General features: G+C 37.9%; 14 protein-coding genes and 2 long non-coding RNA genes across 30 annotated transcripts in view; 6 read left to right on the plus strand and 10 right to left on the minus strand.

Annotated features, from left to right (window-relative positions):
• Positions 1–1,346: 1,346 nt before the first annotated feature.
• Positions 1,347–11,254, minus strand: LOC123875196 (WD repeat-containing protein 20). The gene is made up of 4 exons (XM_045920883.1): positions 10,659–11,254; positions 6,721–6,903; positions 5,726–5,937; positions 1,347–5,125 (listed from the first exon to the last, which is right to left on the minus strand). Exons 1-4 carry the CDS (start codon positions 10,938–10,940, stop codon positions 4,045–4,047), a joined length of 1,758 nt encoding a protein of 585 aa, XP_045776839.1. The 5' UTR covers positions 10,941–11,254; the 3' UTR covers positions 1,347–4,044.
• Positions 11,255–11,564: 310 nt separating this feature from the next.
• On the minus strand, positions 11,565–13,411 carry LOC123874842 (HIV Tat-specific factor 1 homolog). Its single transcript, XM_045920365.1, has one exon. The coding sequence runs from the start codon at positions 13,243–13,245 to the stop codon at positions 11,620–11,622; it is 1,626 nt and encodes a 541-aa protein (XP_045776321.1). The 5' UTR covers positions 13,246–13,411; the 3' UTR covers positions 11,565–11,619.
• A 330-nt stretch (positions 13,412–13,741) lies between these two features.
• Positions 13,742–17,416, plus strand: LOC123874879 (uridine diphosphate glucose pyrophosphatase NUDT14-like). Its single transcript, XM_045920424.1, has 4 exons — positions 13,742–14,181; positions 14,386–14,596; positions 15,217–15,293; positions 17,123–17,416. Exons 1-4 carry the CDS (start codon positions 13,992–13,994, stop codon positions 17,278–17,280), a joined length of 636 nt encoding a protein of 211 aa, XP_045776380.1. The 5' UTR covers positions 13,742–13,991; the 3' UTR covers positions 17,281–17,416.
• Positions 17,417–21,886: 4,470 nt separating this feature from the next.
• LOC123874728 (DNA damage-binding protein 1) lies at positions 21,887–36,033 on the minus strand. Its single transcript, XM_045920210.1, has 23 exons — positions 35,834–36,033; positions 35,055–35,203; positions 33,674–33,939; positions 33,200–33,299; positions 32,049–32,154; positions 31,787–31,869; positions 31,537–31,690; positions 30,873–31,094; positions 30,206–30,368; positions 29,687–29,795; positions 28,739–28,914; positions 28,218–28,369; positions 27,640–27,811; positions 27,151–27,294; positions 26,697–26,820; positions 26,104–26,302; positions 25,513–25,646; positions 25,053–25,178; positions 24,770–24,919; positions 24,311–24,441; positions 23,379–23,545; positions 22,558–22,784; positions 21,887–22,018 (listed from the first exon to the last, which is right to left on the minus strand). Exons 1-23 carry the CDS (start codon positions 35,892–35,894, stop codon positions 21,935–21,937), a joined length of 3,399 nt encoding a protein of 1,132 aa, XP_045776166.1. The 5' UTR covers positions 35,895–36,033; the 3' UTR covers positions 21,887–21,934.
• A 215-nt stretch (positions 36,034–36,248) lies between these two features.
• On the plus strand, positions 36,249–37,561 carry LOC123874731. Its single transcript, XR_006797996.1, has 3 exons — positions 36,249–36,289; positions 36,562–36,570; positions 37,431–37,561. It is a non-coding gene; the product is annotated as an uncharacterized LOC123874731 (long non-coding RNA).
• A 3,477-nt stretch (positions 37,562–41,038) lies between these two features.
• LOC123874730 (3-hydroxyisobutyryl-CoA hydrolase, mitochondrial-like) lies at positions 41,039–45,418 on the plus strand. Of its 2 annotated transcripts, none has more exons than XM_045920215.1 (5): positions 41,039–41,165; positions 41,459–41,990; positions 43,169–43,443; positions 43,950–44,091; positions 45,215–45,418. In XM_045920215.1, the coding sequence occupies exons 1-5, from the start codon at positions 41,157–41,159 to the stop codon at positions 45,370–45,372; spliced, it is 1,116 nt and encodes a 371-aa protein (XP_045776171.1). In that variant the 5' UTR covers positions 41,039–41,156; the 3' UTR covers positions 45,373–45,418. The 2 variants fall into 2 exon arrangements, with proteins under 2 accessions (XP_045776171.1, XP_045776172.1); XM_045920216.1 differs by having other exon boundaries at positions 41,064–41,149.
• A 503-nt stretch (positions 45,419–45,921) lies between these two features.
• Positions 45,922–68,496, minus strand: LOC123874729 (b(0,+)-type amino acid transporter 1-like). Of its 3 annotated transcripts, XM_045920214.1 has the most exons (14): positions 68,251–68,496; positions 54,826–55,078; positions 53,732–54,024; positions 52,768–53,075; positions 51,934–52,117; positions 51,214–51,312; positions 51,015–51,018; positions 49,713–49,838; positions 49,092–49,236; positions 48,717–48,944; positions 48,225–48,321; positions 47,706–47,845; positions 46,944–47,125; positions 45,922–46,095 (listed from the first exon to the last, which is right to left on the minus strand). In XM_045920214.1, exons 2-14 carry the CDS (start codon positions 55,064–55,066, stop codon positions 46,031–46,033), a joined length of 2,112 nt encoding a protein of 703 aa, XP_045776170.1. In that variant the 5' UTR covers positions 55,067–55,078; positions 68,251–68,496; the 3' UTR covers positions 45,922–46,030. The 3 variants fall into 3 exon arrangements, with proteins under 3 accessions (XP_045776170.1, XP_045776167.1, XP_045776169.1); XM_045920211.1 differs by lacking the exons at positions 51,015–51,018; positions 51,214–51,312; positions 51,934–52,117; positions 52,768–53,075 and having other exon boundaries at positions 53,746–54,024; positions 68,251–68,298; positions 68,379–68,491; XM_045920213.1 differs by lacking the exons at positions 51,015–51,018; positions 51,214–51,312; positions 51,934–52,117; positions 52,768–53,075 and having other exon boundaries at positions 53,746–54,024; positions 68,379–68,491.
• Positions 68,497–71,156: 2,660 nt separating this feature from the next.
• On the plus strand, positions 71,157–78,797 carry LOC123875270 (protein arginine N-methyltransferase 1). Of its 2 annotated transcripts, XM_045921014.1 has the most exons (9): positions 71,163–71,232; positions 71,456–71,525; positions 71,632–71,792; positions 73,427–73,591; positions 74,371–74,519; positions 75,822–75,969; positions 76,275–76,364; positions 76,901–77,050; positions 77,906–78,797. In XM_045921014.1, the coding sequence occupies exons 2-9, from the start codon at positions 71,462–71,464 to the stop codon at positions 78,047–78,049; spliced, it is 1,071 nt and encodes a 356-aa protein (XP_045776970.1). In that variant the 5' UTR covers positions 71,163–71,232; positions 71,456–71,461; the 3' UTR covers positions 78,050–78,797. The 2 variants fall into 2 exon arrangements, with proteins under 2 accessions (XP_045776969.1, XP_045776970.1); XM_045921013.1 differs by having other exon boundaries at positions 71,157–71,525.
• A 2,350-nt stretch (positions 78,798–81,147) lies between these two features.
• Positions 81,148–86,617, minus strand: LOC123875272. 2 transcript variants are annotated; one of them, XM_045921019.1, is made up of 4 exons: positions 86,454–86,617; positions 86,011–86,055; positions 83,351–83,557; positions 81,148–82,415 (listed from the first exon to the last, which is right to left on the minus strand). In XM_045921019.1, exons 1-4 carry the CDS (start codon positions 86,506–86,508, stop codon positions 82,264–82,266), a joined length of 459 nt encoding a protein of 152 aa, XP_045776975.1. In that variant the 5' UTR covers positions 86,509–86,617; the 3' UTR covers positions 81,148–82,263. The 2 variants fall into 2 exon arrangements, with proteins under 2 accessions (XP_045776975.1, XP_045776976.1); XM_045921020.1 differs by lacking the exon at positions 86,011–86,055 and having other exon boundaries at positions 83,351–83,593.
• Positions 86,618–93,254: 6,637 nt separating this feature from the next.
• LOC123875273 (fatty acid-binding protein-like) lies at positions 93,255–95,274 on the minus strand. The gene is made up of 3 exons (XM_045921021.1): positions 95,183–95,274; positions 94,245–94,395; positions 93,255–93,592 (listed from the first exon to the last, which is right to left on the minus strand). The coding sequence occupies exons 1-3, from the start codon at positions 95,183–95,185 to the stop codon at positions 93,390–93,392; spliced, it is 357 nt and encodes a 118-aa protein (XP_045776977.1). The 5' UTR covers positions 95,186–95,274; the 3' UTR covers positions 93,255–93,389.
• Positions 95,275–96,479: 1,205 nt separating this feature from the next.
• LOC123875274 lies at positions 96,480–97,658 on the minus strand. The gene is made up of 3 exons (XR_006798121.1): positions 97,571–97,658; positions 97,141–97,316; positions 96,480–96,888 (listed from the first exon to the last, which is right to left on the minus strand). It is a non-coding gene; the product is annotated as an uncharacterized LOC123875274 (long non-coding RNA).
• Positions 97,659–98,538: 880 nt separating this feature from the next.
• LOC123875271 (uncharacterized protein C14orf119) lies at positions 98,539–103,775 on the plus strand. Of its 3 annotated transcripts, none has more exons than XM_045921017.1 (3): positions 98,539–98,752; positions 99,324–99,547; positions 100,395–103,775. In XM_045921017.1, exons 2-3 carry the CDS (start codon positions 99,353–99,355, stop codon positions 100,650–100,652), a joined length of 453 nt encoding a protein of 150 aa, XP_045776973.1. In that variant the 5' UTR covers positions 98,539–98,752; positions 99,324–99,352; the 3' UTR covers positions 100,653–103,775. The 3 variants fall into 3 exon arrangements, with proteins under 3 accessions (XP_045776973.1, XP_045776972.1, XP_045776971.1); XM_045921016.1 differs by having other exon boundaries at positions 98,539–98,748; XM_045921015.1 differs by lacking the exon at positions 98,539–98,752 and adding an exon at positions 98,961–99,070.
• Positions 103,776–104,816: 1,041 nt separating this feature from the next.
• LOC123875269 (CLIP domain-containing serine protease 2-like) lies at positions 104,817–124,794 on the minus strand. Of its 3 annotated transcripts, none has more exons than XR_006798120.1 (8): positions 124,491–124,794; positions 120,012–120,154; positions 118,967–119,153; positions 117,437–117,542; positions 116,331–116,521; positions 115,541–115,642; positions 113,561–114,561; positions 104,817–104,826 (listed from the first exon to the last, which is right to left on the minus strand). XR_006798120.1 is itself a non-coding variant. In XM_045921012.1 (7 exons), the coding sequence occupies exons 1-7, from the start codon at positions 124,549–124,551 to the stop codon at positions 114,254–114,256; spliced, it is 1,098 nt and encodes a 365-aa protein (XP_045776968.1). In that variant the 5' UTR covers positions 124,552–124,794; the 3' UTR covers positions 113,489–114,253. The 3 variants fall into 3 exon arrangements, 1 of the variants encoding a protein (XP_045776968.1); XR_006798119.1 differs by lacking the exon at positions 104,817–104,826 and adding an exon at positions 105,463–105,473; XM_045921012.1 differs by lacking the exon at positions 104,817–104,826 and having other exon boundaries at positions 113,489–114,561.
• Positions 105,521–111,513, plus strand: LOC123875268 (CLIP domain-containing serine protease 2-like). The gene is made up of 7 exons (XM_045921011.1): positions 105,521–105,682; positions 106,471–106,610; positions 107,075–107,270; positions 107,903–108,008; positions 109,122–109,309; positions 109,903–110,004; positions 110,743–111,513. Exons 1-7 carry the CDS (start codon positions 105,607–105,609, stop codon positions 111,048–111,050), a joined length of 1,116 nt encoding a protein of 371 aa, XP_045776967.1. The 5' UTR covers positions 105,521–105,606; the 3' UTR covers positions 111,051–111,513.
• A 3,274-nt stretch (positions 124,795–128,068) lies between the features above and the next one.
• LOC123874848 lies at positions 128,069–129,579 on the minus strand. Of its 5 annotated transcripts, none has more exons than XM_045920373.1 (3): positions 129,490–129,579; positions 128,896–129,146; positions 128,069–128,275 (listed from the first exon to the last, which is right to left on the minus strand). In XM_045920373.1, the coding sequence occupies exons 2-3, from the start codon at positions 129,088–129,090 to the stop codon at positions 128,093–128,095; spliced, it is 378 nt and encodes a 125-aa protein (XP_045776329.1). In that variant the 5' UTR covers positions 129,091–129,146; positions 129,490–129,579; the 3' UTR covers positions 128,069–128,092. The 5 variants fall into 5 exon arrangements, with proteins under 5 accessions (XP_045776329.1, XP_045776331.1, XP_045776332.1 ...); XM_045920375.1 differs by having other exon boundaries at positions 128,896–129,125; positions 129,490–129,575; XM_045920376.1 differs by lacking the exon at positions 129,490–129,579 and adding an exon at positions 129,266–129,329 and having other exon boundaries at positions 128,947–129,149.
• Positions 129,580–129,901: 322 nt separating this feature from the next.
• The window catches only part of LOC123874847 (phenoloxidase-activating factor 3-like), a 12,371-nt gene continuing 1,732 nt past the window's right edge, over positions 129,902–140,540 (minus strand). Inside the window, exons 2-8 of one of the 2 annotated variants that reach the window (XM_045920370.1) lie at positions 135,801–135,970; positions 135,245–135,556; positions 134,388–134,622; positions 133,580–133,770; positions 132,061–132,166; positions 131,387–131,564; positions 129,902–130,776 (exon numbers count right to left, since the gene is read on the minus strand). In XM_045920370.1, the coding sequence (XP_045776326.1) occupies positions 130,536–130,776; positions 131,387–131,564; positions 132,061–132,166; positions 133,580–133,770; positions 134,388–134,622; positions 135,245–135,556; positions 135,801–135,970 (1,433 nt within the window). In that variant the 3' untranslated portion in view covers positions 129,902–130,535. Of the gene's footprint in view, positions 130,777–131,386; positions 131,565–132,060; positions 132,167–133,579; positions 133,771–134,387; positions 134,628–135,244; positions 135,557–135,800; positions 135,971–140,540 lie in introns of both variants that reach the window. The other variant, XM_045920369.1, reaches the window with a different exon arrangement.

A 140,540-nucleotide genomic window follows, 5' to 3' on the forward strand; every position in this document is an offset into this window, starting at 1 on the left:
AAGTTTTTAGTTACTTTTACGTTTGGTTCTACGTTTAAATATTTATGAGAAACATTCGTTTTTAAAAATTCCCTCGTTTTTGACGATAACTCAAAAATATTGTTTGAACTTAATGGCTGTTCAGTTAAAGCAGAACTGTTGTCTATTCTGCAGCGATGCTTTAAATCACATCTAGGTGCAAGCACCTACGATCGTTTCTGAACTATATGATAGTTAATCTATGACGGCATGAATTTACGAGGATATAATATAATACTAATATAACTAATCCACTATATACATAAATAAAACAAAATTTTGGGACAGACTGGGAAATACTTGAACCAAGGAAAATTCAATAATCTGACTGGACCTTTGCTCTTTCTTTAATACGAATTAACAGACATTTGTTTTAGTTTTGTTAATTTTTTTAATGACCAAGCATTGATTAAATCTTTCTTTCTGCTAGATTTTTTGACATGACCCTTACATGAATTTGAATCCAATTACCAAGATTTCTTTTTAATTTATTTAAGAAAATAAATACTTCCTAAAAATATTTTTCTCAAATAAAGTGCAAAGATCACCAAAATAAACATGTACATAGGCCTAAGAAAGTACATTATGCATTTTTTAACCATCCAAAACATCGCTTCGTATAATAATATTTTATATTACTCAAGAATGCATAATTTCTACATAGGTAGGAAATTGGTAGCAAATATGAAAATCCATCAAAATATATAATGAAAATTAGTACCTATAGAAATTAACTAGGTACATTTTATATCGTCATATTATGTACCATTGATTTTATAACCAAAGATATACAGATAGGTACGTAATTTAACTTCTTATCGCGGAATTATACTCGGTTGTAAGACTATACTCGATTTGTGGTAAAAAGTTGGTATTGCCTCTCTGTTACGCAATCCCACAACTGATCTAAGCCCCCGTCCACACACTGCTCTACTCGCGCAATTAATCGCGACGCCCGCCGCACTAGGTCGCTTGCCTTTGCATCACGATGGACGTCGAAACTGTGGCAGCGTGCGCGCTATTGCATACTTACCGACAAAATAGGGAGCGATGGGCATGAACGAGGAACACGCGAGTAACGCGGCCACACTACGTCTCGACCTCCGTTCCTCGCTCCTCCCCATGCCACACGGGCAGTGTGTGGATGGGGGGTAAGGAAAAAATCTCAGTGGGCGTTAACCCTTTTGAGTCACCAACCAATCACAAGTGTGTTTTCAAAAAACATTCGAAATTCAATTAAAAAAAACCTAGTTTCGTTTGTGATTGGTTGGGGATGAGTATTCCAAACCCTGACCATGCATATTATGATTTCTAATTTCTTCAAATTGTTTATAAAAGGCGACGAGGGTAGTCCATAGATAAGATAAATGACAGCTAAAATGATAAATCAACAATAAAGTCATTTAAGTATAATATAATTACAAAAATCGACAACAATAAAGTCTCAGAGACGAGTCAGTTCGATTCAACGTTTCGAATCGAATAAAATGTAAAAATAAATAAAGTTCGACACCGAAAAGGCCCACGTTGTTTATTTTATTCTGCTTTTACGTCACTTATTTTTTTCTAAACACACCCTAGGGTTTTAGGGAGGATAAACGGAATAGGCCCAATTTTCGTGCTAAAGAGCTTCCTGCTTAAAATGTCAATATGTTTTTAGTAGTCATAAGTAGTATCGTATTTTTTTTAAGTGACGTAAAAGCAAGCAATCTGTGATTGCCATTAAACCTACACCTATATTTACATGTGAGCCGGAAAGAAACGCGTTACAGTTACAATATACACTTGTCTATACAGTTTACAGTACAATCTCGACGCTATTGCTATATAAACCCAACCATTATTCTCTTAACCGAGGCTTTGCTGGACTTCTGAATCTAGACTATATATTTCTCCTAGATCATCTCTTAGGTAAAGTTGTATACCTAGGCAATATTAATGTTACTACTACTGTTTGCTTTCCTAATTCCATAAATTGAAGTTAAATAAAAGACTAGAACCCAAAACTGTAAAGCCAATCACGAAAAAAATTCGCAATCGATATTTCTATGGAATATTATTCGATTATTTATTTATCTTTCGATTCTTCTTTTTTTATATTATAGTCTCATGTTACAGTCCTAATTTTTATGAAAAAAAAGGCATTAGGATGATATTAAGATCTAGTTGTTAACCTATCTGTAAAAAATCATCTAACTTACACGCTATTAGGATTTCAGAGTCAAGCAGAGTAAATACAAGTAGATGTACTCTGATAAATAAATACCTAATTTATAAAATGTGTCGTAGAAATCGATTAATTAATTAAATACCATTGATTTACTGAATCGCTTAAATGATCGAATACAATCGATAAAAAAGGATTTTTTATTATTTTTGTAATATAATCAATACATTGATAAACCCATTAAGCAGCAACGCACTGCCATCCTATAACTGCAAAAAATACATATATATTAAAAACTTGTTTTTATAAAAGAATGGTACGTAGGACCTAACTAAAAACCTTGGTTCTACATAACATTCCTTTTTAGAAGTATTACTTTTGGAAAATTCCGACGTTTTTTGTCAATAACTCAACAAATATTTTTTGTAAACAAACAGCTTTTTAGTCCTATAGCTAAAAAGCCATATTGATTGTAAAAAATATTTTTTAATTATCTCCAAAAAACGTGTGAATTTTCAAAACTAATACCTACTACATAGGACCCGAGTGAAGTTAGTTTTTTGTTTGGAACTAAGTAGTAAACTTTTTAGAAACATTTTTTTTCTAAATTTTGCAGTTAACGAATTTTCAGATATAGGACGGCAGACAGTTCATCGATTTCAAAAATCTTCGATTCGCGTAATTATCTTATAAAGAGACTGGGGAACCTCAGAAGTACAGCAAAACTCCAGCGCACACTCAACCCAATCAGCCTAAATGGAATAATAATAATGTTACATAAAACCTCACAACTCTTTCAAAAGACACCATAGTACCACAAACTTCTATAGATAAAATCTATTTTTTTTATTGGTACAAGACAGAAATTTTTTGAGGATATTTTTGTTTAATCTTCAAAGTCAAATAACTAAGGAATAAATTTTATATTTTGGCAGTTTTGGCAAGTTTCACTATGAAAACCAACTTGCACCTTGCACCAAACTGCTCATACAGGTTTAATCAAATTTTGTAAAGAAATTTTTTTTTTTTTTGACTTAATTCCAGTATTGACTTAAAATAAACTTGGATCTAACAATGTTACTACAAGACGTTGTTTCACGTAATGGTTTAAATATGTTTTCGTCACCTTTTCTTTCATATAGTAAAAGAGGGACAGAGACAGATTTAAATATTGTCTTATACCAAACAACATGTCATAGTGACACCCTAAAACAGTCTTGAAAACAGTGGTCAAAATGAAAATGAAAGAAGCTATAAAAAATTGCTTTAAATATAAGTTAAATTAATGATTTCATTCCATACGTAGAATATTGTATGCCATATATTCACAAAGTACATAATATTTGCATTATCAACAAACAAATAATAACGTTATTATAACACGCTGTACATAATAGTATAATAAAGTGATCTTACGTTATAGTAATTATTTTACCTAGTTATGACTGCACGGGGATCAGTACTATGTATATTATTATTTTATTCGTTACTAATTAAATTAAGTCCCGTTATAATAAAACTTTCGTATTATACAGATTCGTATGTTCCAGTTTTGTATAATTTAAAAGTAAGCGAATTTGTCTGTTAAAAGAAAAACTTAGACTGTTATCTCTCTCACGTGTGGTATATATTTCACATGAACTGTTTTCTATTAGATCTGGAGAGTATAGTTACATCACTTTCATTATACACAATTGAAAAGTGATTTTGACCAACCAAATAAATCGATCATTTCATAGCTCAAGTTGTTTAGAAATCGTATTGTACTTTAAATACGAAAACCATCTGTAAAATACGAAAGCACTATTACGTAACGGGTTACATGAATCACTCAAAACTATCACAATAAGGCGCTAGGCCTAATCGACGAGATCGATCCTGTCCGCGCGCCGCGGCCGCGACTCCCCGTTCTGTGCCTTTGCCGGCCGAGCCCACGTGTTCACGCAGCCATCCGCGCACGCCGTTATCAGGTATTCCGCGCGGAACAATAACGCTGTCAACCTCTCGTGAGCAATCTTCTTACAAACCAGAGGTTCTAGCACAGGGCACTCGTCGAACCTCGGACACGACGGCGTCCCGATCAGTTTCAACGGGTCAAAACTATCCGAAGTCACCGCTTTCCCCCTTAAAGCTACAGTATTCGTCGCGGATTTCTCCGCAGGTTTGGTCAAGCTGAAGTTTCGCCTGTGGTCCGAGCGGCGTTCCCCAAACGAAAACCCAGCGAGACGCTGAGTGAAATTAACTCCCAAAGACCCGGACGTTTCTTCCTTAGCCTTTCCAACGCTGATGTTTAGGGTGGAAACGTTGTTCGACTTCGTTTTCGTCGCAGGTTTCGCCCCAGACGGTTCGCCGGATGCAGTACCACTTAATTCTGCGTGTTTATGCCCGATTTTATTCGTCTTCGCGCATTTAACGGGAATTTTAGTCCCTGGGATGCCGTTTGGGGAGAAATTTTGACTATTCGGGGATAAATGAGCGGACGCACGCGCTCTTACCGGCGGCCTCAGAACATCTTCCGTGAGATCCCATAAACATAACTGCGTGTCCTGAGAAACACTTCCTAGTCTATAGCACTGAGCACTTTCACTTTTCTTGTCCTCTTCCTCGTGTTCTGGTTCAGTAAAGCTGACCACGTAAGGGTCGAACGCTACTACAGAAACCCACGACCTATGCCCCTGTCCCCTAGCTACCACTCGTCTTTCACTAAACGACCACACCGTCACTAAGTCATCCTCCCCCCCAACAACCACATATTTCCCGTCAGGGGACCAACAAACACACAAAAATCCACCGAAATACGATCTCGCTCGTCCTATCAACTCCATGGTATCGTAATGGAACACTCGTAGGAAGCCGTCCTGAGAGACGACGGCGAGGTTCGTCCCGCACGGCGAGAACGCGAATTCATTTATACAGCTGCCTTCCGCGCCTATCACCCACCTGAAAGTTCACGCATTTCTTGTCAAAAATACTGTAACAAATCAATAAAAAACCGGCCAAGTGCGAGTCAGACTCGCGCACCGAGGGTTCCGTACTCGGGGTAATTTTTCCGACATTTTGCACGATAAATCAAAAACTATTATGCGTAAAAATAAATAAAAATCTGTTTTAGAATATACAGGTAAAGCCCTTTCATATGATACCCCACTTGGTATAGTTATCTATCTAACTTTGAAAATTGAAATACATTTTAATTATTTTTTAGTAATGTTCACGGTTTTCGGATTTATTCCTTTACTTGTGCTATAAGAACTATCTACCTGCCAAATTTCATGATTCTAGGTCAAAGGGAAGTACCCTATAGGTTTTCTTGACAGACACGACGGGATGGACGGACGGACAGACGGACGGACGGACGGACAGACAGACAGACAACAAAGTGATCCTATAAGGGTTCCGTTTTTCCTTTTGAGGTACGGAACTCTAAACCATTGTCGCAAATAAAGTCAGTGGGGATGCCAAGCAGGCCACTATGCAATCTCACAATATAATGAACTACCATATTCTTCAATGACCAGCTAAGCTAGACCTATGTCTCACCTATAGAGCGGGTTTCTAGTTGACTTAGTGCGACACGTGTGTATGGAGTATCCATCCCCCTGCTTGAACAGCTGGTAGTGAGGCGGCGCGGCCCCGCACGTCAGCTCCTCATTATACACGTACAGTTGCCCCGACGCGTGCGCGCTAATAAAAAGGTTACTGGATCCCGGAACCCATTTGATACACGTCACTCTCGTTTTGTCTATCATTCTCTGAAAAAAAAAAAAAAAATTACTCAGTCGCGCTAAGTATGCACCTCGCTGGAATGCGGCGCCTTTCCCACTTTCCTGCTCACCTCTCCGCGGTCGTCTTGTCGCGTCAGTACGGTTCGCATACCAAGCGCAGTGTGACGTCATCGACGCGAGGTGCAAACTTAGCTTGACCGAGTCGTGAGAATCTTTACATTATACTAGATGATGCCCGCGAAGATGCCTGTGATAAAGATCATCATCATTATGATCAACACATCGCTGGCCCACTACTGAGCACAGGTCTCCTCTCAAAATGAGAAAAAATAGACAGCACAGATTGGCAGACTTCGTACACCTTTAAGTACATTACGGAGAACTCTCAGACATACAGGTTTTCTCACGACATTTTTCTTCACTGTCAAAGCAAGTTATTGTTTAACACACACAACTCTGAAAAGTTAGAAGTACTTTTAGCTTTACCTCCTCTCCTTAACCCTCGACCTTACGAATAGGAGGCAGACATTTTAACCACTCGGCAGATATTTTAACCACTCGGCTCACGCACAACAGACGGAAACGTTTGAGTACGGAAACCAGCCCAGAGAGAAGAAGAAGAAGAACCACTCGGCTTTCTCAGCAGGATAAAGATAGCCTATGTCTATAACCAGAATGCAAGCTATGACAATTCCATCAAAATCGGTTTAATAGATGGGCTGTGTGGAACAGACAGACACACTTTCGCATTAATTATATCAGTAAGGCTTTCAACTTGGCAAAAAGAGATAAAAGATCAGTAGAACTCACCTCCTCGTTGTACAGTTTACTCAGCTCTTTCTTGATGGGGTCTATGAGTTGTATTTGCCCCGTGGAGAACCCTATGATGAGGGACACACTCTCCGGGGTGATAGTGACAGTGTTGAAGTCGTGGCACGTGGGGTTGGTACCCTTGTACATCTTCTTGTCCACTGGCTTTGTGAGATCAGCCGCCTGGAACAATAACATTTTATATTTATATTTTTAAAAAAACACAAAACCGTTGAAAGAGAGCGATATACGCCACATACACAGTAACGCACATGCGTTAGCATCTGTGTGACGTGTTTATAGAAAAGGGTCATAAGTGCAAATGGTTTTTGATGCAATAACTTTGCGGAATTGCTTCTTGAATTCTGAGGCCGACCACACAGGTCAAGCCCTTTCATATGACACCCTACTTGGTATAGTTATCTTACTTTGAAAATTGAAAATACTGACTATTTATTCATGAACACATTTAAATTATTTTTTGGGATGTAACCACAAATTCACGTTTTTCGGATTTTTCCTTTACTCATGCTATAACACCTACATACCTGTCTTTCATGATTCTAAGTCAACGGGAAGTACCCTATAGGTTTTCTTGACAGACACAACAGGTGGACAGACAGACAGACATACAGAAAGACAATAAAGTGATCTTATAAGGTACAGAACCCAAAAATTTACTAATTATTATTTATCAGTCAAAGTTTATCATTTATATTGCATCATTTCCGGCCAAAATTTTAAAATATTCAACCATAACCATTTTAAGTTGTTTAAAACATCCTCTGTAATCAATACTAGAGTTTTATCAGTAAAGGCTCTCCAGTTACAGATAATATGAGACTGTTATTCCATACGAATATAAAACTGTACTAAGTAAAAACTGAAAAACTGTTTGTATGTTTATCTGTGTGCGACTATATTAAAAATTAAAATTATCTCAAGAAAATAATCACCATCATCATCATCAACAACCCATAGACGTCCACTTCTGGACAGGGGTCTCTTGAAGGGACTTCCACCCTTCACAAATCCACCTTCCATCCTCCTCCTCCCTCCACTCCTCCTCTCAGAATGAGAAGGGCTTAGATTGGTAGACCTCACATATTATATTTGAGAACATTATGGAGTACACTCTGGCATGCAGGTTTCCTCACGATGTTTTACTTCATTGTTTAATCAAGTGATATTTAATTTTTAAAATGCACTTAGCTCTGAAATTTTGGAGGTACATGCCCAGGCTAGAATCCCGGACCCCTGAATAGGTGGCCTACATCATAACTACTAGGCCAGACTATAACCGCATGTATGGCGACTATTTATTCCTAACAAATTATAATTAATTGCATATTAATTGCTTTGACTGAAACTCAAAATCAGTTAAGTACAAACCTAATTTGACCCCAATTTTACACATATAAAGTTGAGGACCAAAAACTGTATGTAAGGAAATAATTTATTTTTTACTTTATTGTAAACTGATAACTTGCTAGCTTGATAACTATTTGATCAGTGTCATTCAAATGAAAATTTTATCTTACTTATTTATGATTTTGCCCTTCAATATACACCAATATCATAGAATATTTGATGCATCGAAAGCAGTGATAGCCTAGTGGTCTAAATATCCCCCTCCAATAAGAGGGTCCAGGTTCGATCCCTGAAGATTCTCCACGTTCTCACAGGTGTGTGAAATCTGCCAATTCATACTTACTTAAAGCCTTTTTATTCTGGAAGAAGACCCATCCATTGTTGTGTGATCAAGATGATGATAATGACGATGAAGTGAAAGTATTACATTGATAAGTCGATATATACTTTACAAACTTTCAGGTCGAATCTTACTAAGTAATATTATGATAAATGTGAAAGTTTTTGGATTGGATTAAGCTTAGATATAAGGTACTTTTATCCCTGGAAAATCAAAGAATTCCCATGGGATTAATGGCCGATTCACACCAATAGCGTATGCAGCCCGTACACGTGACACGTGCGTAGTCACGCACGTGAACCCATAGACAAAACTGCATTCATAATGTCCCCGTGAACGTTCACGCCACGCAAGTACAGCCATACATTACAACGCAATGGTACGCGCTACGTCTACGCTTACGCGACGCATACGCGGCCTGTGTGAACGAGCTCTTATTGAAAACATATATCTACGTAGATATAGTCGTGGGCATCATCCTCATACATATGAAACTTTTTTCTATTGGTGTGATACTAAAAGTTTCAAAAATATGTGCTATCAAAAAAACTTAGGGTGAGATCTATAGAGCGCGCTCTGCCTTTGCTTAGACTTAAGACAGAGTTAAAACGAGACAGAGCTATATCTATCACATAAATCTGTCTCGTTTTAACTCAATCTTAAGTCAGAGCAAAGTCAAAGTGCGCTTTATAGATTTCAGCCTTAGAGAAAACTTGTAGTGAATGGAGTCACACCAGGACATTATTAAGATACACTCATACATAATATTATCTTGATTGTATAAGAAATTTCTTAAAACACTTTCTACTTGATTATGTGTAGCAGCAAGTTATGTAATAAATATATTAGTGTCATTGTACTACTCCGCTGATTGGGTATACGTGCTTCACTTATGCAATGTATTTACTTCACCGAGAAATCTCTTTAGTAGCTGAAGAGTGAAGACTTATGCGACTTTGGGAAGTAATTTGAGCTACATTTAACCAAAGAAAAGCCTAACAAGAATAATTAAAGCTAACAGAACATTGTTTGGTTTTAAAATAATAACATCAAATTATAGGTATTTCAATTAATACATATTTTCTAAGTAATGTGACACTGGTGAAATAATTTGATCTCAAATTGAAATGAAAACTAAGCATAATAATTAATAAGTAAATAGAATAAATATATCTAATTATCTAGGATTCAATAATAATTTATTATTTACTAATGCCGCGACTTTTTTTGCTTGGACTACACATTTCAATAGACACAATTCAATTAAATAAAAATGTCAAACCCCTATTTTATCATCTTAGGGGGTGAATTTTCAAAAATCCTCTGTTAACAGATTTTTAAAATTTTAATAGCCTATCTGCATGCCAAACAGCTTGATCCATCCAGTAGTTTGAGCTGTGCATTGATAGATCAGTATGTCACCCCGTCAGTCAGTCAGCTTTTACTCTTAAATATATTTATATAGATATAGACAGCAGCTTCCGAGGGGCATGTGGCCTAGTTGTTACAATGCATATTAATCAATTGTGATTGTTAAGTAAGTTGGTAACTGGATTGACTTTGAAGGTCTGAATTGGGCCTTTTTATGCCCCCTGTGCCTCAGAGAGCATGTTAACCCATCAGTCTGTTATTATCATTAGCATCTGATAATAACTGTAAAAACAAAAGTCACTATAAAAAAGTAACTGTAAAGTCAAAACTTCATTCTCTTAGTTAAGTTCTATGTGGAAGAATTTGGAAAACCACATTATTATCCTACTAAGAAAACTCCTGCCACTGTAATTAATAAAAAGGAGTCATGGCTCTCAGCAAATGGGAATATTATACAAATAGATGCAGCATTTGCTGGTGCCTGCCAATATCATTGCTTTGATTTTATTGTTTGATTGTCCAATGTTCTTAAATTGATTTATTGAGCTTGACATCACTATATCTTTGGGCAATATGCTCAGAACTTTGCTACAAGCATGTTTACTATCAAACATTATATTGTAAAATATAATAAGGTCAATGTGTAAAGGATAAAGACTAGAATATTATAGAATGTTGTTAAACAGAGAAACATTGTCCTATGTAGACCATTAGGCAACATTGAATACCTATACCTACTGATTACTGATAAGTCCAGACCTGACCTATGTTGAACTCAATTTTTTTATCCTCTGTATGCTATCAAAACACTAATATTTTATACTGCAATATGTAAACATAGTAAGTATAGCCATACCTTCTTAACACCGCGGTACACGTAAACATAGAGCTCTTTCCCGTGATTAAAGCAGATTCTGTCGTCGGAGCCCTGTCCGTCGGAGCCGGGCGCTCCGCCCGCCGGCCCCGGGGGCAGGGAAACCAATGACACGCGCACATGCGTCGAGCCTGACCCACTGCTATAGCCAACACGGTTAGGCCGAGAGTACTCCGACAGTGTCATCAAACGATACGTCCCTTCCCGGGTCACGAACTGGGTCTTCACGTCGTCCTTCCCGCCAGAGTCCGATTGCACGGCCATGTTATCATATCCTGTTATTATTCATCGAGACCGCCTGAGAATCCCCTTCGGTGTCCACTTAGCCCGCACGCGAGTTTGACCGCTTACAGGCTATTCTCATCGCTCAGAAGTACTTAGTTCGATCAGCACATTAGCTGGTTGATTGTAGAATTGTTTATTGTATGTTTTGACTAAGAACTTAAAGATTGTAGAATCAAATTAGATTTCTTGTGTGTATGCAACTCGAAGTCAGGTGTCATGTCAGACAACATGACGGCTCGTTGTTTATGACTCGATTGTTTTTTTTTTCTGCACTGGAATCCTGTGTTTTGGATATTTTAAGTAGGCATATCATAGATAATATTTTTGATTTTCTTTCGTTTTAGGGTGCGTGCATATCATGAACAGTGGGTGTATTCGCAACCTTTATTTTTTGTTGAATTCAAAATTAATTGAAATAGGTTTAGGTACCTATTATCTTACATACTTGTTAAAAACTACCTAGACCTAGAGGTACATATTTCTTCTTTATACTTTTCAGGAATATGAAATACCTACCTACTTTACAAACCTGTAAATCACCTACCTCAGGTAAGAAAATTATAACAATATACTAATTATGTTTATTTGAATAAAACAAATTCATAAAAGCGAAAACAAAATAGTTTTATTTAATATAAAATATAATACAGTGGATAACTTATGTACTAGTTTCATTTACAACTTCATTATCTTTTGTTTCTGTTAGTGTCTCGCTGATTTCTTCCACATCTTGCTTCATTTCTGTATCTTCAGATTTATTAGAGCCGTCTGATGGCACCTCAATAGTTTTGTTTGAATCATCTGCAGGTGTAGCTGCTTCAGTTTTGCCTTCTTCACCCCCTTCTAAGAACTTATCCCACTTATTTATTCTCTGATTCAATGCTGCATCTGTTTCCGCTATCCTATACTTTGTTCTGCCATCGAAAGTTTCAGCTGTGATCTGTCTTTTGCCAAACCACCTACCGTTTATAAGTTTTATGACTGCATCAGCTTGCTCTGGTTCTTTCATTGTAATCTGAGCCACTCCCTCAGGATGTCTGTCATACAGTACAACCTTCCGCACCTCTCCGCATTTACTGCATTCTTCTCTCAAATCCTGTTGGTAATCAAGAATTAACTGTACATCATTATCAAAGTCTGATGGACTGAATAGGTTTTTAACGATTACAATTCTCTCATGCTTTGATCGTTCTCCTATAAACTTCTCTGGTCGCCAATCAAAGAGTTGTTGCTGCATTTTCTTTATTTTTTCTAATTCCTTCTTCTTTTTCTTTTTAGGTTTAAGTGCTGGGTTGTAGTCTCCTTTCATTTGGAATTGTGCTCTTTCAACAGATACTTTGTTGCCTTTCAAATCGCTGCCATCAAGAAGTTTTAATGCCAATTCAACAGACTCAATTTTTATATAAGTACAGAGAGCATCACCTTTGAAACAATTCTGATCTTTATCCATATACATTTTGATTTTCATCTTTTGTGTTGACGGATCTCGTTCAACAAGTCCACACTTCTGCATAAAGTTAACAAATTCTTCTTCAGTTAAATCTAACGGTAGGTTTGACACATAGACCTTTGTGTTCTTTTCTTCAGATGGTTGGAACCATTGCGGTTCACTCTTTCTCTTGACTCCCACTTCAGATTTTTTCTTGTCCTCTTTTTCTGGTTTTGGTTCTGCTGGTGCGTTATCAACAAATCCATAAGACATTTGGTAGAAAGCTAAGAACTCATCATCGACTTTGGGTATCCATGCTTTTTTCTCTTCGTCCCAAAAGCATTTTGATCCATCAGCTTCTGTGTATACATGAGTATCATTCTCATAACTGTATGTTCGACCTGGGACTTCAGTTTTGGCGTCCCAAGAGTTGGTCTCCTTGTTCCAGGTATATTGTTGGTGAGATGTAGGGTCTGTATAGATCGCTTCCTCTTCCTCATAGGTTATGTATGGGGCGTAATCACCCCACTTAGATTCTGAAGTGTCATCTGATTTTTCTTCATTTGTTTCTGTTAACTTCTCACTGTCAGTTTGATTTGGAGGTATTTTCGTTGTACTTGTTAAATTATTATCACTTGTAGCAGGAGCTTCACTAGTGTCTATAGGTTTTTTAGGTTGTTGTTCACTGACATTTTTTTCGATGACATCCTGTTCTAAAACCTTTTTTGATGCCTCTTTACTGTTCTCTTCTTTACTAAGCTTCCTTTTTTCTTCTTCTTCAGCTAATTTTTGAACAGTACCGCTGGATAGTTTGATCACAAATCCAGTCTTGGTAGCCTTTTCATTTTTCGACATGTTGTCTTAGTACAATGATTGCTAGTCATGCATGACAAAATGCTGGTCCTATTTTATGATAAATGTATAATTTCGCCTCCACCAGAAACTTATTTTGAGATTTTTTAGCAAACACAAAATTTTCCAGAATGTCATAAACATTGACATTTGACATGAATGAAATGACATGACATCTCTCTCTAGTCTATTATGTGTATACTATGCTCTAATTTATGGACTGTGTTTATGGACGTGCCCAAACATACCACGGCTTCCGTACGTTCAACTACGCATGCTTGCTTGGTTCCGATTGTCAAACTATTTGCTTGCCAATGCAACGCATGCAACATGCAACGCTTGGGAACGCGATCGAATCGAACGACAAGCGCTCCCAAACATTGGAAAACATACGCAAACATCTGTCGCTGCCAGCCGTGCCAGTGGTCAGCCTTTGGTGCCAACTGCCAGCTGATCCTTGTCACTGTCTGTCAAAAGTGACAACTGACTTGCAACTGACAACTGACAAGGACAATAATTTTATCATATTGTTTTGCGGTTTAGTGGTTAGTTTCAGAAATCCTATTGCATTCACGAGAAAACGTATCGTAATTCGTAATTTAATAAAATTTATGAAATTCAGCAGTTCGTAGAATCACTTGGTGCCAGTTTATGTTAATTTCTTACAATATAAAGGCAGGAAAATTACTTTCATTGTGTGGCTGATATTACACAGTTTCGTCCAAGTTAAATAGAATATTAAATAAATAATGGAAGATCTAACGAACGTGTACCTCTCTCCTCTGCCGGATTCTCCGTACGTGAAGCCCTTTCGGTTTAATTACACGCAGAATGGCATGGAAAAGACTTGGGACCTCCTGGAGGTTCATGACAGTGTAGCAATTATAGTTTTCAATGTATCCAGGAATGTTATGGTGTTCGTGAAGCAATTTCGACCTGGTAAATTAATTTTATTGAGTTTCAAATTATTGACCATTTGAGCTAAACAAAAGCACTTGAATAAATTTAAGCAGCCTAGTAAAGGAGCATACCCGCTACAAACTGAAAGCCCCTAAATTAAATTTAGATTAGAAAATTAAATTGTGAAAAAGAAATTAATTTACAAAAAAAAGTTATGTTATGCATAAATTTTTTTGTTAACAGCAATTTACTACAACCGCATCCTTCCTCAAGACAGACTACAGAAACTGATAGACACGACTAAATACCCCGCAGCACTGGGAATAGCTCTAGAGATGTGCGCAGGCATCATAGACAAGGACAAGCCGGTAGAGGAAATAGCTAAAGAAGAGGTGCTGGAGGAGTGTGGGTATGATGTACCTCTGGAGAAATTACAGAGGATTACATCTTATAGGTGAGATTTTTAGGATTCTGTATCTAAAGAGATAAAAAGGAACTCTTATAGAATCACTTTGTTGTCTGTCAAGAGAATCAAAACTTATAGGATACTTCCTGTTAAGCTAGAATTATGGAAATTGGTAGGTAGTATAGCACATCTAAAAACCGTGAATTTGTAGTTACATCACAAAAAAATTACAAACATTATTTCTTGTATGATAGAACCCTTCATGTGTGAGTTTGACTCTGACCCAGTTTTTTAAGAAAGTGAGTAAATGTATTTATCAGGGTGTTTAGAGGTAAAATTTGTTAGTTGGTATGTAAAGGGTAATCTCTGAAACTAATAATATGATTTTGAAAATTATATTACCAATTTTTTTCTAAGTATAGTCTGCAATCAATTTAAGGGCTTTTAGCAATTTAGTTTTTAGTGTAGATTGTTAAAAGTAACCAGACTATATTATATACTAATTATAGACTATATATTGGAATCCTTTTAGTTTTAAGTTTACATAATTAATTATCACCTCTATATCATCTTTCAAATCTAACAAATCTGACAAACAAATGGTGTACAATTAGTACCTACTTTGAATAAATGATTTTGACTTTGACTATAGCTTTGGTTAACTGCAGGGCTGGAGTGGGGGTACAAGGTGCCTTACAGACACTGTTCTACTGTGAAGTAACTGATGACATGCTAACTGAGCAAGGTAATATTTTCACTTCATCATCATCATCTCAACCAATACTCAGCAAGGGTCCCCTGTCAGAATGAGAAGGGCTTAGGCCATAGTCCACTAAGTGCAGATTAGGAGACTTAGTCTTCACACACCTTTGAGAACATTATGGAGAACTCTCAGGCATGCAGGCCACATGATGTTTTTTTACCAATAAACCAAGTGACACATAATTGTTTAAAATGTACATAACTCCAAAAAGTAACAGGTGCATGCCCAGAATCGAACCCTGGACCACCTTAATAGGAATTCGAAGTCTTTACTTGCTATTACCATTTTCTTTTAAATTCATTTGTCATACTAAATCGCACCTATAGTACGCGACAGGTCGAGATGGCAATCGGGGTATGAGGCGGGGGGACGTCCCCGCACGTCACCCGCGCTATCTCATACGGAGTTAGCTTGGGGTCCCCACACCGATTGTTATCTCGACCTGACGCATACTATAAGTCATTATGCATAATATGTATATGTCCTTAGTTTGGTAAAGCCAAGCTTAAGCCAAAATGGTACTTGAAAATAATCTAAAATTGAATGTTAAAAAGTATTAGATATTATATTGCACTCAATGAGTTGATTATACTAATTTGCGCTAATGAATTAGTGTATGGTGAGTGATAAATATTGTGCTAGTTAATTTGCTATTAAGTTTCTTATCAGTATTATACTAATTACCTGCGAGTATGTAGAACTATGTAACATACCGCAATTAAACGTTAAAGTTGATGTATAATTGCTTTGTTCATCTTGAATGCAATCTCATATAATGACTGATGAATAAGTAGTTACTGTGCAATACGTGAAAATATATTTCCGATAGGCACTTCTAAGGGCAGCCGTTTCAGCATCCATAAACTTAAGTACCTTTAAGGCAAATAGGCATCTTGTAACTCCTTCTCTATCCACAGAGAGAAGTTAGTACAGTGTGCCTAGTGGGAGATTTTTAACCTATTCGATCGCGTAAAAGTTAACTGCGTTTTGTATGGAATTGAAACAGCGCCATCTTCTTGTCACTAAATGGCGCTGTTTCAATTCCATACAAAACGCAGTTAACTTTTACGCGATCGAATAGGTTAAAAATCTCCCACTAGGCACACAGGGCTCAGTAGTTAAACGCCAGGGGCAAAGGAGGCGCCAATATGCGCGCTAGCTCGTGCCCTAAATGAGGACATAACCACACACAAGGCGTCGGCATCCCATAGGGATGTCCAGTAATGCGGCGGTATCGTTGAGACGGCACAGTGGTATGCAAACTGCCTTATTACGGGTATTCTGGTTGCCAGCGAGTCCCACATACCCCCCCGGAAGCAGCGTGGTATCTACTCTGCTTCCGGGAGGGATGCGTAAAAGCATTTCCCAGCGATTAAAAAAAAAAGGGCTCTCTCTGGTATGTGTCAAGCAATCCCATACAAATTGCAAAGACAAAAAACTCAGTGAGCGTTAACCATTTTGAGTTACCAACCAATCACAAAACCTATGTTTTCAAATTGAATTTTGCATCATCACTTAAATTGTATCTGAATTAAAAACAAATGTAAATTAAAAAATTGTAACACCCCCGACAAGTGAAGGTTACAGTAATAACTAGGAAGGAGCTAATAACTTTCAAACGAGACCGATTTTCTTGGATTATAGCTAAGAACACTCTCGATCAAGCCACCTTTCAAACAGAAAAAATTAAATTAAAATCGGTTCATTAGTTTAGTAGCTACGATGCTAGACAGATACACAGAAACATACGTCAAACTTATAACACCCCTTTTTGGGTCGGGGGTTGAAAAATAGTAATTTTTTTATTCCAGGTGGCGGCGTAGACGACGAAATAATAGAGGTGGTAGAGAAATCGATTCCCGAAGTGGAGGAGATGGTGAGCTCTAGCGGCCCCATCCCTAGTCCGCCCAGCTGTCTGTTCGCGCTCATGTGGTTCCTGCACTACAAGGCCGACAAGTTCCGGAAGTAAACACTATACCTATAAAAAAATCTTCGATCAATAATGCACTATATAATGTACCTATGTCTCTATCCACGGAGAGAAGTTAGTATTACGTACGTTACGTATAGTCTGTTCACTAACATAGTTTCGCTATAAAAGATAACTAGAACAACAACCTGTGACAACAACAACAACGTCCATCCAGGACTTCGTCTGCGATGGCGTTTGCTGGCGCGCGTGCTGTGCTTGTTTGGAGTGTTTTTTTTTGTTAAGAGTGGTTGGTTTTTGTGTTAGTTGGTGTTTTTTGGTGGTGGAACTGACTGGGAAGCGCTCTAAAGGGGCGCCGCGCGTATGTCGGCGGGCGCCGGCGCAGACGGAGTCCATACTTGTATAAATTCAATAACTTGAAAATATCACAAACTTGACATTGGCTAATCAGAGTAAAGCCAGATTTAAAGAAAGAAAAAAAAAAAAAAAGATAACTATAGGGGTAACTTGCTATTAGGCATCATATTATCTGGTACAATGTTGATTGAAGTATAAAATTGGATTGGACGGTAGTCAGATAATATTATATGAATTGAAGAAGATTTTGTTATATAGCATAATATTTATTTAATATATCGCACCATTAGAATTTCCTAGAAACCTAATTCAAAATTTAAGGACTTCGAGTGTGAATGATAAAATGACTTTGGTTTCCATTTCCATCTACTTGTATAAGATATAGCGTATAAAAGACAAATTTTAGTCTTTCTATGCTACAAGGGGTCTCTATTTAATCATGAGTCAATAGTCATTCAAAGTCATTTTATCACTCAAATTCGAAATCCATTTTGGAATAGGTCTTTACAATTCTAAAGGTACGATATGTAGCTCATTTTATCTGTAAATAATAATTTTAATTAATTAAGTAGAAAATTTCTACTAATATGTACGTTTCTGGAACAATAAGCGGTTATCATTGTATAATAAGTGGTTTATACTTTCTCTTCTTATCTTATAATGGCTCATTGTTATATAAGTATTTTATTATAATAGTTTGTAATGTTATAGCGGAAACTGACGATACGAGAAGTTGTTTTATCATTATATTTATTTATTATATTTATTATTATTATATATTATACAAGCTGATGCCCGCGACTTCGTCTGCGTGGATTTACATTTTTCAAAATCCCGCGGGAACTATTTGATTTTCCGGGATAAAAAGTAGCCTGTGTTAATCCAGGGCATATTTTTTTTTTCTTTTATAAAAAGAATATTAGTCATTCTAATCATGACTAACATTCCCCTTTCCCCTCCAACTAAGCGTTAAGCTTGTGCTAGGAGAGGGTACGACAATAGTGCAACAGGTAGGGTTTCAACCTCCGACCTTTCGGTTTTCAGTCCGCTCCTAAAACCGTTGAGCTATTGAGGCTTAAATAATCTATCTCCATTCCAATTTCCATCCAAATCCGTTTAGCCGTTTTTGCGTGATTGAGTAACAAACATCCACACTTTGACATTTATAATATTACTAGCTGATTAGAATTATTTAATTCTATTGTCCTTATGTAATGGTATTCACGCATTTATTCTAAGCTAGCTTTTGCCTATGGCTACGCGCGTGTAAAAGGTTTATTTTTTACCCGACTGCGGCGAAGCCCAAACGGGGGTTGCGTGTTTGACTTGTATGTATGTCCATTCCTATGTCCGCTTGTAACTACTCAACGGCTCGACGGATTTTGATAAATGATACGTTATTAGATTCGTCTTGTTGGCGCGTGTATCACCGATGAGTACCATAAAATTCTTAAAAAAAAAGAAAATGGTGGATTTTATGCGTTTTAATTTGTGGGCTGAAAAAGGTTTTTTTGAAAACTTTTTAAATTACTTGTTTACTACTTCTAAAGGTTAGTTAAGAGTTAAGATTTAAGATGGCTTCTAGTTAAATTTGAATAAATAAATAAAAAGTACTATTAAAATCAAACATAGCTAATTTAGCCTACAATTGGTACTGATTCTGAGCACAACTAAATTTTAGAGTATTTGCATCCTCTTCATACTAATGTAATATGAAAAGGACAGATACAGTTTGACCGTTTTTAATTTAATTTAGAGCTGTCAAATCGCGTGACTATAGCTGTCAGTCTAAAAATTTAGTCTTTTAATGAAAAATTCATGTTCCGCCCTTTTTTAGCAATATTAAAAAGAAAAAGATGCAAATACTCTAAATTTAGTTTGGAGAAAGACAACAGAATCGGCGCCATTGTATGATAGAAGAGATCACTGCCTTTACTACCCATGTGAATACTTTACTAGCAAATGTATGAACTGTGTAGTGATTATTTTAGCAATGAATTAAAATTAATTATTTTATTACAATAATTGATTTTGGTATTTTGAGTTGGTTACGAACTACTGTTCATGGTGCAGGGTTGTATATTGTAAACACAACGTGGCTAAAGCTACGGTTTCTTAGCAAAGCGTTTTTATTCTCACAAAATCTACTCTCCATTTGTGTATCATTTTGCACCGCTATTGAAAAAAAACTTGCTAAAACTTTCAGCATTATAAAGCAGACACTCATGCAAATGGCGGCCGCTATTTGACGTTACCGGTGGAACACCGTATGTCACGTTGAGCATTCTACTCACGACTGCGGCAGGGCCGATTTAGGGTGAAAATAAAAGTGTAAATTAAATATTTATAACACCCCCGACAAGTGAAGGTTACAGTAACTAGAAAAGAGCTGATAACTTTCAAACGGATGAACCGATTTTCTTGGATTATAGCTAAGAACACTCTCGATCAAGCCACCTTTCAAACAAAAAAAACCAAATTAAAATCGGTTCATTAGTTTAGGAGCTACGATGCCACAGACAGATACACAGACACACAGATACACACGTCAAACTCATAACGCCCCTCTTTTTGGGTCGGGGGCTTAAAAAGTGGGGAGCATCCTAGATTGCCTCCTAAGCATATCGTGTGTAGCATCATAGTAGGTCGGATTCGGATCCTAGATCGGCCGACAGGAGCAGACATGAATCCGATATGATACTGAGTGGCAGATCCATGAGCACCAATCTAGATTGCTCCAAACTAGCTGCCTCCTGCCTGTCTAAATCAGCCCTGCCGCAGTGTCGTGAGTAGAATGCTTCAGTTTACTTAAAAAGTAGCTTTGGATTGCTTATGCACTATAATATAATAAGTATATATTGAGGTTCTGTCGATAGATTTCTATTTAATACGAACTGTGATTTTTGCCTTGTTTATTAAAGCACGGGAAGTAATTTTTAGTTTTTTTTTCCTAACTCCTCTTTTCTAGATACCTTCAACCGTTGTCTAGATGTTCCCGGTACGTAACTTAGAACGAGAATAATATTCACAGCCAATAGGCTACAAGTTCTTTTTTTTTTTTTTTTTGTTGACGCTGGGGAATGCATTTACGCATCCCCCCCCGGAGGGAGGGTATGTGGGACTCACCGGCCGAAGGGCCTGCGAAGACAAGGTACTACTGTCCGCGGAGGGCAAAAGCTACAGAATAGAATAGAATAAAAAAAACTTTATTGCACACAAAAACCATGAAAAGGGACACAACACAATATAACTAAACAGCTATGTAATTAAAGTTTAAAATTCTTTCACACTGAGAGTGCTCGCGGCGTTGCTGCCGTTCCGGTGTGTATCGGCCTTTATGTGATACAGTTGAATGTTCATCAATCTTTGTCTTCCGCGGCTAATAGTCCGTCGGCTCCGCACAGATGTTCTAGTTCACGAAGACCGTTTGCCTACGTTTGTGTGCGTGGCGCTCAGTTCGCCCGCAACGCGGTTTACGTTACGCACACAAATGCATTAACAGGGCTCTCTCCGTCACTTACTTCATACAATCGTAGCGCCAATTTCATTTGAATATTAAGCAACCAAAGTCTATGAAATTTTGCAGACGTATTCTAGAAACTAATATCTGTGCTTGTGGTGTTTTAGATTTTTCTAAAAATATGTAGTTTTAAAATTACAGGGGTTCAAAGATTTGTATGCGAATTTTTAAGACCGCGTAACTTTGAAACCGGATATTTTAACGGAAATCTGGAAAACCACAGGCATAGTTAGTTCCCGAAACGTTTCTACAAAATTCCATTGAGTATGATTGGTTAGTATTCCAATGAGAGACGAACTACGTTTGTGTGGAGCGAGTGACGGAGAGAGCCCTCGCTTATCGGTACACTCACTGCTACAACCAAGGCTGAGCGCTCATCGCGAAATAGAACATCTATAACAGGATGAGGGTGACAGCGGCATTCAGACCACGTTGAATAGAATGATCTTGACTGCTACCTGCTACCCTCCCGCAAACCGCGCCCTACCTCACGAGCCCTCTCAGTGAAACCGTATACCCATAGTACGCGACAGGTCGACATGGCAATCGGGGTGGGGACGCCCCGCCTCATACCTCGATTGCCATGTCGACCTGTCGTGAACTATGTATGTGCTATCTATAGAATAGAATAGATTTTTATTCAAATATACTTTTATAAGTGCTTTTGAATCGTCAAATAATAATTTACCACTGGTTTGGAATGCCGTTCCTACCGAGAAGATCCAGCAGTATTACTATAAAAGTAGTCTTATGAGAAAATTAAAACAGTTTTTTGGAGGAAATATATTTATTTATCATTAAAATTAAAACAAACAACTAGTGTATCCTCGTGAGGTCTTCTACGATCTTCGCCAAGTCTTCCACCGTCGCGTCTCGCTTCATGCCTTCGCCGTCGTCGATCTGATAACAATATTTTTAGACATTAGAATCTTATGCATGAGAATTATGATCGATAATAATCGTGTGTTAAGTATTTTTTAATGTCCCGGCCTTATTGACGGCCATCAACGTGATGTTCAAGGGCGTTTCCCGTTAAACGTAGATGTAGCCACGGTCAACGTACAACGGCTTTCACAACGCCGTTTGGCGTTAGACGATTTTAACCCCAATTCAATTGACATAAGACGGCCACTCAATTTAACGCGTTGATTATCGCGATAATTATGGCGTTGTTGGGCATTGACGTTAACCTTAATGTAGCCGCACATAACAGATCACAGCAAGTGTGTTGAATATTTTAAATCAGATCATGAAGGGAACAACAAGTGGTTAACTGTTTTTAACAAGTGTGTTGTGACTGGCTAAAAAACCAGGCCTGCTGGCAAGTGATGATGCAGCCTAAGATGGAGCGCGCTTGCCTAGAAGATGATTCACTCTTGACTTAAATGTACCCATTATTATCAAAAGTGGAGAGGAAAACGGATGTAATGGAATCTCACCTGTAGCCCCTGCACAGTTTCCTGTTGCATTTCTCGGGAGAGGTCCAGAAAGCTCTCGATGAGGTCTCCGTCGATAAAGCCTTCCGCTGGCTCCGTCTTCACATCAGTGTTGAAGGAACGCCAGAAGGAGTGCGGTATCTTGCCCACAGACTTGATTGTGTGTGTTAGCCTCTCCTCCAGTTGGTGCAGGAAGTCGAATAGTTCGGGTGTCAGTTGGACGACTAGACCTGAGAAATATAGAATAGAATAGATCTTTATTCAAGTAAACTTTTACAAGTGCTTTAATAAATAATCTACCACTGGTTCGGAATGACGTTCCTACCGAGAAGAACCAGCAAGATACTCGGCGGTTGCCCTTTATAATCAGCATTAATTACACTTTAAGTTCAATCTCCACATGTCAAGCATGTCTCTAAGCTGCTTTACGTTGCTTTGTAGTGCCAGCACAGTTAACTCAGAAACGTCAATCCTTCGTACTAAGTAGAACAAATCTGTCACTCCAATGCGTGGCAGCATACGCTCGTGGGCTATGTCTGCCTCAACTGCCCTGCCCTGCAAAACCTGTGCTGCTCTGTGCTATGCCATTTGCGTCGCTGCATACTCTTAGGTTGAAGCGCACTTTGACTTTGCTTAAGTTTAAGTTAAAATGAGACAGATTTATGCCAGCGGTACAACGCTGTCTCGTTTTAACAGTGTTCTTAGTCTGAGCAAAGTCAAAGTGCGTTCTATAGATCTCAGCCTTAGTCTTATAGTAACTATTAGTCCCAGGTCAGATCAAAAAAGTAACAGGTTTTTCTAACTTTAAGGAGGAGCATACTCACAGATGGCGCCAGTGACGGTGGCCAGTAGCACGGGCCTGGCGACGGGCGCGGCGGTGTCCGCCAGCTGCGCGACGAGCGCGCCGCGCCGCATCACGTTCACCATGTCCCCCACGTGGAACTGACCCATGTATCCCATTTGTTGTCGCTCCTCGTCCGTCGTCGCCGCACTGACGGACAAACATTAACATTAGAATAGAATAGATTTTATTCAAATGAACTTTTATAAGTGCTTTTCAATCGTCAAAATAATTTACCACTGGTTCGGAATGCCATTCCTACCGAGAAGAACCAGCAAAAAACTCTGCGGTTGCTCTTTTCAATTGTTCAATTTACATTAATATTCCATACTATACAAGCAATTGCAGCGCGGGGCATTGCTGGAACCAGTCAAATCCATGCTTCTTTACTATTAACCACATCTTCTAAAGGACAGGTGAAAAGTTTTTGGGGATATTAGATCTCCTTGCCTTACACCTCTACATATAGGAATCGGATTCGTTTGTTGGTCTTGGACTTGGCATATACATTATCTTAAATATATAAAAGGAAAAGGTGACCGACTGATCTATCCACGCACAGCTCAAACTACTGGACGGATTGGGCTGAAATTTACCATGCAGGTAGCTACTATGACGTAGACATCCGCTCAGAAAGGTTTTTGAAAAATCAACCCCTAAGGGAGTAAAATAGGGGTTCGAATTTGTGTAGCTCACGCGGACGAAGTCGCGGGCATAAGCTATTTAATATATAACCCAATATTTCTCTTCATTCAGAATATTTATGTCCTTTAATCTATTACACTCTACTTTACATGGTATAATAACAATACAATTCGTTTCAGAGTACCACAACATTATCTCAGACAAAGGATATCAATTTGCGGACCATAAAATGACTGATGGATATATTGAAATACTAATTTTATTGCTTACCTGTCCTTCTGACAAACGAATAAATTAAAGCTATTCTCGGCGCCGAGGAAAGTGTCGTCGTCTAGAATTTCGACAGCTGTCATCCAGTTAGGACTGTAGTCCCGCGCTATTTCTTCGAAACTACCCTCCATCTGCCAAATTATTGACGATTAAAATTAAGTTTTGATTAGTAAGCCAAAGGAAAATCAGTAAGGGAATAAATAATACAACCAAAGTCGATTTTTTTGTACAAGATACCTCTATACTAATTTATGACTGCGAAATTTTGATGAAGTTTGGCAGTTAGATAGCCTGCATCTCCCAGACGGCCAAAATGTTCCCAGGAAATCAAAGAATTTTCACGGAATTAAAAAAAATATAAATCCAACCATACGAAGTCGTGGGTATCGGCTGGTATTAACAGTAAATAAAACCTATGCACGGCGAAGCACATAGTCCTTCGAACCGGACAGTTCTCACCTGTTTGTATTGCAATAGTGACAGAGACCTCATGAGATCGCCGACTAGAATGAAGTCACCCTTCACTTTGAGGTATAGAGCTACAATGTTGTTAAAATGACTACATTCTAACCGCAACTCTTTTTCTGACGTCCATTCGAATAATCTTACCTGTCAAAGAAAGTTTTTGTTTTAATATTTCACAAAATAAGCTAGGTATTTTATAATTTTAAATTCGGTATACCCAAAACAATTATAACGGATAATGAAACACAATTCACGTCAAGTTAAACCCAAAACTTACAGTACTGTTTATAGATGCTAGCAGCTTGCCATTGAATTCAACGAGCGTGTAACAACCACCTTTTATTTCTTTTTCTGCTACCGGCGTTAACTTGCCTTCTGACCAGTGGAACAAGAGGATTCTGCCCTGCAAAAACATTTTCATTACTAGAAAGTTTTGATTATACATAGTTTTAACCTAAAAAAATATTGGAGGCGTAGCAATCTGTCGGTCAAATTCAGCTGAAATAACATATGATCGTTACTTCTGTGCCGAAAAGATCTAAGCGCTTTCAAGCAAACTGTCAAGTCATATCTAAAGAAGTTTTACTTCAGTAATTTTTTCAAAGAAAAAGAACTAACTTCAAACATGTCCAGCAGTGGGATTAATTTAATTTAAAACGGGACGGCGTCCACTATATTCGTGGACCTCGCGGACCGCACATATCAGACTATTCAAGTTAGTGTAGTTTCAACTTTACCTGCTTGGGCTCAGACTCTTCAGGGTTAATGATGGCAGTTCCAACCGCGTAATAGTGGTTGGGGTCTTCAGCCAGTCGACATGACACTAACGCCATCGCGAACTCGCAGGGTTGTAGCTGATGCGCGTGGAGAACTGAAATAACAAATTTAAGATGTTGAGTATGACATCATGGTGATCAACCCATCGTCGGCTCACTACAGAGCACGAGTCTTCTCTTAGAACGAGAAGGGTTTTGGTGGAGGTCTACCACGCTGGCTTAGTGCGGATTGCAAACTTCGCACACCTTTGAGAATATTATGGAGAACTGTCAGGCATGCAGGTGTATAGTCTGCCAAACCACACTAGGAAAACGTGTTAGACTGAGCCTTCCATTCTGAGAGGATATGCACACTCAGAAGTGAGCTAGCGATGGGTTGGTTATGGTGATGATGACCATACTTTCACTATGAAAGTATGGTGTCATGTCGTGAACACCATTAATGGTATCAAAATGCATTAATCATTGTATGGCAAAGACTATTCGAAACCGATATATTTGCTATCCAGGACCAGGAATCTTAAGTATTATCACGACAGATGAGGATGCTACCTTCGAACGTGTGCTGGTCTATGATGAGCAGGTTATGCACCTCCAGGTCGGCGGCTGGCGGCGCGTGTTTGGTGCTGGTGGGCGCGGTGCCACTGGAGCTGGCTGCGGATGTAGAGGCGCTGGGTCTGACCGCCAATGCTGTACTGCCTCCAGGGGTTACGTCTAATTTGTCTACTCGCATGGTTATCACACCAAATGTCTGTAATGGGAGATATTGAAACAGTTAAAATGATCTGCGAAATTATCTCGATTGCATGTATTTAATTTTTTTTTAAGTGGATTCAAGAGGTTTTAATAAGTCATAGGCCTTTTTACTGGCAGATCAATGATAAGTAAGCACTGAGCTATTTCAACTGGGGTAAGCAGTGCTTTTATGACTCTATGACCTGCACGCAACTGCTCACAGCGGCCTCGCAGTCTCAACCGCGACGCACTGCATGAGCTGAGTCCGCATGAAAAAGGACCCCGGATTGGTTCAAAACTAGTCCGGCTTAACTGAATACATGAATATAGCTGTAACAACCTATACTTATAAAATACAAATTGACCAGAAAAAATGCTGAAATGTGAAAAAAAAAGTAAAGTTACAGTACCTGTGAGGCCTCCTGGTACGCTATCCTGCGCGGCGACTCCCCCAGGTGCACCGTGCGAATGTGTAGCTTCTGAATCTCGTCGATGGTGCCGATGGTCACCGTGTTGACCGTAGCCAGCGCTAAACTGGGAAAAAGGACAACTTTATTGGTTTGAATTTATACACACGGTGTTAGGTATAGGAAAGACATTCTGAACCAGTGGTAGATGCTTTTGACAATTCAAAAGTACATTAAGGTGCATGAGACGGGTCTGCCCGCGAAATTCAAATTTAATTTGGTTTTTCGCAATTTGTACAACTAATATTGATGATTTTAGATTCTAGACTTTATTCACAACAGTATAAGCAAGGCAAAAGGGCCGACAGGAGAGCACTGACATTAGGTTTGACATTGACAGTTATGACTACAGATAATTAATACTATGTAACAAAAAAAAAGTCAAATAAAAACTCACCTGTCCGGGTAAGCCTGCGCGTTGAGTGAGCACATGTGTGTGACCTCCTTAAGGTTGACGTTAGAGAACACAAGCTTGTGGTTGGACGAGAAGATCACCGTGGGCCGGTCCGAGCACGCGAATATGTTCGTCGTCGACAGCGATCTGACAAAGGATTTTTTTTATTTTACAGCGAAGTTAATATTCAATGTATGTGTAATCTTTCGATAAGTTATGAAGCAACGTCGTTATTTGTCAAACAACCTGTGAAATGCGAGTCAGACTTGCAAACGGAGAGTTCTGTACCATCATACAAAAAATAACACTTTTTTGGTTGCTCTGTCTGACAGACAGACAGATGGATAGATGGACGGACGGACAGCGAAGGCTTAGTAATAGGAAACACTCCTTGATCACATAGAGGAACTCCAAGCATAGCTCTCTTCATCGCCTGCTGAGTGCCTGCAGATAATCCTGAAATAAAGAAGCAACCCTCAAAACTCTACTCACCTGAAACTCCTCAACACTGTGGGCTGTGTGCCGAGCGTCACCTTCTTCTTATTGCTCAGCACCCCGGTCTCCTGGTCTACCGTGAAGTAGAACATGGACCCGTCTCCAAGCGCACACAGCAAATAGCAAACTCCCTCCAATACACAGATTAGCAGAGATCGGGGGATGATTTCTGAGAACAATAATTACTGGTATTATTGGTATTGTATTCAAAACAAAAAAAAAAGTAACCTATACAATTTACCTGGATAAATATATTCATATTCAGAAAGCTAGCTATCTCCTGTACCTTTGTCAGAATCGGTTAAAGAGGTGGACCTTTAAAAATCACGTTGGAACTCTTCTATTTTCCGAGATAATGCCTATGCCCGTCCTCGGGGTGCAAACCATTTCTGTGCCTCATCAAAATAGGTTTAACGGATTGGCCGTGAAAGCTAGCAGTCTAATTTTTAAAAAGTGGGCGCAATTTTAAAATTCCTTGCTATTGCACCAAATCGATATCTGGGGTTTCCCCTGGTCCAAGCAGGCTATTCCCTCCTCCATGCTCCTCACTGGTGACGATCAGTACACTAACTCACCACCGCACAGCTTCTCGGTGTGCAAGGGTCTGAGGTCTGGCAGCCGCAGCACCCGCAGCGAAATGTCGTTCCATAGTCCTACGCCCAAGAGCGCGTCTTCGTCCCCTGGCCCAAGGTCCAAGCAAGCCACTTCTTCCTCCATACACACCTCACTGTGAGGATAAGAAAGTTCCACATTATCCGACCCAGGAAACAGATGACCATTTTTGAACATTTTCCTCCATTATGAAAGTGCATAGAGCTCCAAGATCATTGGTCAAGAAAAATACGAAACGTCATAAATGTGGAACTGGAGTACCTCAAAGGCCCTCAAAAGTAATAGAGGCATACTCTCGAAACTTAAAATGTTCAAACTTTGGGCGGTTTGGTAAGGTTTTGTATAATAGGATAGGTTTGTAGGTTAAATAGAATTGTATATAGATACAATTGTAAGATAAGACAGGCTGACATACAGAAATATAAAAGCTTGTAAATGAAAGATTAAACAAAAAAGCTAAGGAGTCAAGTCACAATACACTCACGCCAGCAGCGTGAGCTCGCGGCGGCCGATGGCCACGAGGTAGATGCGCGGGCCGGCCGCGGCCACGGCGCGCGTGGCCGAGCACGCCACGACGGACACGCCGCTCATGGCCCACGTGGCCGCCAGCTCCCACGCGCCGCCGTCGCGCGCTATCAGCCGGATACCCTCATCTGTCACCTGCAATTATACGTCAACCGTGACAATGGATGCATACTTCCGAACCGTTTTGTAACGCTAAGACAACGTCATCATCTATGAAACAGAAAACCATTAAGCTAGTTTTACAGCTGATCGCGATCAGCGATCGGGCGATCCGTACGGGAGATCCGTACGGATCGCCCGTAGTACGGAAGACCCGTACGGGTAGCGCCCGCAGAGCTCTGAAACGAGTGTAGAATACGGTACGTTGTACGGACTCTACCCGGAACGTGTCCCGTACTGAATCCGCGTCGCTGTGAGCCCGTACGGAAGGCCCGCACGGGTCTCCCGGACAGCTATGAAACCAGCCTTAGTTCCGCATGCCTGGACTACGGTGACTGCCAGCCACGAAGCTCTGCAGGAACCTTCGGGAGATGATCTGGAGCCATCTCCCAACCTACAAGATGTCACACTATATGTATATGTACGATATGTACTACAATTTTTTTTTATTTGCATGGCGGCCATTTCAAATTTTTATTTTTTGTTGTAGCAGCAATAGACATTCTGTGACAACTCTCTAGTCTCTACCTTCAGTTCACGAAATACAGCCCGCTGATAGACGAACGGACGGACGGATTGGCGCTCTTCGAGTTCGGCCGAAGTCAGAACCCATACTTGGTACAGATAGCTTGCATCCCGAAGCCTTTGTTTTAGTGCCGAAAAACAAATAGTTCCGATGGGATTTCTAAAAACCAAATCCACGCAAAGTCGCGGGCATCGTCTATTATTTTATAAACATATCACTTACTTGTATTAACTGATCATGGCAGACATTTCCCGTGAAGAACGTCTGTCGATCTGAAACGAACCCTCGGATGTCCGTTTCTTCCACTTCTTCCCCGTTCAGGGTTAATACTCTGGTGAAGAAATACTGATATTTTAAATTCTGAATACCATCATCATCATCATCAGCTCAACCCAACCGGGCTACTTAAAGAACACGAGTCTCCTCTCAAAATTGCCGAATTTCTTGCTGGTACTTCTCAGTAGGAAAGGCATTCCGAACCAGTAGCCTATATACATAAAAGGAAAAGCTGACTGACTGACTGATCTATGAACGCACAGCTCAAACTACCGAAGATTTCTGGTCTATTCTATTCTTACGAGAAGAGTTTACGCAATAATCCACTACACTCCCCCGCACCGGGTAAGCGCGGGGGCTGTGCGGGTGTGCGGGGGGTCCCCACCCGGTTGCTATCACGACCTGTCGCATACTATACATAGTTTCAAGTTTCAACTTGTCAACCATTCGTTGGAAAATCCTCACCTCGTTTGCCCGACGAAGGCTAGCACAAGCGTGTCGTGGTACTGCGAGTCGGGCGCCAGGGTGAGAGCCCACATGCCCTTGATCCCGGGCAGGTCGATCAGCGCTTGTTCCTGGATGCCAATTCCATTGCGGATGATCCGGAGGGAACCCATTTTGAAGGCACCTGCATGAAATTCACGGAAGTTACACACGATATTCTAAAACATGTAGATTTAAAACACTATTAAAAATCGGTCAATGCAAAGCGTGTAAAACTCAAGCCCACCTACGACACGGCATTGATCCCAGAGCATCTATCTACGCAACGTTCGTTGACCTCTATCGTCAGTCATGTTTTCTTTGCAATACATCGCGTACTTTAAAAAAAGAACAGGATTGTTTTTTAGTTTTTTGTGTTCTGATAAGACATCAGTAAGAATCAGTAATGTCACCTGTATTAGTTCTTGTTAGCGTAATTACACCCTGTATATCTAGCAGCGCATTGTGGAACGACCTCCAATCCGCTGGACTGACGACCTTAAGATGTAGCAGGAAGTGGGTGAATGAGGAAGATGGAAGATTGTGTGTGGTGACACGCTCTTGGGAAGGCCTAGGCCCAGCAGTGGACACAAACAGGCTGATTGATTGATATCCAGCAGTGGACTAACACACTTTTGTACCCACTGACCTGAGCAAGTGATAAGCTGATTCTGTCCTTGTCGCTCCAAATCCACAACGCACATATCCAAAATTGGCGCTAGGCTGGTGAAGGTCTCCATAGGCTGCACGTACTGGCACGCCTCGTCCCTGGTCGCTGACAGTCGTACCAAGGCCGAATCCCCCAGCCGCGACCCGATGAACACTACGCCGTTGTCGAGGTACGTCATGCACTCTGGTATTGGGATGTCACCTGAAAACATTCAATAAAGGTCAATAATTTTTTTAATTGAAAATGTTATAATAGAACTTAAAGGTAGCCCGCGTGGAATGGAGCCAATAATACTGGCTGCATGCCCGCACTGGACAGCCAGGCTGATCCTTTGCGCAAAAAATGAGGCTTTTAAGGAACACCCCTGGACAGTTCCTCATTGATATGGGTGTCGTATTCGCTATTTATTGGGGTGCTGATTAAGAATTTTGGTTATTTATTGGGGTGCTGATATGAATTTTTTTTGAAAAAAAATTTAATGCATCAATTTTTAGAACTCACTCGTCATATTTGCTGTGTCAACTGTCATGTCAAAAGTAGGATTTACCCTTAGATTAAGCACTAAAATCGTACTTCTGACATGACACTTGACAGATAGACCAAAAATTGCGAACGAGTTCTCAAAATGTATGCATTGTCTTACCAAGGAATTCCACCTTAAGGTCCTTGACAGCCTGAGTGCCGTCCATTTTCTCCTGCAACTCTAGCAGCAACATAAATAGTCGCCCGGCTATATCGCCCAGCAAGTATCGTAGCCCGCGCCCATCCACTCGGCAATAGCAGCTTATTGGAGTCAACTGAACCAAAATAATTTCCATTGTGTACAATTAGCATGATGATATAAGTTATCTCTTATGATGATGATATAAGTTTTAGGCAGTTTATAATTTTACCTTTATCTGTGGAGGCGCAACTGCCACATAGCTTTGCCCGTCGTGATACACTATTGACTCTTGGCCGATCACAATTGCACCACCTAAAAACATTAGTAAACTTTGTACTTTAGACTGCATCATCACTTACCAGTAAGTTTGCAGTCAAGGGTTAACTTGTATCTGAATAATAAAAAATAATAAATACTAACAGTTTCATCGAACTGAGGTTGAAATCTATAGTTAAAAATACTAGGCAAAGAGGTTAAAAGAAATGTCTTACCTAAAGGACTGGGCACAGGGATCAGTATAGACGCCTCTGTTTCCACATTGTCCTGTTTCCATGGTATCTTTATAAATTCTTTATCTCTTAAATTTATTTCATGTGTCTGAAAGAGAAAAATGTTTTATGGGAATTTTCCACACACCCTTCTCAAGAGTGGCAAAGTGGCCAGCAAAATGTAGGGTAGTAGGCCCAACTAGGCAGGAAAACACTAAGTCAAAGAAGATGTTCCACATGCCCATATTTTGCATTTGGGGGGATTTGGTCACCATATTGTTCAATCCAGGGGATAAGGGCTCTATATGCAATTATGGCCTTTTTAATATAAGTATTATATTTTTCAACCCAAGTATTTGCTTTAACCTTTAGTCAAAGTCAAACCATTTATTCAACATAGGTACTATTGTACTCTCTTTGATAAATAATCAGTTGTTGGATTTGTAGGACAATACAGTGTGATTAATTACATAAACTTGAAATTGTAGTGGTTTGCCACATTCACAAGCAGATGTCGTTTCTAAACTCAATCAATCAACAACGCTCGATACACAAACCCCAGCCTGATAACTCACGACCCACGGCCTAGATGGCAGCACGGGTAGCTTAGTTGGAAACTCAAGGAGAAACACGCAACTTTCAATCGCATTGACAGAGCGTTTATCAAATTGCACTATATATAGAAGAGTCAACGTAACCGTCGGCCCAGCTGGCGCTACCGAGCACAACACCGCTCGGTGGGAAATTTCCCTATTGGTACGGTTGAGCACACTGACACACAGCTCCCGTACAAACTAAAGCAACAATTTTTTTTAATTAACAAGTTGGGTGTTTTCATCATCATCGTCAACCGATAGACGCCCACAGCTGGACATAGGTCTCTCGTAGGGACTTCCACATGCCCTGCTCTTACGCCGCCTAGATTTAGCGGCTCTCTGCAATTCATTTTGTCGTCTGTACCCCTAGTAGGAGGTATTTCAATGCTGCTGTACCCAGTGTGAGGTCCAGCACCTTGGTATATTGGCCTCCATATATTTCTTTAGACCCCCATAAATACCTCTGTCAACACGAATATTGCAAGGTCATAACAATCCTGTGACTTCAGTCAAAATTTGATGGACTCGTTAGTCATCAATCTGGCCTAACTTACTTACCTTTATATGTCTTCCATTGAGATCTTGATGAATTAAAATTAATGTGGGATTCGAACAGCCGTGCAGAAATTCCAAATCATAAACATTTAATTCTTCCAACCTACAAGGAATAAAAAAAAATGTTTATTAGTTTCAAGTAACACATGTTATAATATGTAAAAGGAGAAACTGACTGACTGATATCAACATACAGCTGAATTTGCCCCTCCCTCTATTTTATAAACACTGAGAAATAATTTACTTTTGACATAAGCAAATACAATATTGTATTTACTTGGAACAGTATTTACTTTAGGAGCTAGTCTCGAGCATAGTATTTAAAATTGTAGAGTAGCACTTTTAGGTTGTTAATTTAAAATTCATTTTCCATTGTTATTTAGCAAACATTAAACAGAAAACGATGCAGATAGTCTAAACTTAGTTTAGGTAAAGACATAAGAATCGACACCAATGTTTTATTTTTGAAATATTCACCTTAAACTTGCAGCTTTAAGCTCCGTAGAATCCTTATCCAAGGGTATAATTTTGAACAGCCCATCATACAACCTCAAGCCAATAACCCTCGCCTGTGGGTCGATCACAGCCAGTATACCATTCTCTGAGGGCTTGCCGATCCTGTCTGCTACGTTGCCATGGGCTCGGGTGACCACCTCCAGCTCCCCGTTTGTGCCTGTCCTCCATTCTAGTATCATTGCGTTGTAGCGGGCAGTCAGTATGAACACTAAATCTTTTTTCTCATACTGAAATATATTTGTAGTATATTAGTGTTTTTAAACAATTTTCTATCTATAATGATAAACTAATAACTTAATAAGCCAATGAAACTTACAAATAAAAAAAAAACAGAAATAGATTCTTTTTTCAAATAAACTTTTAAAAAATACACTTTTACAATAAATAATAATGAAGGAAAATTGCTACAAACAAGGAGAAATCAAATGCAAAGAAAACTAAAAGTTAAAACAAAAACAATATGAAATCAATATTATAAAATCATACAAATAATTTGAGTAATATTATTGGTGGTGACCTATGGAGCTGAAACGTGGACACTGACAGTTGGCCTCGTCCACAAACTAAACTTCACTCAGCGTGCTATGGAGCGAGCTATGTTCTGTATTACTCTCAGGGATAAAATCCGCAATGAGGAAATTCACAGAAGAACAAAAGCAACCGACATAGCTCAAAGGATTAGCAAGCTGAAGTGGCAATGGGCAGGCCATGTCTGTCGCAGAACCGATGGCTGTTGGTGCAGACGTGTTTTGAGAGGAGACCGCGTAACGGTAAGCACAGTGTGGGACGACCTCCAGTCCACTGGACCGGTGACCTGAAGAAAGTGGCAGGGAGCAGGTGGATGAGGAAGGCGGAGGACCATGTTTAGTGGCGCGCTCTTGGAAAGGCCTATGTCCAGCAGTGGACGCTTACAGGCTGATGGAATGGAAAAATATTATTGGTAGTAACTTGGTTGTATACAACAATAGGTAGCTAGTAATTTCAAATTCAAAACATGCCAAACTGTCTATGGATGGTGCTTGTAACAAATTTTTTTTCTTTGCATTAAAAATACCACATAATGTAACATTCAGAAACACAGTTCGTCCTGTGTTTATTATTATAGTAATTAGTGACCCATTGGAATTTTCATTTAGCATTTTCCTTGCTTGTGTGTTTTGCACAGCTGCAACATTAATTGTGATCATGTCTTTGAATTCTTCGCTATGCCTAAGATTCTATTTTTAAACCACTCACTTTGGTGGTTCAAACTTAAAATATTTCAGAATCCAATACAAACACTAGCACCAAATAACACTTTGCAGCCTTGCATAACAAATAACTATTACTTTTTGAAACTTACTGGAGGCCTAAATAGTTTCATCTTAGCCACTCTGCCATACAGCCCCACCTCCTTCATAGGTCGGAGTCCCTCTGGAGTCACCAGGTACATCTCCAGGCGAGACACCTTTGCAACCAGAAGGTTCAGGTCGGTTGGTGATGTGAAATTCCCTGTTGATTATAACCATCACCATATATAAAATATACAAGGCTCCAACAATACATGTCCACATGCTATTATTTTCTTATTAAAAGACATGAAATAACTTGAAACTTTATCAATAGTTTGGGCAACTCCTATTTTTTTCTTTTAAGCCACCATATTATTTTGTTTAGTGAGTTATATTTTTTTCTATCTTATGAAAATTGTATTTTAAAGAATTTGAAAAAAGAAAAGTTTTAGCACATGATAGTGCCCATATCTAAGGGGGTTTTTAGGCGCTGAAAGGAAGCGGCTTTGTAAAGTGGGTGTGCAAATTGCCGCATTTTAGATTTTTTATAATTAAAAAAAGGCGCCGACCGTGGCCAGCGCCTCTACTCATAAACCTACGCGAAGAATGTAACAGGATTGTGTCTAATATAATTATATAAGCCTAAACTGCATTGCACTGTATTGCAATGGATAACCTCTTAAAGCTAAATTAATCTTAACTATCATAAATCGTAACAAGCCCATGAAAAAAGGCCTCAAATGAGTTTTCAGTCGAGTGAGCTTACAGCAAACTCGATACATATACAAGCGGGTAAAACTTTAAAAGCCTTTTTCGATAAATAACAATGGATTTCTAATTCTATATTTACCTGTTATACATGCTGTAACTGCAGTCGGTTTTTGTGCCGTAACAACGTAATGAAAAGCCATGCTGAGAACCTATTTTAATAACACAAAATATAATACAATAAAATGATGCTTTATAATTATGAAGTGTATTTATAATAATAATAATTAAAATAAAATAAGTATGATCCAGGATCCACCAGCTTTTTTTGTTTAATTTTCACCACAGATTATCAGTTTTTTAATTTTTTAATTCACATTCCACAGATAAAAATTATAATCTTTGGTGGTTTAAAGTGTTGTAAGTAAGAAAATTAGCTCGTCCCTAAAAAAATTGTAAATTAATTATCAACCAATCATAGTTAATTTTGTATATTAATTATGGATTTTGTAATAATATTAGTTTAAAGAATTACTGCTTGTACTAAGCAAGTTATCTTGGGATGAATTATCGAGATCATTCTCAAAAACACTAAAGTGTACCAGTCTTATTCATAAAAATCCCTTATTATGGGTTTAAAACGTTCGTTAGCTAAAATGCTCATTAGGCCTATTAAATGTTTCATAACTTTCTTTATTCATAAAGGTTCAATAAACCTCTCACAACTAAATTCTCGCTATAGGCTAGTTTCGCTTTGTTAAGTTGTCGTTCTGATGAATTCATAGACAAAATTGCAAAAAAACTGGGTTCTACACAGAAAAGTGACGCAGGTGTGACATTTGTTTTCGGTCAATTGTCTGAGTTCTGTAGGATAGTTAGGTATTCGTTCGGAGTTTTGTTCCGATTTATTTAATTAAAAATGGAAACAGGATGGAATTTAGAAATTAGCGTTTGATTTTATTATACTATTTAAAAAAAAACATTTATTAGGTAAAAGTATGTATTAGATACAGTACCTGGACATTCATGGAATAAAATCCTTTTTTTTTTAATTGAAAATATTACAATAAAACTTAAAGCTAGCCTTATCTAATAACTATATATATAACGAATCATGCCCGTGTGGAATGGTGCCAAGAATACTGGCTGCATTTCCACGCTGGACAGCCAGGCTGATCCGTTGCGCAAAAAATGAGCCAGCCCTTTTTGTACCCAAATCCTTCTCGGTTTATGTAGTTAGGTAGGTACTGCAGAGCTGCATCACCGCGCCGCCATATTTCTTACGTTAGAAGAAATCACATATCTATGTAAAGGAATGATTACATGAAAAGAAACTTCGAAAAACTTTTAGGTACCTACTTCACGACGTCCCTAGCATCTTATGGCAGTTAAAACTTGCAACTCTGGTCAATTACCATTTACCACAGCCTCTCGAATCCAGAATAAATAACGTACAAATAATAATTACAATGCAATGACACTAGAATCAACCAAAACAAAATAACCTCACTTCAATCTTGCATATCAAACAAATTATCAGCTGTTACGACAAGACGGCAGCCATGTTGTTCTTTAATAAGGGTTTATAGTAGGGTTCAGCCTGTTATAAGTTATGGAGCCGTTATTGAACTCTTTTAGCACTATTGAACGTTTATGAATAATGTTTCAATTGAGAACTTTGCTTATAACAAGCTAATAAAGCTTCTACAAATTTTTATGAATAAGACCACTATTAGTAGTCTATAGTGATTTTATTCTCTTTGCGGTAGTCGTTGTCTTTCTTATGATAACAAGCGTTTGGAGCCTTTCGGTCAAGTACAAGAATAAAACGTAAAGATTTCCTACCCTCAGTAGTCTTCAACCAGATTATTAAAGCTCTAACGCCTTGGATTAATATTAGCGAATTTGAATCTACGAGTGGTTTGTTACTATTAAGTTTACTAGTGAATCCGAAAACCGTGTAACTGAGCTTTACAAAGATCTTACTGCTGCACTAAATGTGGAACTTATTATAAATTGGTCACATTATAGTCAGTGACAAAAGCCATAGAGTAAATGTCAAAGATTTTTTTTTATAAAATATTATAGCCCTGAGTTCTAACAAAATAGTTTGGAAGTTTCTATCTATGGTTTATATAAACCGGTGTGTTATGGCGGGTAACTTTAACTAAATACAATAATATCATTAGTATGAGTCCGACAAGGCTCTCTTGGCACTTGATTAACATTGACGGGGGCGCGCAATTGTAGCATAAAGACTGCCAGCAAATTAAATCTTCTCAAGTTTAGGGAATATCTCAGAGAATAATTTAATTGAATTTATAATTCAATATTTGATTTTGGGTCAACGTTCTACACCAAATACCATAATTTCAGGTTTTAGATCATTTGGTGTACGAGCCCTGTGACACGCAGACAGACAGACGGACGGACAGACAGACAGCAGAGTGACATCAATAAGGAACCCTAAAAACGACTTCAATCATCTCTCGTCTACACAATCTAAATGTGTCTCTACTAATTGTATAAAATTGCATTTATAATATTATAGGCCTACCTACCTATCTAACAACTTTGAATGTAATAGAATAATAAAGATAATAATAAATCGTACAAACTGAAAAGATATCAGGTACCATAAAAATATTTTATTACAATCATTAAAATGTACAAAATTATTTTAATGTTATTACTCAGATGTGAACCGCCATCCAGTAGAAAATTGTTGACGACTAGCTGATGCCCGCGACTACGTTAGAGGTTTTTTAAAAATCCTGTGGGAACTCATTGATTTTTTGGGATAAAAAGTAGCCTATGTGTAAAAGGTACTGCTGAAAGTAGATGTAAAGAATGCCTTTAATTCTTTGGACAGGGCAACTTTGCTGACCGAAGTCTCAACGCAACTTCCTGAAATTTATCCATATGTCTGGCAATGTTACAGCTCAGCTTCAAAATTATTTTTTGGAGATAGCGATATTAAGTCTTCTGTAGGCGTTCAGCAGGGGGATCCTTTAGGTCCGGCCCTGTTCAGCTTAGGGATCCATAACCATATTTCAAATTTAACATCTAAATTTAACATATGGTATCTTGATGATGGAACCATTGGGGGCAACGTGGATGACGTTCTAAAAGATCTTAACCATATTAAGCAACAGTTTGGCAAAATTGGTTTAGAACTAAATTTTTCGAAATGCGAATTGTTTTTCACAGAAAAACTGTCGCAAGATAGAATACGATTGGCCTCTGATTTATTTAACGAAATTACCCCTAGCATTAAGATACTCGATAAACATTCACTTTGCCTCCTTGGTGCTCCTCTTTATAATGAATCCATACAACCACTTTTGGATCAAAAAATTAGAACATTTTCGGCTAATACCGACAAATTGGGCGCTCTAAATTCTCACATTGCATTTTCGATCCTAAAATATTGCCTTTTCGTACCTAAATTAATTTATATCCTTCGCGCGAGCCCAATTTGGAAATTTCCTGGACTACTCGATAATATGGATGCCACCCTTAAAAGTACACTAGAACAAATTCTAAATTTAACTTTTGATGAGCACTCCTGGAACCAAGCTACTTTACCGGTCAAGTACGGTGGCATCGGCGTGAGGAAAATTTCCAGTGTAGCTCTTCCAGCTTTTCTGTCCTCTGTGCATAGTATAAGAGAGCTTAGCTCTCAAATTCTCAAATCAAATTCAATATCATTGACCTATGCCACAGAGGCCCTAGAGAGTTGGAAGGTCAGATGTCCCAATGTCGATATTCCAAAGGAACGTTCTACACAAAAACTTTGGGATTTGCCATTGGTTCAGCTGACACATTCAAATTTGCTGCAAAATCTTACAAGTGACAGAGATCAAGCCAGGCTCCTAGCATTATCGGAAAAGGAATCTGGGTATTGGCTTCATGCCTTGCCATCCAAAAATCTCGGCACCCTTTTAGATAATGAAAGTTTTCGTGTGGCTCTAGGTCTCAGATTGGGAACACCGCTGTGCCATCAGCACAGATGTCCGTGTGGAAAAGAGGTTGATAAATTTGGAATTCACGGACTCTCTTGCCAAAGGAGCGCTGGTAGGCTATTTAGGCATGGCTCTCTTAACGACACGATCAAAAGGGCTCTTGCCACCATAGACGTTCCTGCGCTCATTGAGCCGGCAGGGATTAGTCGGGATGATGGCAAGAGACCTGATGGATTGACGCTGGTTCCCTGGGAACGGGGACGGGCGCTAATGTGGGACGCAACGTGCGTTGACACATTGGCCCCGTGTCATATCAGGGAGACAGTATCAAGACCGGGAGCCGCAGCAGAAATGGCTGAAAACGGCAAGCGGCGCAAGTATGCCTCTCTTATTGAGAGTTACATTTTTGTTCCGTTTGCCGTGGAGACCCTGGGGCCATGGAGTCTTAGTGCAAAGAAATTTTTACGAGACATTTCACCGCGTTTAATAGCCTCATCGGGTGACAGAAGGGCTGGCTCATTTTTTGCGCAACGGATCAGCCTGGCTGTCCAACGCGGAAATGCAGCCAGTATTCTTGGCACCATTCCACGCGGGCATGATTTGTACAGTAATTAGATAAGGCTAGCTTTAAGTTTTATTGTAATATTTTCAATTAAAAAAAAAAAAAAAAAAAAAAAAAAAAAAAAAAAAAAAAAAAAAAAAAAAAAAGCCTATGTGTTGATTCAGGGTATAATCTATCTTCATTTCAAATCGATCCAGTAATTTTTTGCGGGAAAGAGTAACAAACATACACACACACACACATATATACACACATGAATACACACCGCCTTTATAGTATTATTTAGTGTGAAGTGTGATAGTGTGAAGTGTGATGGTGTGAAGTGTGATGGTGTGAAGTGTGTCTGACGTGTCTTCATCTCCGTGTAAAATAATTTTTTTTTGTAAGCACTACTCAAAGCACTGTTATTATAATAACTGATCTATTTTTAGACATTGATGTAGGTACAGCTGTTCGCGACAGGTTGACATGGCAATCGGGGTATGAGGCGTGGGGACGCACCGCACACCCACACGTGCCCACACGTTACCCGTGCTATCCCGCACCAGGTTAGCACGGGTGCTATGCGGGTGTGCGGGGTGTCCCCAACCCTATTGCCATGTCGACCTGTCGCAAACTATAAGTAGGTACCTATGTGTAATGTGTACCTATAATTGATTGAAAACTGTTAAAACACACATACTTCTATATATACGAGTAAGTAATATACTAAGTGCATCTAATTTTTAGTACCTATTGATAGCACTTCTTCGAAAGATTGATAAGAAAAATAAGTATAAATAACGTCTTCAACTCCACGAATTTTTTTGTCTATCAAATAACATTATATCTATTCGTTGTAAATATTTTCTAATTTTATGTTTTTTTTTTAAATACTTTTTTTTCTCATGTAGAGGCAAAGTGCAGAGGTACCATACCTACATTTTTTAAGGTTCAAAATGGTTCCAGTGAGTTTTTTTTTAATTTTTAACTATTTTTCAGATTAAAAAAAAAATCAGCATTCAAATGTTTCTGAACAGTTTTTACATTACGTTACCTTACCTACGTTTACATTACCTACGTTTTATTATGTAATAGCACTGATAGGTAGCTATTTTTGGTGCAAGCGACCAGGGTTCCAAACGCCCCCTGATCAGAGAAGACACTGCGTTTTATTTAGTAGTAGCTAGGTGTAGCTAGGGTAGACAAGGCTAGGTAGACACCTATGTGTTTAATTATAGTGAAAAATAACTAATTTCAGGTGCAATCAAGGATATTTCCTCTAATAAGCTTTTTATCAAAACGCACGATGTCTACCGGACCAGACGTTCTATTTCAAACTACCCACAATGCTGAAATCATCACGCTGAACCGATCAAAAGCGTTGAATGCGCTCAATACCTCCATGGTAGATAAACTTCTATCACAGCTCCGGAAAATGGAGAATAAAAGAAGTCTAGTTATTATCAAAGGAGATGGCACGAGTAAAGCATTCTGCGCAGGAGCAGATATCAAAGTGGTTTTCGATACAGTTGAATGTTACAGTTTTGTAAGCAAACTGTACAATATATGCTACCTTCTTGGAAATTATAAAATTCCATGCGTATCTCTTTTAAATGGAATCGCAATGGGCGGTGGATTGTGCATGTCAGTTCATGGAAGGTACAGCGTGGCGACAGAAAATTCTATAGTTGCAATGCCCGAGACAAAAATTGGGTACTTCCCAGATAGTGGCGGATCTTACTTCTTGCCGAGGCTGCCGTTAAATCTAGGGTTTTATATGGGTTTAACTGGTAATGTATTCATTTGTAGGAATAGCCAACATTGTTCGGTCATATACCTACCTATATTTTTTTAATTTATAAACGCTTGGCAGGAATCAGACCTGCTGGCAAGTGATGCAGCCTAAGATAGAGCGCGCTAGCTTAGAAGTTGCCTCTTCATTAGAATTATGCTATCATATTCTCATGGATCAAATTAGAAACGCGGAGGCAAATCGCTTCGTAGGTACCTTCGTGTCCGTTCGACTACGTAGCACGGGTGGAAAGCTATGACGTCGATGCCTTGCGGTACGACAATATAAAGGTGAACGAGGAATCACGTCAAAAATTTCTTGGGCATAGTCACTGAAATAATATAATATCCTGTAGAATGCCGATGGACAGGCAACTTTACGCCAATTTTTTTCCTTTAATATAGGTAACTGCAATCAGCAGCGGACAAATTCAAAATATTTTTATTCAATTAGACTTTTACAAGTACTTTTGAATCATCAAAAGCATCTACCGAAACAGTGTTCGGAATGCCTTTCCTACCGAGAAGAACCAGCAAGAAACTCGGCGGTTGCTATTTTCAAAGATTTGATATAGGTACAATAAATATTACGCCATGTATAAAAGTAATTAAAGTCCCGCGCATTGCTGGACCGGGCGACAAGCTAGGTACCTATACAGCGTGTTTCACCCTGTATTAAGCATGTTTGTTGAATTTTCTGTGGCTGTCAGACTGAAGAGCCATTCTCCTAGCACTTTCGCCAGCAATCGCTTTAAATAGTGGCTGTATGCCAATCAAATGAGATGTCTTAGCAGGCACTCCTGATGTTTATTAGTTTCTTTACAGTTGGCATTGTTAGATATCGGTGTATTTCCTTGGTAAATCGTATGAACCAAAGGGCCTTTAGCATACCTACTGTGCAGTTCTAGGCTCGTTGTAAGTATGGCCTGCATGTGTAATTTGCATGCAGTGCCCCAAATCTTAGAATGGAACATACCTACCAAAACGTTGTCGTTCAGAAATAACCAATACTGTCTGTCCAAGAGCAACTTCAAAAGTGTAGGTTTCAAAAACTACTCAGTAATCAGTACCTGCTTTATGGATATTGCTTGGTGTGATTCTGATTAACTGAATTTATTTTTAACCGACTTCAAAAAAGGAGGAGGTTCTCAATTCGTCGGAATCTTTTTTTTTATAGGAGCCACATTAAAAGGCAAGGATGCTGTTAAAGCTGGCATCGCCACTCATTTCGTACCTAGCAAGCGGCTGCATGAATTGGAGGAACTGCTAACAAGATGCACCAATGATTTGGAAGTACAGAATTTATTAAATAAATTCAACGAGCCAATCGACGAGTACTCTTTTGCCCCAAACATTAAATACATCAGCGATTGCTTTGCCGCTTCCACCGTTGAAGAAATCATTGAAAGACTGAAGAAAGTTCAGAATGAGAGTTCGATTAAAACTCTAGAGGTAAGTTATACGTCTCAGTAAGTACTAACAAGTACCTACTTTTGGTATCTACAATATTTCATCCTATTCTTTAGTTTGACCATTAAAAAACCGGCCAAGTGCGAGTCAGACTCGCGCACCGAGGGTTTTGTATTCGGGTTTTTATTTCGACATTTTGTACGATAAGTCAAAAACTATTATGCATAAAAATAAATAAAAATCAGTTTTAGAATATACAAGTAAAAGCCCTTTCATAATATGATACCCCACTTGGTATAGTTATCTTACTTTGCCTTTCATGATTCTAGGTTTTCTTGACAAACACGACGGACGGACGGACAGACAGACAACAAAGTGATCCTATAAGAGTCCCGTTTTCCCTTTTGAGGTACGGAACCCTAAAAATTACATGTCGTTTGAAATACAGCTGAAAACTACAACTCATCGATGTATTTGAATTTTGACAGATTTAGTTGAGCTTGCTAAATGATTAAAAACTTTACGTAATAATTGTTACCTACTTGCAGACCCTGCATCTAATGTCACCCACAGCCCTGAAGGTAACGTTAAATACGTTACAGCGTGGAGCGCAGTTGGACCTCCCAGAGTGCCTCAAGATGGAGTACCGAGTTGCTTGCCGAAGTTTCATATCACATGACGCTTCAGAAGGTGAACTATATACCCTACATCGATGATAATATTCATTACAGCCATTACAAGGCGTATGGGTTATGATAACTACAATACTCCTTCCAGCTTAGCCCGCTTCCATCTTAGACTGCAAAGTCAAAGTCAAAGTCAAAATCATTTATTCAAAGTAGGTACAATTGTACTCCTTTTGATGGTCGAAATTGTTAAATTTGTACGATATAGTGATGATAATTAAATACGTAACTTAAAACTAAAGCTACGAGGGTTCTAAAAGCGCCCAAGCCCTGCATCATCACTTACCACCAGGCAACCTCACCTGGTCTGGTGGGAGGCTTCGGCCGTGGCGAGTTATCACCCTAGTAGCAAAGCCGTACCGTTACGCGATTTAGCGTTCCGGTACGATGCCGTGTAGAAAGCAAAGGAGTACGGGTTTAATAAAACCTGCCATACCCCTTCCAGGTTACCCCCGCTTCCAACTCAGACTGCATCATCACTTACCACCAGGTGAGATTGCAGTCTAGGGCTAGCTTGTATCTGAATAAAATAACTACACTTTTTAGAGTTCCGTACCTCAAAAGGAAAAACGGAAGCCTTATAGGATCACTTTGTTGTCTGTCTGTCTGGCCGTCCGTCCGTCCGTCGTGTCTGTCAGGAAAACCTATAGGGTACTTCCCGTTGACCTAAAATCATGAAATTTGGCAGGTACAACACTAAAAAAAAAAATGTTTCAATTTTCAAAGTAAGATAACTATACCAAATGGGGTATCATATGAAAGGACTTTACCTGTATATTCTAAAACATTTATTTTTATTTTTGTGCATTTTTGTTCTTGATTTATCGTGCAAAATGTCGGAAAAATTACCCGAGTACGGAACCCTCGGTGCGCGAGTGTGACTCGCACTTGGCCGGTTTTTTGAGTATATTTTGGCAAGGACAGAACAGTTACCACACAGCATACGAGCGCAGCGAGCGTGCTTTGACAGAACAGAATAATTTTAGGTTTTCAAGATTTTTAGTAGTTTTATCTGTACCTATGTTGATAGATCAGTCAGTCAGCTTTTCCTGTTATATTTTTTAGGTACTTTTTCTTGGCTGTACCTACGAGTATTTTATTCTTTTAAATTATTTTTAATATTGCAGGAGTGAGAGCTTTACTTGTCGACAAGGATAACAAACCACAATGGGAACCAAAGACCCTGGCTGAAGTGGATAATGATACCGTAGAGAGCTACTTTAAGACACTTCCACAGGAGAAAGAACTTAAATTCTTTGATGAGTTCCTTGACGCTAAGCTTTAAATCAAATCCCCAAAATAAATATGTATGTTTTTTGCAATCAAAGAATATTTTTATTGATCCCTAGATCCCTCCTATTGATCCCTATTTTTTAAGGATTTGTTCAGTTTTTTTTTCAAATAGTTGCAGTATTCTTCTGATCGGGCTGACGCGGACGAGTATAATACTTAGGTATATATAAAGAGTATTTAATTACTACGTTTTATACTTACTTGATTAATGACTTTGACTGATGATCGATGAATCGAATAATGTGGCTGAAAGTGGGTGAACCACAAAGACATAGGCTTTTAATAATATTATGTAGATTATTGACAATGAAGGTGGAGGACTAGGTAGGTATAGAACGCGACAGGTTGAGATGGCAATCGAGATGGGGACGCGCCCCGTATACCCGCACAACTCCCGCTTCGACAGCTATAAATTATAGATCTGAATCAGTACCATTTTGACTCAATAGACAGTTACAATTTTTGTACCACCCGCCCCTTGATTGTATCATCTGCCTTTAGAGATATTTAGGATAAAATTTAAAAAAACCTGTAGCATAGCTTTAAATAATACAAATATATTTTTATGTCACTTAATTGTAGGTATAATTAGTTACTTATACACTAGTTCTTATGTACAAAGTTTACGTCTAATTAGTATAATCGTAAAATCAGTCTTCACGGTTGCTAGGAGGCACGCTTTCGAATAGCACTTGAGTAAGGAATGTGAATTTTCCTGAAAATATAAAAAACACGAGTTATTTTCATATTTGTTTTTTTTTTTTAATTTAAGTAAAAAGTACTGAAGAGATTTAATTTTTTTTTTATTGCAGTGGAATCAAAAATATTTTCGAATTGGTATGGTTTACTGTAAATTCTATCAAAACTGGTTCAGGTATTTACAAGAATTATAACTATATATACAGTACTAGTATTTTTATAAGTTACACCGATGTACCTGCGCAAAATCTTATTTGGAATAGCGCGAAAATATCTTAGCCAATCAAAGCGTGCGTCCGTCCGCCATTGGTTGTTATTGGCGCCATGTTTTGTACTCAAGAATTATGAGCGAGATAGAACGAGTCTCTGTTGTTCTTGTGTTACGTCTCTATTTCATTGACGTACATTCGGTTTAATAGCTCGTTCACACAGGCTGCGTAAGCGTAGACGTAGCGTGTACCATTGCGTTGTAATGTATGAAACTGTATGAAACACGGCACACCGCTTGCGGAAAGCGTGGACGTATTCGTAACCCGGTGTGTTAGGGGTTTACGCGCGTCACTACGCACGTGTCACGTGTACGTGCTTGGCGTGAATCGGCCTTTAGTCGGCGTTAGATTTCGCAAACTTGCCGATGTGACTTGTAAAAAGTGGTAACACTGTACATACTTATTTCTCAGCTTCCTATTATAGCTATTTATGACTAATACTCCCCTTTCCCGTCCAATTAAGCGTGAAGCTTGTGCCATGAGTGGGTACGACAATAGTGCAACGGGTGGGGTTTGAACCGCCGACTTTACGAATACAGTCCGCTCCTTAACCATTGAGCTATCGAGGCTCTAAATACCTTACTTTAATACTTACTTAATAATCTAGTAGGAGTCTTCCTATAATACACGAAGACGGTATACACGGCGACGCCCATGAAGATGAAGCCGATCGCGATCACGTACTTCATGGACGGGTCGTGCACCACCGGGAACACGGACAGGAATATCGATACCAGCAGCACGAAACATGGCACGATCGTGGGCACTCGATATGGCCTTAAAAATGAGAGATAATAATAAAATTGGTGCGAAAACATCTTTTTTTATGCAATGTCCTCGAAGACGTTTTTTTGAAAGGGTATGCTTCCCAGGTGGTCCCATATAAAGGTGAAGATCTGATGAATATCTTTGGAGATGGAGAATTGCTCGCGATCAGTGTAATAGCATAGTAAACAGTAGGTTTTATCTAGGCATAGCACATTTTAATACAGTGGAGCCACCTAAAATTGCGAAAATATAAAAAAAACCAAAAAAAAAAACGACTTTAATAACCACAAACACTAAAAAGTAAAAAATAATTTAATTTATTACTGAATATATTATGTATACAAGAAATAATGTTGGTAGTTGTATAATAACATTTTTTGGTTCGGTGCCAATGTACTCCACATTGGCACCGACTCCAAAAATGTTATATAAATCACAACAATATGATGAGTGAAGGGTTCGTGCGACTAATGTGGTGTTTGTGGTTGTTGAAATAGTTTTTTTTTATTGTTTGTGGTTATTGAAGTCGGTTTTTTTTTAATGAACCACATTTCATACATTTCGATGAAGAAATAGGAAAAATACATACCTTGGTGTATCTTTTTGTGTTTTCCTCAACACAAGTAAGGCGACCATCGCAAGGCCGTAGAAAAACCACAGGAACCAACTGGCGAAGTCTATTAACGTCTTAATGTTGCCCACTAGTATGAACACCGAGGTTAGTATTGCCTGAAACAAAAACATTGCGTATAAGTGGAAGAAGTGAAACTTTTACTATCTAAGTTTATGGTAAATGTTAAGATTTCTTAAAAAAAGGCACGTCAGCCATCTTGAATATGAAAGTGGACGTCATTTTTGTAATAAGCTTCCCGGCTTTTCTTTTTCTCTCGTCAAACAGCTTTTCTTGCGGTGCGGAGTCGATAGCTCCAACGTTTAAGTTAAGGCTCCACGCACAGCGGACGGAAACGTTTAAGTGCGGAAAACAGCTCAAAAAGAAGAAAGAAAGAAGAAGAGGCTCCAAAGTCTATCACTGCCCATTGCCATTTCAGCTTCGCAACCCGTTGAGCAATGTCGGTTACTCTGGTTCTACATTGAAATATATAATTACCTGAAAAGCTACGGCTGGCGCAGGCGTCATCTGTTTCATGTTGACGTATGAAAACACTTCCAACATATGGCCGCCGCGCGCTGCTGTGTAGCACACCCTGCGAACATGTTCAAACGATTTTATTTGGCACTAGCGGATATCCGGTGTGTGCTAACACGGTATAAAACCATCTGCGCATTATTGCCTTTCTAATTAAAAAAGTTTGGGACACATCGGGCTAATTTATAACGGACATAAATAGGTAGGTACAATTTTGTGTTTCATATATTAAGCACTTGCCTGCAACTTGCTTGCGTAGACTACACTAATTTCAACCATTACCCCCTTTCGGGTTAAATTTTCAGAAATCTTCCTTAGCGGATGTCTACGTCATAGCTATCTGCATGCCAGATTTTAGCCCGATCAGTTCAGGAGTTGTGCGTTGATAGATCAGTCCGTCAGTCAGCTTTTCCTTTAATATATACAGATTTGTGGGTTTTGATGTTTTGTCACCTGGTAACACCGAACTGCACGCTCATGGCGCAGCCGAAGGTCGCGATGGCCACCCCCAGCGGGATGAGGAAGCTGGCCGGGCCCAGCACGCGCGCGCCGAACGTCACCGCCACGGCCGGCACGGAGACCATCTCGGCGTAGCTCAGCACCGTCATGTACGCCACGTTCATGAACACGTACAGACCCGTTATGAGCGGCACGGCCACCGATATGCTCAGCGGCACGTTACTGGAACAACGATCAATAGATGCATTTTTTCCCAACTACGGCAAAGCCAAAAGGGTTATGATTTTAGTAGTCTATGTAGTATGTAGGTTTGTATTTATATGTGTTCTATTATATTCTATTCTATAAAAAGAATGCTCTGTTACTCACACGCCAGGGTTGATGATCTCCTCGGTAACCACGGTAACACTGTTCCAGCCATCATAAGCCCACAGCCCCGAGTACAAGGCAAGCGCGATGCCTCCTGGGCTCGTTGTGCTACCTTCGAAGCCTTTGTTCAAGTTCTCAGTGTTGCCTGTATAAATAAATAAATAATAAATATGTTGAAAATGTCAATGTTGAAAACCGAGTAAGTTTCATCTAATTTTAACTGAATGAGAAATCGGGAAAGCCATCCCTGTTTCCACGGCGAGAAAGAATAAAAAAAATTAACAGACCATGGACTTGCAACCTATCATGCTCAAATACTATATTTACGTAGTGCTATATAATATATTTATAAGATGCAGACACTTTATGCTGTATATATTAACAGTGTTAATGCATATGGAATGGCTTTAATATTTTAAAAAGCAGTGAATTTCAGACTTTTTTCTTAGCAACACCATACAAGGGGACAGCGTGGCACTTCACAAGATGGCGGCGTTAATTCCAATTTTGGCCACGCGCCAAAAGATCCTTGTCGCACTGTAGTCTGTAATGATTTAGCATATTGTGCTGGTCTGGCACTACAAAAAGCCACCAAACAAGAAAAAAAGAAGAATAACATACCTCTAGCGATCTCGTAAATGCCGCCGCCGATCACGACGAGGCACGCGAACACTTTGCACACGCCGAACACGTTCTGCACCTTCACGAACAACTTCACGCTCGTTATGTTTATGTATGTCATTACAACTGAAATCATATCGTACCTACAGATTATTGAGATTAATTTCTAGTAATATTCATTGTTATACCATTAAAAATTTAACCTTAATAAAAGCTAGAAAAAAAACTTGTCCAGCTGATTTCATTTTAAAATGGTTCGCAAATGAGAATGGGTCCATATGAATATTATTCTTTACTGCTTGCTCTGTAGCATACTTCGATTTTAGAATAATTTCAGACAAGCACAATACCTAATTGAAGCCCAGCCAATTTTTTTTTTTTTTGGACTAGATTAGTCCATAAAGTAAAGAAAAATCGTAGAACCTTAGGGCTCAAAGGGCAAAAATAAAAACCAATTGTATTCTCAATTATATATTTTATTCAAAAATACAATATTAAATTATGATTAATGCTTAAAAAAGTGCACTTTTAATTTTATGGATATGATGGACATTGATGAATTTGTAATATTATTGTAGTTTAATTAATTTGTATTGTATGACGGACCTGACAGAAATCCATACCAATATTAGTAACAATACAAGATAAAGTTGAAAACTAAAACCCGACTGCAATCCTCTTAATAAACGCTGAAATATTATAGTAAAAATGTTTTTATGTCAGTTGGTATACTTAAATGTTGTTGTACATATTTTATATTCATGAGCCCAAAATTTTCTCCTCTGTCATTTGACGTCCCACGCAATACAATAGCAAAAAAAAATTTTTTTTGAAGACCTTCATTTTTTTCGATGTAACATCTGTCAGGTTAAATTTTTTGTATAAAAAATAGCCTATGTCACCCAGACCTTTACAATGAATCAATTGTCACCTCATTCATCAAAAACGGCCCAGTAAGTTAGACACTACGGTGGAACGTACAGAATCTGGTTACAAACATACATAGATTGCTAAAATCATAACCCTTCCTTTTGGTTTTGTCACAGTCGAGTAAAAATACAAAAGGATGTCTATCTGTTACCTTTTACATCCACTTAGCTGATTAAATATCACTTGTTTTAACAGTTTATGTTTTATTTGTTTAACAAGTTTATGTTTTATTCCACCTGAGAGTTCTTAATAATGTTCTCAGTCTACTAATCTGCACTGGGCCATCACAGTGGACTGTGGCCTAAGCCCTTCTCATTCTGAGAGGAGACCCGTGGTGTGATTGGTTGGTCACTCAAAATGGTTAACACCCACTGACCTTTTATCTTTGTCATTTGTATGGGATTTCGTAACAGAGAGAGCCCTATATTAACTTCTCTCCATGGACAGAGTATAGTAGTGGCATGTTGCAGTTATTAAAACTACTTTTCAAAGGCCCATTTTTTTTTTGATACATGAATTTGGCTTAATAAGCAAGTTTGACTTCCTTCTTATTGTAAGGGTTCTCGGAGACTATCTTGATGTCTTTGAGCAGCTCCATGATGCGGAAGGTATCATCTGTCACTTGTATGTATTCATTAGATTCTGGGTTTAGTTTCTCTTGCATCAGTTGCTGAAACAAGATTATGCCTTCTAAGTACCATGTAAACTACTAGCTGACTTTGTTTGTATGGATATAGGTTTTTATAAAATCCTGTGGGAATTCTTTGATTTTCTGGGATAAAAAGTAGCCTATGTACATCTCCAGGATGTAAGCGAACTCTGCACCAAATTTCACCAAAATCAGTTAGACTGTTAGGCCGTGAAAAGGTAGCAGGCAGACAGACAAACAGACAGACAGACTGATAGACACAATTCCGCATAAATAATATTAGTATGGATTTGTTGTCATAGTAGCAATAGAAATATACACTCTGAAAATTTCAAATCTCTACCTATTACTGTTCATGAGATACAGCCCGCTCAGTACATTTTAGAATTTTATTCAAACACTTATAAACAAACAATCACATTTATTTTATTTAAAGCTAGCAATACTAGTTCACTTGCTGGCTTCAAATGGGTGCAATTTACTAATGAAGAAAGGAATAACTGTATTGAGATTTTCATGCAAAAATACCATCCAAATAACTTTTCTGGTAGTTTTTCTTAATAACAAAAACCAATTGAATTGGTAGAGCCATTTTCCAATTTTTCGTACTTAACAAGCGGGGTAATATGATAAAGCACTTACCCCAATAATATCAAACACCATTTCACTATCACTTCTGAATATAGACTGAATGAGTCCATGCAGCTCCGTCTTCAGGACACTGAAGTTGTGCCTGGCCCTCTCCAGCCGTTCCACACTCACATCCTGGGCGTCCACTAGGGGTTTGTTCAGGGCTTCCTCCGCTTGGGTAATGTGGGTCTCAAGTCTGTAAAACCACAGCACCATGTTTGTTACACCTATAACTTCACTCATGTAGACTATACAAATTTCAAACTCCTATACCCTGTTAGTGGTAAAATTTTCAAAATTCCTTTCTTAGGGGATAGCTATCTGCATGCCATTCAGCCTTATCTGTCCAGTAGTTTGAGCTCAGTGTTGATAGATCAGTCAGTCAGTGACCTTTTCCTTTTATATACATATTTAGATTATCATAAATTACATTAATTGTTATTGCCCCCCCCCCCCCCCCCCCCCCCGAGTTAACCAAAGCTTTTTTCTCTTATTAAATAAATGATTATCCTTCTCACTTCTCAGGCTCGTAATGTTGTTCTTTGTGCTGCATGTAAGAGAACTAACTGTTAATTATGCTCTTGGTCATAAAAGTGTTACATCCACATTCCACTGCTGGATTCCTTTCCCAAGAGTGCACTACCACATACCACCTTTCTCATCCATCAAATTCACATAACTAACATAATAAATATTGTTTCTCATGCTGTACCATACAGTTGTCTGTTTAGCAAACTATAACAAATTAAGTTTGATGTTCCTTGTAACCATTAATATCCCAAATATTATGAGTATGAGGCAGAATCATTTTAAATAATTTCCTATATCCAAAATAAATTAACATACCTTAGTATCTCATTATCGACATCTAAAATAGCTCCATTAGTGAATGCGGTTAGTTTTTGCACTTCTTCATTTTTCACCTTCATCTCCGCAAGAAACTGGCTGATTATCAGATTTTCATCCGTAGGAATAACTGTCTCGGAGCTTTGTATCTGTATCCGTAGCCCCTCTACGTAGGACAGGGCTTTCTGACCGACATTATCAGGCGATATTATGTACTGTCCCGGATTAGAATTTTCGATGATATTACAAGTGTCGATGCATCGCTCTCGCAACTGTTTTATTTCATGAGATAACGCTTTTTTTGTAGCCTCGTTGAATTTACTACCCATTTTGTATAATATAGGTATTTTGTCTTACTAAGTAGTTGAGTATAGCTGTTGGCGATCCTGGGCACTTAGTTGATAGTAAACACTGATATTTTTAGTAATTTTTGGTTTAATACTTTATTAATGAAACAAATCAGATTAATATCTATTACACAGCCTGACAAATTTACAACAATTTATAATTTAATTTGTTGTTTTAAAAAATTCGTTGAGATTCGTTGCAATTCAACTGACTTTTCGTTTCGGTTTGTTTTCATAGACCATAGACAACAATACGTGTTTGATTTTGTTAACGTCAAAACTTGACAGTGACAGCTGCTGTTTCAATGCAATGCAATGGATATGGATAGTGATGAGCAAAATTGTTTTGAATCGAGTATGATTTATAATCGATTTTCGATAAATAATAAATTCTTTATATTATTATTGATAAGTTATCCAACAACTTTACAGTAGATAAATAATAATTTTGACGGTTTTGGATACCTACAAGTAAGTTAATATCCTTAAAATGATTATTTTAGCGTAAAAACGAATGTTTTAAAATTCGCATGTATTTTACGCGCGAAGAATTTAAAAAATGTAGATATAGTGTGAAAATTTAACTGCGTCTTTTAAAGTATACCTCAACTTAGTGCTATACTATACTTACATAATGCTGATAAAGAGCCTAATTTGATTGCCATATCTTTGTGGTCGCCATAGGGTTGCATTATATTGGTTGTAAAAGGTTGTATCGCGTATTCTGCGAAAGTCATCACAATAATGGCTACTTCTGCCGGCCTTAATATAACAACATAGATCCAAGCACATATAAACGAAGGTAAAGGGCCCCAAAATTTGTGCATTTTTCCAAAGGCAGCTTGGAAGTAAGAATATTCGGCACCTGATTTGCCGAGAACCGTTCCTAGTTCAGCAAATGATAACGCACCTGGAAGAATTATTTCAATTGTCATGTAGAGAATAATTAGATCCAAGATTATTATGCTCAACATCACGTCGTTACCTGTCGTTACATTCTGAACCAACAATATTAAATTTTTTAGTCTTTGCTACCGTAGTGCAGGTCAGAGATAGATACATATTTTGTCGGTAGGTAATTTGTTAAATAGCTGTAGCCTAATAAGTTTGGCATCAGAACTGAGCATTTAGAAAAGATTGTTTTCTAAACTTTTATGAAGATCGGGCAGAGAACTATTTCGAAAGATTTTTTTGATATTATTTTAACATCAATCAAGCAGCCTGTTTACGTCCACTGCTGGCCTTCACAATAGCATACTACCATACCATACTATCCACCCACTTTTCGCTACCTTCTTCAGGTTTACCATTCAGCGGATTGGAGTGTTTTCATATGTTTATTACATATCTAAGTGATTAGTGACCGTATCATATAGGTAATACGAGTACAGATTATAGTGGTTTAGTCATCGACAGAGTAAAATTTATGGTTGGCACTAAATATCGAATAGTATTTAGGCATAGTACCTTGCCTACGTTCTTATAAGATTACAAAGTTATTGGATGCGTAGGAATAATACAGTGAGCTAAGATGTTGAGCAAATAAAGTAGGTAGTAGAGACTAGAGCCACATAAAAGTCACTAGCAAAAGAAAAAACTTAGTTTTTTAAAGTTACTTGATTTGAAATAAACACTATAAATAATATTATATTTGTTGCTGTACATATTTTTTACATAAATGAAAATGAACAGGCGTCTTACCTACACCCACCTAGTAAGGATATGATTCCAGATACAGTCCACACAATCAGGCAAAGTGCAACAGATCCAGAGTGCTCCAGGGCGGATGCAGGGGACACGAAGATGCCAGATCCTATCATTACTCCCAGAATAAGGTTTACGGCTGAAAACAGGCCGAGTTCCCGCCGTAATTTGACATTGCTTCCACACAGGCTTGCCGTGTTATTTTTGACTGTATCTTCATCGCTTTTTTCTATCTCCTTAGTCGACATATTTGGTTATTTCTGAAACAAAAGTGCAATCTCATGTAACAGCTTAAACGTAGGAAAAACGCGTTTTGAACGTAGAACGTATCAGTGAATGCAGAAATGATGTACCTAGTTGTATGTAGTAAAAATACGATAGCGATCAAGAGATGGAAATAAAAAAAAATTAAAAACAAATACGATATTTTATTTTATTTTATGATATACAATATACATTGCCTAAATTCTATAATTACTTATTCTATAATTACTAATTCTGAGAATATAGGTAGGTTCCTACTTCACGAATTCGTTTGGGTTTGTTTATCGTCAAAACTTTTGGTTCATATAAATAATAATTTTATTGGAAATAACCAAAAAATCAACGCCAATTCCAACGGAATAATAAGATACAAACAAAGCAACTTAATAAAAAGCTTTTAAAAAGAACATGTAAGTCTTCATACAAAAATGTCGTCGGTAGCCCTGCAGAAGTATAAATACCTACTCGTACATTTGTTCATACGCTACGAAGGTCAATGTACATAATCAAATTAGTGGCGAATGAACTTAAAATGGAGTTTATCGGTCTTACGCGATTTTATACTTTACATATCACTGGTACAAGAATGATTTTTGCATAGCGGCAAGTAAAATGAGTCGTGGGAATTAACCCCCGTGTTATAAAAGAGGTCAGAAGTATCTTTGAACTAACATTGCCAAATCAAACGGGAAGCTGCCCATTTAGTGCCAATCAAGGAAAACGGTCTGGCGGCGAACTAAAGAAAGCTGGAATTTGTGTCATCTATTTGATTGTAGGGTTCCGTATCCGAAGGATGCCAAAACGGGACCTTATTACTAGCCTCCGCTGTCCATCCGATCGTCCGTCAGTCTGTCAGTCTGCCAGTGGGCTGTATCTCATGAACTGCAATATATAGAGAGTTGAATCGTAGCTTCGAAACTCGTTGAGCTATTTCAGCTACTCTGATACTCCCACGGATCTCCTCGTTTCTGGTTTGGCCACGTGTAGAGCAACTCCAAGCATTGCTCTCTCCATCGCGCGCTGAGTGACTCTGAGCTTCCTTATGTAGCCCATAGTCTACGACCATATTGTCTCGCATCTCTATATGTTATCACCGTCAACACCCACTGTTCGAAGACTTTGGTCTTGAAGCACTGAGGCATCACACTAATATTATAAAGGCGAAAGTTTGTGTGTATGTGTGTGTGTGTGTGTGTGTATGTTTGTTACTCCTTCACGCAAAAACTACTGGACGGATTGGGCTGAAATTTAGAATGGAGACAAATTATACCCTGGATTAGCACATAGGCTACTTTTTATTCCGGAAAAACAAAGAGTTCCCACGGGATTTTTAAAAAACCTACATCCACGCGAACGAAGTCGCGGGCATCAGCTAGTATAGTAATAAATGTAAAAAGCACGTCACTTAGCGTTTAGAACGCTCTTAAGAGATACCTATTAAGTCTCGTTTCAGTATACAGACATTTATCAGTTATTGGCCTTACAAGTAGGACCAACTATAACCTTTTTATCTAAATCTTTAAATTAAACGAATCATAAGCCATACCTATCTATATAAAATTATCTTCAAAGACTGATTCCGAAAGTCTTTTTTATAACTCCGCACTAAACAGCGATAAAAGCACCGATAATAATGATTAAAAATTAAATGTCTAATTAATTAAATTTAAAAGTATAAGCGGCCTGCTCATTGTATCTGTAGGTAATCAGTATGCGCATAGTAACAGTCGATTATCGAAAATACGAAACGAATGTAATATTGTAAATGAGTGGTTTTAGAGGATTACAAAAACTGACAAAATATGATAACCGCTTACATCACGCTGAGTTAATATGTAGGTATACCTAGTTACCTAGTATAAATTGTATTACAAATAATAGTAGAGAATATTTTAAATGACCATTTATTATATTGTTTTAAAAATAAATAAAGGGAGTGAAAAATTAGTCCAAACAAAAAAATGTTAAGTAAAGAGGGAATCAAATTTGAAGTACTGGAAATTCAAAATATTTCAGAAAGAACGAAATGAATGAATATGAACCAAAAATATTAGTTATTGTGTGGTTAAAATATGGTCATAATTTATCGTACCTAACCGTGGTTAAAAGGGAAAATAAGCTATCAAAATTGCGTGTTAGAGTCTTAAGAGACTAGTCAGAATGATAATCCAGATTCTCTCAGAAGATAGTGATAAGTCTTTAAATAATTAAAATAAGACATTAAAATCACGCATTAAATTATGCAAGAGTATGATAATTAGTATGACTATAGATAGTTGTACTCTATAAATTATAATATTCTATTGAGATAACCCTTATTATGGCTATTTCACTATTATCAAGTATTTGAAGAGTTGTGACAGTAAATAATTTAGGTATCTTTCAACGGTTATAATTGCGTAGATGCTTCCCTTCCGATCTAATAGCAAAAACGCATATTTTTTATTAATTTATATCTAACTCCAATGTTTACTTGATGCCAATAAATTAATATTTTCAATATATTCAAATTATGACCTGTCAATTAAATACAGTCAAGTTGGCTTCACAGAAGCTTAGACTTAGATAAAATTACATAGGGAAGTAGGTACTTACTTAAAATTAAATTCAAGAAAAACCTTTCTTTTTAACTAAGAAGACGTACTTATACTAATTTTACTGGATTACTGAAATAAAACTGTATAAATTTAAAAAGCGTCTGCACATAATATGTAGGTATTAATAATGCTCGCCTTATTTCCATTTCCTATGAGTAATGTAAAATTTTATTTACATTTATGTTATTGCCCTCCAAAACGTTTACGAGTGTAGTAGGTATTTGACTCATTAGTTACGGAAAAGAATTACTCATTAATGTTTATTATAAGAAAAATATGGAACTAAAAAATATCATCAAGAGTCCCCAAATATTAGTCGTCCGTAGGACAATGCGTACAAAAATTTTACCAGGTGGACTGCATACTGCTACATAAATTTTTTTTCTTGCATAATATACCTACAAAATAAAATGCATCCATCATTATCAATATAGATATCGGTATAAAAATATCAAGATAAAATAAATAAATAAAAAATAAATAAGATAACGCATGTAGGTATTTTTAAACAGCATAAATCACGCGGGATTCTACTCGTATATTTCGTAGATGTATGATATTCATCACGAATATTTATTATTATTTTCACCTATTCTACCGCTCTCTAACTAAACTCTATCAATAACTTATAGGAAAATTCGTTAAAGGTTATTTATTTGAATAAATACGCATTCGAATAAAAAGACGATTCTTTTATATGCGAATATTAGGGAATCGTGATTCGATACATCACTAATGGCACAATCCATAGATCCTATTTTATTTTTTTCGTAGAGTATCCTTTTTTCAAGCTAACAATTTTTTTTAAATAACTTTTACTGAGTTTGAGTTACCTATTTTTAAACCCCGACCCAAAAAGAGGGGTGTTATAAGTTTGACGTGTATTTGTGTATTTGTGTGTCTGTGTATCTGTCTGTGGCCTCGTAGCTCCTAAACGAATGAACCCATTTTAATTTAGTTTTTTTTGTTTGAAAGGTGGCGGCTTGATCGAGAGTGTTCTTAGCTATAATCGAAGAAAATCGGTTCAGCCGTTTGAGAGTTATCAGCTCTTTTCTAGTTTTCTTATAGAGCTTTTTGTCAGGGGTTTTATAAATTTTGAGTTTTATTAGCCTGACCTTCATTAATGTAGGAAAGGATTTCAGCAATGATAAGAACCTAGACTTATATTACTTAGGAATGAGAATGATAACTTCCTCAACATTCTGTGCTCTTTATACTATGTGCTGTTTGTTATTTATCCATAAAATTTACTTACTTAAATCTATAAAAACTGTTGAAAACTTTAATAACAATTTCGTGATCACTTTAGTAGCTCTAGCTAAATACTAAAACACGATTTTATAAAACCTCGTAAACATGCATCATAGCCGAGAATTGACAGACTACCTAGGTACCTAGTAGGTTGGAACTTAGAAGTCGTACGATGCGTACAGTCTACATTTTTAGGGTTCCGTAGCAAACATAAAACGAAGTTGAAAAGAAAGCTATCAGAGCTAAGTAGAGTTTACAAGTTAACGAGTTTATTAGTCGACATACTTATAATGAAGTTGTTAGTTGTAAACAGCTAGCATAGCATAGCGTAGGTAGTGGGCAACACAGAGGATTTAATATCTATCCATACTAATATTATAAATGCGAAAGTGTGTCTATCTACTACCTTTTCACGGCCCAACAGTTTAACCGATTCTGACGAAATTTGGTACAGGGTTAGCTTATATCCCGGGGATGGACATAGGCTACTTATCCAGGATAATCAAACAGTTCCCACGGGATCTTTAAAAACCTAAATCCGCGCGGACAAAGTCGCGGGCATCTTCTAGTATTTAATATTTCTTCGATATTGAATTTTCTATACATTGTACTTATTTCAAGTACACAATAGATTAAGTTGATAGGTATAATACCTACCTACTTAAATGTCTATAAGTAAAAACAAAATGATTGATAGATCATGGATTAATCATTAATGTTCACCTATTGGGTGTTCATAACGATTGTGTACCTACATACTGAATGAATGAAATAATATTAGATATTTGATAATAATGCCTACTTGACTGATAATGATGGAGTTTGACCTGTAAGTAATACACTTGCGAGCATTGAACTGGGTATGGACTAGTTTTAGTACGTATGAATATAGGCTTAAGTTACTTAGATAGATAGAAAACTTTATTGCACACAGAACAAGAAAAAAACACAAAGAAACTATTAAGTAATTAAACTAAAAACAATTGTTTGCAAAGGTGGCCTTATTCCTTAATCACATGTGAAGCCGGGGCGGGTCGCGAGTTAATCACACTTCATACTATCACACTAATATTAGGTATAAAGGCGAAAGTTTGTATGTGTGTGTGTGTGTGTATGTGTGTATGTTTGCTACTCCTTCATGCAAAAACTACTGGACGGATTGGGCTGAAAAGAATGGAGATAGATTATACTCTGGATTAGCACATAGGCTACTTTTTATCCCGGAAAATCAAAGAGTTCCCACGGGATTTTTAAAAAACAACATCCACGCGAACGAAGTCGCGGGCATCAGCTAGTAAATAATAAAGAAATGAGGGCAAGCACAAAATATGACGGAATTCAAGGTACCTACCAGCAATGCAAGGACAACAAGCTGTCTCGAATCGCGAGCATGGTGAACTGGCATTTGATAATTTAGATGTTGCAATGTGATATTATGAAAACAGACTTTTTGACGGCTTCCCTGGCGCAGTGGTGCGCTGTGGTCTTATTAGTGGGAGGTCCCGAGTTCGACTCCCGGCAGGGGGGGAATTTTATAATTTCAAATTTTCTGGTCTGGTCTAGCGGGAGGCTTCGGCCGTGGCTAGTTACCACCGTACCGGGAAAGCCGTACCGCCAAGCGGTTTAGCGTTCCGGTACGATGCCGTGTAGAAACCAAAGGAGTATGGGTTTAATGAAAACTGCTATATCTTTTCCAGGTTAGCCCGCTTCCCTCTTAGACTGCATCACCACTTACCACCAGGTAAGATTGCAGTCAAGGGCTAACTGGTATCGGAATTTAAATAAATAAAAAACAGAGGTTCTTTTCGTACCTACTTAGATTGGGTAAATACTCTACAATGAACAACTTACTTATTTTTTATTTTAAGAATTTTATTAACAATAAAGTTAGTTTGGTTGATAGGTAAGTTTTTAAAAACCCATTTCCAAAAAGTAAAAGTCAGGAAAAGTTCCGAACTCTAGTAAAACAAAAGATACCTCCATTAAATTAGTATGCAAATGTATACCTAACACATCCATCTTATCAAACAGAGTTCGAGCGAACACGTGTATTGGGTAAAACACGCGTTCTGTTACAATGTCTGGTCGTCTGTCGTAATGCGTTTGTGTTGTAAAATAAACATGAGATACAGACTACAGACTTGAGCTAATGAATAATTATGTACTGAATATTATAAATACGCGAAAACATGTCTGTCTGTCTATTACCTTTTCACGGTCCATCCTTTTAACCAATTTTGACGAAATTCGTCTGTTATCTCGGACATACATCTACTACGGCTAGGAATGGTTACTTTTATCCCGGCAATGGCAACTCAAAGATTCCATCGGGTTTTTAAAAACATTAATCTATGTGGACAAATTCGCCTGCTCTCCTATTTCGGGCACATCATGCTACGAGGGAGTTATATAAATAAGTTTGGAAGAACTTATTGTGACGGGCAACACTGAGGGCAAAAGATTGAAAGGCTGCTCACCAACCAGATGGGCAGACCAGCTGAGGCATTCCAAGTGCAAATTTCACACAATAGCAAGACTAGCCTCCGATAGAAGGCGATGGAAGCAATTAATCACAGAAATCCAAATATACTAGTGCAATTAATCCACATGAGGTTGCAAGAACACCAGGGCCACGATCTTCAGAAATGAAGGAACGACTAGAAAGATAGGTGTGGACTAAGTTTTATTGTAAGTAAGTAATATCAAGAAAAGGTACATAGTGCCCCGTCCTTTACTTTGGCTCGTTTTGGCGGGGGCACTGTCATGCCCCCTGATATTTTCAACAGAAAAAAAAACCGAAAAAAAATTAAAAATAACAGAAAAAAAAGCTGATAAGTGGCAAAGTTTGAACCAGTAATTTCAAAAGTAGTTAAAAAACCTGCCTACTTATCGACGGCTTAGAGTGAAAACCTCGTAAGTGTAAACGAAGTAACTTTTCAGGAGGAAGAAAAAACTGCGTGCTGTAAAATTAGAAGCGAGTATTTACGAGTTTCTCATTTAATGTCATAGATGGCGTTACGAGTAGGTATCGAATGAACAAATTAGTCAGATCAGGATGTGCGTTGCGAGGTTTTCTTCCTAGAAACGCAATAAAATAAATTTGAGCAAAAATGCATTCCCGAGGTTTTCACGACGACGTTATATTTATTTGAATGATCACTAAAAGATTGCCACAGTGAGTGGTGACTGATGAGGATTGAGGCATGCTCGCGCATTTAGCGTTTACAAGGCGTTCACGTCCAATTTGTAGGTCCATGACAAACAAAACCTTAAATTACCCGTAAGCACGTTTCCCATAACATAAGTACATAATGGATATTTAAGTGCTAAACAGTTTAGTTAGATAGATATAAATAAACCAGAAGTGGTAAGCCTGGTAGTTAATACTTCGGTCTCTATGACTGACTAACTTTTAGGAGTTTTAAGCAATTAAATATCACTTGCTTTAATGGTGAAGGAAACCATTGCAAGGGACCTGCTTGAGTGTTTCCCATAATGTTCTCAAAAGAGTGTGTAGCCTGCCGATCCACATTGATCAGCGTGGTGGACTAAAGCTCATTACAGACTACGGAATTTAATATATATTACAGTCCGGTCAAAATAAAATAATTCACATAGAGGTAAAAATGGGTACGAATGTACAATGAAAATAAAAAGTTATACCTACTACGTACCTATTTAAATAAGGACGCAAAATGCGTATTTACAGAATAACCGAATATTAAATGACTAAGAGAATGTTAATGACCGAAATGCAATATCATGCGCTCAAAATGCGCTTTTATAAAGTTCTTTGTGTTAAAAATTATATTTAGATACGCTCTACTTTGGAGGTGAAATAAGAAAAGCAAACAAAGAACTGCTGTTCCTATTAAACGAGTTTCTTGCAATAATATCTTTCCAATTTAATAAAATGATAATTTTGAAATATTCATCAGATAAACGATTAAAAAAAATCTATTTATAGTTGATTTGTGTTTAAAAATAAAGATATTTTAGCTAGGTAGGTACCTAGCTAACACTTGGTACTATCCAACACTAGCTTCTCCTTTCAGCAAAGGTTGCCTGGTAGAGATTGCTCCAAGCAATAAGGCCGCCTTTGCACACAATTGTTTTTTCTGTTTTCTCGTTTCTGTGTTGTGTTCCTTTACATGTGTTTTTGTGTGCAATAAAGTGTTCTATCTATCTATCTATCTAATTAGTGAAGAAACATATTATACCTAATCATTTTTGTACTTATCCTTAATTTTGCAGGGGCATTATGAATTAATGGAAGATTGGATTGGAATAAAACATTCAAAAGCCAATCAAAAATGTATTTATTTTAAAAAACAAATAAAAACAACGAAGTATTAAATCGTACAATGCGTCGCGATTTGCGATTAGCATTTATATTGAAATCAGCTGTGAAAAAAATGATGAAATATTTATTTTCTTTGGAATTCCAAGTATGCGTGAGTCGTATTTAACTTGACAGTGCCTTATGGCAGTCTGCTGCACACAGGGTTACCAGAGACTCAATGTATCTTTAAAGTTAACGTTAATAGTGCGTAAATAACTCATATGTCATGAGATTTCCGGAAAATTATTCTCCACTTGATGCCTGCGCTTCGTCCCTGTGGATTTAGGAAATCCCGTGGGAACTTTGATTTTTCGGGATAAAGAGTTTCCTATGTCAATTTCCGGGACGCGAGCTGTAGGAGGTAATCTCTAGAGTTGCTGAACCGATTTTGAAAATTCTTTCAACAGTAGAAAGTAGGCAGAGGATGCCTGAGAGTTCTTTGTTTCCCAAGGGTCTGTGAAGTCAGCTAATTCGCACTTGGTGAACCTAATGGACCCAAGTCCCAACACATTCTCTTTCGCAGAGGACACCCGTGCTCAGTATGTACAGATATGATGATGATGATGATGATAATGATAAATGAAATGAAAAACACGCACAGTTAACGTTAACTCGAAAAGTTGTAGTCAGGAATGAGATAAAAAGTTGAAATATGAAAAAAATTAATATTAAAAATCTTCATACTGTTAAAGTCACGGCGAAATGCTGATTTAATACACATAGGCATGATTAAAGATCCTGTCATGTCAGGAGATATCCTGACACCTGGCAACCCTAGCAGCGTGCATTCAGGAAACAGAGGTATTTGAACCTCATGGTAAAAATACGACATGAGTAGGGTTGCCGACTATATCAATTGTCTATTTTTAACCCCCGACCCAAAAAGAGGGGTGTTATAAGTTTGACGTGTGTATCTGTGTATCTGTGTATCTGTGTGTCTGTGTATCTGTGTATCTGTCTGTGGCATCGTAGCGCCTAAACGAATGAACCGATTTTAATTAACTTTTTTTTGTTTGAAAGGTGGCTTGATCGAGAGTGTTCTTAGCTATAATCCAAAAAAATTGGTTCAGCCGTTTAAAAGTTATCAGCTATTTTCTAGTTTTCTTGTAGAAAAGAAGGTTAGATAACCGTTAGGTTCATAATATTCAAGTGTCAATTGACAAATGTCAAGCTGTCAAGACGGACGTTGCCTAGATATACATAATTATTTATTTGAAAATGATTTGTCCGGGGGTGTTGAAAATTTTTAATTTACACTTGTAAATAGTAAATAAGTAATAAAGCAAGCTGAATTATGTAGTAGCGAATACGTCTAAGTTTTATTAGTGTTTAACTTAGTACACACCTTATTTTAGGTCTCGTTTATTTCTTGTGCAAATCAATAAAAGTGCAATAAAACGTAATAATAAAAAGATTTTTCAATTGAAAATGTTACAATACAATTACTTAAGCCTTATCTAATTACTTGAACGAATCATGCCCGCGTGGAATGGTGCCAGAAAATACTGGCTGCATTTCTGCGCTGGACAGTCAGACTGACCCTTTGCGCATAATTAATTGAGCCTGACCTTCTGCCAGATGAGGCTATTAACCGCTGTGAAATGTTCGTAATTTTTTTTGCACTTTTATAAACATTTTTTTAACTAACCAATCTTTTTTTCTGAACTTTTCTAACAAACTCCACTTTCGCCCTGCATCAAAGCTTTTAGACAAAGGTAGTAGGTACTTACTAAGTTATTTATAAATTAAATTCCTTGAAAGTTCCTTGCTGGTCATTTTCAATTTCAATACTGAGAAAATGAGAACGCGAAATTTTTCGACGCTCAAATAAATCAAAAGTGACTGAAGCCTCCATCACTTTTGATTTATTGTAATTTTATAAAGGACCAGATTCCAGCCTGCGATTTCATCCGTGTTATATAAAAAAAAGAAATCTTACTGTAACTCTTTGTTTTCCCGGGATAAATAATAACCTAGACTTTTTGCACATTTCTCTACCTATCTGCCTGTAAAGGTTTCGTCAAAATTGGTTCAACCGTTTCGAATATTAAGCCGGGTAGTAATTGAAGAGTTGAAAACGTGTAGGTAATTAATAAAATTAATTATGAGCTAGCGATTGTACCTATTTAAAAAAAATACGTACTTTTATCTTTATTTGCCAGTCAGATTTTTTATCAATATTCTGTATCTTGATTCTTGTCTCAGTATTTGAGTATGTCTCTCTTATCACCATGTTACTTTTGCTTTGGCCATAGAACGAGTTAGGTCCAAATTGATAAAACTATCTTTTATCAGACAGATAAACTCCGGATTGCCGCCGGGCCGAAGTACTCGTCATACTATAGATAACATTTTATATTACGTACGTGGTATTTTATTGAAATTAAATAAATAAAGGCGCAACCACAATCACATAGGTATTTCTTGATCGTAGTCTTTCTGAGGGCCTGGTAGTCGATTCCGGCAAAGCTTCATCTACTAAGCTGACTAAGAATCTACTTTCTACTAAACTATTATACTAATCGCGATCATTTTGAGCAGTTCCATCATCTATTTGCGAAACTGTTCATCAGATCTTCACCAAACTTACATGGTAGCAACCTGACAGTACAACCTTTGTGAAGAAAAATGAATTGTGGGTTCAAAGACGGAATTATATTAACTCGGAGTATCAGCTACCACTGTACCAAACATTTAAATCCGTTCAGTAGTTTTTGCGTGATGCGCGTGACAGTCAGACAGACAGACAAAAATTTCAAAAAAAAATGTTTTGGGGTCTATATCGATACTAACGTTTTCTGCGATTAAAATTTTCAAAATGTATTAAATGTACAGTTTTATTATAAGTATAGATATAGATATATGGATTAATCAGCCTTCAGTCCAAGTGGGTGTGCTGTGGAGAAGTGATAACGGTCTATTTATACATGCAAATGTGTCTGTGTGTCCTTGACATGTAGAGTGTTGTAAATACTATAATATTATGTTGTACGTAGAACGACCTGTTCCATTAGGTTAAATACAAATTGTACTTAGTCAATTAAACTCCACAATTTATCTACCTTTGTGTATCTAATGGGTCAGTATGGCGCACCCAAGGATGCGTTTTCGACCAAGCATTATTGATAACTACTAGAGGATGCCCGCGAGTTTCGTCCGCGTAGATTTAAGTTTTCAAAGATCCCGTGGGAACTGTTTGATTTTCCGGGATAAAAAGTTGCCTGTGTCAATTACAGGGATGCAAGCTGCCTCGGTGCCAAATTTTATATAGGTAAATCGGTTAAGCGGATGGGTTTTTAAGAATTCCGTGGGAACTCTTTGATTTTCCGGACTAAAAAGCCTATGTCTCTTCCCGGGATGTAAGCTAACTCTGCACCTATCAAAATCGACTTCATCTGCGTCGATTTATGGTTTTTTAAAATCCTGCGGTTTATTTATTTATTTTTTATTTGTACCAGAAAGTTGTATTAAATCAATGTTTTTCCGCAATAAAAAGTAGCCTATATTCTTTCTTCTCCAGGGGTCTGCAAGTCTTCAGATAGTAAATTTTATGGCCTTTAAAAATACCGTGGATACTTTTTGATTTTCCAGTTAGAAAGCAAACTCTAGGCCGGAGCTGGGTGGGCTTTTGGGCCGTAAAATGTAATCGCATTTTTGGTAGGTACCTACCTAGCAAGTTGGTTTGAAAAATGGCAGTTTTCCCTTGATCATCCCGTTTCTATAAAGTTTCATTAAAATCTAGTTAATAGCTGTTACTTGTACATTATATTGACTTAAATAATATTTAATGCGTAACGAATGTACGCATATTTTCATGCTTCGTTATTTTGTTGAAAATGTCCTTGGATTTAGTCGTGTAGAGAGTAGGTAAGTAGATATAGCTAAGATTAGTCGGTACCAATTTGGTAAATTAACGTTAATGGAATTGCCACAGCTGCTGTATGGTAAAGAAAATGCTTCGATTTTACGATATTTTCGATAGTTGAAATTAAATAAATTAAAAAAGGTCTATAAAAATGTTGATATGCTAAGTAGCCGGTAACTAGTAAATCATTGCTCTTGTTAGGTATACGTAGGTAAATATATAGGTAAGTACTGTACCCGTATCGTGGTAATTAAAGTGAATGACAAGTGTAAATTAAAAATTTATAACACCCCTGACAATTAGTGAAGGTTGCAGTAACTAGAAAAGAGTTGATAACTTTCAAGCAGCTGAACCGATTTTCTTGGATTATAGCTAAGAACACTCGATCAAGCCACCTTTCAAACAAAAAAAAACTAAATTGAAATCGGTTTATTAGTTTAGGAGCTACGATGCCACAGACAGATACACAGATACACACGTCAAACTTATAACACCCCTCTTTTTAGGTCAGGGGTTAAAAATTGAAAACATAATGTTTTTGTTACTTGTTATTGTGATTTGTGGGTTTTTATTCATTACATCTTGATGGATACTCTACAGTTGCCCTCGACTTCATTCCACTTCCTCGTAGATTTAAGTTTATTAAAAATCCCGTGAGAACTCTATAATTTTCCGGGATAAAAGACTTTCTTTAAACAATTTTATGGAGAACTTTCAGGTTTGTAGGTTTCCTCACTAAGTTTTCATCCACTACTAAGTGGAATTTAGGTACATTACGAAATATGTAATACCTAAAAAGTAAAACACTAATTTCGTAATGTGAATTGCGCTTCAAAGTTAAAACAAGTGATATAAATATTATAGTTAATTGCTTAAAATAAATCCTTCTTCATATTATTCATTTTTAATGTTTCGTAAAGCATTCAAACCAGTCCAAAAAAAAAAACAGTCAAACCGCTGCAGAATTTAACATTAACATACTTACAATATTTATAAATTCACAATAAGTAGGGTTTTCCTTCTTATGGCTTTAGGTAGAACTTAAAAATATCATATAACCTTAATCGTTATTTTATTTTATTTTTTCCTCAATAAAAAGTCACTACCACTTACCTTTAAAACTTTTTAAAAATATTCACTCGATACCTACAGGAAAACACACTATTAATATTTCACATGAACATGTGGAATTCAAAAGTTCCTAAAGAAAATAAAATTAGAATAAGAAATTAAGTTCCTACCGAAAATGTCGAATATAATTTCGAGATTATACTCGAGAACTGCGCGAAACGAACAAATAGGAATAAAACACGTGTTTACACTGACTCCAACACATATAGACTGGACAAAACTACAAAATACAATATGTACTGTGAAGTATGAGTTCACTTCACAGCTGGTTAAAGATAAAAGATGGATAAAAGTCGTTAAATTATCAGGGTTGCCAAAGATCTGAAATCCATACATATTATAAATGCGGAAGTATGTCTGTCTGTCTATCTGCTACATTTTCATGGCCCATCTGTTTAACCGATTTCGACGTTTGGTTCAGAGACAGCTTGCATGCCGGAGCCGACGCTCATTGGGACCTATATCATCATTATTTTATTTTATAGATATTCAAACAGCAATTAAGATCTTAAAACATCCAAGTAACAGCCCTGCACTCCATTAGTGCTGCATCAGTGTTTGTATAAAACACTACTAATTGCGATCTCCTTATCAAAATAAAGCCAATAGGTCAACATGATTAGCAGAATAGCTATAACATTCTATCAAGAAACCGTCAATATAGTTCAACAGTAGGTAAACATGATAATCGTATTAAGCCTAATGTATTTAATCCATATAATCTATAATACTAATATGCATTATATAAATGCGAAAGTGTGTCTGTCTGTCTATCTACTTATTTTTCACAGCCCAGCTGTTCAAAGGATTTTGACTAAAGATACAGCGACAAGGAACTTGTATCTTGGAGACGGAAACGGACGGAATATTTTATCCCAGAAATTCAAAGTTTCCACGGGACTCTTAAAAACCTTAATCTACACGAAAAAAGCGGCAGGTCTATTGTAGTTGTCTAGTTTATATTATCTTTCGTAATTGTATGTAAAAGTTGTTTACTAAGTGTATTTAATATATTCGGTGATCTATCTAAATTTGTAGGTATAATTTAACAATAAAAGTCTGTTTGGTAGTCTCTCAATATTATAATATGATAAGTAAGTGGTGATAATACATAGGTAAATAAATCTCGGTAAGACATAGCCGCTTTATGTATTAATGGGCCTCATAAGGAAACTCCAAGAGCGGGCCATGCTGCATGTAGAGAACTATTTCTCGGAGTTAAAGCACATATTTTACAAGCTGAAGACTGGCTTAAGACCTTCAAGATTTGTACCTAAATACGTTATATACCTACCTGCCTTGTGAAATGATTTCAGAAATACGACGTGATGTTCACGAAACTAAACCACTAAATACTGTTTCACCGGAGTGCAATACAGTGCAACATTAAGGCATGCGACAGGACTGCAGGCTACAATAATTGATTTGTTGCAACTCGTGCCTTAATTATTCTGTCTACAGCACGATGTTATTGGCATACAACTCATACAACTGTAGATAAAAAATAAACTAACCTTGACAGAGGACTTCGTCTGTGTTGGTGTTAGCTGGCGGGCGTGCTCTGCCTTATTGGAGTGTTTTTTTTTTGTTAAAACTGACTGGAAAGCGCTCTAAGGGGGTGCCGTGCGTATGTCGGCGAGCGCCGGCACAGACGGGGTCCATACTTGTATAGTTTAACTAACTTGTTACAAATAACTACAAACTTGACATTGGCTAATCTTTGTAAAGCCAGACGAGAGAGAAAAAAAAAACCGTGACAGAACAAGGTTACCATAATACAAGTGCAAGTAGGTGCAAATCTAATATAAAATATCATCTGGATAACTGAGATCCCTACACCACTGACCGCCTAAAAAACAGCTGCTTATCCTCAAACAGTTGAGCACATTTTCATCAAATAAGCTAAGAACTATCTCGATTTAAAAGGCTTTTGAATAAAAAAAACAGTATTCCGTTAGTATACCGTTTTGAACACAATGTTGGCAGAATAGATTGGGGCATGCTGCATAAGGCCTCAAAATAATATTTCCATTTGCAGCATGCCCCATTGTCGCACGTTGTTGCTCCGGTGTTCAACAGCCCTAATAGACCAGTAATTTTATCTTTCGCTAACAATGTAATAGCGGCTAATTAAATAAAGGGCTTAACGCAAAATACGGACATTTGATAACGAAGCACCTAGATAAAAATTAAGGTATTAATCTAAGCAAAGTCTGATGATTGTTGATAATTTTTTTATCTTATTTATTTTGTCAGCTAGGTAATTTTAAATGTAATTTTTGATATTTTTTTCTAGAATTACGGCCGAGGCCTAAAAAATACTGAATAATTTATTGTCTCCTTAGGATATCTACTATATTTTCCACATACAACTTATAAAGTTTCTTCTACTGAACTTCCGATTCTTACACCGTTTAAATCTCGTTTAAATAAATCGAAATAAAGAAGGAAATTAACAATCTAGTTAGGTAGATTGTTAAAAAATATAAATGCATGACTTTTCGAGATCTGTTTGATATTATGTGAATATTAGTAGAAATATCTTTGTTAAAGTTAATTTAATTTAAATAAATCTATAAAATAAAAATCATCAAAAATCTGATTTAAAATGCCCGCCATCAATTATTTGCGCGCGCTTTCTGGTGTCATAGCAAAAGTTTTGTATTGCGTAACTTTTGACCATACATTTTTTGATCAGCATTGCGATCGTCGCAATCAATCATAGATATTTTACTTTTTTGAAACTAAACGACTTTATGGCTCTGGATTCTATTATTTTGTGAAATCCATAGGCAATCTAACGGGATAGCTGAGAAATGTTGGTGGAACTGATTTTATTTCATCTATGGTTAGTCAATCAAACTCATGGACGATAAGCGGGTATCAAAAATCAACTCTATAGTCTGTGGTTACTCTTTTTTTTCAAAAGAGAAGCTTGTTCAATTTCTCTTTGTATTAATATAGGTAATTTTGCTTAGATATAGTTTAAAATTGTGATATTTAATTAGGTTTTCGCCCAATTAAAGTTGTAGTTATTAAGTTAACGAAATCCATTTACCTGAAGTAGGAATCCTCATTTAATTTCGTCTATGACAGATCGATTCGGCGTACTTGGTTATTGAAACTTGAAATTGCAGGTTATAGTGTTTAATTTATAGTGTTTTTGCTCGTGTTCTCTCTCTATTAGCTTAAAATGGAAAGCATGGATGTTGCGCTAGAGAGTACTTCATCAGCATCCACGCCCGCGACGGAAAATGGTGAGTAAAACCTCAAAATAGTCGGGACGCCGGTTGCAAGTGCGGTAAAAACGTGCTCTTTTGTCTGGTGGCTTTTTTGTTAAAATTCTATATTCACGTGTTCTAGGACCGGATAAAAATGTGACAGCGGAGGAAATGACCTCGCGGGACTATTATTTCGATTCTTACGCACATTTCGGCATCCACGAAGAGATGTTGAAAGATGAAGTCCGCACCCTCACGTATAGGAATGCCATGTATCATAATAAGCATCTGTTCAAGGGAAAAGTAAGCATGTTGTTTTTATTGATTCGTAATCTTGTTTATTTACTTATAGCTTGTGCCTCACAACAAGAGAAAGACCCCAACCTTAAACTCTTTCATATGAAAGAAGCAACTAGTCAGTTGCTTCTTTTTGTTTTTTTTTGATTGCCATGTCCTGCGCTCCGACTTCAGAAAATCTGAAAGCATTATGTGGGAATGAGTAGATCACTTTTCATAACAGAAGGACTATGCATCATTTTGGGTGCAACTTTTCAACATTGTCAACGAGTGATGAAGTGATGAGACCTATGTCAAATGAAAGCTCTTGAAATGTACTTTATTTCATTGTATAGCCGTTAAGTTCAAATCCAGGGCAAAAATTGAGTTTTAGTACATGATCAACCCATTTCCGCCCCACTACTGAGTACGGGTCTCCTCTCAGAATGAGAAGGGTTTAGGCCATAGTCTGCCACGCTGGCCCAATGCGGGTTGGCAGACTTCACACACCTTTGAGAACATGGAGAACTCTCAGGCGTGCAGGTTTCCTCACGATGTTTGCCTTCACTGTTAAAGCAAGTGATATTTAATTGCTTAAAACACACATAACTGAAAAGTTAGTGGTGCGTGCCCGGGATCGAACCCCGACCTCCGATTAGTAGGTGGACGTTCTTACCACTAGGCTATCACAGCTTTGAGTTTTAGTAAGTTAAAGAAAATTTTAAACATTTTATTTTAGTTTTTCTAAAGATGCAAAACACCATTTTCCCACTTTTTCTTTTTCACTGTGATAGAATGCTTTCATGTATAACATGGATCTCATCCCTTTGGACTGTTAGGAAAAGTGGCTCCAGGGTTAATACAAAATGGCCTATGGTCCTTTTTCCCCAATTAATTTTAGATTTGCCTTTACACAAGTTTAAATCTGTCAAACAAAACTATTAAAAAGTTTAAAAAAAAAAAAACAAATTATGTAAATAATAAAAGAGCATGAATTTGACTCACAGCTTGCTCCAGCAATGCTTTGAAAACAGACTTTCTTGCTGGCTCTTGTTAAAAAAAGCATTACAAACCAGTTGCAGATGCAAAAGTTTCTTTTTTTATGCCAATTCTGACCACTGGCCATTACTCACATTATGATCCAAACCGGTCCACTACTGAGTACAGGTCTTCTCTTAGAATGATAAGGGGTTAGACCATAGTCTGCCACGCTGGCCAAGTGCAAATTGGCAGCGAATTGCGAATTTGAACTTCACATACCTTTGAAAACAATATAAAGAACTCTGAGACATGCCGGTGTCCTCACGTTTTTTACACCATTAAAGCAAGTGATATTTTAATCATTAATTAACAACAATCAAACCAAAAACAAAAATCAACTCAATAATCTGTGGTTACTCTTCTTTTCAAAAGTGAAGTTTGTTAAATTTCTCTTTGTATTAATTTAGGTAATTTTGCTTAGATAATATAGTTTCAAATTGGGATATATAATTAGGTTTTCGCTCAATTAAAGCTGTAGTTATTAAGTTATCGAAATCCAGTTACTTGAAGCAGGAATAGTCATTTATTTTCGCCAAAGACACTAAACTCCGAACCTTGCGACTAGGAGTCTTAACCACTGGGCTATCACAGCTTTACTCATTAGTCAAACACATTTCCAGACTGTTCTAGACATAGGATGCGGGACCGGCATCCTGTCGATGTTCGCGGCGAAGGCCGGCGCTGCGCGGGTCATCGCTGTGGAGTGCTCTAACATAGTGGACTACGCCCGCAAGATCATTGAGGCTAATAGACTTAGTGACGTCATAGAAATTGTCAAAGGAAAGGTGAGCAGATTTATCTGGTGATTTCTTTATTATTAGATCAAGAAGATTTTACCTGTGTAAAATTGGCATAGCATATTGTTGTTAGTTTTACTTCTAACACCACATAAGTCAAAAGTGGCAAGTTCTCAGGACATCGAGAAAACTTGCTGTTTCCAGAGATTTAGGTTATTATGAATACTGTACAATTGCTTTTTACCCCGAAGGGTGCCAACAAGATCCTATTACTAAGTCTCCATTGCCAGTCTGTCTGTCTGTGTGTAGGCTGTAGTATCTCATGAACTGTAATAGGTAGAGTTGAAATTTTCATGGAATAGATATTTTTATTGCAGCTATAACAACAAACAACAAATACATCAAAATGGTCACCATGATTATTAAAATTAGAGTGTTTCTTGAATGATGAAAATTAAAAATAAATATTTCAAAATGGCTGCTATGAAAATTTAAAAAAATTAAAAAATACATAATTTTCTACAAAACAAGACTTACTAGTCATCCAAATCGCCTGGCAGTGCAGTTGACAATGCCGCAGGCAATCTGTCGACTAAAGAGAAAGCATATACTGGACATTTAGCTGAGACTTATGGAGTTTTCCCGCTGAGGAAGTTGTCTCTTAATGAACGCCAACTTGTCCTCCAACCAATCTGCTCATAGTCAACCGACTGATCGCAAGACCTCAAAAAAAAAAAAAAAACTACAATTGTACAAAACCATTCATGTGCAAGTCCGACTTGCACTTGTCGGGTTTTATTTATAACCAAAATGTACTTGTAACACAGGTAGAAGAAGTGGAACTGCCCGTGGAGAAGGTGGACATAATAATATCAGAGTGGATGGGTTACTGCCTGTTTTATGAAAGCATGCTGGACACTGTGCTATATGCCCGCGACAAGTGGCTGCATCCTGATGGCATGCTGTTCCCTGACAGGTGAGATCATGTGGATTTCATTAGAGTGCAGAATACCGGCTGGGGATTGATATTCAAATACAGAAACATTTCTTTATCTTACTAATAAATAAAATTGGAGTGTCTGTCTGTAATTTTGAAATAACTACCGCATATTAAGGTCATATGGTTATTTGAACGATACTATAACTGAATCACACGTTTTTAAATTTTTTGTCTGTCTGTCTGTCTGTCTGTTTGAAAAGGCTAATCTTGGGAACGGCGGAACCGATTTTGACGGGATTTTCACAGACAAGTAGAGAATTGACCAGGAAGTAACATAGGCTACTCTTTTAACCGACTTTCAAAAAGGGAGTTGTGTTTTTCTACCTATGTACACCGAAATATCCGATATTTCTGAACCGATTTGCGTCATTTCTTTTTTAATCGATAGAGGAACTTTGCGACATTGTTTCATAAAAAATTTGGATTCCAACTCCTCAATCCTGATGCTGCAGGGGATCTGACCAATCCACGCGGGCGAAGCTGCGGGCATTAGCTAGTAATATTATATAAGGTTTCAGATAATGTCTGTAACATCCTGGCAAGCTGGGGTTGGGATTGAAAAAATATTGTCCATACAGCCCTCAAAAACTACTAGTCAAAACCTGTAATATCATTATTAATACTTAAAACCTTGGACCGTTGGTACAAATTCAAATTCAAATTCAAATTATTTTTATTCAATTAAACTTTTACAAGTGCTTTTGAATCGTCAAAATAATCTACCACTGGTTCGGAATGCTGTTCCTACCGAGAAGAACCAGCAAGAAACTCGGCGGTTGCTCTTTTACGTACTTAAAACTTTGGTGAACCGGTGAATAAAAGATGGCCACTGAACAAACTATAAATTCCTATACAAAATGAACTTTCTTGGTAAATAATCAGTCTAACTTAAGTTTTATCAGAAATTATTATTATTAAGTTAGATCAGAACTATAAACAAACTAGCTGATGCCCATGACATCATCCATGTGTTTTTTTTAAAGAATATTAGTCATTTTAATCATGACTAACATTCCTCTTTCCCCTCCAACTAAGCGTTAAGCTTGTGCTAGGAGTGGATACGACAATAGTGCAATGGGTGGGGTTTGAACCTCTGACCTTTCGGTGTTCAGTCCGCTCCTCAACCGTTGAGCTATTGAGGCTTTAAGAACACAGAGTTTTTAAAAACACAGAGGGAACTCTTTGATTAGCCAAGATAAAAAATAGTATAAGTGTTGTGTAAGAAGAGTTGGATGAGAATTGTGGATGTTGGATGGGTCATAACCTGAATGTTGGTAGATGCACACTGTTCATCTGCGGGATAGAGGACCGGCAGTACAAGGATGAGAAGATCAACTGGTGGGACGATGTGTACGGGTTTGACATGTCCTCCATCCGGAAGGTGGCCATTTCCGAGCCCCTCGTCGACGTGGTGGATGCCAAACAAGTAAATAAAAAACATTTTTTTTCTTTCTTGTCTGGCTTTACAAAGATTAGCCAATGTCTAGTTTGTAGTTATTTGTAACTAATTAGGGAAACTATACAAGTATGGACCCCGTCTGTGCCGACACACGCACGGCACCCCCTTTCCAGTCAGTTTTAACAAAAAAAAAAAAAAAACACTCCAAAAAGGCAGAGCACGCTCGCCAGCTAACACCAACACAGACAAAGTCCATAAAAAAACATTTTTGGTTTTTAGGCTTAGATTTATCTGTCAGATTTTTTTTAATCTGTATTTTTTTGTCATTGTAGGTGGTAACAAACTCCAGTCTGCTTAAAGAAATAGATTTATATACGGTTAAGAAAGAAGATCTAAACTTTGAAGCAAAGTTTCATCTTCAGGTAAGTTCTGATTTTCTTTATAAAGTGTTAAGATCGATTGGAAAGGTCTGAATATGGCTATTTAAAAGTATTTCTTGTTTATATAATATATATTATATGTTTATAACTTATTTTTAGGGTTCCATACCGCAAAAAGAAAAAGGAACCCTTATAGGATCACTTTGTTGTCTTTCTGTCAAGTCTGTCAAGAAAACCTATAGGGTACTCATGTTGACCTAGAGTAATTCAATTTGCCAGGTAGGTGAGTCTTATAGCATAAGTAAAGGAAAAAATCTGAATACTGTGAATTTGTGGTAACATCACAAAAAAAAAAAAATGTGTTCATATTCCATCATTAATTAGCAGTATTCTGCATAAAAGTGTTAAGTATATCTTGTACGATGGTATAGAACCCTTCGTGTGCGAGTCCGACTCGCGCTTGACCGAGTTTTTTTAGCTAAATTTTATGAAGCATTTTTAGCCACCAAAAAGATGGAGGATCCGAACTTTACAATTTTACGTAATACAAAATGTTCACTGGATTACATTCACTTCAGGTGCGTCGCAACGACTTCATCCAGGCGCTTGTGACGTTCTTCAACGTGGAATTCACGAAGTCTCACAAACGCCTCGGCTTCAGCACGGCTCCGGAAGCGCCATATACACATTGGAAACAAACTGTCTTCTACTTCGACGAGTATATGACGGTGAGTCAATAAAATTAATGTTATCAATTTATACTAGAGGATGCCCGTGACTTCGTCCGCGTGGATTTAGGTCTTTGAAGATCCCGTGGGAACTGTTTGTCTATGTCAGTAACATGGACGCAAGCTACCTCGGTACCAAATTTCATACAAATCGGTTGAGCGGATGGGTCTTTAGGTATCCCGTGGGAACTCTTTGATTTTCCGGGATAAAAAGTAGCATTTGTCCGTCCCCAGGATATAGGCTAACCCTGTACCAAATTTCGTCAGAATCGGTTACACTTTTGGGCCGTGAAAAGGTAGACAGACAGACAGACACACTTTCGCATTTATAATATTAGTTTGGATTAAGCGACTATAGTATGCGACAGGTTGAAATTGCAATCCGGGAGGGAACGCCTCGCACACCCGTACAGCCCCCGTGCTAACCCGAGCGAGCGCTGCTGACGTGCAGAGCGTCCCCCACCCCAAAAACCCCGATCGCCATCTCAACCTATCGCTAAGTAGTAGCGATAGGTTGATAGGAACCTAATATAGTTGTATAGCAACCCTTATGTTATAAGTTAAGGGTTGTACTAAAAACTTCTTTAAACTTCAATAATAAATTGTACGAAGTACGTACTTACGAAGCGATTTACTTCTTCTTTTCTAATCCGAACCGCTAGGATATGGAACGCCCTTCCAGCATTAGTTTTCCTTTCCACCTATAAAATGGGGTACCTTCAAGTCAAGAGTGAATAGGCAACTTCTAGGCAAGCGCGCTCCATCTTAGACTGCATCATCACTTGCTAGCAGGTCTGATTGCAGCCAAGCGCTAGTCCATATAATTTTAAAAAAATTGTGATGTGTTTATTACAGGTGAAGAAGGGTGAAGAGATCCTAGGGACGTTTTCGATGCGGCAGAACGCGCGCAACAACCGCGATCTGGACTTCGAGGTGGAAATCTCGTTCAAGGGCGAGCTCTGCCAGGTGCAGGAGAAGAACCACTATAGGATGCGTTGAAACTGTTACAATATACAATATACTGCTCTACTGGACACTTACAAACCTGATCAATATGATTGTTGGCATACATTTCTTTAAGACTGCTCACTAAAAGTTTCCTCTAAGGTTGAAATCTATACAGCGCACTTTGTTTCAAGCTACTCGACATTGGCGAAGTGCATTAAGCTGGGTTGGTACTACAAAAAGCCACCAATCAAGTGAAGAAGAGAAAGACTTTGGTTAGACTAGTTAAAACGAGACAGATTTATGCCAGCGGTATAACGCTGTCTCGTTTTAACAGTGTCTTAAGTCTGCAATGTGCGCTCTATAGATCTCAGCCTAAATGATCAAATAAACACTAGTTATTACCTTCGTCATCGGCCTTTAATTTTTTTTTTAATAACACCCTTTGAAAAAGATCTGGACTTTGATGGGAGTTTTCAAGGGGAACTCTAATAGATACCGGAAAAGAGCCATTATAGGATGAGCCAAAACTTAGAATATAGGATACATTACTGAACACTTATGACTCTTCGACAATAATATTGTCCATATACATTTCTTTGAAATCTTTGCTTGAATTCTTCACCACTCATAATTCAGTCTCTAAATTTCGTCACTGTCCATCTCGGAGGGTATAAAAGATGGAAGAGTGTTTTCTTGGCAGAAGATGATCACAATCCGAGGGTCTACTCGACGAATAGAAAAAAATCAAAATGGCGGAAATTGTTTTTCCATAGAAAATGTATGGCGAATATTAAAGAGACTGCAAGTTGAAAAATATGGATACGGATTAATCAGTCTGGATTTGTTTTTCAAGGATCTTTTAGCAAGGAAATGAAAACAAATGTTTTTTATTCATTACTATGTAGATGGTGTCCGGTGCTTCGCCCGCATGGATTGGTCAAATCCCCTGCAGCATCAGGATTGAGGAGTTGGAATTCAAATTTTTTATAGAACAATGTCGCAAAGTTCCTCTATCGATTCAAAAAAAAAAAAAATTACGCAAATCGGTTCAGAAATCTTGGATATTTCGGTGTACATAGGTAGAAAAACACAACTCTTCCATTTTTTAAACTTGGTTAAAAAGTAGCCTATGTTTACTCCTTGGTTAATCCTCTACTTGTCTGTTAAAGTTCTGTCAAAACAGGTTCGGTCATTCCGAAGATTAGCCTGTTCAAACAGACAGACACTTCAATTTTATTTATCAGTATAGATAGATACACACACACTTGACCACAATCAATCAATGTATGTTTAAATGAAAACTCAGGAATGTAGAATCGGGGTCTCGGGAATGCAAATCAAGAATAAAGAATAGCAAAGCAGTGAATCAATAAAAATACGAAAATCAAAATCTTTGTCCCTCTAAATCAATAAATGTCTAATGGAGGCAATGCCTGCATTTTCAAAAATCAACTCTGCATACCCGCGGACCACTGATTATCTCAAAATGTTTTACAGAAATGTATGAAACAATCATAATATTGTTATGGGGGAGTTAAGGTAAATTGGAACCTCAGCCCTAGGAGTTAGGTCTCGTTGTTGCACTGTATTAATAATAATGGCCAAAACGCAGTTATTAAACAATAATAATCAATTTATGTTGCACACAAATCTAACGTTTATCTTTGTCGACTTTTTGGTAACGAAAGGATAATTTTTACAATAACAAAAACTAGTCTTAAAAAAGTTTAAACGCTTCAGCTGCCATGGTTATAATTTTATAATTTTCGTCGTTGAAAATAACTACAAAAGAATATATTTTTATTCAAATAAACTTTTACAAATGCTTTTGAATCTTCAAAATAATTTACAAAGTAAGAATTGCCATCATTTTCAAAATGTTCACTATGGAAAGAGACAAAGATTTTCGCTGTTTGTGTACAACAAAAATTAGTACCATAAATCAGTACGAAACTAGGCTTAAAAGTTAACTCGTAGCAAAATATACTATTTTGCACTGTATTTTTTAAACTGTAAGACATAGGTTTTGTATCTTACATTTAAGTAAAACTAATTTTACGATTTTGTCGCCATTTTTGTTTTTGTATTAATTGTAATTTCCATGTATTATCTGTAGTATGTATCCGCTTTTGTTGTCTATGGTTGGAATGTTGTTGACTAAAAGTAGATTCGAGCTAGAAATCAGGGCTATAAAGCCAGTTTAAAAAGAATAAAACACTTGAGTTTTATTGAACCAAAACAAACAAAAAAAAAGAAAAAAGTAAGCGGCTACAACTTATAATTATTTTATTTGCCGTTTGCTTTAGAATTACTTATTTTGTAAAAAAAAAACATTGGACACAAACAAAATAAGTATAATTATAAAAAAAATTCAAAAGAAAAATGAAACCGACTTCAAAAACCGCAAACACTAAAAAGTAAGCTATTACACTGATCGAAGATATTCATCAGATCTTCACCAAATTTATATGGGACCACCTGCATAGTTACCCTTTCAAACAAAAAAAAAATCCAAATCGGTCCAGGGGTCTTTGAGTAATCGGGGAACATACATAAAAATATAAAAAAAGATTCCGACGAATTGAGAACCTCCCCTTTTTTGGAAGTCGGTTAAAAAAGTTATTGAATTTTTAGTTCACATATGAACAGCGCCATACAGCCGTCGTATATATAAACTTTTATCCTGATATAATATGAGAGCGTTCGTGCAGAAGTGTTGTCATGTGCGATTATTGTGTTCAACCATAGCATCAGCAAGCATAGCGATTATCGCTATGATCTATAGAATGCACTTTGACTTTGCTCAGACTTAAGTTTCAGTTGAAATGATAGATACAGTTGGACATAAATCTCATTTTAACTGAAACTTAAATCTGAGCAAAGCCGAAGTAGGTACGCTCTATAAATCTCAGCCAGAGCAAAAAACTGAGTCTTTTTCGTATCAACTTAAACTCGACTTTAATTCTTTGACATACTGTTGAAATTGGCATACTACGGAAGACGCGTACCGCGCTTGGCCGTGTCTCAAATTTTTAAACTATTTTTCAGAAGTAATAGACTCATCGCCAATGAAGGTATCAGATTTTAAGTTTTATCAAATGTACAACAATTATTATTACTTATACTATATGACAAATAAAAAATTGCGATAAAATAATTCTTAATTTTATTTTGTTCCTAATTGAAACAAGCCTGGAAGTTACAAAGTTATTTTATTTCAACTTCTGCTGTTCTGGCTATTGGATTCGTTAAATTTTTTGCCTTCCATTCTGCGTTAGTAAAAATCCAAAAAAACATTTTGTTTAAGTATAAAGGCATTTATTTATTCCTTATAATAATTATAGTTAATTATTTCTACACTTAAATTCTATATTATAATCTAACAAATTTTAGGAAAGTCTCATGGAGTTGATATTTTTATTTTACTGAATTGAAAGTTGCAGGGAAAAAGAACGAGGCCTGTTAATTGTACAAATGTCAGCGAAAACGCGCGCTTTTAGGGTTCCTTACCCGATGGGTGCTAACGGGGCCCTATTACTAAGACTGCTATCCGTCCGTCTGTCCATCTGTCTATTAGCGAGCTGTATCTCCTGAACCATAATAGGTAGAGACCTTAAATTTTCGTATTCTACGATGGATGAATTTAAACTTTTTAAATTCATCCAGTGTCAAGCCGACACTCCAGGTCATCAATTTAAAGCGACTTGCAGCCAGAAACATTTTGGTTGGAATGGCCAATCCAATAATAATTAAGTAGTACGTAGAGATCGTTGGCAGGTTGATATTGTAGGTAAATCCTCCAACTATACAATACATAAGAGCAGGCACTCTAAAGTATCACTCAGCATACTGAGAGAAAATTGAGGTTCCTCCTGATTTTCTGCTTTGCCAAAAGCTTTTTCGTTCCCGATTTCGGTAATAATTTCGCGATTTCCGGATTTGGTAGACGCACTTAGTTACGTGGTAAAAGTTTTCTCTTTTGAAAGAAAAGTGGAAACGCTTTTGGAAATACAAGAAAACGCTTTGGGAAGAAGAAAATTAGAAAGAAACTTAGCGTGCTGCTGGTAAAGCGTCGGGCGAAATGCGATTGGCTGGCGAATGGCGGGTGCACGCGATTGGTTGATCAGTCGGTGCGAGTGCACGCGATTGGTTGATACTTGACGTCATACGTCGACTTTCGCTTCCCGTATTTGCCAACTTTCTCCCACTACGCTGGTTCAGGTCCAAGTTGTATGGCGGACACTTTGTACGTATGAAGTGCCTGCCTAAGCCGCAATGACGGGCGCTAGGAGTGGCGCGACGGGTACAGCGTTCTTCTGCACGTCGACGCAGCAGCAGTTGGAGATGAGGTGGTACTCCTTGCACGAGTTCGCGTACAGGAACTTGCAGTCCGTGCGCCGGCACGAGTACGGGTGGTCTGCGAACGGATGGAGTAATCAATGTAGCTACTGAAAACAGCTAAAACTTAAAACCTAAGTTCTCTCTATAACTCCGATAGACAGCCACTGATGGACCCTAGGTCTTCTGAAAGGATCTTTGTACAGAACATGATCGCCTAGTGCCCAATACGCCGGGCTCCTAGTCGAGGGTTTGGGGTTCGATTCCGGGCACACACCTCTAACATTTCGGAGTTCCGTGCGTTTTAGGGCCGATTTTTCTATCGTCAAATAACTTTTCTCTGAGGATTTTTTTTTCAGTTTTTGTATAGGAAATCTGTCAATAAGTCAAATTTAAAGCAGGCATGCCTGAGTGTTCTCCATAATGTTCTCATAGGTGTGTGAAGTCTGTCAATCTGCAACTGGCCAGCGTGGTAGACTATGGCCAAAACATTCTGATTCTGAGAGGAGACCCGTGCTCAGTAGTGAGCTAGCGCTTGGCTGATTAAGACAATGATGATGAACATGATCTGGTGCCGCTAAATATCCAGCGGTGTTTAGAACGCCATTTCAGGATACCTACGTTAAAGTATTTTGTGGATAGCGCAACGTTAGCAGACATTTTAACGACTCCCGTGACGCTGTAAGCGCTATGGTCTTATTAGTGGGAGGGCCCGGGTTCGTTCCCGACAGGGATTTGGAATTTCATAATTCCCAAATTTCTGGTCTGGTCCGATAAGAGGCTTCGGCCGTGGCTAGTTACCACTCTACCGGCAAAGCCGTGCCGCCAAGTGATTTAGATTTAGCGTTCCAGTACGATGCCGTGTAGAAACCAAAAAAACTACCATACCCCTTCTAAGTTAGCCCGCTTCCATTTAAGACTGCATCATCACTTACCACCAGGTGAAATTGCAGTCAAGGGCTAACTTACCTATATCTGAATAAAAAAAAACCATGTACGTTCCAATATACTTACATCGATTATCATCACAGCAGCATGAGTCGTGGTCATGCTTGTACGAGCAATAGCTGTACACCGAAGAGTCGCATAGAGGACAGCCGGGATGAGCGCCCGGCGGCCCTTCCGGCCGGTAGGGGTACTGCCCCGGGTACCCGCCCGGATACCCGCCTGGGTAGCCATCCGGGTAGCCGCTGCCATACTGCCCGTATCCGATCCCGCCTCCTAACAAATATTCCCATATGTCCCTTATTCCAAAACCTGTAGGATTGTGAGCGTTAGTGAATGGTGATGAATGACAATGAATGAATGGTTGCTGTAGCATTAATTGCATTGCGTTTGCTTGGGTTAGGTAGTTCGAGAATTCCCCAAATTGCTAATGGTCTATGGATGTGAGGGTGGTATTTATAATGGTAACTATGAATGCTTTGTTTCTGATATAAGACCCTGGAGAAATACTGAGATTTAGGCAAACGATCAAAAAGCAGAAAATCGATAAATCTAATGTTGAAATTTATAGAGCGCACTTTGACGAGGTATGCTCAGACTTAAGACACTTAAAACGAGACAGCAATAAACCTAGTTATTGCTGGCATAAACTGTTTTAACTGAAACCTATATATGTACCTACTATTATGTCTGTCTGTCTGAGTTAAAAAATTTTAAAATCTGAGCAATGTCAAAGTACGCTTTAAGATCTCAGCTAGATAGATTGAGTTTTAAATTAAGGTAAATAATAATTATACAATAATTTATAAGGTAAATAAAGATGACAATAGATGAGAATAAATAAATCATGCGACCGACTTGTGTTCTTCTATAGATATAAAACTAAACTTAGCTAAGTAGGCTACCTACTTTATTATCTTTAGAAGACACAAACAAAAACTGTTAGTGCATTTTAATGAGTTTTTTGCACATGACACTCGTTAATCTAACCTGGGTGGATTTTAAACTTTGCCACTGCATACATAATTAATCTTGATACTTGAATCATCAACACAGATAAACCTCGTACAGATTGAAGTTTAACTCGCAGTTAAGCCAAGGAAATACGTTATGTAATGTAAGTATAACAATAAAGAGATAATGATCTTTAACTTTTGGTAATTACAGAGCATAATTAAGCTAAATTTTTTGGGGTTTGACCAAGATTTGTAACCTTGATGATGTACTAAGGAATACCTATGCATTCAAATGATTTTTTTTAAAGCATCATGCCTTGCTTCCTCATTTCTTATACCAACTTAGGTACAAATGGTATGGAATTATCATCCTCATCATCCCATCGTCGGCTCACTACTGAGCACGGGGGTCTAAGTGCAGTTCGGCAGACCTCACGCACCTTTGAGAACATTATGGAGGCAACAATGCAGTTTTCCTAACGATGTTTTCCTTTACCGTTAAAGCGCCGAAAACATAACAGCTCCGAAAAGTCAGAAGCCCGGAATCGAACCCCCGACTTCCCGAATATGATGTCTTAACCGCTTGGCTATCACCGCTTTCAAAGTCAAAGTCAAATCATTTCATTCAAATTGGGTATATATATCATATATAGAAAAAGTGTGGAGAAAAGAAAATTTCGAAGATGAAAACTATTTAAGTACCTACATAAATAATCTATACCTATACTAATAAATAAAATTGAAAAATCTTCGGAATGGCTGAACCTATTTTGAAGGAACTTTCACAGACAAGTAGAGGATTAACCAAGGAGTAACATAGGCTAATTTTTTAACCGACTTTAATAATGGAGGAGTTGAGTTTCTACCTTAAGTACACTGAGATATAGTTAAAAGGTATTAACGATGAGGAGAGTTATTTTAAAGTGTGATATTAATTGAATGAGATCAATGCCCTTTAGACGGTGAATGAACTTAATGAACATGTTTGAATTATTTAGGTATTCAACCATATGATTTGATTTATCCATCGCCCGATACCCAAAAACCTGCCCCGGTATTACGAAACTTGTGATCAAATTAATTGAGACCATCTCAATCGTTATTATTAGATATTTATTTAATTTAAAGGTGGGTGTAGGTACTTAACTATTCTATTTATGGGACTTTTCATTTACCTATAGAAGAGACCTGTGTGCAGGTTGACTCTTGGCAAACTAGTTGGGAGGTCCCAGATGTTTGGAATTTTTTAGTTGTCTTTGGTCCGGTCTGGTAAGAGGCTTCGGCTGTGGCTAGTTACCGGCAAAGACGTACAGCTCCAAAAATATGTAGCATCCCGGTACGATGCCGCAATGAAACTTTGTACCTAGTCGTATAGGGCTCAACATAATATTATCCATTCCAAGTTATCCCGCTTGCATCTTAGAATGTACCGTCACATAGGACATACGAGGTAGACGCCTCCCATCTGGATCCAGAGAGATCATAGTCAAGGAATAAGTTATTATAAAAAAACAAAGGTGTTTCTAAAGATAATTTACAAATTTTCTCATAATCTTTTGTAAATAAACGTGAAAAAATGAAAACTTTAGGAAAATAGGACTTTTTAGGACTTCAAGACTCCTATATCGATATCTACCTACCTAAGGATTGAGACTATCGCACATATTATTAATAAGATCAAAGTTTCGTAATATGGGTGCTAAATATGATGCTTGAATCGATTAAAAAAAATGATAGTTAAAAAAAATTGAGACTGAATTTACCGTTATTTACCGTTTAATTTGTTTCTGCTGATATCGTAATTGTTCGGAGTGAGACCTATATTAAAATATGCATAAATAGTTAATAAGGTATTTTATTTTTAGAAAAATTAGGAATTAAAAATGGATTAAATCTAGTTTATTTACTTATTTCGTTCTAATTACCTAGTTACTTAATTATAACTAACTCCAAAACAAAAACTAAAGAAAATAACTTACTGAATCCAAAATTAAAAATTAAATGATTCCTTATTTTATACAACTATCAAGGTTGCAAAATGGCTGAACAGATTTTGATGAAATTTAGCTAAACGATCATGAGATATTTGCATGATTAGATCATGTGCATATTTGAGTTCTGAAGCACAAATTAAAAATAATGAATTAATTATCTCAATTATAATCGATTATTATTAGAATATAACAGATATTTGATTATTTATAAAATAAACTTACCATATCCAATGGTAATAAACGTCACAAATACTATAACAGTTAACTTGGAAGACATTTTGTATCACTTATAGTTAACTAATTAATATATTGTTTATTACAATAAAATCATGTGTGTTTGTAAGTCACAAGCGGTGCGTTTCGCAGGTGGGAATTGAGTGTTGTTATAAAAATGCGCGTCGCAGCTAAAGCCTTAGCCAGATCTACCGGTACACTCGTGAATATAATTTAATAGATTTTAATTATTATTAATCTTCTTTTTTTTAATAAAGATTATTCGCCATTTAAATAATGACTAACATTCCTCTTTCCCCTCCAACTAAGCGTTAAGCTTGTGCTAGGATTGGGTACGACAATAGTGCAACAGGTGGGGTTTGAACCGCCGATCATTCGGATTTCAGTCCGCTCCTATAACCGTTGAGCTATTGAGGCTTTTATCTAGGTGCTACGTACCTCAGTAAGGACAGGAAATTTTAAGCCACTGGTAAATTCGATATCGAAAGTGGGGCGCTTCGAATTGTCATACAAAATAACTGCATTTCGTATGGCACATGTATTTCGGCGTACTCTTTCTACTGTCTAAGTAAAGTCAACTGTCAATGGTATAAATGCTCTATAAATCTTAACAGGGCTCTCTCCGTCACTTACTCCATACAATCGTAGTTCCAATTTCATTTGAACCAAAGTTCATGAAATTTGGCAGACATATTCTAGAAGCTAATATCTGTGCCTGTAGTGTTTTAGATTTTTCTAGAAATATGTAGTTATTTTCCTAGAAATATGTAGTGAATTTTTAAGACCGCGTAACTTTGAAACCGAATATTTTAACAGAAATCTGGAAAACCACAGGCATAGATATTAGTTTCTAGAACATGTCTGCAAAATTTCATGGACATTGGTTGCTTAATATTCAAATGAAATTGGAACTACGTTTGTATGGAGCGAGTGACGGAGAGACCCCTCTTAACCTGTGTGGGTAGGTACCTACTAGATATTGTACGCAAATAGGTAAGTTCAAACAAGCTTTTCGCTAACCACTTGTGCGCTCGCATGTACACAAGTGCACTATTCTGGTCCAAGGGTTCTAGCACTCTAGTGCATGTCCTTAACTCCTAATAGGGCCCGTTCTCCAGCGCCAATTATAATGTACACTATTAATAATTATTATTCTACTATAAATATTATTATTTATTACTAAGCATCTACCTATCTACTACCAGTCTTACTGACTAGGTACCTGACGTAAATGTCTTAGCGATTAATGCAGGCTGTAATTGGATGGTTATTTATTTGTTTGAATAAAATTATTAAGTAGGTATTTTATTTTGTTTTTAGCGTACCTACCGTACCCGAATTAGACAGTTCAACTATTTCTTTCCAGTAGTTCAACTGCATCTAAATCCTTTTAACAGGGCTCTCTCTAGATTTTTCTAAAAATATGTAGTTTTAAAATTACAGGGGCTCAAAGATTTGTATGAAATTTTTTAAGACCGCGTAACTTTGAAACCGAATATTTTAACAGAAATCTGGAAAACCACAGACATAGGTATTAGTTTCTAGAATATGTCTGCAAAATTTCATGGACTTTGGTTGCTTAATATTCAAAAGAAATTGGAACTACAATTGTATGAAACGAGTGACGGAGAGAGCCCTCTTAAGAGTTGAAACCATAAGGTTGAACTAGTGGGGAAAAATTCGCATTAGTTCAACGGTTGAACTCTATGGTTGAACTAATTTCAAACTAGTGGGAACACAGATTTAAGAAAAAGACGGAACGAGCGATTACTATTACTAGGTCTCCACTGTCCGTCCGTTTGTCTGTCAACGAGCTGTATTGTATCTCATGAACCGTGATATGTAGAGTTGAAATTTCACAGCGTATTATTTCTAATTTCTGTTGCTGTTAAAACAGCAAATAATAAGAATCAAGAATCAAGAGGGCGATTTCAAAATGGTCGCCTTTTAACCTCAAGATAGAGAACTTGTCTAGGGTCTACTATGTAAAGCTTAAAAACCGGTCAAGTGCAAGTCGGATTTGCACATGAAGGGTTCCGTACCATCCTCGTACAAGATTAAGATTTTCCGCAGATTTCGTAGAATTGAAAAATATGTTTTAACTAGATAATATCTATATAAGCTTAAACAGTATTTATGGTAGTTAGGAGTAAGTATCATTTAAGTTAGTTACTATATATGCAGCTATGAAGGCAATAATTATACCCGCATGTAAATAATGTTTGCGATTTCATACATATACCTACCTACTCAATACTCGTACATGTAATGTACGTAAATCACTAGGCAGAAATATTATGATGGTTCAAAAAGGGACGCTTATAGGATCACTTCGTTGTCTGTTTGTTCGTCTGTCCGTGTGTCGTGTCTGTCAAGAAAACAGACGAACGGACAAACGGACAGCGGAGGCTTAGTATTAGGGTCCCAATGGCGCCCTTCAGGTACGGAATCCTGAAAAGTGCTCATGTTTCTGTCTTTTTAACCGACTTCAAAAAAAGGAGGAGGTTCTCAATTCGTCGAAATCTTTTTTTTTTCGGTCGGTGAAGTCGGGCGAGCTTCCATTTGGATTTCTAATTTTGTTTTATTATGCTCGCTCGACTTCATAACTCACGTGTAACTAAACAAAAATTATTTATTACTTTTTAGTGCTTGTGGTTTTTGAAGTCGGTTTTATTCTTCTTTTTAATTTTTTTTTTGTTTATACCTGCATAAATTATTTTGTAGAACTTGCGCTAAAGCACCCCGGCCTGCCCATTTACGACTTGGCGCCTATATTTAGAGCAAGCAATGTCAGGGGCCGGGTGTTTGACCGCGCGGTACAAGTACCTACCTATACCTGCGTGTACCGTAACAAACCTGTCGTACGACTCGCGACCTCGACGCTGCGGGCTTAGGAGTTAGGAGTGGTACTCATTAGTGTAATTGATAAAGATGAGATATAATGTCCTCCAGGCCGAATTTCGGCCACCACAGGCTATCTCTACCGAGACTAGCCATCTACGCAGGAGATATTATAGTGCGCAAGTAGGTAACACATGCGATTTTTGAGTGTACCGAGTGCGCGGACCTTAGTAACAGGGACAAGTGACAGTGTAGACGTCCAAAACTTGGTAGCGTGTTTGCTGTCAAGGAAGAAGAGTGGCACAGATACGGTCAGATGCTGAAGGCCATAATGATGAGAAGGGAGGACAGAGAAAAGCAAGAAAAAAAGGAGAGAGAGCAACTAGAAGATCAGCACGAAGTAATGTAATACGGTTCCGTGCTGATCTCGTAGAGGGGGAGGTACGTCTAGTCCGTGCGAGTCGGACACACCCTGTCAGTAGACAGAAGATCGTTACTGACTTTCCTCCTCATAGAGAGAAAAAATGGTAACATAGGCGCATTCTCGAATTACAAAGCTGAAGAGTGAAGTGGCAATGGGCAGAGCACATTAGGTAGTTTGAAAATTCGATTGGAGGTCCCAAGGTGCTAGAATGGCGACCTCGCACTGAAAAGCGCAGCGTTCAAAGACCCCGACTAGGTGGACAAACGATATCAAACGAGTCGCATGAAGCTGGCTTTTTAATAACAGTGCTAGCTGATGTCCGTGACTCCCTCCACGTGGATTTAGTTTTTTTGAAATCTCGTGGGCAGTCTTTGATTTTCCGAGATAAAAAGTAGCCTATGTCACTCTCCAGGTCCTTAACTATATTTGTGCAAAAAATCACTTTGACCTGTTGCTCTTTTGCGGCGTAATTGAACGACAAACCAAGAAATCAATACACAAACGCACTTTCGCATTTATAATATGGGTAGTGCTTATTATTTTATTTTGTTTTTGTTAGACCCCTACCACGTAAGGGGGTCTTCTAACGCTGCGCATTCCGGTGCGAGGTTACCATTGTAGCAACTTGGGACCCCATCGTCCCAACCCAACGACCCCAACATCTATCGATTTTTCAAACTATGAGCTCTGCCCGTTGCCACTTCAGCTTCGTAACCAGATGAGCTACATCGGTTACTCTGGTTCTTCTACGGATCTTCTTAGTTCTGACTAGAGGATGCCCACGGCTTCGCTCGCGTGTATTTCGGTTTTTTTTATCCCCTAGGAACTATTTGATTTTCTGGGATAAAAAGTGGCCTATGTCCTTCCCCGGGATGTATCCCAAGTCTGTACCAAATTTCATTAAAATCGTTTCAGCGTTTGGGCCGTGAAAACGTAGCAGACAGACAGACAGACACACTTTCGCATTTATAATATTAAAGTATGGATTTGACCACTTCTAACAAAGCTCTCTCTAACGCTCGCTTCGCTGCGTGATTCTGAGCTTTCGTATGAGGCCTGTAATAGTTAACGGTCCTGTCTGACACCGTAGTTGGTTTTCTCCGAATTTCGGATAAGTTTTGTGTGCACTAAGCTTAAGTATCGTGAAAATAAAACACAAGATATACCTACCTATTAAAATTGACAGCTCTAGATGCATCTTGTTAATCCTTGATTAATTAACGATTTTTATTAATATGTAGATTTTCTTATCATAATCAAAAAAGAGCATTTCTTAGTGACAGTAACAGTTTCTGAGACAGGTTATCAGACAGGCTTCATGGATCAGTAGATGTTTATAACTTGATGTTATAAGCTTACCTACCTACGTTCCTATAATATATATATTTTTTAAAAAGAATATTAGGCATTTTTTATTATTTTTTATTATATTAATTTAGCCAATCATGACTAACATTCACCTTTCCCCTCCAACTAAGCGTAAAGCTCGTGCTAGGAGTGGGTACGACAATATAATGCAACTATATATCCTATAATATACTACTATATTCTTCTTTTTGTAAAATTTTGTTTGAGCTTTTTAGGATTCTACACTTCCGAATAAAAAACTTCCTTTTTTTATAATTTTAAAATAAATATCCAGTTTTAAAGTTATTAGTACAACATTGTACCTAAGTTTTAGTTCTCTACCAACTAGAATAGGTAGGTACCAACATTCTTAATGATAGGTAATATCTTATTTTTAACCGACTTCCAAAAAAGGAGGAGGTTCTCAATTCGTCGGGATCTTTTTTTTTTTTTTTTTTTTTTATATTTTTTATGTATGTTCCCCGATTACTCAAAGACCCCTGGACCGATTTGGAAAATTTTTTTTTTGTTTGAAAGGGTATACTGTGCAGGTGGTCCCATATAAATTTGGTGAAGATCTGATGAATATCTTTGGAGATGGAGAACAGAACTCCTCAATGGATAAGAGCAAATTGCTCGCGATCAGTGTAATAGCTTAGTAAACAGTAGGGTTTTAACTGGGCATAGCATATTATAGTACAGTGGGGCCACTAAAAATTGTGAAATAAAAAATTTTCAAAAGAAAAATAAAACCGACTTCAAAAACCAAAAACACTAAAAAGTAGAAAATAATTTTTGTTTAGCTACACATGTAATGTACCTAGGTATGAAGTCGGGCGAGCTTCACTCTTGGATTTCTAATTTTGTTTTAATATGCTCGCTCGACTTCATACCTAGGTACATTACATGTGTAGCTAAACAAAAATTATTTTCTACTTTTTAGTGTTTTTGGTTTTTGAAGTCGGTTTTATTTTTCTTTTGAAATTTTTTTTATTAACATTAGATAATAGGTACGGTAAAAAATTAACAATAAAAAGAAATAGATATTAAATACGAAGTAATATAATAAGTCAATGGTATTAAATATTATTTTACAAACAATAACAGTAAATAAGTCAATGGTATTAGATATTATTTTACAAACAATAACAGTAATTATTATTAGATAGATAGGTACTGGGTAGGTACCTACTTAGTAAGTATTGACTTACTTAATGTACGTATAGTATTATATTATTCTGTGCTTAAAGTGAATTTGTTAGTAAAATAATACATAATATCCATAAACTTAAAACCTACCTATCTACTTAAATCTAAAACAGTTAAATAAACACGACCATTTTCTTTAGAAATCCGTGTGTCGGTAACTTTAACGATGTGCAAAAAGTAGTAAAAATAAGTTAATAGCATGTACAGTACAAGATACGAACAATTTACAAATAAAAGATTCATTAAATCATATTATGAAGCTGGTTTTAGAGGCAAGTAAACATTTACTTTAAGTCATTATAAGGTACAAGACGGTGTTTAGCTACTAAGTAATTAAAATTATACTTATAGAGGCTATTAAACTTTCATTAAATAAATTAAAAGCTGCTTGGGCCGAAGCCCCGGTATGCTAGAGCATTCATCATTATCAGTATTAGCCGATAGATGCCCATTGTCCAACGCTGGACATAGATCTTTTGAAGGGACTTCCACACGCCACGATCTTACGCCACCTAAATCAAGTAGGTAGCTTCCTGCGATTCGCTTGAACCATTAGAAGGATCAAGGAACCCTTAAAGTGGAGCATACCACTACGTGTTATGTACGACAGAGAACATATAAAAAACTGAATCTAATTACGCTTGGTATAAGGTTCAAATATCATTGCTCGCATGATGTTCCAGGTGAAGCGGCCGGCTTGCATGATGCCAGATGATACCAGCTGCTTGAAGTGGTGCTTACCACTGTGTTACGAACTACAGATAGAATATACAAAATTGAACCTCATAATAGTTATCTTAAGGTTCAAGTTTCATCGCTCGCATGATGTCACCAGTGATGGATTAGCAGCCGGCCTGCATGATGACGCGCGGGTCCTCTCGTCCCGACACCAGCTGCTTGAAGTGGTGCGTACCTCTACGTGTTATGTAAGACAGAGAGGATGTACAAAATTAAATCTAAATATACTAGATATAAGGTTCAAGTTTCATCGCTCGCATGATGACGCGCGGGTCTTCTTGTCCGGACACTAGAAACCTGCAGTCACAGCAGTGGTGCGTTCCACTACATGCTATGTACGACAAAGAGGATATACAAAATTGAACCTAATCAAGCTTAATATAAGGTTCAAGTTTCATCGCTCGCATGATGTCGCCGGTAACGGAGCAGCGGCCGGCCTGCATGATGACGCGCGGGTCCTCTCGTCCCGACACCAGCTGCTTGAAGTGATGCTCGTTGAGGGTGAACGTCGTGTCGGGGTCTTCTTCCGGTTCCCCTTCGTAAACTATCACTTTGTTCAGATCCAGAGCTGAAAAAAATCGAATTAAAAAATAAAAATCATAACGTCATAATCTTTATTGATGGATGGGTATGACCATAGATATAAAATACTATGGATTTCTGTGGGTATGACATAGTGATTACTACTCTTTGGGGTAAGGGATGTTATTGGGGTTGCCAGCGTTAAAAGTTGTAAGTACCTACTTTTTTTGTGAGAGAATATTTAAAAAAAATCTTGTAACCCCGCTCACTTAGCGCAGCCTAGTAGGTACCTAGACCTACTAGGCTGGGCTAACTTGGTCATGTAACCCGAGAAATATTATACGTCCCTCTATTATGGCGCGAAAGCGCGCTCGTTCGACAGCTATCACGTTTGTCTTATGTTACAGAGTGATAAGAGTTAAAAGTCTACATGATAGAAAGAGAGGCGTTTATTTTTTAGGCCGCAGCGCTGTGCAAGCTGAATCGCACTTTATTGCGTCGTAGTTATCAAGAGTCGCTCCGATCATTCTGATCATTCTGTTGGTTAGTCTTCGTTGTGAATGGCTGCTCTGGCGCAAAATTCGGCCGCGCAAATTTCTCGACATTGACCACAAGTGATCGATACCTCTACTTTGCCATTTAGGTAATCATAGAAGCTATTTAGATTTGATACTAAGTAAAGTACGAATATAACTTACTCCAGGAGTAAACAGAAGTCCCTTTAATGATGTTGAACAGAAAGACTCCGCCCAGCTCCTTCGCCTTGAGCGGGTCCACGCTCTCCAGGCGAGCCTTGATCTTGGCCACCAGCTCGCTCCTGCTCAGGTTTGTGTCACTGTGCGTTGCGCCCTGATAAAATAATAATTTTCTATTGAGCACACTCCCAATCCCATTTATGGGTCACTGTGTTTAATACCGCACGGTATAATCTCGAATACAGTCAAAGGCTGTAAGTCGTTGAGCATCTTAATGATCATATTCGAGTGGCACGGTTATGCTCATTGCGTTAGGTGTGTGTGGCGTGTTCATAGAAAAGTTCATAAGTGCGACTCGTTTTTGATGCAATTCATTTCGCGGAATTGCTACTCGAACTCTGATGCCGACGCGACCGTACCTGCTCCGTGGTAGGATTCTATCCCAAATCCGCCTGGCTAACGATTTCACTCCAGTCCGATTACAGACTAGCGGCAAAACATCCCATTTGTTCTAGCTACGAGCTGGAGAGCCAGTCTAGCAATCCACACTTGGTCAGAAAAGATGCATCTATCTACCTCGGCCATAAAATTGCAAAAATTGCACCGCAAATACTTTTAAATAAAACAAATACAAGTAATTTGATCCAAAGTGGTTCAGGATTTTTCAATAAATTAACAATAACAATAACTACGAATTTTGTTAACGATGAATAGAACTAAAGATTTTTATCAAAATTAGTTCAGTTTGAAATTAAAATAACACGTCCAGGTAGTACTTAGGTAGGTACATATTTAGAAATATTATAATTTTTGTCGATTTTATTGAAGCGGTTAGTCTTCAGTAAGTACCCTGTATTAATTGTCATTTACCTATCATAAAACCAAGGGACCAAACTAAATGAAAAAATTATATAAATGTATAAAAAGTACAATGCACTCACCATGTTGTGTGTCAGTTCCGTTCTGGCAGAGTTGCAGGCGGTGAGGCTGCGGACTTTCACTGTTACAAAACTTTGGACCACGCGGTATGGTGACCATTAATAATAGAATTTTTGTGTCCTAACAGATGACCACTAGAAAGTAGAAAAATTGGCGTCGATTTTCCAAACTTTTCTTTTTTTAAGGAAGGTAACTAGTAAGGTTTAGTAAGCTTAGGTAAGTAAGGTTTTAAAGTAGGTATCTGCACCTTATTCTTTTAAATATTGCTAAAAAAGGACGAAAAATAAATTTTAAATTTTACTGTACTCTACACAATTTTTACACACAAACAATTGGGTTCCGTTTTTACCATTTTGGTACGGAACTATAAAAATGAGTGAAGTAACATCGTAACTTTTCATGGAGCGAGCATCAAGTGAACTTGCAGATTTTTACGACACAGGAAGTCGTCGTTTCGCAGTTTTATGTTTTGGTTCCAGAACCTCCTATTGTAAGTACTTATTTACAGTGCGATGATCTCAATCATCTCTGATTAGCTGAGACTCCCTTACTATTAACGCAGTAATACCTACTTAATAGTCTGTGTTAATAGTTGAGCAATTGCTCAAGCAAATCGCTCTAATGTGATCAACATAGCGATTTGAATTTTGAATCACTTCTGTGCCAAAGTTGCTGAAATCATGCATACGACAATAAGTTAGATATTACTTACTGGAAATACCTATTATATTATATTAGATACCTGCCTGATCCGTAAAGATCCCTGGCTCTGCATTAGAAAGGAACCTTCGTAAAAAAATTCATAGTGCATATAAAAAATAGTTTGGAAAAGCTCCCACCATTTTCATGGACACCTTACCGAAGTACTCATATTATTTTACATCGTTAAGTATATATTGGTATTGCGTAAAATTTCACTTTTAACATCTTTGGAGTGTAACTAAGATGTACGGGATTGTTTTGATGTGGTTATGAATACATTTGTGAATGTTTATCATGTTAAACAAATTCCTTTCAGCATAGTTAATCTAAAATCCGTGGGAAAGTTTAAAAACGAGTTTTGGGTGTGTTTCTAAGTTGGGTAGGTAGGTAGGAAGATACTTATCTACTATCTTTTTTCTAGATTTTGCCCGCTTATCTAGTTTAGTTAGGTTTAGCTATAGGTACATACTCTACTTACTCGTAGGAGGAATCTATGTACTTAGGTCTCTCTATAGTATCTCTATATTCTCTAGTTTTATCTATAGTCTAGGTGAGAGTTCTCCGTAATTTTCTCCAGGGTGTGGAAAAAAGGCACGGTTAATTTTCATAGTATTTTATATTTATAATATGTACCTACTTATGTATGTGCTTTTACATTTTGTTTTGTGGATCTGCTGAATAGGTAGTTACATAGGAATTGGCTTGCCAGTTCTCTTTTACATCAATGTATTCGACTTGTACTTAAGGGCAGATTTAAATGGAGAATCCAGGAGCTTCATATTTTGTGCACTTTTTTGTAAAGTGAGATTGGGTTTGTGAAATTCAGAAGAAATGCTTGTCATTGCGCTTTTGCTCGTAAATATTGTATCTGATGCGGATCGAATGTTTTGTCTATTAGCTGGTTGATTGGTTGGTTGACTGGTTTGATGGTTGATTGACTGGCTGGTTTGTTGATCAGTTGACTGGCTAGTTTGGTACGCTTGAACTTGGGTTTGGTGGTGTTCCACTGTAACAATATTTGAAAAAGTTGGCGATGGGTTTAGGGACTTGATATAGCAAGCCCCCCCCCCCCCCACTAGATGGACGGACGACATCAAGCGAGTGGCAAGGAGCCGCTGGATTTCGGCGGCGAAAGACCGTGACGTGTGGAAGTCCTTACAAGAGACATAGGTATGTCCAGCAGTAGACCTGTATTGGTTGATGGTGATAATTAATGTTATTATAAACAGATCGCAAGGGTAAAAACTGACTGACTTACAAACACGTCGTATAACTACTTCAAGCCTATGCTCGATGATCGTCCCGACCAGTAGGAATAGCACAATCGCCAGAATTATTGGGCCGTAGAAGCTCCATTCCATAGGTCAGTCTCTTGAGTAACTAGGTACACTGTACACACACACTATGTAGATAGTAGTTATTATTTTATTTTACCTAGAAGTAGACGTTTTCATTAAGAAACTATAGTACATTGCCCGGCAAATAACTTGCACCTGAACCTGGATGGACCTGAAGGAGCGGGAGAAGTGGGTGAAAATTGGCGAATCCAGAAAACGAAAGTTGACGTATCGACCAATCGCGTGCACTCGCGCCGACTTGATCAACCAATTGCGTGTACCCGCCATTCGCGTTAGGACTCAACTTGTTTGCCGGGCACTGTAATTTGACCGACTATGTACCTTACTTACCTAAGTAGTTAGTTAGCAATTTTTAGTTATGTAGGTAGTTAGGTATCTTATGAATTTTTCATATTTGGTTTGCGATCATGGCTTTTACTTACAGAGCCATTTAATCTCGAAATGGTTCTGGAAGAGCCAGTGACGAATTTTCAGACCAATGATTCTTCATCTATAATAGTGAAATTCATGCATAATTCATGGGTAAGTGTTGAAGAGACTGTTGTCAAGCTGATGAAGTTGATGACATAACTTTGACATAGTTAATAACTAATAAATTATTTTTGTTGATTAATTTGTTGTGATTCTACTTGTGAATTGTCAAATAGTTACATAGTGAAACCAATGACTGGAAACAACAGTAAACACCTTGCACTTTAAGATTAGCAATCATTATTATTTATTTGCGGATTTGCGACTTTTGCGAATAAAATATTGGTATTTTTCTTGAAACTTTATATAAAAAAAGATTTTTAATTAAGAAAAATAATATAATCTAGCAACCCTATAAAACCGCCATTTTTGTTTTCAATGCTGTCATCTGTGGCTGTATGTAAATATGTCATGCTGTCAAGTGTCAATGGTTCAATGTCATTTCACTGGTTGCGTTGCAGCCACTGACCTCTACTAATACAAGCTGGATTTGCTATTGCTGACCTTATTTTTATACCTATTTTTTGAAATAACTAGATTATCGCCAATTTGGCGGTGATAGCAGCAGTGAGTCATAGATAATATACTATTAATTTTTTTTTTTTTTATATATTAACCAAAAAACCAACCATATTGGTTACAGTGAGCGTTATGCGAGTGTACTTGGAATTAAAAAAAGTAGGAAAAGACTATATTTTGACACAAAGTTTTAATTTTAATTCCCTGTATGACCGTACTGACCGTACGTTCGATTCGTACTGGCACTTAACCTTATCTAGTGTACTTGTGTGTCGATTAATATCTGTGGTTGCAGTTTGTGAATGTCATTCATTTTGCGTTGGCGTTGGCGTTTTCATTCATATTCATTAATCCATTTTCATTTTCTCACAAGTCACAACTAACGTAAAGTTGTTATTACTTTTTAGATAAACAAACAATTATCAAACTTTGTCGTTAACAAGATAAAATTCCTGAGATAAACCAGTAAACGTATTGTTTACTTCGTCTAGAAAAAATCTCCATTTCAATCCATTTTGGTAGGTAAGTTAAAACATGTTTTTATAGTTTTTACTCAAGTTGCATTTAATTAGCATTAATTTAGCAGTGTTAATGGTAATCGTTATTGAGAATATTCAAATTTCATACGCCAGAAAGTGTTTCGATGTATGATATAATCGTTGAAAGGTGAAATTACAGAAATTATTTAACCTTGCATTCAGCTTAGGTGTTTGAAAGTTGTTAGGATAGCAAGTGTTCAGTTTCTCTATACATGCCGTCAGTAGCTATCGTGTGATATTTAATTAGCAGTCATGAGTTTTTTATTTAAGTCTGCAGTGTGCCTCACAATGGTGGCTGAAAGTATGTATTTATTATTACTGATTACTGTATCTCTTCGAACTAATTTCTCAGTCTCTAGAACAATAAAGTGATCGCGTAGTAAATCACTGTATTATTATGTTCGCGACTTCTTCCACATATTTTAAGTCCCCTATAGGTTTCTTCACAGACACAAACAGACAGACAACGAAGTGATCCTATAAGGGTTCCATTTTTCCGTTTGAGATATGGAATGAATCAAAGGATAATATCAAAGGATGTATATTATTTTCAGGCACTTTACACAGAAGCTACCCGCGCAGTATGTCTAACTCAGCACTAACATCAGAGGCACAGCTGCGCTACATGCTGCAGTGGTTTGGGGAGTTCAGTGAACTGCAAAGAGAGGACTTCCTGCCCATCCTAGCTGCAGCGCAGTCTGGCAAACCTGACCAGCTGGCTGCTACCCTTGCCTCTATGTCTTGTGATGACAAGCCTGTCAGTCTGTTTCAATGCAGGGTAAGTCAATAAGATACTGTAGTATCTCCATAGTCTATCACACTAATATTATAAAGGCGAAAGTTTGTGTGTATGTGTGTATGTGTGTATGTTTGTTACTCCTTCACGCAAAACCACTGGACGGATTTGGCTGAAATTCAGAATGGAGATAGATAATATCCTGGATTAGCAAATAGTCTACTTTAAATCCCGGAAAATCAAAGAGTTAACTCGGGATTTCGAAAAACCTAAATTCACGTGGACGAAGTCATGGGCGTCAGCTAGTAGTTTATACATTGATCCCGGAGAGCAAAATGATGTTTCGTGAGTTGCCTGTTTTTTAACGCTCTTTGATAGTAATGTGGTGCAATCGATACTTACTAATAAATACTAACCAATACTGATAATATAGAGAAAACAAAATGTGTTGAAAATAATTCAAATGAAATAAGTATGGGCTGATTCTCAATTTTTGAGTTGTACATACCTACTATTGAAAAATTCCTAAGGTATTTTTTTTTTTTTGTCACTTACTTTATTCTTTAAGGCTTTCAAAATTAATGATTAGTGCTACTTTTTTATCTCGTAACTAGACATTTTGTAGATAATATATATTACTCATTATGCACGAAATACTATTTTATTAAGAATTTTTATCTGAATTTAATAAAAATTAAATAAGTTGGACCTGAAGCAGGGTAGTAGGAGAAAGTTAGCGAATCCGGGAAGCGAAAGTCGACGTATCAACCAATCGCGCGTACTCGCCATTCACCAGTCAATCGCATCAAAGCTCAATTTTTTTGCTGAGCAATGTATCACTGTTTAATTTAATATCTATATAATTTTTAAATTACGTATGGATTTTCAGATCAAACTATTTAACGAATGGTTCCCAACATGGGCAGAAGAAGACAGAGATAGACTAATAACAGCCGTAACTGAAATGGACCCTGACTTCGGCACCAAGTTACAAGACGCGCTCTCTAACCCCACAGTAGTCAACGGCGACGCAAGTTACAAGCTAGAAAATGTGTCTAATGAAGAGGAAGAGAAGAGTGAAGAGTTACAAGACACCAGAGCAGTGTCACAGGAGAATGTAAATGTGGAAATTGCTGCTGCTTCCTAAAACGCACACAGTACAATCTATGCATCAAATGTAAGTTTTATATTACAGAAGTCTCAATCCCACTTCTGATGTTGATCGAACTACATTATTATTAGCAAGTTTTGAATCGGATCCTTTGAAATTATCCAAAATGTACAAATTTTTAATCTCTGCCTCAAAAAGTAAAAAAAAACACTCACAATTCCACTGATGTCGATCAAACAACAGTGAAATGAGTCTTCTAAAAAATGCACAAAACTTTCAATCTGTGAAATGTTTTTGAATAATAAAGCAAGTTCCATTTTTTATCCAACTTCTGATATTGGTAGGGAAGTTTCCAAAATCGGCTGCTCGTGTCATAAATAAACGCTAACTATAGTGAGCAAGTTTTGCGTAAGATACTAGGTTATATTCGAGGCACTAAGGGCTGGTATACATTCGGCGTTTAAGCGATTCTGCTATTCGAGCAATATACACTAATACCAACTGTATTTAATAAAATACTTATTTGGTAACATAACATTATTAGAATACGGCTTGTAATTAGAACGCTAGCAAAAACGAAAATTGATGATTACCGATGTGATATCACAAAAAAATCGCGGAAAAAAATCTTGTGTTTTTTATAAGTTTGCAATATATTGGCAATAAAACATTTGGCTGACGCTAGAGGTCAACGAACGTTGTATAGATAGGTGCGCAGGGTAATCCCGCGTCGTAAATAGGGCACTGACTTCGAGTTTTGCACATTGCGGGTTCGAAAAATACCAAATCACTAACACTACAACGATAAAACAAATGGTTGTTTGTATTGGATTGTGTTTAGGTACTAAGTTAGGATCTAAGTTTTTGCTAAATTAAACCCTGTATAGGTAGTTTTGTGTTTGTGTGTTTTCAATACTAAAAGCTTTTTTCTATGTTATCGTTTCCAAGAAAACATTCTTTAGGAAACACTGCAACTACCTAAAACAGTAGAAATAATGTCCTTTGCAAAAAAAACGCCCAATTTGCACTGGCCCTAATATTTAAAAGTATTATTACTATTTATTTTACATTTTATAGTAAAATATTTTTCATACATTTCTTGAGGCTTATTTGCCTATTTTTTAAATAATCATAGATGTGTTTATATTGGTACATAGTGTACCTGATTTAGATCTTATTAACTATTATTATTAAAATAAGTCATACCGTCTCACTGACACGGCTCCTGAGGTAAGGCGTGGATTGCGGGAGGGTGACAGTTGACGTAAAACTCAAGGAATTCAATATCTCTGTCTCACTGCCACAACCTGCACCCTGTCCTACGAACCGTCTAGGTCAAACGGTATGTCTGTAGTATAAGGCAGATTTTTTAAAAGTATATAGTATTTTCTTTTATAAAAATTTCAAACAGTACAAGTAATGGTTTTTAATTTTTATAAATGAAGCTCACGTTTTAAGAGGGGTTGCTCCGTCACTCGCTCCATATAAACGTAGTTTAGCTTTCATTTGTATACTGACCTATTAAACTCAATGTGGATATTGTTATGTTCGAGGAACCTACATCTGAGGTTTCCAAATTTCCATTAAAATATTCAGTTTCAAAGTTACTTTAAACTAGTTGTTTGGTTTGGTTAAACTAGTTGATTGGTTTATATTCAAATTAGAACCAAAATTGTATGGAACGAGTGAAGATTTCCCTGTTAAGGTTTATTCTTTGTATAACATTCCATATTTTACACAAAGTAGGACTTGAATCTCGATTTATATACTAAATAAAATATACAAGGTCTACGTGTATAAACTTCCCTTATATCTATACATTCTAAGTTACAATGTTACATAAAGTATGTAACATTTAAAATAAACTAAGTAGATCACAAATTATTATACCATACCAAGAATGTACTAACAAATTTTAAAACTACTACCAAAATAATTTTACGCCAATTTTAATGTGTTTTCTAAAGTTTTAATGTCTCAAAATTGGTAGATAATTCAATATTAATATGATGAAGTCATTGAATTACCTAAATTATCATTTTTTCTGCCTACAATCTTTATAGTCGATGAGTGGTGGTTTAAATATACTTCAGGTGTATATAAAAGTTTATCAAAATTTTTATATCATGTAAAATAAAATTGTTCCAAAGATGGATGAATAAATGAAGTACAAAAATAATTTGTGCCAACGTACTATTATATTTTTACTGAATAATCAATTCCTAAAAATACTGTATAAAAATTTGTAATCCATAGCTCAATTGCTAGAACATTCCAGCTTCTATATCCAAAGAGCTTTTGTATTTTTATTTTTTAATATTTTCTATTTTTAGAGCCTTCCAGGATCTGTAGATAGACCTATAAACATATTAATAAAAAAACTTTTTTGAAAAATGATTTCTTTGACAGTTTGTCACTAGAAAATTATAGTGTTATATAAATTATAAAATATTTACATGTATTGAGCCATCAAAAGTATTTGATGTCGTCTCTTATACTATAACTTTATTACATAACGGATAAGGGTAAGATCTCACTAGCGATTTTTGTCGACGCGCGTCGCGACTTCAATGTAATTGTCATTTTCAAACTAGGTAGCACTTCAAGAATTCCTTTCTTAGTGAGGGTCTACGTTATAGAGTTGTTGTAGAGGGTCTACGTTTTGTTAAAGTTTCCCAAGTTTCTAGACCTACATACTGGTTTGAGCTGTGATGTTGATGCGTGAGATGTCAGTCAGTCAGTAGTGCGATATGTCGCTAGTGTAATCTTATACTTTGGGATGGTTCGAGTGATAGAAAGGTGCTGGAGTTACGGTGCATCCAGACTATATAACAGATTGTGTTTTAAGTTATAATACTGTCTATGTATTATAACATTTTTCACTATGTATTGAACATGTTTGTATAACTTGTTAAGAAGTGTGAACTGTGAATACATATTGTTCTATAACAATGTTACATTATCTGGATGCACCTTAGGGTGATCTAGATTTATAGAGCTAACTTTAACTTTGCTCAGACAGCGTTATATTGCTGACCTGAAACTTAGAGAGCAAATTCAAAGTAGCTTTATAGATCTCGTCCTTAATTATTGTGAGTGATGGAAGGAATTTTTGGTAATTTTGTCAAATCATAGAAAGTAATATATTACTTCTTAGTATTCTGCTAGTTTTATTTTCTAACATAAGGATGCGTTCTCAGTGAAGAGGAACGGACATGATGACATCTAACAATGAATGGTAAAAATAGTTATAGTATGCGACAGGTCAAGATGGCAATCGGCATAGTGATTATATTCTATTAGGCAATCGGCGTTGGGATGCCCCGCACACCCGCGCTAATCCCGTGCGGGGTAGCCCGGGTGACGTGCGGGTGTGCGGGGTGTACCCCCGCCTCATACCCCGATTGCCATCTCGACCTGTCTCCTACTATAGGTAGGTAGGTACTATAGGTAGGTCTTCACTCTGTTGGATTCCATCAACTGAGAAGTTAGTTATCGTGTATAAATTTTCAGAAAGAACTTGCCACATTTGCTTACTGTAAACTGTCATATTAAAAGTAAAATTTTATTAAGTTGATGCTTAAAATATCTAAGGTTAAACATGAGTTTAGCCTTAGAGTTAGATTTATGGTATTACTAGCTGATGCCCGCGACTTCGTTCGCGTGGATGTAGTTTTTAAAAATCCCGTGGGAACTCTTTGATTTTCCGGGATAAAACGTAGCCTATGTGCTAATCCAGGGTATAATCTATCTCCATTCTAAATTTCAGCCCAATCCGTCCAGTAGTTTTTGCGTGAAGGAGTAACAAACATACACACACATACACACACACATACAAACTTTCGCCTTTATAATATTAGTGTGATAGTGTGATGACGGTTGTGGGCTGTGGCTCGTCTGAATGAACTCTAACCGTGTTGATTTATTCAGTGGTAGGTATAATATAATGTATTTATATATTGAATAAGAGTAAAAGTTGGGTTTTAGTTTAACGTTATCTTTGGTTTATACCTACTGGTCAAGTACAGCGAAATCTGATGCGAGTGGGTTTAGTACTTATCGTATTTTCCGGCGGAAAAAATAAATAAAATTATAATATGAATAATAATTCCACGAAAATAAAGCTTGAGTTGAAAGTTGAAACAGGAAATAATGCGACCCATTCATATCATCTACTATGTACATTGTAGTTAGGTTTTGAAGTAGGTATCTACTATTTACTAGCTTATGGTAAGCTTCGTTCTCCGGTGGGAATTATTTTGCGGGATTAGTATTTAGGTTAAATACCTATATCTATTGAAATTATGAGGGTTAAGTTATTCGCGAGGAACTTAAATTTTTTTTTTTTTAATTAATTAGGACTTCCTAGCTTACTAGATATGTAATTTCAATTTATTTATTCAGATGTTTTTATGTCAACCTATGTTTAGTGTCCGGCAAACAACTTGAGCATTGACGCGATTGGCTGGCGAATGGCGCGTGCACGCGATTGGTTGATCAGTCGGCGCGGGAGCACGCGATTGGTTGATACGTTGACTTTCGCTTTCTGCACACTCACTGTATACCATTTCTTAGGTTTCGCCAACATTCTCCCACTACCTTGGACACCTACGAAGCGATTTGCTTCCTCGTTTCTAATCCGAACTGCTAGGATATGGAACGCCCTTTCGTCATCAGTTTTCTCTTCCACTTTTAATATGGGTACCTTCAAGTCAAGAGTGATTAGCTTTTGGCCAAGCGCACTCCATTCACTGATCAGGCTGATTTCACGACCTACAATACTAGGACCACAGACTAGGACATAGATATGTACTAGGATTACTATAGGTACCTACGTAGTGATTTGTAGGTAAGTATCTGGGTTTTTTGGTTGATAACCTTATATTATGAACCCAGTTTATATGCTATCAGTTATTCGTAGCGCCTCGTATTGTGCAGTCCTCTCATTGCATTTTATTTTATTATTGGACGTTTGATATTTTAGGCAAAGATGGATTTTTTGTGCAGAAGTTTTATTATTTTAAGTTTCCTAGCAGTGTTATCGACAAATGTTCTAGCTCTGAAGGGTAAGTAAAGGGGGTTTACTCACATAAACTAATTTAGGGAAGATAATATAGCTTATATATAAAAATCAATGTCTGTATGTTTGTGTTCTATAGGCGGCTAAACCGCTGATCAGATTGTTATGAAACTTTGGTGGGGTGTTCTGTGGGAGCCCGAGATAGTTCCTGCATCAAAAAAACATGTTTGTTTACGGCATTGCAACGCATGCCGGGTACAGCTAGTATACCTAATATAACAATAGGTAAAATACAATAGACCTAGGTCCTAGGTAGTAGGTACTAACTGTGAATATTTCACCTAATGTCAAACATTTTATTCATCATTCATCTCAAATCTTTTTTGATTTTTTAACCCCCGACCCAAAAAGAGAGGTGTTATAAGTTTGACGTGTGTATCTGTGTATCTGTCTGTGGCATCGTAGCTCCTAAACTAATGAACCGATTTCAATTTAGTTTTTTTTGTTTGAAAGGTGGCTTGATCGAGAGTATTCTTAGCTATGATGCAGGAAAATCGGTTCAGCCGTTTGAAAGTTATCAGCTCTTTTCTAGTTACTGTGACCTTCACTTGTCGGGGGTGTTATAAATTTTTAATTTACACTTGTTCTATCTTTATCTCCGAGGGTCTAAGCACTAGCATCTTTAGCGCGCACTTTGACTTTACTCTTTGAGTTTAAATTAAAACGAGACAGACTTATGCCAGCGATATAACGCTGTCTCATTTCAGTGTCTTAAGTCTGCGCAAAGTCAAAGTACGCTCTATAGGTGTCACGTTAAGGCTTATATTCGTTCAGCATGCAGCGGCAACGCACGGTGCGTCGTGTTCGAGGACTGCAAGGGACTGTACACGCCGCTGACGCGCGTCGCCTCCCCGCATCTGTTGGACCTGCTGAAACACCTACAGTGCGGGTTCAATGAAGACCGGCAACCGATGGTAAGCCTCTTCTCCTTCAATGGAAGTTTCCATATTTTTAATGAATTCACAATAGAATATATTTAATTCATAAATATGAATCATACAATAAATAAAAAACAAACAATTGCAAGTAAAACAACTAGGAACAACGCAAGAGGGTGTGACTTTGAGTACTTACATATTGTGAAAGTTTACCCTCAGGCTCCGGCTTCAGGCTGTTAGTCACATTGGGAGTCATTTGCCGAAGTAGCCTTTTTGTACTTTTTGTTGGTTGTGCAGTAAAATAACCTCTATCCTTCCATGTTAGACTGCATTGGTAATCACTTGCCACCAGGTGAGATTGCAGTCGAGGGCTAACTTGTACCTACTGAATAATAATAAAAAACCTTTGAAATCGCAGTCAAGGGCTAGCTCATCTATGTATATTATACAATAAAGCACATAAGGGCAAAGCTGATTGTGATCTATAATTTGGCTTCCAGATATGCTGTCCGCCAATTTTATCCTTCTATCCTGAAAGCAGTACCAGCGCCCATGCAGCGTTTGACAGAGAGGCGGCGCTGGCCTTGCTGCCGGGACCGAGCTCCTGCGGCGTAGACCGCGCCGACAGGATCTATGGTGGCTCGCAGACCGAGGTCGACGAGCATCCGTGGATGGCGCTGATCCGATATGACAAATGTAGGTAAATGTAGGTCTGTAGCTCGCGGCTAGTTATTATGTTGCTGAGGCGTTTGACATAGAACCTACTCTGAAGGCAGAACTCCTCATGCAGCGTAGACTGCGCCGACAGGATCTTTAGCAGCATGGTGACTGAGGTCTCCATGAAACCTGAGGCTCGCGTACAGTTGCGCCACCGTTAAGGCATTTAATAGAGACCCTGAGACCAGGAGCGAACTTCTGCCGCCTAAAGAATAGAATAGAATAGATTTTTATTCAAATAAACTTTTACCAGTGCTTTTGAATCGTTAAATAATTTACCACTGGTTCGGAATGCCGAACCAGTGGTAAATTATTTGATATTTAAAGCTCGCTTACAGAGTGGTACGGTGGCCGAGAGCGATGACAATGATTTATGTTTGTGTATGCTTTACTTTTAAGATCTTATAGAAGCCATTGTTACGGAGACTATAAGATACCTACTAGAAGATATTACTTATTGAGCATACGTGTTCTCCGGTGCATGTGAGCAATGCCACAGCCCACAACTCTTTCGGTTTGTTACTGAGAATGCTTGGCCGCATGCGGGAGCGCAAGATCCGCATTCATCTTTGTTAGTTCAGTGGTTTATTCGGCAAAATTGTTGTTTACAGTGGTAGGCAGTGGTTTCTACTGCGGCGGGGTGCTAATATCGTCCCGCTACGTGCTGACCGCGGCGCACTGCATCAAGGGCGCGGAACTGCCCAAGCAGTGGAAAGTGTAAGATACCTATGTTTTATTTACAACTAGCTGATGCCCGCAGCTTCGCCCGCGTGGATTGGTCAGATCCCCTGCAGCATCAGGATTGGGGAGTTGGACTCCAAATTTTTTATGAAACAATGTCGCAAAGTTCCTCTATCGATTAAAAAAGAAATGACGCAAATCGGTTCAGAAATCTCGGAGATTTCGGTATACATAACATAGGTAGAAAAACACAACTCCCTTTCTGAAAGTCGGTTAAAAAAGTAGCCTATGTTACTCCCTGGTCAATTCTCTACTTGTCTGTGAAAATCCCGTCCAAATCGGCTCAGCCGTTCCCAAGATTAGCCTTTTCAAACAGACAGACAGACAAAAATTTAAAAAACGTGTGATTCGGTTATAGTATCGTTCAAATAACCATATGACCTTAATATGCGGTAGTTATTTCGAAAATACAGACAGACACTCCAATTTTATTTATTAGTATAGATGAAATGTGTAACATAGGTTTTACTTACAGGGTATCGTAATTCATATTCACAATTTTTTTTACAGAAGGAACTAAAAGCTTTTCTGTACAGTCTTCAATCTAGATAAACCTCTAGGCATCTGTAAACTCTTAGCATTAAGATGGTAGCCAGGAATTTTTCAACGGAACCTTTAAGAATTCGGTAGATTATTTCTTTAGCCCCATCATGAGTTCTAATTTTTTGTGCGGGAGTGGTGAGGTTTCTGGGCAGTAAAATTTTGCCCTTCAGTTTATAGTACCTCCCCTATTCGGAGGGTCAAGAAATCGATCTTGGGCACGCACTCTAACTTTTCAGAAGCCTATGTGCGTTTTATGCAATTAAATATCACTTGCTTCAATGGTGAAGGAAAGCATTGTGAGGAAGGAAATTATTCTGCATGCCTGAGAGTCTCAAAGGCGTGTGAAGTCTGCCAATCCGCTCTAGGCTAGCGTGGCAGACTCTGGCCTAAACATTTCTCATTCTGAGTGGAGACCCGTACTCAGTGTTGATCATGATGATGATAACGCGGACGAAGTTGCGGGCAACTCCTAGTAGGAAAACAAGAAAACTAATAACTTCATTTTGATTTTGTTCTGCAAGAAGCTGAACCCAACGCAATTTTCAGGACCCACGTCCGTCTGGGCGAATGGAGCACGTCGACCGTTATAGACTGCGTGCAAGACGACTGCAACGAACCACCCCTCGACGTGCCGGTGGAAGAGATCGTGGTACACGAGGACTACGTGCCGAGCGACGGACACCAGCAGAACGATATCGCGCTGCTGAGACTCGCGTACGATGTGCCTTTCAATGGTGTGTGGAGGATAGCTTCAATCTACTAATATTATTACTTTAGAAGACTGAAATACAACGCTCAATAACCTTAACAGAGTTATTCAACAAGTGGACCTAACAATGAACATGAGCAAGATGAAAATGTCCCGTCCCATACAATATTATAATCGCTGAGAGTGTACACTTGAAATTGTAGACGAATATATACCTATATCTGGGACAAAATTCAGCAAGGTAGGTCCAAAGAAACAGGCTAACCACCGAATCCAACCGAAACATAACACGCATTAATGCCCCACTGGTTATTGGTTCTGCGATAGAATTTCTTTATGAGAAGAAATACCTTGCCTGTTGCCACTTCAGATTACTAATTAATCCCTTGCGATATGTTGGTTGTGGGTTTTGGGGTTTTCTTGGATTTAGTTTGTAATGGTATGATCAAAATCAATGATCATCTGACAATCGTTGGTTTCAATTAGAACACGCTAAGAATCCGCCACAATGGATTTTGTCTTTCAGAGTGACACTCTATATTGTCCGCTCCATAGGGTCCTAAGTGACTGTGAATCTAGACTTTAGATCAATAGTGCCATTTTATTGTACGTTTTCAGATTTTGTGAAGCCGATCTGCCTGCCCACTGATCCATCTCTAGCACAGAAAACCTTCCAGGATACTGATATGGAGGTGGCGGGCTGGGGGAAGACGGAAATTAGTAAGTTCACTGATAAGAAACAAAAATTTGGGTTAGTAAAATGAAAAGTAAAAGTCAAAAAAAAAATATTCGCATCCCCCTAAGGCCTAAGGGCTAAGCGTCCTCATCAGATATGGGTTCTCAATAGTTTTTGAAAAATTAACCTGTTACCTACAAATCAACGTCATAGCAAATTAATTATTTCTAACGCTAAGATCTACATAATATAAGGGGTACATTGACTTTGCTTAGACTTAAGGCACATTTAAGGTCTCTGACCTTATGTCTCGACTAGCCGATGCCCGTGACTTCGCCCGCGCGGATTTAGGTTTTTCGAAATCCCGTGGGAACTCTTTGATTTTCCGGGTTAAAAAGAGCCTATGTGCTAATCCAGGATATTATCTATCGCCATTCCAAATTTCAGCCAAATCCGTCCAGTAGTTTTTGAAGGAGTAACAAACATACACACACACACACACACACACACACACACACACACACACACACACACACACACACACACACACACAAACTTTCGCCTTTATAATATTAGTGTGATGTGATTTAGATTTAAGTTAGAGTATCATACTCTTACTTGTAAATGAAAATCACTGAAAGCTGAAGACCGTGCAAAGTCAAACTAAAGTTACGCTCTAAAGATCTAAGATGTTTAACTTGTTGTTGTAAAAAAATAAGCGTTCAAAGCGTCAAACAGACCCTGTTTTTGCAAAATTTGACCTCGATATAATATGATTTCAGGTTTTTCATCAGCTGTGAAACTGAAAGCTCGCTTGCCCGTTGTGAGCAACTACATTTGCTCCCAGATATACAAGGTGTCTGATAGAAACATAAGCGAGAAGCAGATTTGTGCTGGAGGAACTTCTCACAAGGACTCCTGCAGGGGAGACTCAGGGGGCCCGCTGATGGCCCAGGACTCGGCTATGAACTGGATGGTGTTGGGCGTGGTGTCATACGGTCCCTCGCCCTGTGGATCGCCTGGCTGGCCGGGCGTATATACGAGGGTCACAGCCTTTGTCGACTGGATACTGACTCAATTGCGACCATAAGTTTTTTGGTGACGGAACAGTACTTAGAAGATATTTAGGTAATTCTCATTAAATAACTATCTGACTTGGCTTGGCAGCTGGAATTACACAAAAGTCTTTATTAGGGCGGGCAGGGGGGGAGGGGGGAGGCCTGGAGGGTGAAAGGAGCAGAGCAAAAGAGCAAGAGAGCTACGGTGCATGCATTGGCCCTCCCCGCGGAGTCTTCAGTCCAGAAACCGAGTAGACTGCCCAGGTTGCCGAGGGCTTCATGGAGTGAGGTTGTGGATCTTAAATGGCGCTCACATTGTGCTACCATACCCGTGCACGTGCGTCAGTGTTTCATCTACATCCACGCAAGTGTATTGAACTCTTATTAAAGAACTCCGGCTTTGCTCGGGCGGAATTACTCAGTATAATTAATTTAAGTTTATTGTATTATTATCATTAGGTATAATTATCTACATGATTACAATTCTTGATTTTTCTTTTTTTGTTTTAATGTTTTTCTTCCGTCTTTAGTTCAATTTATAATATTCATTTCATCAATATTCAAATTCAAATTCAAATTATTTTTATTCAATTAAACTTTTACAAGTGCTTTTGAATCGTCAAAATAATCTACCACTGGTTCGGAATGCCGTTCCTACCGAGAAGATATATATCATAAATATATCATAAATTCAGTTAGTTACAACAATTGAGATTTGTAGCAATGTGGTGGGTAAGCATTCACAAACTTTCATTTCACAAGGCTCAGAACAGATCTAGTAATAAAGGCGCGGACAGATCCGCGAGTTAGATTAGATTAGAGCTAGATTAGAATTCCGTTGCCGTCCAAAGGACATATATTAAAAAATCATAACCCTTCTTTTCGGCTTTGCCGTAGTCGGGTAAAAAAGAGCAGGAAGCCTTTTAGGTAGTATATTTCTTGGGTCACGTGATCCAGCCAGCTCGATGGGCGTACTACACGCATACACTGAAATTAATATATTATTGAGACTTACGGCCCAAATAATATTAATCAATTTATCTATAAACTGTCTATAAAGTAGCTACCCACTTGTCTAGCAATGTTATTAACTTATTATGTATTATCAAAAAAATATAATAATAATAATAATAATAAAAACCTTTTATTCAGCCAAATTTACAAATACAGACAGGTAGGGTGTCGTAGTCCCTGGAGAACCAAGGAGCCGACCAGTGTCCATGCTCCCTGGTTCCCCAAGACCCAGGCACCCACTTCTTAATACTAATATGGTTTTGGCATAGTAACTTATGGACAGATTTTATTGATAGATTGATTATATTGAGTTCGGCCAAAAAAGCAGGTGAGTAAAAAAAACATCATAAAAATAAAAATTTATTCATAACATCGTCATGGCACATTTACTGAGAGTATTAATGGCTATATTTTGTGACAATATACCTAAATGTAGGTAGGCATAATGTATATTTTAAATTATCAAATGATTTTTTCACTTAAAATTGCTAACAAACAAGATTTTTAGCAAACTAAACTCGAAATATGACTTTCATTTAGTTTTATTATTTAGTTAGGTACATCATATTGTTACGTAAGTGTAGGATTGCCAGAGGCCCCGTATTTTACGGGCTACCCCGTATTTTCATGGCATGGTAATACAGAAACCCGTAGGTAATCTATACTAATAAATAAAATTGGAGTGTCTGTCTGTAATTTCGAAATAACTACCTCATGTTAAGCTCATATGGTTATTTGAACGATACCATAACTGAATCACACGTTTTTTAAATTTTTGTCTGTCTGTCTGTCTGTCTGTCTGTCTGTCTGTCTGTCTGTCTGTTTGAAAAGGCTAATCTTTGGAACGGCTAAACCGATTTTGACGGGACTTTCACAGGCAAGTAGAGGATTGACCAGGGCGTAAAATAGGCTACTTTTTTAACCGACTTTCAAAAAGGGAGTTGTGTTTTTCTACCTATGTACACCGAAATCTCCGAGATTTCTGAACCGATTTGCGTCATTTCTTTTTTAATCGATAGAGGAACTTTGCGACATTGTTTCATAAAAATTTGGAGTCCAACTCCTCAATCCTGATGCTGCAGGGGATCTGACCAATCCACGCGGGCGAAGCTGCGGGCATCAGCTAGTTGCTAAAATAAAATAGGGGATTAATAAAGCTCCCTTATTTTTAAAATTCAGTCGGAGCTGGCTGTTTCGCAAACCGTAACGTTTTGTCCAGTAAAAAGAATATTTTCCTTGTGCAGCAATGCGTGGACCAATACCCGCGTAGCTGAAACCGACACAACACTGATGCTGTGAAGGAGAAATAACGATTATTATTTAAAAGTAATTTTGAGTAGTATATGCAAAGATATTTTTACATTTGTTCCACAAAATGGAGAGCTTTTAAAAGCTGTTTCTTCAAACAACACTCAAGTAAGTATTAAAAAAATATCTATGTAAAACACTTTTACCCGTAAAAAATCTAAAACCCGTATTTTTGATGCTGGTAACCCCTAAATCAAGACGTGGCAGGTGGCAACCCTACGTAAGTGTTTGTGGTGAGATCTGGAGAGCGAAGGGGGGTTATTCCCAATCGAGCGATTCAGACTTAAATCTACATAGTTAATAGTTATCATGAAACACATATCATTGTCAACTTTAAAGGCTTTTCTATATTTTAATTCGTTTCACATAAAATACCTATGATCAAAGTAGGAGGGGCTGCGAATGGGTATAATGTGGTTATAGGTACCTACTGCTTACATAGACTCACAAAACAAAAGATCTAAAGTCTAAACGAATCAATGCGCAGCGGTGTAGATGCTCCCACCGTCACTGCCACTCACTTCATACCATCAAATAAGTAGATCGATAGATCGCCCACTGCGCAGGTATAAAGGTATTTTTACGTGAAATGAACTGTGGACGCGTAAAACTTAAGAGAAGTCTAACGAGCGCTCTCCATACAAACCGGTTATTTTTATTTGATTTTGAATATAGTCAAAGTCAATAAAATTTTGTAGGTAAAAATAGCTTGTAAGTATCTGTCTCTGGGATACAAGGCGAAGATGGATGTGTGCTATTTTTTATCCTTGAAAATTAAAATGGTTCTAGGTACTGACGGGATTTTTAAAAACCTAAATCCACACGTATGAAGTCATAGTCGTCTGCCTGTTAAAATAACAATCATACTACGTTTGTATGGGGTGCGCTCGAAGCAATAAAAAAATCCTAATTATTAAGGTCTCAGCTTAGAAAGTATCCAGTCGATATAGGCAGTGACTCTCGTATAGACTCCGGGCCATCCAGGGGTTCCGCAAGGCGAAGGGCCGTAGGACACCACGCCTATAGCCATCCAGTTCATCGCAGCCACCTGCCCCATCAGCGGGCCCCCTGAGTCTCCCCTGCAGGAGTCCTGGCCTGACAGTCCTCCTGCACAGAGCTGGTTGTCAGTTATAGTCCGTCCTGCCCTGCTGTAAATCTCTTGGCAGTCCGATTTCCTGACCACCGGTACTCGGACTTTCAGTTTGACGTCTGAGGTTGATCCTGGAATCAGAAAAGTAGGTTAGGCTTAGGAGTATATTTTCATCTTCATCGTCATCGCGCTATCACTGTGTATATATAGTCCGCGCAAAACAAGTAGCCCAATCTGAACACGATTATTTGTTCATGAACACATTTTTTTTAGCAGTATGATACTACATACTAGAAGCGATGCAATACCATTATTTATTAACCCCCGACCCAAAAAGAGGGGTGTTATAAGTTTGACGTGTGTATCTGTGTATCTGTATGTCTGTGTATCTGTGTATCTGTCTGTGGCATCGTAGCGCCTAAACGAATGAACCGATTTTAATTTAGTTTTTTTTGTTTGAAAGGTGGCTTGATCGAGAGTGTTCTTAGCTATAATCTAAAAAAATTGGTTCAGCCGTTTAAGAGTTATCAGCTCTTTTCTAGTTTTCTTGTAGAAAAGAAGGTTAGATAACCGTTAGGTTCATAATAATATTATGTCAATAGACAAATGTCAAGCTGTCAAGATGGACGTTGCCTAAATACATAATTATTTATTTGAAAATGATGTTTTGGAAAACTCAAATACTTTGGATCGTCGGGGGTGTTATAAATTTTTTATTTACACTTGTTAGATTTTAGATGGCCCGAAAAAGCACAGAATAGAGGATTTTGGGGGAATTTCGAGAAAGAAGGTCAGTCGGAGCCCAGTCGGAGCATAGAACCAGGCTTATTTAAATTAGACTAGATGATGCCCGCGACTTTGTCCGCGTGAATTTAGGTCTTTCAAAATCCTGTGGGAACTCTTTTATTTTCCGGGATAAAAAGTAGCCTATGTGCTAATCTTGGATATTATCTATCTCCATTCCAAATTTTAGCCAAATCCGTCCAGTTTTTGCATGAAAGAGTAACAAACATACACACACACACACACACACACTCACACATACACACAAACTTTCGCTTAGTAGTGTAAAGTGTGATAGTGTGAAGTGTGATTAGACAATCAACTTACTTGTTTCCGTCTTCCCCCAGCCGGCCACCTCCATATCAGCACCCTCGAAAGTTTCGCGCGCCAGAGACGGATCAGTGGGGAGGCAGATCGGCTTCACGAAGTCTGAAAACAGACAATAAAATTACAATATACGGCCTAGAAGGCACATCACTACCCATATTACCACTACCACTTATGGGTTTGAGGCTTGACGATATTTGGCAGTTACCCTCCATTCTGCTTTTTGACGGCATTTTCTAGCAAATCGTTGACCGATTCTTACTGTGTGAAATGTTTTATGATGGGCAAGAGATTTGTAGACAGTCCCCTGGGTACGTGAAACTTATGATAAACAAATCCAGGTGAACTAACGCCGTAGAGATTGAAGGACTATGAGATATAGAAAGCTGAGAGAACTTTTTTTTTTTTTAATTATATAGACCAGCGCTTGGCTGCAATCAGACCTGCTAGCAAGTGATGATGCAGCCTAAGATGTAGCGCGCTTGCCTAGAAGTTGCCTTGTCGAACAGATGAACGGTTTTACGCCATGAAGATACTCGTATAAGAAGCCTTATAATAATTTCAGCGGTCCCATGTTAGTACAGTTTTCAATAACACTAATCAAATATTCTATCTCTATGATAACACTAATTATCATCATCGTCATTATTATTATCAACTAATAGACGTTCACTGCTAGACTTAGGTATTTTGTAGGGACTTCCACACGCAATGATTTTGGCCTGCCTGAATCCAAGTTAATAGATTAGGTACATTCACAGAAATCCAAATATACATCTTATTAACATACCATTAAAAGGCACATTATATGCCAGTCTCAGCAGCGCGATATCATTCTGCTGGTGGCCGTCAGTTGGATCATAGCCCTCGTGTGCAATGACCTCCTCCACCGGCACATCGAGCGGCTTAGGGCTGCAGTCGCCCTTACTGGCGCAGTCTATCGTGGTTGAAGTATTCCACTCGCCGAGTCGGACTTGCGACCTGAAAAATAAGAGATTTTAAGGGCTTGAAAAACAAACAGACACCAAGTGCAACAGAAACTCCATATCAGCCTCTTTTTTTTTTGAGATTTTTTTTACACCATAGTTTTTGATGTCAGAGAAGTCAGAAAACTTCAAGTAGCATTCGCTTAGTTCGCTCTCTCATTGGGAACCAAATTACGCGCTATGACACTGGCTTATCACCTCATTCGTGACGACTAGCAGTCTCAAACGCGGTTACCAGAACTTGTAAGAAGAGGTATACCTATCACACTAATATTATAAAGGCGAAAGTTTGTATGTGTGTGTGTGTGTGTGTGTGTGTGTGTGTGTGTGTGTGTGTGTGTGTGTGTGTGTGTGTGTGTGTGTGTGTTCGTTACTCCTTCACGCAAAAACTACTGGACGGATTTGGCTGAAATTTGGAATGGAGATAGATAATATCCAGGATTAGCACATAGGCTACTTTTTATCCCGGAAAATCAAAGAGTTCCCACGGGATTTCAAAAAACCTAAATCCACGCGGACGAAGTCGTGGGCATCATCTAGTCTACTATAAACGAATCCACACTGCGATGCACCCACAAAATTGGGTTGGTGTATTATAAGCCCATAGGTTTCATGCTAAATGTAGTCGAGAGCCTTCATTGTGCTGTGTCGCATATCAGACAGTTTTTGATGATAATATTGCTGTGCAACAGATATCGCTCGCAAGCGAATTTTAGGCTTTGTCAACTGTCAGTGTGCCTAGTGGGAGATTTTTAACCTATTTGATCGCGTAAAAGTTAACTGCGTTTTGTATGGAATTGAAACGGCGCCATCTAGTGACAAGAAGATGGCGCAGTTTCAATAGGTTAAAAATCTCCCACTAGGCACACAGGTGTGATGACGCTTAAGCGCAAGGTTATAATGAACTTACACTGTCCAAGACTCTGGCAGATCAGATCCTTTGACGCAGTGCGCCGCAGTCAGCACGTATCGAGACGATATTAGCACCCCGCCGCAGTAGAATCCGCTGCCTTTTGCTGTAAACCAATAAACCATTAAATAAGTACTTACCTACACTATGGTACTTACTAATGTAAATAACTAGTACGTCCACATGTTCCTTCATTATTTGTACGCCTCGGAACGATATAAAGGGATGGTCAGGGCGCTACCCAAAGGGTCCCACCCAGTGCCCGCTTGTAGTTACACTTACAGGCCGTGTTGCAACCACTGAAGAAGGCCAACGCCCTGAACAGTTATGCCGGGACTCAAAGGGGTCCGCGTAGACGATTCGACGAGTTACCTTAAGATTAGAAAGGTGGCTTTAGATAGAGAAGCTTTTCGTATTACGACCGCCCAGCTTCACTAAGGCACGCGATGACGTTAACTCTGCGGGAACCGCCGATATGTCGACGAACCGATCGGGAGTCTACATGCCACTTCATTTCACTATAAAATAATATAGTTAGTATAATAACTGCGCAAGTACAAGATTAAAGCTCTTTGGCCACAAGTACAATTAGCGGGCACTCGGGTGCAGTTCCAGATGCGGGGTCGAACAAACCTGGTAACTTTGGCTAATTTCCGAACCAATATGATGCCTCGTAGCTAAAGCTAAAGTTATATACCTAACTGTCATATCCCATCAAGCCCATATAGACTGCAACGCCGCATGCCAGAAGCAGAGATAGAAGCAGTAAAAATAGCGATACATTATGATGTGCATAAATAGGTAATACAACAACAGGAAAAATTGTATCATCTGTTGCTAGGACCAGTTTATGTGCAATTTAAATAATAAGGAAGTAACTATACATTCTCGTAAGATTAGGCATGCCATTTGCTATTTAGGTTCATAAATTGTTATTTATATTGCAGCAACGATACACCGGCATGGGACATTAGTGCATAGAGAAAGATCAAGAATTGCTCAGCCAAATAAAGTGGCAGATAGGGTAAACTGTTTTTACTAGGGATGAAGAAAGCTACTGTGATAAGAATGCAGTTCCCGCTTACATGTCTTGTTATCAACACCACGGACACCATTACTGGGGTGTCATTATTATTTTATTTATTTATTCCAATAAATATTATTCCAAGTAAGCCCTTGACTGCGATCTCACCTGGTGGTAAGTGATGATACAGTCTAAGATGGAAGCGAGCTAACTTGGGAGGGATATGCCCGTTTAAATCCTTGGCTATGAGGAACTCCGCTACCTTCCTTTCACCCTAATACCCTATAGGTTACCACCCTATATAGGGTAATAGGGAAACAACCTATAGGTTTTGATTCCCTTGACAGGTCTTGACAGACAAACAGACAACGAAGTGATTCTATATTCACCCCCCCCCCCCCCCCCCCTCCCACCTTGGGACCTTGGGACCCCAATGTCTATCGGTTCCGGTACATCTGGATTCTGGTGATACGGAAACCTAAAAATCACAAAAAGTGTGTACCTACGCTTTTTATATCTGACCAAAGCCATCCAGGGATGCTCGTCGATCTCGGTGATGATGCCGCCGTAGATCCTGTCGTCGTTCATGACGCCGCACGTGTTGCGGTCCGGCAGCAGCGCCAGCGCCGCGCGTCTGTTGAACCCCATGCGGTTCGTCGGCTGGGGGTTGAGGAACTCTGGTGGACAACATATCTGGAATTAAAGATACACTTATTACAGGATTGTCCAAAAAAGGGGTGAAATATTTTTGGGTCCACAAGCTAGCCAAGAGACTAAGAAGATGACTTGGTATAACTAACACACAATAATGCTGAGGAGATCCAAATGGAAAAACATCAAGTGAGAAAAAGTCCGTGGTCCGTGAGAAAGAATCTGCGGCAAGGATTTATGACCTATAACAGTGAGGAAGGCCATTTTTTCAAAATTCAGGCACAGGTTAGCCCTTGACTGCAATCTCACCTGGTGGTAAGTGATGTTTCAGTCTGAGAAAAAGCGGGCTAACCTGGCAGGAATATGGCAGTTTTTATCAAACACACTTTGGTTTCTACACGGCATAGTTCCCATCGGAATGCTAAATCACTTGTCGGCTTTGCCGGTAGGGTAGTAACTGGTAACTAGCCACGACTAAATCCTCCCATTAGACTAGACCAAAAATTTAGAAATTGTACAATTCTACAGTCCTGCTGGGAATCGAACCCGGGACCTCCCGCTAATAAGACCACAACGCTTATCACTGCGCCAGGAAGGTCTTCAAAAGGGAGAAAGGCCGTGCAGAGATAGAGAGACTTAGTGAGGTAGATTATGTAGTCTAGGCGTCTAATCAGCGTCATTGATGTTGGAAGCGCCACCTCTATTTATTCTGAGATCAGTGTATATCAGTTCATTGCACGCTGGTTAAACCAAGTTGGTAACATGGACCTACCAGCTTTAGTAGATGAGGATTCACCAAGATTGATGAACGACTTTGAAGGTCCGAACTTGGTTTTCCCCTTTTTCCGTGCCAGCTCAGAGAACAAGTAAAGGCGTCGGCTATGAGATTACGTCACCTACCATGGGCAGTTGCTGCGAGTCAAAGCCGCAGTGCAACCTCCTCAGCAGGCTTATTAAGGTGGGGCTGGCGGGGTTCTGCTGCAACTGGTCGTACAGTCCGGTGCACTGTTCCAGGGAGGTGCATCGCGCGTTGTTGCATCCATCTGAAATGAGACATGAACTGGTGAAAACCTAAAGAATAGAAGGCTAGCTGATATGCTAAACAGTGCTATGTATCTCTTCGGGTATTTTTTCCAACATTTTGCATCATACATAAAAATAAATAAAAATCTGTTTTAGAATGTACAAGTAAAGCCCTTTCATATGATTACCTCATTCGGTATAGTTATCTTACTTTGAAAATTGAAACACATTTAAAAAAATTTTTTAATGATGTAACCACAAATTCGCGGTTTTCAGAATTATTCCTTTATCTGTGCTATAAGACCTACGTACCTGCCTTTCATGATTCTAGGATAACGGGAAGTACCCCATAGGTTTCTTGACAGACAGACAGACAGACAACAAAGTGATCCTGTAAGGGTTCCGTTTTTCCTTTTGAGGTACGGAACCCTAACAAGTCGATACATCCGTTGTAGCGTGATTGAAGAACTACCTAACAAACCAACAAACCAATACAAATAATATAAGAAGTGATTTAAAGTAGGATTCTATTGTCAGAGCCCAAACTACTGTCAGAGAGGTTATCTGGAGGAAGACGGAACAATTTGATTGGCAATCAATTATTGTATGCGAAACATGGACGAATAAAAAAACGGTCGGACGGATTGTCGTAGGACGTCACCACAAAGCACTCAAGCCAGCTCACCACCGTCAGACACATATTCATACTAATAACAAGTGTAAATTAAAAATTTATAACACCCCCGACAAGTGAAGGTTACAGTAACTAGAAAAGAGCTGATAACTTTCAAACGGCTGAACCGATTTTCTTGGATTATAGCTAAGAACACTCTCGATCAAGCGACCTTTCAAACAAAAAAAGGTAAATTAAAATCGGTTCATTAGATTAGGAGCTACGATACCCCAGACAGATACACAGATACACAGACACACAGATACACACGTCAAACTTATAACACCCCTCTTTTTGGGTCGTATTGACTGCAGTTATTACTTTTGTTTGTTTTACTGACACATACATGCACCGCCGCCATTGCAGTGCTAACAATCCATTTTTAGCAATAAGTAGTGCCCCTTTTTTTATAAGTCCATGATGCGAAATTAAATAATGTGTTCACGACAGGTCGACATGGCAATCGGGGCAGGGACGCCCCACACACCCTCACCCGGACGTCACCCTCACCACCCTGCACCAGATCAGCGCGAGGGCTGTGCGGGCGCGCGGAGCGTCCCCCCGCCTCAAACTCTGATTGCCATCTCAACTTGTCGCGAACTATATATAGGTGGCTATTTGTATCGTCAATTGCAACTGCTCCCCACATAATATAAGACAATTTAATTGGCTATTCGAGTAAATTACCATTCAAATTGTACCATGTGGACTAGGTTAATATCTTGGGTCATCTCAGAAGCTAGGTAGGTAAATCGACTGGTTTCACATTCATCTAACTGTAGTGTTATTATATTTTTACAGTAACTGTGACGTTTTGATGGAGGCGGTCGATAATAACATACTTATTTGCTGATTAGTGATGTGGGGTCAATGGTCTGCGGAAATGATTCTCGAAGTTTAGGTCGATCAGACGGCTAAAGTTATTTTACGGCTACTACATATATTAAAGTTTGACAGCTAAAAAAAAAGATTTCGACGAATCGAGAACCTCCTCCTTTTTTGGAAGTCGGTTAAAAATAAAGGAGGTTGCACAAGTCAGTATTTACTATTTATACTTCCATGATTAAAAAGAGCATTTCTGCTGGTTCTTCTCGGTAGGAAAGGCATTCCGAACCAGTGGTTGATGCTTTTGACGATTCAAAAGTACGTGTAAAAGTTTCATTGAATAACAAGTGTAAATTAAAAATTTATAACACCCCCGACGATCCAAAGTATTTGAGTTTTCCAAAACATCATTTTCAAATAAATAATTATGTATTTAGGCAACGTCCATCTTGACAGCTTGACATTTGTCAATTGACATAATATTATGAACCTAACGGTTATCTAACCTTCTTTTCTACAAGAAAACTAGAAAAGAGCTGATAACTCTTAAACGGCTGAACCAATTTTTTTAGATTATAGCTAAGAACACTCTCGATCAAGCCACCTTTCAAACAAAAAAAACTAAATTAAAATCGGTTCATTCGTTTAGGCGCTACGATGCCACAGACAGATACACAGATACACAGATACACAGATACACAGATACACAGACACACAGATACACAGATACACACGTCAAACTTATAACACCCCTCTTTTTGGGTCGGGGGTTAAAAAATATCATTATTATTATTTACCGAAGGTAAAAAATGTTTGCCCAAAACAAACCCTGAGGTCTACAGCTGCAGTCTACACCCATTTTGTTTTTAATGAAGGTCAAAGTTTAACGGTAACCGTAAAGATATTTTTGTGTTTAAAATTTAGATGTGAAGGAATAGTAATAGTAAGCAGGTACTGACTTATTTTTAACTTACACGGCATAATAATAATCACACTATATAATATTATAAAGGAGAAAGTTTGTATGTGTGTGTGTGTGTGTGTATGTTTGTTACTCCTTCACGCAAAAACTACCGGAGGGATTGGGCTGAAATTTAGAATGGAGATAGATTATACCCTGGATTAGCACATAGGCTACTTTTCATCCCGGAAAATCAAAGAGTTCCCACGGGAATTTTAAAAACCCTACATCCACGCGAACGAAGTCGCGGGCATCAGCTAGTAATAAATAAATCACTACTTCCGTTCTGGTTGTAATTCCAATATGTATGCTATACTTATTGACAAAATAGGCCACGAGCCAGTGGAGAAATTTGTGAAAGTAGGTATTTAATAGTATACCGGTAAGTACTTACCTACTTACGGCTAATTCCTTTTATCCGCCCTAAAATAACTACCCTAGAATGCCTACCTTCTTGGAAAAGTGCCTCCATCTATTCACCTGATTACCAGAATTTGTGTAGCTCTTATTTTGTAGTCCGGGTTGGATAGATGAATTTATGTTTCCGAATATACAGCCTAGGCCCTAGACCTAGTAAACGGCGCGGCGGTTGTTTTAAGCCGTACCTACTTATGCAGTGTGTTCAACTTACCAAATTCAACGGTTTTTTTCCTGGCAAAACAATGAATTCCCACGGGATGTTTCAGAACCTGAATTCCCGTGAAAAAATCGTTGGCAGATACAATAAAAGCTATGTCTGGTAGTTCTTTACACAGGCCATCCATTTTGATAAAATTTGGCAAGGAGATAACTTGCATCTTAGGGACATACATAGGATATATTTTATCCCGAAAAATAAAAGCGTTTCTGTGGCATTGAAAATAAATTAAATTCATATAAGTAGCTGGAGTTGCGTTGCTATTGTTTACCGAAACAATTCCGTAAATTTATGCTAAGTATCTGTTACAATACATGAAAATGACTACCCTAGGATGCCTACCTGCTTGTAAAAGTGCCTCCACAACATCAAGCTGAGTTCGGGCCCTTTCGTTGGCACGACACATAATACATACATAATATACTGTTTAAGTTAAGTTAGTTTTTAAGTTTTATATTTTAAATTTTATATTTTAGGGTTTATATTTTTTATTTTTATTTTTTATTTTTAGTTTTGTATAAGCGTCTTTATTTGTAATACTATGTTTATGTGTCGGTTTCAACGAATAAATTTTATTCTATTCTATTCTATTCTATTCTAAAATTGTACAATTCTTAAATAGCGCTTGGTCATTTTCCTGTTATATCGAGAGTCTAGACGTAATGGCAGGTAGGTATTTGTGATTGATCCGACGATGCTACATCCACTTAACTACTTAATTCGTAACTCAATTAAAAAAACGACATTTTAACCTATCAAATGGTTATAAAATCATTAAAGTATTAGCTATTATGATATCCACTACTGATTTAAATAGATTCAGTTATTATTATTTGGGGAAGTAGGTAGGTATGCTTTGTAGATTTTTATTTGGTAGGTAAACCACCATTACAGTGGTCTTACCTAGGTCAAGTTTACAGATAGGTAGGTACCTAGCAATGGGCTTTGGTTATTTTTACTTAAATAGTTGTATCATGTACCTACCTAGTTATGTTTGCTTTGTGTCTGCAAGAAAACCTTAGAATTTGTTTACCTTTCATGCAGCAAAAGAAAAATAAACAAGTCTATACTTACACATATAGATCTATCAAAATGAATAAGTACCTACTCAGTAGGGATGTTATAGTAAAGTATTAAGTATCATACAGTGTGCGCAGTTTTAACATAGATAATATAGATAATAATTTTCAATGATTTCGTTTTCCTGTTTGGTAATACTATTAACACATTATCTAATTTAACTGTTTATGTCTCACATACCAGCATAAACAGATAGCACAGTAGCGAGGAAACACAGAATTATGATTTTTTTGCACCACATATCAATTGTTTTGCATATAACTTCACATGAACCTTGATTTATTATTTGAAAAACTTCGAACTGTCAATAATTGTCTTGATTCTTATAACCGATAATTTGAGTAGCCTTGGAGACGTTTAAAGGTTATCAATAGTTCAACACACACAAAACAAACAGTGTCTGAAATATACTCAATCTGTTGAAACGTGTTTGAACGCGGAAAAGGCAAGCTCATCTGAGTATCTGATGGGATTTCCTTGTATAAATATAATACTTTCCACGCGTCGCTGCCCGTTTAGTGTAAGAGCAAGTGCCAAAATTATTCCTATAAGTTTCAACTAGAGAATTCAGATACGGAACCACTTATTTAAAAACTTTCTTTTTTTTGGTTCCTCAAAATGATAAAAATATATCTTTGTGGTGCATCTAAGTTCGTGTGTCTGTCTGTAACGCCTGTTATATCAGTAACTACCCACTAATGTTATTGACTTGAAACTTGTAATAGTTTTAATAATGCTTGAAGTTATATTCGCTACTAGGCTTTTTCAAATTTTTATTTTTATTAAAAACTCCTAAGAACATACCAAAATAATTATTAAAATTTTTAAGAGGGTTGTTTATTTAAATATCAATTGTGCTGCGTTGATGACGACAATAATAAGAGTTTAAAGAAAGGCTGAAACTATCAGAAGGTGACTTTAGTCATTAGTCATTATCATTAGACAATATTTTTACCCTGCAGTACTTGGAAAAACACTTTTAATGTGAAATATATTTAGTTCAATACCCAACTTTGCAACCTTGATCATGTTCAAAGCAACTAAACCCCGTCAACACTTTTAGACAGGTGTAAAAGGTGAGATGATTGATATTTTGAAATGTTAGACTCAAAATAGCGTTGGTGAAGTATTTTTACGTTGCACACGTAAACAATGATATACCAACTTGCTAGCGCTAAAATACCACGAGCTCTTAGAGTATTCACTTCTGTGACTCCCACTTCAACCCATAGTCTATAATGAACAAGTTTTCAACAACTTGTCTGTATTTGGCTAAAACATCGCCATGCCATTTTTTTATTTTATTGATAACAGGTTTGCGGTTGATTGCTATCTCACCTGATGATAGGTGACGATGCATTCAGCGTGTTAGTACTAAAGAGGCCTCAAGGAGAGTGTTCAAGGGAAGCTGGAAGTGTTTCCGACGATCTCCTTAACGTAGTGATCAGCGCTGTGGTCTTATAAGCGGATATCCCGTCTCCAGAATACCATGTATCTCTGTACCAAATTTCGTCAAAATCTGTTAAGCGGATGAGGAGTAAAAGACAGACAGACAAACAGACAGATGCACCTTTGCATTTATAATATTAGTAGATATTGACTATAATATTTATAATCCGTAACAACTGACCTCTATAATACTAATTCTCTTGTATTAGTAGAGGTCACTGATAATAACTGATACGATTGTAACTAGCCGGACGTGATCGCATATTCCGTTTATACACCCTAAAACATCCACCCCAGGGTGTATACTCGGAAATGAGTATCCGTCTATGCACCCCGGGTAGGGTGGATTAACGGAATTTGTATATTTATTTGTTCATAATGTACACTGTCCTTACAGGGAGTCCTGAATGCGATAATGTACTCTAAAGTATTTACAAAAAAATTATGATAAATCTCAAATTATTTATTAAAATACTACATAACAGCTATCTTAATATTGTTTTGTGTCCATCTTTCCACTTAGAACAGGGTGAATTAACAGAATTCGTTCTTTACTTTGTGTCTGTCTATCCATCACAGACATGCGGATTAATGGAATTTGCATATTATTTTTAGTCTGGGGTAGATAGACGGAACCGTTTAAAGTATGCATATTATGTCTATATTAGGGTGGATAAACGAAATAAGCCGACGCGATGCCTTGCTCCGTTTGAACCAAAATATAAACTGATTCCCCAAAATCAACCTTTCCTGGAATCGAACCATGGTTTTTTTGTTTAAAACTACTAGTCACCGATTAAAATAAAAGATTCTTTATCAAAAACGAATTAAAACGACATAGTCTGGTCAAACAAGTCTTGTTAAATTACCATAGTTTATGTAATAGAAATAGTTTTAATTTTTTTTTTTTTCTTTTGTTTACACTTACTTTAGCATGGACTTTAGCTTGTTTTCAGAAGTTACCTATACAGATTTTTGTCAAAGTACATAAATAAAATAAAGCCGAGTTTAGATTGTTATCAAAAATACTTGGTTCTACTCAATTCCGTCTTTTTGTTCTGGCTCTTGGGTATCATAAATATTGGTCCGGCAGTTTACTCAGTGGTTTCTTCATTGTGTAGCTAGAAGTTATTTGAAATTTTCCGCTAGCTCTTGGTCTATTGCACCTTTTAAAAACGAATTGTCTGTTCAATCAAAATTTTAATTGCTCATGCAAATTCCTCAGGCGCTTCCATGGCAGGATAATTTACCTATAGGCTGGAAATAAAAAAACCGGCCAAGTGCGAGTCAGACTCGCACACGAAGGGTTCCGTACTATCGTGATATAGCACTACTTACATTTAGTTTTTTTAATTAGCATTGCGGCCATTTTAATTTTTTTATTAAGTATTTTCGTTGTTAAAGCGGCAACAGTAATGCACTGTGAAAATTTCAACTTCAATAGGTAAACTATTATGGTTTATGATAAACAAGCCGCTAACAGACGGATGGACGGACAGACAGAAAGCGGCCGGACTGCTGCGGCTTTAGTAAGATTCCCGTTCGCACTCTGTTACAGTACCCTAAAACTAATAAAAAAGCCTGACTGCTTAGAAGGCAGGCAATTAGGAATCCCTTATTTCCTAATTGGAAATTCCCAAATTATAACTTATGTAACTATTCTGAGCTAATAGTTTTCGCAGGTTTAGACGACCGCACTGGCGCAATGGTAAGCGCTGTGCTCATAATTGCGGTCCTGGGTTTGTATGGTAGCTTACGTACTAGATCCGACTTCATCCAAGTTCTCCCGTCATCCGTGAGAATATCTTGGATGTGCCTCGGGTTCAAATCGGACATATGACGTAGATATGTCAAAGATGTCCACTGAATAACTTGGATTTGAATTAGAGATCGGATTAGTGCGTAAGCAATATCCGAATTCGGTCCGAGTTTTTTATATCTGTATTTTTACGGATTCAAGTCGGCAACCGCTCTATAGTTTATTATAAGCTTATTTGCATTTCTGTTTTGGTTTACATCACATCACACTAATATTATAAAGGCGAAAGTTTGTGAGTATGTGTGTGTGTGGTTACTCCTTCACGCAAAAACCACAGGACAGATTTGGCTGAAATTTGGAATGGAGATAAATAATATCCTGGATTAGCAGTTAGCACATAGGCTACTTTTTATCCCGGAAAATTAAAGAGTTCCCACAGGATTTCGAAAAACCTTAATCCACGCGCGCGAAGTCGCGGGCATCGGCTAGTTAAAGCATATTTCATTTCATTCATATGAAATTCATTCATTACTTCATATGAAACATAAGATCTCTTCAAATAATGTTTTATTAGCTAAACACAACTTGTCGAGTCTTTGGTCAAGTGTCGGTGGATATCGTCGAACAGTTTGAGCCCCAGTGTGAACATGGTAATGCTCTTAAGCAGCTGCCAGCTGTACGGGTCTTTTGTCTTCTTCCACAAGTTGCTAGCGCTCTTCCACGCGGACAAAAATCCAAGTTTCATGGAATGGTACAGCTGAAAGGAAACATGTATACACCTAAACTTACTGCTTGGGGTAGTTACCTACGCGTAAAGTGCCCGGCAAACAACTTGAGTATTAACGCGAATGGCAGATGCACGCCATTGGTTGATCAGTCGGCGCGAGTGCACGCGATTGGTTGATACATTGACTTTTGCTGCCCGGATTCGCCAACTTTCACATACTACGCTGCTTCAGGTCCAAGTTATTTGCCGGACACTATAGTTAGTAGGTTCGGTTGCCGAAACTTCTTCACTAATAATGAATGACAGGACAGCGATCACTCTACATCCCCCAAACACGGCCCGTTACTGAGTGTAGGGATTAAATACCACAACCCTCTAGATAAATCCCTCTTCACTCGCACTTATAATCCTCGACCACTCATGTTGGAAGAAACTCTTTAGAGTTTAAAGGATCCATAATAACAGTTGTCTGATATTATTAGCCTGTTAGAAATCAGAACTGGAATATTGTAGAAGATTCTGCTACTAGGAAGAAATTAAAGGCCTACATTAAGGAGTTTCATTAAGTACTCCTACCATTGTGATTAATGGAAAGGGTTCACAAGCACAACCCTCAACAATGAGGAGAATGAGATACATAGTACACTAACATCATCATGTGGTGGCTCTGGCTCTCGTCCAGCTCGCACTGCCGGTCTCACCCCAGAAGAAGTTCCAGGTATATCCTCATTGAGAAAAGACGCGCGGGGCACAGGCGCTGCAGTTCTCTGCGACTGCCCGCTCTCCGGTTCGTCAACATTTTGGTTCTGTTTCCTGATGCACGTCTTCAACTTGCAGCCGGGCATTTAATAGTTTTTATAGGTACCTTTCGCGTTTAGTCCTGCACGGTTTATCATAGTTTCTTTAAAAGGTAAAACCATAGAGATAATACGTTCATGGATAAAATTGATGTTAATTTATGGTTGAAATATTTACGTATTGACATAGAGTTGACATTTTATGTTTTTAATATTCGGAACCACAGACATGGATTTTATATCGGTGTTCAGAGCATGTTCAGAGTAATATGTATTGCATGGATTATCTATATTAAAAGACATACCAAGCTTTAGAGTGGTGAGTTAAAGCGTGTGAAAGAGTCAGAGAGGGAGAGTACCTGTCTACACTGGACTTGGAACATGCACTAGCGTTTCTAGTGCATGTCCAATATTAAGATGACCTGGAATTTGTTTAATTTAACTTACCGTAAAACACTTTGTAAAATTGTAAAAGATAAAGATAGCTAAGAATTAAAATATTATATAAGTAAATAGTAGATGGCAGTCTTTGCCAACGTGATTTTAAATTCATTTTAACTTGTGGTGAAAAATAATAATCGGGAAACATGATTTCCTTGATATTTCATTTAATTTTTACATTTGCCTACCTTGACTCTACCTACCTTAGGTATATCAATTAAGCACCATTAGCGAAAGTCAATTTATTAGAGAAAGAGCCAGCACTTACCAGACTTTTCCGCTGATCAACCTTCCTGTGCTGGAGACAATGAGCAGGGAAACTTTCAGCTTTTATAAAATAACGAAGGTCTGGCACGCGCTGGCTCTTTTAGTCCATATGAATTCATATTTATACATGTTGAGATTTTTAAAGGAGTGCGGCGACAATAGGTAATGCTTATTTTAATACATTTCAAGAGGTAGATAAGTTACACGTCAGTCGAAAAATGCTCTAAAATTAGGTCTTTGACCACACTAATTAGGGGTTTGCTCACTTTTCGCTTTTCTTCATATTGGTCTTCAGTATTTTTCTCTCCCTTCTTAAATGTTTGCTTTCTTTAAATGTCTGTTTTCTCCTGTCTGTTTTGCTAGTGTTTTTGTCCATGTTTAAATGTATCCTGTTTTTTTTTTCTGGTTAGTGTTTCTTGTCACGTATAACTTGAATAGGTACCTTAAAGGCTATAGTAAAATGTCATCTTCCAGGCAAGCGCAAGCGCACTCCAGCTTAGATCGCATCTTTGCTTGTATTAGGTTTGATTGTATTATTTCTCGTCAAACGCAAAACAATTAATTTTATCATTGTCCTTTTATCATGCTCTCCTTTCCTTAATTCTTCTTTTCTTGCTCTTTCTTTAAGCGTTTCTTTTGTGTTTCTTCTGAGTTCTGTCTCTCTTTTCTTTGAATTTATTGAATTGTCTGTCATTTTTTGTTCTTCTTCTTTTAGGTTTTCTGTGTTTCCTATTTACTGTTTGCCTTTACTTAAAACCTACTGTACAAATTAGTCACTATTATCTTCAGCGTATGTTGTCCAAAATCCAATCCATATAATTTGCGACCCTCGTATAAACCCCTGGGAAACCTCCGAGGCCGCATCGCTTGGAGCCGTAAGACACGATCCCTCGTTGCACGTATCGGACCCCTACCCCTGCCCTGGTCCTGCCAGGGTATAGGAGGGGACCGCCCGAGTCTCCACCGCAGGAGTCCTTGTCTCGTATCCCTCCAGCGCAAAGCTGTGACTTGTCGATACGGGGAGACCTGAAACAGATGTTTATAATCATGGAAAAGTTATCAGGAAAAAAAATCAGGAGGGTAGGCGATATTACGCAAAATGGCGCTTCGTACTCCGTCAGTCGTTCTCATTACGTAAACAAAACAATATTTTAGGACTGGATAACGTCTGTCGGGTCAGTTAGTTTTACAGTAGAACAACAACTTTGAGACTAGTTATATTACCTTTCGACCGTATTTTGTCATGCCGTCAACTGATGGACAACTACTGCTTGGCATAGGTCTCATGTAGGGACATCTATACGGTGGTCTTGTTAAATTCGGCTAAATTGGTTCCAAATAACCCGTACCCTAGACTAACCCTAGACACTTTCAAGTAGGTAATAAATGCAGAAGACATATTTCTTCTTTTCTATTTTTAACAACCTCCCTGGCCAGGCGAGCGCTATGATCTCTTATAAGTGAGAGGTCCTGGGTTCTATTCCCGGCAGGGGCAGTTCGTAAATTTATAACAGCTCTCTCTATCGCTCACCTTACCCGTTTTATGTCTGCTAAGCTGAGAGTAGGTATCCTCTATAGCTTCTACGTCTTCCCCCTGCTGGCCAACAGATTCATGCGATGGATCTCTATAGCTTACCCATTATAAATAGCCTGGCAGTCTCTATTGGAGATGATGGGCAGGTCCACGCTAAGAAGCACCGGCGACTGCAGCCCATCCTCTGTGGCGCCCCAGCCGGCCACCACGCCGTTCACACCCTCCAGGTTCTCAGACTGTAGTTCGGGGGATGTTGGTAAGCAAATAGGTTTCATGCTCTCTGAAATAACCATAAACTTACAATTTTTTCGCTACGCTCACAAACTAAGTTATGCGAAACTTTTTTAGAAACTCCAAGAACTTGCCCAAGAATTCAATCAAATCCTGAGCAGTTTCTTATTCATATTCATAATTCACCACGTGCTTTTAGGAGAAGGACTAAATTATGTGGTATTATACTTCGAATTTGTATAGGGTAGAACAGTCTTAAGGTTCTAAGTTCCATATCTCCCCTTCTTTTTCTTCTAAAGGGGGGTTTCTAAAGTAAACGACCCCTGAAAAGCGAGGAATTTTTAAAATTATGTCAGCTTACTGATTCACTGACTCTGTGTTCACTGAATCATGGCCACCGAGCTCATTTCTTTTAAATCACTGAAGGTTTTCTGCGAAACTTATTTTATATCAACATAGAACCAAGTAATTATCAAGACTGCGGTTTTAGAAAAATGCAGAGGAAAGAGGAAGCCGCAAGAGATGGAATGTTAACAAGTTCTCACCTAAGGTAAAGTCGGCTGGTTCTGCCAACCTTATGAGACCGATGTCATCTCCCAGCCTCTGAGGAGAGTAATCTGGATGCGGGATGACGGTGTCTACGGCAACATTCTGAAAAAAAAAAGACTGCATAAATTTGGTGGGTCTGCCACTAAGACCGGGCGGTCTAGAGTTCGGAGTTCAGAGGTCTATGTTCCATGTTAAATTTTATTAGGCCGTTTTGTTTTTACTCGTGCTATAAGTATACATCGATGGCTATAAGGCATTGGTACCGCATTTCTTGATTCTAAGTCAACGGGAAGTACACGATAGACAGACAGCGAAGTGTTCCTAAAATAAAAGCTCTTTTTTAACCGATTTACTAAAAAGGGATTTTCCTTTTGAGGCACGGACCTCTAAAAATTATGTAGGTAATGGTGGTGAAAAAGTTTGTGTTTTTATAACCTACCTAAAAAAACGTATACTTACATAAAATAATTAATTTATGCTTGAATTAATTAATTGCCTATTTTGATGGGTAAGTACCTAACGTTATTTCATTATTTTACCTGATACATTCCTAACAGATTTTACCTTCAACTACAAATACGCAAAATGCCACTTTATAGTTTTTAAAATCAAAACCAGTTTGTAAAAGGAAAACATGGTAGATAAACCAGGATAAAGCTATCAAAACTTTGAACTTACATACCTACTTAACTACGAACTACGATACCTAGGTACCTAAAGCATTTAACGTAGATTCATGTGGGATACAATATTATATAATCTAATAAGTAGGTAGCTATATCTATAATACCTATGAAAATTTTTCGTTCACTTGGTAACTTGGCACCAGGCGATCGTGCATCTATCATCCATTGAGGACCTAAATATATTATACACGAGTAGGTACATATAATATTACTTCAAACCGCTCATCAGTGGTTGATATTTGCGTAAAGGTTTCTGACATAGTAGGGGCCATCACTAATCCATCAACATACAATTATTATAGGTGGTGCAAGAGTGGCATTGCAAAGTAAGCCAGGCATTTTGGAGTTGGTTTGCGGGTATATTTTTATTTTAAACATAAAAATAGCGAGCTAGTGAGCAGGGGATCACCTGATGTTAAATGATTACCACCGCTCATGAATATTTGCAGCACTAGAGGAACTGCCAATGCGTTACGGGTCGGCCTTTTAAAAATTTGTTGATCCGCCCCTTGAAACATCCATGTTGAAATCTACTGGGAACACCAACCGCCCGAAAGGAATGGATTCAACAATTTGCATGAGCGTGGAAAGAATTGAAGAAAGTGAGAGATTAAGTGTGCTTATGTGATGTCTTCTCGATTGGTTTCAGAACTTAGCCATTATCAAAATAGGAGTTTTTTTTTAACTAAAGAATTGCGAGTAAACGAGCATGCGGGTCACCCGCCGTCCATGAACATTTGACCTTGAATATTTTGAGCTTGACTATTTGTTGGAAACTCACCATAGGACAGAAATTTATCAATATCGAAGTAAAAGGAGGTACACTCACTCGAACTTTAGGCGCGCAAAACAGTTCCCCTTCCATCCTCTCACAGTCCGGATCTCTTCGCACGTCGTATTCTCCCAGTATGACTGACCGCAGCTTCAGCTTTGTTCCAAGGTTTGATATGCAGTGAGCAGCAGTAAGGACGTACCACTCTGTTATCAAGGTCCCTCCACAACTCAATTTGGTGCCACGTGCTGAAATTTATAATTAACAAATAGTAAAAACACATAATTATGCCTGGAAAGTGCTGATTCTGCGACTAACAGCAATTTGATTACAACCAGCTCACTTCTGAGCACGGGTCTTCCCTGAGAATGAGAAGGGTCCGGCTATATAGTCCATTACTCTGGCCAAGTGCGGATCTGGAGACTTAAAATAACTTAGAGATCTCTCAGGCATAAAGGTTTCCTCACGATGTTTTCCTTTACCAGCAAGTGGTTTTATATAGGTAAACACAAATTTAGAGGTAGCCCAAGATTGAAGCTCCAACCTCCCGAACAGAAGGCCAACGTCTTAACCACAAGCCAATCACAGCTTTAAAACAAGTACAATATTGTCTGGTGGGAGGCTTGGGCCGTGGCTAGTTACCACCCTACCGGCAAAGCCGTGCCACCAAGCGATTTAGCGTTCCAGTATGATACCGTGTAAAAACCGATCAGGGGTTTAATGAAACTGCCATATCCCTTTCAAGTTAGCCCGCTTTCATCTAAGACTGCATCATCATTTACCATCAAATGGGATCGCAGTCAAGACCTAATTTGTATCAGAATAAAAAAAGGAGTTTTTGTAAATATCATGATTATGTATTTACCTGAGTCATAAGATAATAGAACCATCCAGGGCATTTCAAAGAGCTTGGTTCTGTTGCCTCCAAATATCCTTTCACCTTCAATAGCTCCACACTCGAGTGGCAGAAGATCGAGGTTACGGTGATAGCTTACATCTGGTATCCTTTCTATTGAATTATCAACAGTATTCTTATTGCTATCCCATTTGTTATTATTACTTTCATCTCTGTTTCCCCCGCCATTGTTTGCGTATGGGTCTTTGCCTGAAAAGATAATCATGTCATCATTCGCATACATTTAGTTAATTTTTTTACTGGAAGTTAGCACATGTAGGTACTTAGTAAGTTGAGGTTATTATACAATTGGTTTAGTGACAGAGAAGCATGAAAGCAATCGGTTCTGCATCCAGCTGTCCACAACCATTGTATTGTTGGTTTTTGAGTTGAATAACTTATCTGCTCAGTAGAAACTGTGTACAAAACCACTAGAAGTCAAGACAAAGTCACTAGAAGTAGAATTTTTTGTCGATTCTTCTTAGTAGAACATTTCAAACCACGCACTGGTTCAAAATGATCTACCGAAAAGAGTGTGCAGTGCAGTGCAGTGGTAGATGCGTTTGAATATTCAATGCAATTTCAATAATAAGTTTATTTTATATTTCATTATTTTCTAAATAAACAGATGTAAAGTTATGTTCTAAAACGTTATATTTTGTCACGTAAGTTTCAACTAAAAATCAGTGCTAGTGCTATTGTGTAGGCAATAGCATGGATGTACTACCCATTTTATTAGTTGGCATATTTAATATGCATATATCCGTTTTGCATAAATATGGTTTTTGCTTCAATATTTTTTTTTAAATAATCCATTATTTTTCTTGCTTACCTTCTCCAGTATTATAAGGATCTTGATTTCCACCGGAACCCCAAGAGTTACTTCCACCGGAACCCCAAGAGTTACTTCCACCGGAACCCCATGCGTTACTTCCACTGGAACCCCATGTATCACTTCCACCAGACCCCCACGTATTACTGCTCGGTTTAGTTGTCCAGTCGTTATGGTTTCCACTATGATGAGGACCCTTGTCGTAAGGATCCTCTTTCCCGTACTCGTGGGATCCCCAGCGGTCGTCGGGTCTTGATGTGAACGGTGTCTGCGTATTGGCACTATTGGCGCTGGGATCGCAGCACACCTGAAAGATTACGATTTTTCCTTTTACTTAAATAAGTGGTGATGGATTCTATATGAAATCCGGCAATACTGATTAAAAAACTTTGTCATCAGTATGAAACTGTCCAGTAATTTCCATTACAGTTCTCTTGGAAATTGCTGGCGTGCGGCCGCCGCCCAACCAGTAAAGGCCCGATTACGGTCCTCTGTAATGAAATCCTTTCTTCTGGAAAGTAGTAGTTTAGGAGCAAGGAATATAATCTTACCAGTGGTTCGTCATAGTCGAAGCCACATCCCAGCCTCTTCAGTTTGTCCCTCATGTGTGAAGGCATGGGAGTACCGCAGTGTTTGATCTCGTTCACCAAATGGGTACATTTTGACAACTGCTTGCAAGTGCCCGGCCGGTTATCAGCTGTGCAACTTTCTCCTTTGAACACTGGAATTCAGAAGTTGATTTTTGAGCTAGACATTACATGCTAATTCAGATTCACCACTGTACCATCAGCATAGATGCCCATATGGAAAATAGGTTGATTAATATTTAATTTGGAATTCACGGACTCTTGCCAAAGGAGCGCTGCTCCTATATCGATATGGCTCTCAATAACAATACGATGCGCGGGAGCGATTCGATTAAGCCACCTTTCAAACAAAAAAAACTAAATTAGAATCGGTTCATTAGTTTAGGAGCTACGATGCCACAGACAGATACACAGATACACACGTCAAACTTATAACACCGCTCTTTTTGGGTCGGGGGTTAAAAAATGTATAATGTGTTGTACCTACCTATATTCTATAAGTTTAATAAATAAATAAGTAAATAATAATTAATAATTAATTGGAAATAAAGGCTTTATAAAATATAATTATTAATTTTAATTCAAAACACATTAGGTATAATTACATAGTTAGTTAATATAAAGTACGCAATGTATATATTTAAAACATGTGCAAAAGTTATTATAAACCCATATCATCATCGTTTAGTTATAGTAAAGTAGGTAAATAGGTATTTTAACTATGTATCAGCTTAATTATATAAAAATGCGTAGATACCATAATTCCTAATAGCTGTGTTTACGTCCAATTAGTATAACTTTAAAATGTGTGCGATTCTTAAGAATCGAACTTCTAAAACCCAATTACACTCGTAACTTTAACAAACTTGGAACCTAAAACTATATTTAGGTATAATTTGAGTAATAATACTTAATTGTGTACCTACTTCTTTTTATTTTTAACGATGACTTGAAAACACTGCATATTTAAAAACTGATATTTCTAAAAAAGTATGGCGCATAGGATACGTAGCAAACTTGTTCGAAACATATTTTTCCTATATTTTAGTGATACCTCAAGAACATCTTTTTTAATTTAATCGCTTTTTAGCAAAAGGACAGGTGAGCTGGACGCGAGGAGAGAGGAGAAATATGTATTCGTAAATGCATAGATGAGTCCGCCAAAGTCTCGCTACTTGTCGCTATAATGTCCCTTACGTAACATTATCTCGACAATGCTCGTCAAGACAATGACAGCAGAGACGAATGTGTGGACAGGGAGCTCGGAGAGCTCGCATGTAACAAGTGTAAATTAAAAATTTATAACACCCCCGACAAGTGAAGGTTACAGTAACTAGAAAAGAGCTGATAACTTTCAAACGGCTGAACTGATTTTCTTGGACTACTCCGCGCCTAATATCTAAAGTATCTGAGTTTTCCAAAACATCATTTTCAAATAAATAATTATGTATTTAGGCAACGTCCATCTTGACAGCTTGACATTTTGTCAATTGACATAATATTAAGAACCTAACGGTTATCTAACCTTCTTTTCTACAAGAAAACTAGAAAAGAGCTGATAACTCTTAAACGGCTGAACCAATTTTTTTGGATTATAGCTAAGAACACTCTCGATCAAGCCATCTTTCAAACAAAAAAAAGTAAATTAAAATCGGTTCATTCGTTTAGGCGCTACGATGCCACAGACAGATCCACAGATACACAGATACACAGATACACAGACACACAGATACACAGATACACACGTCAAACTTATAACACCCCTCTTTTTGGGTCGGGGGTTAAAAATATGTAAACGCACCGATAAAGAGCCGGGTATCCAAGTCAAGCCTTTATACATCTATTCAAGGAAAAAATGTTAATGTTCTACAACAGCCTTGAGGTTTCTTTAAAAAAGGAGCAGGTAAAGAACATTTATTTTTTCTATGTTTTTTCTTATATCTAGGTGCTTACTAAATTATAATAATATACACTTACTTAAAATGTCTTTGTAAGTATACCTACTATTTAATCTCTGCATTGAAAAAAGGATAAACTGACTCTACGTCCAGGTCCAGACACTTGATAGGTAGGATTTCTCTATGACGTAGGTAGGATTATTAATTTTAAGAAATTCCACCTTTTAGAGGACAAAGATATGCAAATGCGACATTGCATAATATTATGACATGATAGGGCGCATACACGTCTTATAGAGTGTAACTTTATGTAGAGGGGGCATTTTATTTTTGGCGCGAATCAGGGGGTAAAGTCGACCTTGTTACGGGCTTTGCGAATGTGCGCGGTGAAGCTCATTTTCCTATCAAAAGTTACACCCAGATACTTGGATTTAGTTTGCCAAGGGATGGCGGCGGTCGTCAAGGGGAATTTCGACCTATCGGAGTTTATCGGCTGATTTAATTTAGAACCTTTCAAAGAGCGCTGTTGCGTTTTTTCCGGGTTAACCTCTATTTTCCAAAGACGGAACTTAGGCCCTAGGCAACGGACTGCCTTTTGGAATCGAGCTTTAACGTTACGGTAATTTAATTTGGTGTATCTGTTTAGAGCGGTATCATGCGTGAAATAATCTGGGAATGTCGCTGGTTAAACAACACGTATAGAAGGGGAGAGAGCACACAGCCTTGAGGGATTCCTGCTCGGATCGGTCTTGTTGAGGATCTAGACAGCAGACATCGAGCAGCTAAAGTTCGATTGATGAAAGATTGTCCTAGTAAAGTCTTTTGGGCACGTCTAGGCGATGTCTAAGTCATGTAGATCAAGCCAGCTGGCCCCACTTTATCGAATGCTTTGGCTAAATCGAAGAAGAGAACTCCCGTTGGGATGCCTTTCGTTTTGAACCAGTCAAACACTTGCAATATTATATTTGTTCCACCAATCGGAAGTTCAGATTCAAATTTTGCATATTCGGGTGCAAATGGTGCATTTTCGGGTGGAAGTAGTGCATATACGGGTGCAAATGGTTGGCCATAACACGGGCGCAGGGTCTTTTAGGGCGCACCCTAAGCACGAAGGTATATCTATTCATTTGCCCTAAGACCCTGCATCCATGTGCGCTGCACATTCACAGTTCACACCCTGCACCATAGGTAAAGCCGGCACTGATACAGTGGCCCGCAAACAACTTGAGCATTGACGCGATTGGGTGGCGAGTGGCGCGTTCACGGATTAGTTGATCAGTTAGCGCGGATGCACGCGATTGGTTGATACGTCGACTTTCGCTGCCCAGATTCGCCAATTTTCTCCCACTCTTGGTCCAAGATGTTTGCCGGGTACTATACGTAGGTCTAATTACTAACTACCTACTGTTGTGTTTTTGTGTTTTTTGTTTATAAATACAAATTATGACTTAAGCAAAGTAAAACTGCGTATTTAAATGTGGTTTGGGTCCGCAGTTGCGGTTTCTTGGAAGATAATTAAAATTAAATGTCATAAATTAAATTTCTTTAATAATTTTATTATTTTAAGGAAAATCCCAGTTGAAACTTGAAACACAAAGGTTTATAGGTATGTTTATTTGAGTACCCGCATTGGAAAATTACAAATTACTTAAGTATGCTTAGCATTCTAAATGCGAACCCAACCTACCTGAGTGCAGTGAACTTATGCAAATATCTAGCCCCGGTTGTTTTTACTTTTTAGTGTAAAAACTTGTTATTAGTAGCGTTAGCGGGAAATGCTTACTTACTCGTACTTATGGTATTTTTTCACAAATAACAAAATCGCTAACTGTCGATATTAATATCTACTTATCTAATAATAATCAATCTATCCGTAATCTCAGTTTAAATTACCTACCGACGTTGTTAATTATTTTCAAAAAATACCACACATAACGGTATTTGACAGGTTTTTAAATATCGTTCTGCGTTAACAGGGCTTTCTCCGTCACTCGTTTCATACAATCGTAGTTCCAATTTCATTTGAATAATAGGCAACCAAAGTCCATGAAATTTTGCAGACATATTCTAGAAACTAATATCTGTGTCTGTGGTGTTTTAGATTTTTCTAAAAATATGTAGTTTTAAAATTACTGGGGCTCAAAGATTTGTATGAAATTTTTTAAGGCCGCGTAACTTTGAAACCGAATATTTTAACAGAAATCTGGAAAATCACAGACATAGATATTAGTTTCTAGAATATGTCTGCAAAATTTCATGGACTTTGGTTGCTTAGTATTCAAATGAAATTGGAACTACGATTGTATGAAACGAGTGACGTAGAGAGCCCTCTCACTGATGTCTAAGGACTCAGTAAAATAAATATTTTACGTCCCATCAATTACATACAGGGCGTAATCAGAACGCTTACAAAAAACTTAGCGTTATTATTATACTACCCAATGCCAATAACCATTTGCCTTATCTTGTAGTTTAAGGCCTCATTCGCACGAGAACTTTTTAAACGTCCGTTAAAAAAGCATTCAAATAGAACAAAATATGCATTCCCAAGCATCTGTTCACACGTCAACGCTTTTTTAACGCTCACTTTGTATTTTCAGCGCAACGCCGGGGTTTAACGCAACGCTTTTTTAACGCTCGTGCGAATTAGGGCTTAGTGATTATATTATGTTATGTATATACGATCGATTAGGTAAGTAATTTATCGACAGACTAGCTTATGTCTGCGACTTTGTCCGCGTGGACTATAATATATATACATTTCAAACCCCTATTTCTACTCCCCAGCCCAGAGGTTGATTTTTCA

The sequence above is a fragment of the Maniola jurtina genome, chromosome 19 (assembly GCF_905333055.1).
Source record: "Maniola jurtina chromosome 19, ilManJurt1.1, whole genome shotgun sequence".
In the NCBI taxonomy this organism is placed as follows: Eukaryota; Metazoa; Arthropoda; class Insecta; order Lepidoptera; family Nymphalidae; genus Maniola; species Maniola jurtina.

Excerpts from the sequence above, each read along its gene's own strand:
- LOC123874729 (XM_045920214.1), bottom strand. The coding sequence starts at position 55,066 with ATGTCGACTAAGGAGATAGAAAAAAGCGATGAAGATACAGTCAAAAAT. Across the intron at positions 47,846-48,224 it reads CGCCAGCCGTAGCTTTTCAG|GCAATACTAACCTCGGTGTT; the intron begins GTAATTATATAT and ends TTTTTGTTTCAG. Across the intron at positions 46,096-46,943 it reads GACTCCTACTAGATTATTAA|GAAAATTCACATTCCTTACT; the intron begins GTAAGTATTAAA and ends TTATATTTTCAG.
- LOC123875269 (XM_045921012.1), bottom strand. The coding sequence starts at position 124,551 with ATGTGGTGCAAAAAAATCATAATTCTGTGTTTCCTCGCTACTGTGCTA. Across the intron at positions 119,154-120,011 it reads ACTCGCAGCAACTGCCCATG|ATATGTTGTCCACCAGAGTT; the intron begins GTAGGTGACGTA and ends CTTTAATTCCAG. Across the intron at positions 117,543-118,966 it reads TTTGGTCAGATATAAAAAGC|CAAAAGGCAGCGGATTCTAC; the intron begins GTAGGTACACAC and ends ATTGGTTTACAG.
- LOC123875270 (XM_045921013.1), top strand. The coding sequence starts at position 71,462 with ATGGAAAGCATGGATGTTGCGCTAGAGAGTACTTCATCAGCATCCACG. Across the intron at positions 74,520-75,821 it reads GGCATGCTGTTCCCTGACAG|ATGCACACTGTTCATCTGCG; the intron begins GTGAGATCATGT and ends GAATGTTGGTAG. Across the intron at positions 76,365-76,900 it reads AAGCAAAGTTTCATCTTCAG|GTGCGTCGCAACGACTTCAT; the intron begins GTAAGTTCTGAT and ends CATTCACTTCAG.
- LOC123875271 (XM_045921015.1), top strand. The coding sequence starts at position 99,022 with ATGAGTTTTTTATTTAAGTCTGCAGTGTGCCTCACAATGGTGGCTGAA. Across the intron at positions 99,071-99,323 it reads CCTCACAATGGTGGCTGAAA|GCACTTTACACAGAAGCTAC; the intron begins GTATGTATTTAT and ends TATTATTTTCAG. Across the intron at positions 99,548-100,394 it reads TCAGTCTGTTTCAATGCAGG|ATCAAACTATTTAACGAATG; the intron begins GTAAGTCAATAA and ends ATGGATTTTCAG.
- LOC123874728 (XM_045920210.1), bottom strand. The coding sequence starts at position 35,894 with ATGGCTTTTCATTACGTTGTTACGGCACAAAAACCGACTGCAGTTACA. Across the intron at positions 24,442-24,769 it reads CACTATTGCAATACAAACAG|ATGGAGGGTAGTTTCGAAGA; the intron begins GTGAGAACTGTC and ends ATAATTTGGCAG. Across the intron at positions 23,546-24,310 it reads TTCGTTTGTCAGAAGGACAG|TGCGGCGACGACGGACGAGG; the intron begins GTAAGCAATAAA and ends TTTGTCCGTCAG.
- LOC123874848 (XM_045920373.1), bottom strand. The coding sequence starts at position 129,090 with ATGCCCGGCTGCAAGTTGAAGACGTGCATCAGGAAACAGAACCAAAAT. Across the intron at positions 128,276-128,895 it reads CAGAGCCACCACATGATGAT|CTGTACCATTCCATGAAACT; the intron begins GTTAGTGTACTA and ends GTTTCCTTTCAG.
- LOC123874730 (XM_045920215.1), top strand. Across the intron at positions 43,444-43,949 it reads GTTCGATTAAAACTCTAGAG|ACCCTGCATCTAATGTCACC; the intron begins GTAAGTTATACG and ends ACCTACTTGCAG. Across the intron at positions 44,092-45,214 it reads ATCACATGACGCTTCAGAAG|GAGTGAGAGCTTTACTTGTC; the intron begins GTGAACTATATA and ends TTAATATTGCAG.
- LOC123875268 (XM_045921011.1), top strand. The coding sequence starts at position 105,607 with ATGGATTTTTTGTGCAGAAGTTTTATTATTTTAAGTTTCCTAGCAGTG. Across the intron at positions 106,611-107,074 it reads ATGAAGACCGGCAACCGATG|ATATGCTGTCCGCCAATTTT; the intron begins GTAAGCCTCTTC and ends TTTGGCTTCCAG. Across the intron at positions 110,005-110,742 it reads CTGGGGGAAGACGGAAATTA|GTTTTTCATCAGCTGTGAAA; the intron begins GTAAGTTCACTG and ends ATATGATTTCAG.
- LOC123875273 (XM_045921021.1), bottom strand. Across the intron at positions 93,593-94,244 it reads GACTTCTGTTTACTCCTGGA|CTCTGGATCTGAACAAAGTG; the intron begins GTAAGTTATATT and ends GATTTTTTTCAG.
- LOC123874879 (XM_045920424.1), top strand. The coding sequence starts at position 13,992 with ATGGAAGATCTAACGAACGTGTACCTCTCTCCTCTGCCGGATTCTCCG. Across the intron at positions 14,597-15,216 it reads CAGAGGATTACATCTTATAG|GGCTGGAGTGGGGGTACAAG; the intron begins GTGAGATTTTTA and ends GGTTAACTGCAG. Across the intron at positions 15,294-17,122 it reads TGACATGCTAACTGAGCAAG|GTGGCGGCGTAGACGACGAA; the intron begins GTAATATTTTCA and ends TTTTTATTCCAG.
- LOC123875196 (XM_045920883.1), bottom strand. The coding sequence starts at position 10,940 with ATGGCCGTGCAATCGGACTCTGGCGGGAAGGACGACGTGAAGACCCAG. Across the intron at positions 6,904-10,658 it reads TGTACCGCGGTGTTAAGAAG|GCGGCTGATCTCACAAAGCC; the intron begins GTATGGCTATAC and ends TTATTGTTCCAG. Across the intron at positions 5,938-6,720 it reads GTAAACTGTACAACGAGGAG|AGAATGATAGACAAAACGAG; the intron begins GTGAGTTCTACT and ends TTTTTTTTTCAG.
- LOC123875272 (XM_045921019.1), bottom strand. The coding sequence starts at position 86,508 with ATGTCTTCCAAGTTAACTGTTATAGTATTTGTGACGTTTATTACCATT. Across the intron at positions 86,056-86,453 it reads GTTTATTACCATTGGATATG|GTCTCACTCCGAACAATTAC; the intron begins GTAAGTTTATTT and ends ATTTTAATATAG. Across the intron at positions 83,558-86,010 it reads CAGCAGAAACAAATTAAACG|GAGGCGGGATCGGATACGGG; the intron begins GTAAATAACGGT and ends AATATTTGTTAG.
- LOC123874842 (XM_045920365.1), bottom strand. The coding sequence starts at position 13,245 with ATGTCGAAAAATGAAAAGGCTACCAAGACTGGATTTGTGATCAAACTA.